This window comes from Oncorhynchus masou, chromosome 22 (assembly GCF_036934945.1).
Source record: "Oncorhynchus masou masou isolate Uvic2021 chromosome 22, UVic_Omas_1.1, whole genome shotgun sequence".
In the NCBI taxonomy this organism is placed as follows: Eukaryota; Metazoa; Chordata; class Actinopteri; order Salmoniformes; family Salmonidae; genus Oncorhynchus; species Oncorhynchus masou.
The window spans coordinates 2,530,496-2,674,674 of NC_088233.1; the positions used below are offsets into that span (position 1 = coordinate 2,530,496).

Below are 144,179 nucleotides of genomic sequence, written 5' to 3' on the forward strand. Positions count from 1 at the left end.
GCCATCAAGCCCTGGAGTTTTCCCAGACTTAAAGGCTTTAATCGCATCAATACGTTCCTCCTCTGTAATTTGGCATTTCACATGAGTCTTTCTGTACACAATGTTATATTATTCATAGAAAAGAGAGATGGAGGAGACTGAAAAAAAACATATGCTTGAAGTTTTTTGCTTCCTCTTTTAAAATATAATTTGTAACAAATTTCAATAAATTATTTTTGTATGTGGAAGATTCAAAAATATTTTGGGACACCTTTCCCAATTTTCCATCCAATTTGCTTCATTATTATAATATATTACACTCTTTTTGTTTTTCTCTAACTCTGAGCCTCTATGGTACAGTTTTTATTGATATCTATCTGTTCTGTTAGACCGTCTATTTCCTTCGTTAGTATGGACTCCTTTGCTCTTGTTTTAGAGATGAGTGCTGAATTGCATGACCTCTACAAGGCACATTTAAAAGTGTACCATACAATAAATGTCCAATATCCTCGTCCACGTGGAAGTTCAGTAAGAGTAATGTAAATGTCAATTATCTGATGGTCCGACCGCATTCTATCCCCTATCAACACTTTGTAAACGTTTGGTGCCAATGAGAATAACATAAGAAAGTAGTCAAGGCAACTAGCTTGATTGAACCTTCTCCATCTCACTAGGTCAGGATATTTAACCTTCATGTACCTCTCACTAGGTCAGGATATTTAACCTTCATGTATCTCTCACTAGGTCAGGATATTTAACCTGTCAAGGTTTACCAGAATTGGACCCAGAAGCAGACCAGGACAAGGTGAGTATAAAGATGGTGAGTATTTATTAATCAATGAGAACGTGGAGGTAGATAGTTCCGGGTGGAGGAGCGGGCAGCAGAGGTGGGTTGATGGGAGTGGATAGGCAGATCCAATGGATAACAACACACTGGCGACGAGCAGACAGGGATGGGGTATGGGTTCCGGGTGAATGGCTGTAGACAAAACAAACGGCGGTAAGTTAAAGGCAAGCAAGACGTACAAAACAATAAAACAAAACAAACTCTATAAACTGGAGGCTGGTTCGTGGGCACAACATACTGTTCATGGCTAACGATCCGGCAGGGAATGGATGTCAGGTCAGAGCTTTTGAAGGGGAGAGGTGATGATCAGGACAGGTGTGCAGATTACTGATGGGATACAGGTGCGGGTGAACATCGATCTCCCAACAAGCTAATTCGCCCGGCAACCAGACAGGGTGCTTTCCAGGACACTGGAAACACACTCCAGGACAGAAACACAGGCAAACAGACTCAGGAAGCGGGATTCGTGACAGTACCCCCCCTCCGACGAACGCCACCGGGCGGACTACCTGGAGCGCCAGGGTGGAGGCTGTAGAAGTCACGAAGCAGGTCGTCATCAAGGATCTGACGCCGAGGAATCCAACTCCTCTCCTCTGGACCATATCCTTCCCAATCCACGAGATATTGGAAACCTCGACCCCGCCGTCTGGAATCCATTATGCGGCGCACCGTGTAGGCAGGACCACTTCCGATCATCCGAGGAGGAGATCCATGATCTCGCCATCACGGTTGACAACTCCACTGTGTCCTCCTCCCAGAGCGCTAAGAACCTTGGCGTGATCCTGGACAACACCCTGTCGTTCTCAACCAACATCATGGCGGTGGCCCGTTCCTGTAGGTTCATGCTCTACAACATCCGCAGAGTACGACCCTGCCTCACACAGGAAGCGGCGCAGGTCCTAATCCAGGCACTTGTCATCTCCCGTCTGGATTACTGCAACTCGCTGTTGGCTGGGCTCCCTGCCTGTGCCATTAAACCCTGCAGCTCATCCAGAACGCCGCAGCCCGTCTGGTGTTCAACCTTCCCAAGTTCTCTCACGTCACCCCGCTCCTCCGCTCTCTCCACTGGCTTCCAGTTGAAGCTCGCATCCGCTACAAGACCATGGTGCTTGCCTACGGAGCTGTGAGGGGAACGGCACCGCAGTACCTCCAGGCTCTGATCAGGCCCTACACCCAAGCAAGGGCACTGCGTTCATCCACCTCTGGCCTGCTCGCCTCCCTACCATTGAGGAAGTACAGTTCCCGCTCAGCCCAGTCAAAACTGTTCGCTGCTCTGGCCCCCAATGGTGGAACAAACTCCCTCACGACGCCAGGACAGCGGAGTCAATCACCACCTTCCGGAGACACCTGAAACCCCACCTCTTCAAGGAATACCTAGGATAGGATAAGTAATCCTTCTCACCACCCCCCCCCCTAATGATTTAGATGCACTATTGTAAAGTGGCTGTTCCACTGGATGTCAGAAGGTGAATTCACCAATTTGTAAGTCGCTCTGGATAAGAGCGTCTGCTAAATGACTTAAATGTAAATGTAAATGAGGAGGACGAGGAGGAGGGGCAACAGAGGACTGAGGAGAACCGGCTTGAGGAAGCAGACATGAAAGGTGGGGTGTACTCGAAGCGTTGCCGGCAATTTGAGTCGGACCACAACAGGGTTAATGATTCTCTCCACCACAAACGGACCAATGAACCTTGGTGACAGTTTCCTCGACTCAGTCCGTAGAGGAAGATCCCGTGTAGCCAACCAAACCTTATCTCCGATGGTATAAGCGGGAGCAGGAATACGGCGACGATTCGCCTGGATCTGATACCGGTCAGAAACTCTAAGGAGGACCTTCCTGGCCCGATGCCAGGTCCGGTGGCAACGACGAATGTGGGCCTGGACAGAAGGAACCGAAAGATCCCTCTCCTGAGAAGGAAACAAGAGAGGTAATTGAGATGACCAAGAGGTGGGATCAGAGGAGACAAGACAACGCAGCGTGGACTCCATCTTCTGGTTGGCTCTCTCCACCTGACCATTAGATTGTGGTTGAAATCCAGAAGTGAGACTGACTGTAGCTCCAATGGCCAAACAGAAGTATCTCAAGACAGCAGAGGTAAACTGAGGACCACGGTCAGAAACAATGTCACTGGGCAATCCGTGGACCCTGAAAACCTTCCGAACCAGGATCTCGGACGTCTCCGTGGCAGATGGAAGCTTGGAGAGAGGGACAAATGAGCAAACTTGCTGAATCTGTCCACAATGGTCAGAATGACCGTGTTCCCAACAGAAGGGGGCAATCCCGTGACAAAATCCAGGGCCAGATGCGACCAAGGTCGCCGAGGAATTGGTAGGGGGTGAAGAAGCCCAGAGCTGGGCCGATTGGTACTTTTGTTCTGAGCACAAACAGTACATGCGGCAACAAACCTCCGGGTATCTTCTCCCATGGCAGGCCACCAAAATTGTCTGCGCAGTAGCGCCATAGTCCGAGCAACGCCAGGGTGACAAGCTATCTTGCTGGTGTGGGACCACTGAAGAACAGCAGAACGGACCGACTCAGGCACGAACAACCGACCGGGTGGACCGTTACCGGGGCCGGGCTGCGTCCGAAGGGCCGCCATCACCTCCTCCTCAATCCTCCATGTAACGGCTCCCATGACAAGGTTCTGGGGAAGAATCGTCTCAGTCTTGGCCCCACTCTCATCCGTCTTGGAGAACATCCGGGACAAGGCGTCTGCTTTGCCGTTCTTCGACCCAGGTCGGAACGTCAGGGAAAAATTGAAGCGTCCAAAAAACAAAGCCCATCTGGCCTGACGGGAGTTGAGACGTTTAGCCGATTGCACGTAAGCCAGATTCTTGTGGTCAGTCCAGACCACAAACGGTTGCTCCGCTCCCTCCAACCAGTGACGCCACTCCTCCAAGGCAAGCTTCACAGCGAGAAGCTCCCGGTTACCCATATTGTAGTTTCTATCAGCTGGTCAAAGACGACAAGAGTAGAAGGCACAGGGATGGAGTTTACCGTCAGTGGAGCTACGCTGGGACAGGATGGCGCCCACCCCCACATCAGACGCGTCCACCTCAACAACAAACTGACGGGAAGTGTCAGGTTGAGAGAGAATCGGCGCGTTGGTGAATCGGCTCTTCAAGTTCAGAAATGCTCGGTCTGCCTCAGGAGTCCAACAGAAAATTCTGGTGCAAGACATCTGAGCGGTTAAAGGGGCGGCCACCCGGCTGTAATCACGGATAAACCTCCGATAGAAGTTCGCAAATCCCAGGAATCTCTGGAGCTGCAATCTCGTACCGGGCCGGGCCCAATCCCGAACCGCCCGAACCTTCTCTTGGACCATCTTGATCTCACCCCTGGAGATGATGTACCCGAGGAAGGATGTAGTGTGGGCGTGAAAATCACACTTCTCTGCCTTCACAAACAGGCGGTTCTCCAATAACCGCTGCTGGACCTGCTTAACATGCTGGATGTGGCTGGAAAGCTCCTTGGAGAAAATCAGGATGTCATCCAGGTAAACGAACACAAACAGACCGATCATATCACTCAGCACGTCATTCACCAAACTTTGGAACACTGCTGGAGCGTTGGAAAGTCCAAACGGCATCACCTGGTACTCGAAATGTCCCATAGGTGTATTGAATCAGTCAACCACTCGTCCCCCTCTTTGATCCGAACCAGATGATACGCATTGCGTAGATCAAGCTTCGTAAACACAGTAGCACCCTGTAAAGAATCGAAAGCGGAGCTCATCAAGGGCAAGGGGTACTTGTTCTTGAACGTAATATCATTCAACCCCCGATAATCAATACACGGTCGAAGAGAGCCATCCTTCTTACTCACAAAAAAAAAATCCAGCTCCCAGGGGTGATGACGAGGGACGAATGAGACCTGCTGCAAGAGACTCCTTTATGTGGGTCTCCAGGGCTTCCCGCTCAGGTCGAGAAATACTGTATAACCGTCCCTTGGGAAAGGCAGCTCCAGGGAACAGCTTAATTGTACAATCATAAGGTCGGTGGGGAGGAAGTGACTGAGCTTTCTGCTTACTGAACACCTCACCCAACTTGTGATATGTTTCAGGAACCAGGGACAAATCAGGAGGAGCAGACTCACTGACCCGACTGGGGACAGCATGACAACAGGCAGTCCTGAGGCAGTTAGCATGGCACTCAATGCTCCAACTAGTTACCTTATCAGTCACCCAATCGAACGAAGGATTGTGTTCTCTTAGCCAGAGGTATCCAAGAACCAGAGGAACATGGGGGGAAGGCAAAATGAAAAAAGAAATAACCTCTGAATGATTCGCCGACAACAACATCTTAACCGGTTCAGTCCTCAGTGATCCGTGCCAGACTACTGCCGTTCAGAGTGGTTGCTTCAATGGCTTCCGGTAATTGCTCCTTGGAAAGCCCCAGCTGTTCGGCATCAATGAAGCTGTCATCGGCACCTGAATCGATGAAAGCGTTAATCGCTAAACTCTGATTCTTATTTATGAGGGTAGCAGGAAAACGAGGTCTGACAGGGATCTTGAGAGGTTGAAACTGGCTCGCTAACAAACCCCTCAAACTTAACGAGCTGAGCAGTTTAACGGGCACAGTAGAGGCAGCTGTTGGTCTCACGTCTACGTTGGCGCTCGTCCTTAGTTAACCCGTGCCGCCCCACTTGCATAGGTTCAGGATCTGGTGGCAGGACTCCTCCACTAATCCCGTGTGAGGGAAAATGATCAACCCGTTCTGGTCCACTTCCTGACCCGAATGGTAACCGAGTCTCAGATTGATTAGATGGACCCCACTGCTTCTCCCTCCTCTCTCGGACTCTATTATCTACCCGAATAGCTAAGGTGACCAAACTATCTAGGTCACTAGGCTCTGGATAGGAGATTAGCTCGTCCTTGAGTTGCTCCGACAACCCCTGGTAAAAAACCGCTTGTAGTGATTCCTCATCCCAACCACTCTCCACAGCCAATGTCCTGAATTCTATCACAAAGTCTGCCACACTGCGAGCTCCTTGGCGAAGAGAGAACAAACGTTTAGCTGCATCCTTACCTCGGACTGGATGGTCAAAAAGCTTTCTCATCTCTGCCGTGAAACCCTGCTATGACGTCATGCATGTGTCCCGTCGTTCCCAAACAGCTGAAGCCCATTCCAGAGCTCTACCACGCAGCAGCTCAATAACAAAAGCTATCCTAGCCTTATCTGTGGCGTAAGAGTAGGGCTGCAGATCAAAAACTAACCCACACTGTGAAAGAAATGAACGGCATCTTCCCAGATCTCCCTCGTACTTCTCCGGTGTCGGAACCTTGGGCTCACGGAAGGAACCCGCTCCCGAATCGGCAGGTGATATGGGTGAAACAGGTGGTGGATGATCCCCCGGCAACCTGAGCTGATCCTGGATACTCGTTAATCTATCCGATAAGTTCTGGATTGAACCCGCTATCTCGTGTAGCGCCATGTTGTGTTGTCCCAACATCTTCTCCTGCTGAGTAATTGTATGGCAAACGGAGTCCAGGTCCGCTGGGTTCATCACTGGCCGGATCGTTCTGTCAAGGTTTACCAGAATTGGACCCAGAAGCAGACCAGGACAAGGTGAGTATAAAGATGGTGAGTATTTATTAATCAATGAGAACGTGGAGGTAGATAGTTCCGGGTGGAGGAGCGGGCAGCAGAGGTGGGTTGATGGGAGTGGATAGGCAGATCCAATGGATAACAACACACTGGCGACGAGCAGACAGGGATGGGGTATGGGTTCCGGGTGAATGCTGTAGACAAAACAAACGGCGGTAAGTTAAAGGCAAGCAAGACGTACAAAACAATAAAACAAAACAAACTCTATAAACTGGAGGCTGGTTCGTGGGCACAACATACTGTTCATGGCTAACGATCCGGCAGGGAATGGATGTCAGGTCAGAGCTTTTGAAGGGGAGTGGTGATGATCAGGACAGGTGTGCAGATTACTGATGGGATACAGGTGCGGGTGAACATCGATCTCCCAACAAGCTAATTTGCCCGGCAACCAGACAGGGTGCGTTCCAGGAAACCGGAAACATACTCCAGGACAGGAACACAGGCAAACACAGACTCAGGAAGCGGGATTCGTGACATAACCTTCATGTATCTCTCACTAGGTCAGGATATTTAACCTTCATGTATCTCTCACTAGGTCAGGATATTTAACCTTCATGTATCTCTCACTAGGTCAGGATATTTAACCTTCATGTATCTCTCACTAGGTCAGGATATTTAATCTTCATGTATCTCTCACTAGGTCAGGACATTTAACCTTCATGTATCTTTCACTAGGTCAGGATATTTAAGCCTCCATGTATCCACTAGTTCCAATATATCCATGACATTCATGATTTCCTTAAGAGCATGAGGGTGATAGTGTGCATTGGGATTTTCCTTTACAGACCATTGAGGTATTTATAAGAGTATAATCTTCCACCATAATAATATATATAATAGTATTATATATATTTTATATATATTTTAAAAGAAGCGTGGATCATCATTCTTTGGTCCATTAAAATTAATGAGCCATATCTGTTATTTAAAACATATTTAAAATCATCCGTGTACCTTGAGGATCCGCTTGGACAATTTGTACATTCGGGTAAAAATGACTTATTATTAATTAATATCATCACCTTTTTTGAATTTCTATGCACATGGGAGAAGTATTTTTCACCCCACACCCACCTCAGTCCTTTCTCCACACAACTTCAGTTTCCTCTCAAGAAAATATATTATATTCCTTGTCTTTGAGCAGTAAACAATATATACTTTGTTATTTTTTTGTTGTTTTCTTATCTGCAAAGCCATTACAATTATAACTGTCTGTACCTGTTTCACCATTTATCATAATGAGATACACGTGTCAAGTATTTTTAGCATAATAAATGTTTGGAAAATGTACAATTGAAAAGTACCATAGCTGTTCTGTGGTATTTGCATTGCTACTAAGAAACACTGCAATCATTCTTCACTACTCCACACACTAAAGCCCCTCCCCCTCCCGAGTTGGGTTGTCATCCCAGTAAGCAGCAAACCTCCCCCATCCCCCTTGGATCCCTCGGCCCCTTGAGAGGCCAGGACCCATCTTTTGAAAGGAGCATATAGTGCCAGCAACCCACAGAACAGAAGCAGATCAACCGCTAAATGTATTTCCAATGGTCTCACCTCAATTTGTTTTATATATTGCTATTAAAAATATATGCATATTCAAATATCCTACGTATCTAATTTTCAATAATAATAATGTCGACAGTTTGTGCAAAGGATTGTTACTTATATTTGTCTAGTAATTATTATTTTAGCAAACAATTATTGCTATTCCTCCTATATTGTCCCTGCAGCATACCACCCTGCAGCATACCACCCTGCAGCATACCACCCTGCAGCATACCACCCTGCAGCATACCAAACTGGAGCAAACCACCCTGCAGCATACCACCCTGGAGCATACCACCCTGGAGCATACCACCCTGCAGCATACCACCCTGGAGCCTACCACCCTGGAGCATACCACCCTGCAGCATACCACCCTGGAGCATACCACCCTGGAGCATACCACCCTGGAGCATACCACCCTGCAGCATACCACCCTGCAGCATACCACCCTGGAGCATACCACCCTGGAGCATACCACCCTGCAGCATACCACCCTGGAGCATACCACCCTGCAGCATACCACCCTGCAGCATACCACCCTGGAGCATACCACCCTGGAGCATACCACCCTGCAGCATACCACCCTGGAGCATACCACCCTGCAGCATACCACCCTGCAGCATACCACCCTGCAGCATACCACCCTGGAGCATACCACCCTGCAGCATACCACCCTGGAGCATACCACCCTGGAGCATACCACCCTGCAGCATACCACCCTGCAACATACCACCCTGCAGCATACCATCCTGCAGCATACCACCCTGGAGCATACCACCCTGGAGCATACCACCCTGGAGCATACCACCATGGAGCATACCACCCTGCAGCATACCACCCTGGAGCATACCACCCTGGAGCATACCACCCTGGAGCATACCACCCTGGAGCATACCACCCTGCAGCATACCACCCTGCAGCATACCACCCTGGAGCATACATTTACATTACATTTACATTACATTTAAGTCATTTAGCAGACGCTCTTATCCAGAGCGACTTACAAATTGGTGAATTCACCTTCTGACATCCAGTGGAACAGCCACTTTACAATAGTGCATCTAAATCATTAAGGGGGGTGGTGAGAAGGATTACTTATCCTATCCTAGGTATTCCTTGAAGAGGTGGGGTTTCAGGTGTCTCCGGAAGGTGGTGATTGACTCCGCTGTCCTGGCGTCGTGAGGGAGTTTGTTCCACCATTGGGGGGCCAGAGCAGCGAACAGTTTTGACTGGGCTGAGCGGGAACTGTACTTCCTCAATGGTAGGGAGGCGAGCAGGCCAGAGGTGGATGAACGCAGTGCCCTTGCTTGGGTGTAGGGCCTGATCAGAGCCTGGAGGTACTGCGGTGCCGTTCCCCTCACAGCTCCGTAGGCAAGCACCATGGTCTTGTAGCGGATGCGAGCTTCAACTGGAAGCCAGTGGAGAGAGCGGAGGAGCGGGGTGACGTGAGAGAACTTGGGAAGGTTGAACACCAGACGGGCTGCGGCGTTCTGGATGAGTTGTAGGGGTTTAATGGCACAGGCAGGGAGCCCAGCCAACAGCGAGTTGCAATAATCCAGACGGGAGATGACAAGTGCCTGGATTAGGACCTGCGCCGCTTCCTGTGTGAGGCAGGGTCGTACTCTGCGGATGTTGTAGAGCATGAACCTACAGGAACGGGCCACCGCCATGATGTTGGTTGAGAACGACAGGGTGTTGTCCAGGATCACGCCAAGGTTCTTAGCGCTCTGGGAGGAGGACACAATGGAGTTGTCAACCGTGATGGCGAGATCATGGAACGGGCAGTCCTTCCCCGGGAGGAAGAGCAGCTCCGTCTTGCCGAGGTTCAGCTTGAGGTGGTGATCCGTCATCCACACTGATATGTCTGCCAGACATGCAGAGATGCGATTCGCCACCTGGTCATCAGAAGGGGGAAAGGAGAAGATTAATTGTGTGTCGTCTGCATAGCAATGATAGGAGAGACCATGTGAGGTTATGACAGAGCCAAGTGACTTGGTGTATAGCGAGAATAAGAGAGGGCCTAGAACAGAGCCCTGGGGGACACCAGTGGTGAGAGCGCGTGGCGAGGAGACAGATTCTCGCCACGCCACCTGGTAGGAGCGACCTGTCAGGTAGGACGCAATCCAAGCGTGGGCCGCGCCGGAGATGCCCAACTCGGAGAGGGTGGAGAGGAGGATCTGATGGTTCACAGTATCGAAGGCAGCCGATAGGTCTAGAAGGATGAGAGCAGAGGAGAGAGAGTTAGCTTTAGCAGTGCGGAGCGCCTCCGTGATGCAGAGAAGAGCAGTCTCAGTTGAATGACTAGTCTTGAAACCTGACTGATTTGGATCAAGAAGGTCATTCTGAGAGAGATAGCGGGAGAGCTGGCCAAGGACGGCACGTTCAAGAGTTTTGGAGAGAAAAGAAAGAAGGGATACTGGTCTGTAGTTGTTGACATCGGAGGGATCGAGTGTAGGTTTTTTCAGAAGGGGTGCAACTCTCGCTCTCTTGAAGACGGAAGGGACGTAGCCAGCGGTCAGGGATGAGTTGATGAGCGAGGTGAGGTAAGGGAGAAGGTCCCCGGAAATGGTCTGGAGAAGAGAGGAGGGGATAGGGTCGAGCGGGCAGGTTGTTGGGCGGCCGGCCGTCACAAGAAGCGAGATTTCATCTGGAGAGAGAGGGAGAAAGAGGTCAGAGCACAGGGTAGGGCAGTGTGAGCAGAACCAGCGGTGTCGTTTGACTTAGCAAACGAGGATCGGATGTCGTCGACCTTCTTTTCAAAATGGTTGACGAAGTCATCTGCAGAGAGGGAGGAGGGGGGAGGGGGAGGAGGATTCAGGAGGGAGGAGAAGGTGGCAAAGAGCTTCCTAGGGTTAGAGGCAGATGCTTGGAATTTAGAGTGGTAGAAAGTGGCTTTAGCAGCAGAGACAGAGGAGGAAAATGTAGAGAGGAGGGAGTGAAAGGATGCCAGGTCCGCAGGAGGCGAGTTTTCCTCCATTTCCGCTCGGCTGCCCGGAGCTCTGTTCTGTGAGCTCGCAATGAGTCATCGAGCCACGGAGCGGGAGGGGAGGACCGAGCCGGCCTGGAGGATAGGGGACATAGAGAGTCAAAGGATGCAGAAAGGGAAGAGAGGAGGGTTGAGGAGGCAGAATCAGGAGAAAGGTTGGAGAAGGTATGAGCAGAGGGAAGAGATGATAGGATGGAAGAGGAAAGAGTAGCGGGGGAGAGAGAGCGAAGGTTGGGACGGCGCGATACCATCCGAGTAGGGGCAGTGTGGGAAGTGTTGGATGAGAGCGAGAGGGAAAAGGATACAAGGTAGTGGTCGGAGACTTGGAGGGGAGTTGCAGTGAGGTTAGTGGAAGAACAGCATCTAGTAAAGATGAGGTCGAGCGTATTGCCTGCCTTGTGAGTAGGGGGGAAGGTGAGAGGGTGAGGTCAAAAGAGGAGAGGAGTGGAAAGAAGGAGGCAGAGAGGAATGAGTCAAAGGTAGACGTGGGGAGGTTAAAGTCGCCCAGGACTGTGAGAGGTGAGCCGTCCTCAGGAAAGGAGCTTATCAAGGCATCAAGCTCATTGATGAACTCTCCGAGGGAACCTGGAGGGCGATAAATGATAAGGATGTTAAGCTTGAAAGGGCTGGTAACTGTGACAGCATGGAATTCAAAGGAGGCGATAGATAGATGGGTAAGGGGAGAGAGAGAGAATGACCACTTGGGAGAGATGAGGATCCCGGTGCCACCACCCCGCTGACCAGAAGCTCTCGGGGTGTGCGAGAACACGTGGGCGGACGAAGAGAGAGCAGTAGGAGTAGCAGTGTTATCTGTGGTGATCCATGTTTCCGTCAGTGCCAGGAAGTCGAGGGACTGGAGGGAGGCATAGGCTGAGATGAACTCTGCCTTGTTGGCCGCAGATCGGCAGTTCCAGAGGCTACCGGAGACCAGGAACTCCACGTGGGTCGTGCGCGCTGGGACCACCAGATTAGGGTGGCCGCGGCCACGCGGTGTGGAGCGTTTGTATGGTCTGTGCAGAGAGGAGAGAACAGGGATAGATAGACACATAGTTAACAGGGTACAGAAGAGGCTACGCTAATGCAAAGGAGATTGGAATGACAAGTGGACTACACGTCTCGAATGTTCAGAAAGTTAAGCTTACGTAGCAAGAATCTTATTGACTGAAATGATTGAAATGATACAGTACTGCTGGAGTAGGCTAGCTGGTAGTGGCTGCGATGTTGACACTACACTAATCAAGTCGTTCCGTCGAGTGTAATAGTTTCTACAGTGCTGCTATTCGGGGGCTAGCTGGCTAGCTAGCAGGTTGATTGCGTTACGTTACTTTAAAAGAACGACAATAGCTGGCTAGCTAACCTAGAAAATCGCTCTAGGCTACACAATTGTCTTAGATACAAAGACGGCTATGTAGCTAGCTAGCTACGATCAAACAAAACAAACCGTTGTACTGTAATAGTTACTACAGTGCTGCTATTCGGGGGCTAGCTGGCTAGCTACGTTAAAAGAACGACAATAGCTGGCCAGCTAACCTAGAAAATCGCTCTAGGCTACACAATTGTCTTAGATACAAAGACGGCTATGTAGCTAGCTAGCTACGATCAAACAAAACAAACCGTTGTACTGTAATAGTTACTACAGTGCTGCTATTCGGGGCTAGCTGGCTAGCTACGTTAGAAGAACGACAATAGCTGGCCAGCTAACCTAGAAAATCGCTCTAGACTACACAATTGTCTTAGATACAAAGACGGCTATGTAGCTGGCTAGCTACGATCAAACAAATCAAACCGTTGTACTGTAATGAAGTGAAATGAAAATGTGATACTACCTGTGGAGCGACGCGGAATGTTGACCGGGTAGTTGGAGTTCAATTCGGTAGAGGTTGGCTAGCTGTTGGCTAGCTAGCTAGCAGCATTTCCTACGTTAAGGACGACAAATAGCTGGCTAGCTAACCTCGGTAAATTAAGATAATCACTCTAAGTCTACACACTCTAAACTGCACAATTATCTTGGATACGAAGACAGCGAAGACAACTACCACCCTGCAGCATACCACCCTGCAGCATACCACCCTGGAGCATACCACCCTTCAGCATACCACCCTGCAGCATACCAACCTGCAGCATACCACCCTGGAGCATATCACCCTGGAGCATACCACCCTGCAGCATACCACCCTGCAGCATACCACCCTGCAGCATACCACCCTGGAGCATACCACCCTGCAGCATACCACCCTGCAGCATACCACCCTGGAGCATACAACCCTGGAGCATACCACCCTGCAGCATACCACCCTGGAGCATACCACCCTGCATCCCACTGCTGGCTTACTTCTGAAGGTAAGCAGGGTTGGTCCTGGTCAGTTCCTGGATGGGAGACCAGATGCTGCTGGAAGTGGTGTTGGAGGGCCAGTAGGAGGCATGCTTTCCTCTGGTCTAAAAAATATCCCAATGCCCCAGGGTAGTGATTGGGGAAACTGCCCAGTATAGGGTGCTGTCTTTCAGATGGGACGTTAAACAGGTGTCCTAGTAACCAAAAGGATGCAAGTTCAAATCCCTGAGCTGAAGAGGCAGTCAACCCACTGTTCCTAGGCCATCATTGAAAATAAGAATTTATTCTTAACTGACATGCCTGGTTAAATAAATTTAAAAAATGTAAATTCACAGCCAAGCATCACCACTGGACCACAAAGTTGTAGGATCAATCCCAAATAGCACCCTAGCCCCCATTGGGCTCTGGTCAGAAGTAGTGCACTATATAGCGAATAGTGTGACATTTGGGGTGACAGCTCTGGGGTGTGTCTACAGATTGTTTGATTTTGTGGAGGAAACGTTGTATCATTTCCGAGTACTCCAATCTCTAATGAAGCATTGACATGACCAAATATTGACTTAGCAACTTATTTACAATTCATCATGAGCTTTTGGTGAACCCACTACACAGTCACGCAGTAGAAGATGTCAAGCTCAGCTCAATTATAATTCACTGAAATATTTCAGGACTATACTTGTACTAACAGGATGGCTGTTGTGTTAGAACACAGTAGTGATATTTCAGATAGAGAAGTGATATTTCAGATATAGTAGTGATACTTCAGATAGAACAGAGTAGTGATACTTCAACATAGCTGATGTGGCTGACTTGCTTAAAACAAGTGTGGTTTCTACTGACAATTGAGATATTCAAACTATGGCATAAGGTCGACGACAAGCGGACAAGAGGCCATCCGTAATTTAGATTAAGACATGAATGAGTGAGCTAGGATGAACATAGTCAATATAACTTTTTGTTCTGCACTTTTAAAAAGTACGGCGACAGAATTCAGAACACGTTCTTACAGTATCTGTAGAGTAGTGAAGTCAGAACCGTAGGATAAATAAAGGGGGCATATGAGCAGACAATGAAAGCTCTTACAATATTCCATGATTACATTTCTCTAAAACAGGCTATAGGCTACATGTGCAACACCAAGTCAGAACAGTAGGATAAGTTATGAGTGGAAAGGGACCAAATGATTAAGGTGAGGCACAGCTTACTACGTAACATACAGTGAGGGAAAAAAGTATTTGATCCCCTGCTGATTTTGTACGTTTGCCCACTGACAAAGAAATTATCAGTCTATAATTTTAATGATAGGTTTATTTGAACAGTGAGAGACAGAATAACAACAACAAAAATCCAGAAAATGCGTGTCAAAAATGTTATAAATTGATTTGCATTTTAATGATATAATGAATAAGTATTTGAACCCCTCTCAATCAGAAAGATTTCTGTTTCTAAAACGGTTTGAATGATGTATGTGAGTATAAAAGAACTCATATGGCAGGCAAAATCCTGAGAAGAAATCAAAACAGGAAGTGAGAAATCTGAGCTTTGTATGTATTCACCAGAATCGCCAATGAAATCCCCTTGAGATATGAATGATGTTGCACTGCCTAGGGGTTCCACTAGATGTCAACCATCTATAGAAATTTGAATGAGACTTCTACGGTGTTGTGGGAGTGAATGAGAGCAGAATCTATCAGGTGTCTGGCAGTCAGCCATTTTCTGATCACGCTTATTCCGCATGTTATTAACTCTACCTAAATGTACGTATTACCTTAATTACCTGGACACCGCAAATTGACCGGTAACCACTGTATATAAACACACTATTGTTATTTACTGCTGCTCTCTAATTATTTTTTGTTCTTATCTCTTACTTTTTTGGGGTATTTTCTTAAAACTGCATTGTTGGTTAAAACCTCTTAGGGCTAGGGGGCAGTGTTTGGAAGTTCGGATGAATGACATGCCCAAATTAAACTGCTTGTTACTCAGGCCCAGAAGCTATGATATGCATATAATTAGTAGTATTAGATAGAAACCTCTCCTCTGCAGTTTCTAAAACTGTTACAATCATGTCTGTGAGTATAACAGAACTGATATGGCAGGCCAAAATCTGAGGACAATCCATCCGGAATTATTTATTTGAGGTCACAGGCCATTTCAATGCTAGTCTATGAGATATACAAAAAAAGGACCCCCTTTTTGCAGAGATGTCAACAGTCTTTACACAGGGTTTCAGGCGTGTTCCTTGAAAAACGAACAAGCAGTTGTAGTTTCTCCAAGGTGACCCTCATTAGAAAAGCAGTCTTCTTGCGCGAGTGAATGAGGTGCGCACACTTCGTTATTTATCTTCCATATGTAACATACTATTCTCCGTCTTTAATATTATTGTTTATGGAGATATTAGATCACTTGAGGATTAGAAACATAGTTTGACTTGTTTGGACGAACATTACCTGTAACTTTTTTGATTCGTTTGAATGTATGTTGAACAAGATGATTACTGAAATCAATGGCGTCAACTAAACTGACTTTTTTGGATATAAGGAAGGACTTTATCAAACAAAACGACCATTCATTGTGTAGCTGGGACCCTTGGGATTGCAAACAGGGGAAGATCTTCAAAGGTAAGTGGTTTATTTTATCGCTATTTCTAATTTTGTGACGCTTGTGCTGGTTTGGAAAGGTATTTTGATGTGGGGCACAGTCCTCAGAGTCCTCAATCGCATGGCATGCTTTTGCCGTAAAGCCTTTTTTGAAATCTGACAATGCGGTTGGATTAAGTTACGCTTTTAAAAGATGTAAGACACTTGTATTTTCATGAATATTTAATATTACGATTTGTGTCATTTGAATTTGGCGCTTCACCGGATGTTGTTTTAGTGAAACGCCAGAAGAACCCTGAGACGTAAAAGGTTTTCAGGGCAGTTTCACTGTAAGGTTTAAAACTGTTGTATTCGGGGCATTTGACAAATACAACTTGATTTGATTGATTTGACATACTTTTATCTGTGGCCGATGTCAATCTATGGCAGCACCCAAGCAGGCTTGAATTTTTTGAGCTCTCACTGTAGATTTTGCTACATAGTGTCCCCATGAGTGACAGAACACCTAGCCAATCACAGCGTAACTAGAGATCTTTACCAACCCCTATGCTCCATATTTTCCTCTGGCTGCCCCACCACCACAGAAAGCACTGAGCTGAAACACCTGCATTTTGGAGCTGCCTTAAGTCCTCTCTTACTCAAGAAAGCAAAAAAGAGACCACACACACACACACACACACACACACACAAACCCACACAGACACACACATACACATAAACACACACAGACACACACAAACACAGACACAAATACACAGACACTCTCACACACCCACACACACACACACACACACACACACACACACACAAACAAACACATACACACAGACAAACACACACACACACACACACACACACACACACACACACACACACACACACACACACACACACACACACACAGAAACACACACACACAGACACTCACACAGACACACAAAGAAACACACACAGAAGCACAAACACACACAGCCACACACAGCCATAAACACACAGACACACACACAGACACACAAAGAAACACACACAGAAGCACAAACACACACAGCCACACACAGCCATAAACACACACACACACAGACACACACACACACAGAAACACACACACACAGAAGCACAAACACACACAGCCACACACAGCCATACACAGACAAACACACCCACAGACACATACAGACACACACACAGGGAGAATATTGTAGACTGCACACGTCAAAAAAGTGATTGATGAGATATTTTACGGGTCACGTGTTTATGCCCCTTTGTGTACATCCTGTCCTTCCATTCTCACGCTATCGAGTGAGTGGTTATGCCCATATATGTACATCCTGTCCTTCCGTTCTCACGCTATCGAGTGAGTGTTTATGTAACCTGATAGGGCATCTGTTTATGCTAAAAGCTGTCATGATGATTGATGTGTAGTAACCTCGTTGAACTGTGGAATGTGTTGTAGTGAACTTAGGGCCTGGCTGTTGTATATGAAACAGATTTTTTTGATCACTGACACACCCTTGATGACCTTAACAACGGACGCAGGACCCCAGTTAAAACATAGAGAAAAGGAAGAGTATAAAGCATCAATATACGATGCGCCAAAAAATAGTTTTCTAAATATGTATAGAACCCAAATACCGCCAGCAACTGTGCTGAAAGATCAAGTGTTGATGTCTAATGGACAGCAATGGGAGTATCAGTTTGATTACCTGGCCTGTAGAGAGAAACTATACCGTAGCCGAAAGAGAAGAATATACAGACCAGACTTTAGGAGTGGACAACAGGCTTGAAGACTGGCGTGTGTTTCGCAAGGTGTTGTGTCCTGAACTGAGAGTTATCACAAAGGGGTATAGCTTGTTCACAGGCTACGAGACCCGTTGGGTAGGTGCCCCGGACTCCTCAGAAAGAGTATTTCATAGGGTGACAATACAAAGAAAGAATGGACTTCCATGTGGATGTGTGGAGTTCTATATTAGCAACGAGAAATTCCGCAATGGTAACATCGGTGATGGTGGCCTGACTGGGGATTTTAGGTTGCATATGCTTATTCCTTTTAAAGTTGGGAGATAATGGAATTGAAAATGTTAGAGTTTAGTGAACGCTCTTTGTACAGAGCCAACAACGGCAGTGCATGATACATATGAATCCTAAGGATTATGATTCAAAGGAACCCCCAGAAGGATCAACCCCTGAAAAAAAACTAACTACGTGGCTGTTACGTTAACCACAAAGCCTCTGGTTCTTCATTTTCAGCATATACCATGGATATTCATGTACCATATCAGGATCCCGATAGATCAGACCCTAAGAACTCTATGCCTCACAGCCCTCCTGTCTACTCCCTCCTGGAAAGCCCCCTGACACACCCTACATATGTGAGTGTACCCCTTTAAGATATCTTGTCTCTTGGAAACATGGAAATCCCTATTAAGGTGGCCAATTGCAAGTTGTTGTTCTCTTTGACTCTCCTCGGAAGAGTGGCAACATGGGGTCCTCAAAACAACTCTCAAATGACCTGAAAACAAAAACAAAGATTGTTCAACATTAGGGTTTAGAGGAAGGCTACAAAAAGCTGTCGCGGAGATTTAAGCTGTCAGTGTCCACTGTGAGGAACATAGTGAGGAAATGGAAGACCACAGACATAGTTCTTGTTAATGCCAGAAGTGGCAGGCCAAGTAAAATTTTGGAGAGGCAAAGGCGAAGGATGGTGAGAACGGTCAAAAACTGCCCACAGACCACCTCCAAAAGACCTACAACATCCTCTTGCTGCAGATGGTGTCACTGTGCATCGTTCAACAATTCAGCACACTTTGCACAAGGAGAAGCTGTATGGGAGAGTGATGCGGAAGAAGCCTTTTCTTCACACACGCCACAAACAGAGTCTCTTGAGGTATGCAAACGCACATTTGGACAAGCCAGCTTCATTTTGGAATAAGGTGCTGTGGACTGATGAAACAAAGAGTGAGTTATTTGGTCATAACAAGGGACGTTATGCATGGCGGCAAAAGAACACAGCGTTCCAAGAAAAACACTTGCTACCCACAGTAGAATGGGGGTCCCATCATGCTGTGGGGCTGTGTGGCCAGTGCTGGTACTGGGAATCTTGTTCAAGTTGAGGGTCGCATGGATTCCACTCAATATCAGCAGATTCTTGGGAATAATGTTGAAGAATCAGTCACAAAGTTGAAGTTACGCCGGGGCTGGATATTTCAACAAGACAACGACCCAAAACACTGCTCAAAATCTACCCAGGCATTTATTTATGAACAAGTACAATGTTCTGGAATGGCCATCCCAGTCCCCAGACCTGAATATCATTGAGAATCTGTGGGATGATTTGAAGCGGGCTGTCCATGCTCAGCAACCATCAAACCTAACTGAACTGGAGATGTTTTGTAAGGAGGAATGGTCCAAAATACCTTCATCCAGAATCCAGACACTCATTAGAGGCTATGGGAAGCGTCTAAAGGCTGTTATTTTAGCAAAAGGAGGCTCTACTAAATATTTATGTGATTTTTCCTATTGGGGTGCTCAAATTTATGCACCTGTCTAATTTTGTTTTGATGCATATTGCACATTTTCTGTTAATCCAATAAACCTCATTTCACTACTGAAATGTGTGTGTCCATCAGTTATTTGATAGATCAAAATCAAATTGCTGATCCAAACACCCAATTATTTATACATGGAAATCATGGAAATTGTCAGGGGTGCCCAAGCTTTTTCATAGAGATATAGAGATGTATAGAGATGTATATATGACAAGCATTCTTTAGAGGGTAACTGCAGCTCACCTTCAAAATTCTCCATGTGTAAAGGCTTGACGAAGGGGGAACAAACCATACAGATTTTTAAAGACATGAAAATGGTTTTCAGATGAGCCTAGATGTTACCTAACTGGGACTTTGTAGGGAATGAACTTATAGACCTTGGGGGGTCTATTCTCTGTTGGAGGGAGTGATTGACTGTTGACCGGTAACCGGAAGGTTGCACGTTCAAACCCCCGAGCTGACAAGGTACAAATCTGTCATTCTGCCCCTGAACAGGCAGTTAACCCACTGTTCTGAGGCCGTCATTGATAATAAGAATTTGTTCTAAACTGACTTGCCTAGTTAAATAAAGGTTAAATAAATAAATAAGAATTAGAAAGTAAGCTGCCTGTTACTCAGGCCCAGAAGCTAGGAAATGCATGTGATGGTAGATTTGGATAGAAAACTCTCTAAAGTTTCCAAAACAGTTAAAATAATGTCTGTGAGTATAACAGAACTGATATGGCAGGCGAAATCCCAAGGACAATCCATTCAGAATGTTCTTTTTAGCTCACATCTGATTACAATGGCTGGGAATGGGAATATAAATCCTCCCAGATTGCAGTTCCTAAGGCTTCCACTAGACGTCAACAGTCTTTAGAAAGAGTTTCAGGCTTGTTTTTTGAAAAATGATCTAGAATTTGTAGTTTTTCTAAGTGGCTCCCATTTTGAATGTGGTGTTTGTAGCGCGTTCCGGAGAGTGTGCGTACTTTTATCTCCGGTAATGGTCGGTATTCTCCGTCTTAAATTTGATCATTTATCTACACATACAGACACACACACACAGACACACACAGAGACACAAACAACACACACAGACACACACACAGAAACAAATACACACACAGACACACACACACACACAAACACACACACACAGACACACACACACAGACAAACACACACACACACACACACACACACACACACACACACACACACACACACACACACACACACACACACACACACACACACACACACACACAGAGACAGAGTGACCATCGAGTTCTTGACCAAAGGCCTCCCCCTGATGACTCCCACTGTCAGTATGGGGTTTTGCAGATTGATAAGGAAAACAAAGTATTTCCTCCATTTTAGAACAAGGCTGTAACACAACCACATGTGGGAAAAGGAAAGGGGTCCTGAATACTTTCCAAATGCTCTGTGTGTGATGACTCAATAAAGTTAGTTAAAAAAGGATCAATGCAGATAGTTCGGGTAGCTATTTGGTTAACTATTTAACAGTCTTATGGCTTGGGGGTAGAAGCTGTTCATGGTCCTGTTTTTTTAAATAGTCATTTTTACAATCCCTTTGGCACTAATTTCAGAACCTTATGGTCATTCTTGAAAACTCTAGACACAAAACTCAAAACGGCCATCACTTGTAACACAGGCTGTCCAATGTTCAAAACATAGCATTGTGCATTCAAATATTTAAAGAAACCTTGCACTTGCAGAATCATTGGGTCATATAACAAATTTATCATGAAATACAATAGGAACATTAATTTAGATCACCCACAAGATACCGGTAGTTTCACTGCGTAGTTGTTTAGATACTGTAGTACAAAATATGTGGTACATGTTTCATTATGGTACTACATGTATATACATCATTGTAAAAGGACTAGTAGAGAGAATACTGCAGACACAGTGGAATCATTAAACAAAATCTGAAATGTATTGATGAAATACAATAAAATCACTCATAGGTTTCTTTGAATCAAATCAAAAATAATTAGCTCCAAAAAAGAAAAAAAGTAAAGTAAAACATCAACTGCAGTGTTCCTCACCTGGCTTACTGTAAAACAAAGTGTTCCTCATCACTGTAAAACATCACTGCAGTGTTCCTTAATGTAAAACATCAGCTGCAGTGTTCCTTACTGTAAAACATCACTGCAGTGTTCCTCACCTGGCTTACTACAAAACATCACTGCAGTATTCCTCACCTTGCTTATGTAAAACATCACTGCAGTGTTCCTCACCTGGCTTACTGTAAAACATGACTGCAGTGTTCCTCACCTGGCTTACTGTAAAACATGACTGCAGTGGTCCTCATCAGGCTTAATGTAAAACCTCACTGCAGTGTTCCTCACCTGGCTTACTGTAAAACATCAGCTGCAGTGTTCCTCACCTGGCTTACTGTAAAACATCACTGCAGTCTTCCTCACCTGGCTTACTGTAAAACATCACTGCAGTGTTCCTCACCAGGCTTACTGTAAAACATCACTGCAGTGTTCCTCACCTGGCTTACTGTAAAACATCACTGCAGTGTTCCTCACCTGGCTTACTGTAAAACATGACTGCAGTGGTCCTCAACAGGCTTAATGTAAATCTTCACTGCAGTGTTCCTCACCTGGCTTACTGTAAAAAGCTAAACAAAGGATTGATTACTGTATATCTATATTTCCTTCAACCCTGTCTTGTGGATTTGGCCACAGGTTCTCATCCACATCACAATGGATGTTTTCATTGGCCAAACATCTTGTGAAGAATCTTCGGCAGGGCAAATCCAGGCCTGACATGGGTCTGCCGTGATGTCATTGCATGTGTTATCTATGGCCTGGAGAAGGGTGGCTTGTTTGTGAGGGCACCTATCATATACCTTCCACCTCCATATGGAGAAAAAAATCTGCATTTGGGATTAAGGAAAGGAGAGTATGGGGATAAGTACAGGGTGGTGAAGTGTGGATGGGCCTGAAACCAGGCTTGCAACATTTGAGCCTGGTGGAACCTGACATTATCCCACACAATGACATAGGTCATGCCCTCAGCTCTACAGACCTGAGTTAGCCCATCAAGGAAGCTTACATTCGAACAGCGAATCATGTGGCTGCCTGCAACTCAATATATAGAGTATATAGAGTAGAGAGCTTTAGTTCGACCTACCAATAGAATGGGCAAGATGCATAATCTAAGCAACTTTGACCGTGGTAGGATTGTTGATGTCACACATGGTGATTCCAACAACTCAGAAACAGCTGCCCTCCTGGGATTTGTACGCACTACAGTCTCTAGAGTTTACAGAGAATGGTGCGATAAACAAAACACATTCATGCAGACGTTCTGTGGGCAAAAACACCTTGTTAATGAGAGAGGTCAGAAGACAATGTCCAGACTCATTCAAGCTAACAGAAAGGCCACAAATGCTGGTCCTACCCAGTACTAGATAGGTGAACCTAATAAAGTGGCCGGTGAGTGTACCGTAATGTCACATCTGAAAACATGGTCTGGAAAAGTGTTACATGGGACCATAGAAACAGTGTCTGATAAAGAATGATGATGAAATATTACATCCATAGATAATGTAGTCCGATTGGTTCATGGTCCACGGTAATTGGTGTCAATGGATCTCGTTATCCTGAAACTTTCATGATCTAAACATGGAATATTGTTTGTGAGTTTCCCAAAAAATATGCATTAAGAGTAATGCAACAGTTACTTATCATATTGAGCAGTTGTATCAATTGATAGTTAGATCCTTGTAATGAATTTAATACACAGTCATGTTTTTGGTTTTCCACATTTGTTGTTTTGTAGTGTTCGTGTTTATCTTTTTTTTATTAAACATGAATCAATATAACCACGCTGCATTTTGGTCCTCCTCTACTTCAACTCAAGAAAACCCTTACACAAAGTGATTCTAAAAAACTGTAATTAATTCATGAATTATATATATATATTTTTTTAAGGGGATAGATCAGCTTTAATATTGCAGTTAGATTGTAGCTTCCATCAACGTAATTGTCTGCATCATTTCCAATCCCCCATATATTTTTGGGGTAAATAACCCCATATATACAGTACCAGTCAAAAGTTTGGACACACCTACTCATTCAAGGGTTTTTCTTTATTTTTACTATTTTCTACATAATAGTGAAAACATCAAAACTATGAAATAACACATAGAATCACGTATTAACCAAAAGAAAGTGTTAAACAAATCAAAATATATTTTAGATTTGAGATTCTTCTAATTAACAACCCTTTGCCTTGATGACAGCTTTGGTATTCTTGGGCACAGGTTACCTTGGCGTTCTTGGGCACAGGTTACCTTGGCGTTCTTGGGCACAGGTTACCATGGCGTTCTTGGGCACAGGTTACCATGGCGTTCTTGGGCACAGGTTACCTTGGCGTTCTTGGGCACAGGTTACCATGGCGTTCTTGGGCACAGGTTACCTTGGCGTTCTTGGGCACAGGTTACCTTGGCGTTCTTGGGCACAGGTTACCATGGCGTTCTTGGGCACAGGTTACCATGGCGTTCTTGGGCACAGATTACCTTGGCGTTCTTGGGCACAGGTTACCTTGGCGTTCTTGGGCGCGGGTTACCTTGGCGTTCTTGAGCACAGGTTACCTTGGCGTTCTTGGGTGCGGGTTACCTTGGCGTTCCTGAGCACAGGGACTATGGTGGTCTGCTTGAAACATGTAGGTATTACAGACTGGGTCAGGGAGAGGTTAAAAATGTCAGTGAAGGCATTTGCCAGCTGGTCAGCACATGCTCAGAGTAAGCGTCCTGGTAATCTGTGTGAACTTTAACTTGTTTAAAGGTATTACTCACATCAGCTACGGAGAGCGTGATCACACACTCTCCCTCGCTTGCTCAATTCCCTCGCTGGCCCTAAACAGCTGGTTGAGTGCGGTCTAAGTGCAAGCATCGGTAAGTGGTGGTAAATAAACAGCTACGAAAAATATAGATGAAAACGTTCTTAGTTAATAGTATGGTCTACAGCTTATCATGAGGTATTCTAACTCTGGCGAACCTCCAGACTTCCTTAGTAACGTTAGAAATCGTGCACCAGTGGTTGTTGACAAAGATATATACATCTCCCCTCTTTCTACTTACCCGTGGCTGCAGTTCTGTCCTGCCAACGCATAGAAAAACCAGCTAGAATATTATCCATATCCTTGTTAGCCAAGTCTCCGAGAAACATAGGATATTACAGTTCTTCAGGACCCGTTGATAGGATAGTCTTGAACGGAGCAAGTCCAGTTTGTTCTCCAGCACATTTGCCAATAGAACAGAGTGTATAGGCAGACTATTTACTCGTCTCCATAGTTTAATCAGGGCGCCTCCACATCAGTCTCTATATCAGCAGCTCCATAGTTTAATCAGGGCGCCTCCACGTCAGTCTCTATATCAGCAGCTCCATAGTTTAATCAGGGCGCCTCCACATCAGTCTCTATATCAGCAGCTCCATAGTTTAATCAGGGCGCCTCCACCTCAGTCTCTATATCAGCATCTCCATAGTTCCATCAGGGCACCTCCACATCAGTCTCTATATCAGCATCTCCATAGTTCCATCAGGGCGCCTCCACCTCAGTCTCTATATCAGCATCTCCATAGTTCCATCAGGGCGCCTCCACATCAGTCTCTATATCAGCATCTCCATAGTTCCATCAGGGCGCCTCCACATCAGTCTCTATATCAGCGTCTCCATAGTTTAATCAGGGCGCCTCCACATCAGTCTCTATATCAGCATCTCCATAGTTCCATCAGGGCGCCTCCACATCAGTCTCTATATCAGCGTCTCCATAGTTTAATCAGGGCGCCTCCACATCAGTCTCTATATCAGCATCTCCATAGTTCCATCAGGGCGCCTCCACATCAGTCTCTATATCAGCGTCTCCATAGTTTAATCAGGGCGCCTCCACATCAGTCTCTATATCAGCATCAACATAGTTCCATCAGGGCGCCTCCACATCAGTCTCTATATCAGCGTCTCCATAGTTTAATCAGGGCGCCTCCACATCAGTCTCTATATCAGCATCTCCATAGTTCCATCAGGGCGCCTCCACGTCAGTCTCTATATCAGCATCTCCATAGTTCCATCAGGGCGCCTCCACATCAGTCTCTATATCAGCATCTCCATAGTTCCATCAGGGCGCCTCCACGTCAGTCTCTATATCAGCATCTCCATAGTTCCATCAGGGCGCCTCCACGTCAGCCTCTATATCAGCGCCTCCACGTCAGTCTCTATACCAGCGTCTCCATACTTTAATCAGGGCGCCTCCACGTCAGCCTCTATATCAGCGTCTCCATAGTTTCATCACGGCACCTCCACCTCAGTCTCTATATCAGCATCTCCATAGTTCCATCAGGGCGCCTCCACATCAGCCTCTATATCCCCATCTCTTTCTCTTCTGGGATCCTGGGATTAGGGATTAGGGCCTGGCCCCGGGCTCAGCAGTATGTCCTGCTCCACCGACACCTTGAAGTAGAAATCTTCATCCAAATCGAGGTTAATGGTCATTCTGATCTGATTTGCAGAAGCTCTTTTCGGTCATAGGAAACTATGCCAGAAACATTAAAATATATTTATATGAAAAAAAATAAGTTAAGATCGGCGCCCCCCCCCCCCCAAAAAACCCCTGTAAAAAGCAGACGAGGTCAGGAACATCTCAAATGCGTTCCAGCACCATTCTCGCGACACAACTTAAACCCTGGTCTTTGCCCATGTTCCGAAGTCTTTCAGAAACTTTCCAGCCTGGGTGCCAGTCTGTTTCTGCTACCTTGTCATCTCCGTCTCACTCATTGTCATGACAATTTCATTAGAAGTTATATGGACCATATAGCATCAGACTGGCACCCAGACACATTGTACTGCGGGTTCGATAGGTTACTGTATGTTTTTATTCTGTCTTATTCTGGCTGATCTTTTGTCACTTTTCTTCTCAGAATCTACCAGTTTATTTTAAGGGTATCTAACCTCATACAGGACACATTCAAAGGCAGTGCAGAAGCATTCCCTGAATTCTCATGTCATCTTATGAATGTATGTAAGGGTTATGAATGTGTTATGAAATCCTTATGTAAGTACCCTTCAAATACAAAATGTATACCACATATTCTGATCAAACTTGGCACTGTAGCTGATTTGCAGTTTTTAGTTGTAGCTTGACTTGTGATTGAAGAATGGTCTGTATTGTACGTACAATGGAAAGGGAAAGGGGGGATATCTAGTCAGTTGTACAACTGAATGCATTTAACTGAAATGTGTCTTCCGCTTTTAACCCAAACCCCCTCTGAGGGTTGTGATTGAACAATGGTCTGTACTGTAGGTGTAGTGATGTGACAAAGTTGTCGTGAGTGACACGGAGGGTAAGGGCAACGGCAGGTACGGAGGCTGTACAAGACGTTTCAGGAAATGTGTTCGTGGGAATAGAATCAATCAAGAGGAAAGATGAATCTAAGTATAATCCACACAACATAAGGATGTTGTACTTTTGCCAGGAATTGCTCAACATTGACACCTGTTTGTGTTATACCAGGATGCACTTGTCTCAATGTTTACCCTCCATCGTCTCTATGATACTCACTTGTCAAACAACAAGACAAACAATGTTTGAATCAGTACCGTTTATACTCAATCTCCCTATGCATATATTATGAGAAGCCTCACTGGAATTCAGAAGAAGGGAGATATGGACACAGATCCTGGCAGCAAAACAGGAACGTAAACTTCTGTCCCTGTTCCACTACACCAAAAGACAATAGAGTGAAAGCCTGTTGTCAGATATGTTGCTTCTCCAGAAAACCCCCTCCAAGGACAAATACAGATATCATTATACTGTTCAAGTTGAGTTCATGAGTCTCACCACTCCCCTCAGCTAAACTGTATACCTGGCCATGTCCTTACGCATCCCACCTCCCTCCACCTTCACCCATCCCCACCTCCCTCCACCTCCACCTCCATCTTCACCCATCCCCACCTCCCTCCACCTTCACCCATCCCCACTCCCTCCCTCCACCTTCACCCATCCCCACCTCCCTCCACCTCCACCTCCACCTCCATCTTCACCCATCCCCACTCCCTCCCTCCACCTCCATCTTCACCCATCCCCACTCGCTCCCTCCACCTCCATCTTCACCCATCCCCAACTCCCTCCACCTCCATCTTCACCCATCCCCACTCCCTCCACCTCCATCTTCACCCATCCCCACCTCCCTCCACCTCCATCTTCACCCATCCCCACCTCCCTCCACCTCCATCTTCACCCATCCACACTCGCTCTCTCCACCTCCACCTTCACCCATCCCACCTCCCTCCACCTTCACCCATCCCCACCTCCCTCCACCTTCACCCATCCCACCTCCCTCCACCTTCACCTCCACCTTCACCCATCCCCACTCCCTCCCTCTATCTTCACCATCCCACCTCCCTCCCTCCACCTATATCTTCACCCATCCCACCTCCCTCCCTCCATCTTCACCCATCCCCACCTCCCTCCACCTTCACCCATCCCACCTTCACCCATCCCCACCTCCCTCCATCCACCTTCACCTCCACCTTCACCCATCCCCACCTCCCTCCCTCCACCTTCACCTCCACCTTCACCCATCCTTACCTCCCTCCACCTCCATATCCCTTTTTCTGGACCACATCATTTCCTGTCACAACCTGCATACTTGTTTACATGCTGCTGTGCGTTTTGTTGCCAAACTTACGGTTTTTACTTTTTAATTATCGTTTATATTTTTTGTTTTTCCCTCACTCAACTTTTTTGGTGTTTGGTGTTTCATACCATTGTGTTTCATACATTTCCTTCAATTCGCATCAAGGCTAAATGTATCTCACCAGCGAACAAAACAGCGCCTCTCAGTATGTGCAGCGTATCTATCTGATGCTGTCCAGTCAGAAGGAGTATGACATTGTTGCCGCTCATAGCATTGAATGCAAGGGAAGCCAGAAGGTGTTTGTCCTATAAAAAATATATACAGTAATAGCCCATCATCGTTGAGCTAAATCAGCTGTGGATGATCCTGGTGCACCGAAAAAAAAGGGGAAGCCAGGTTGGATTTGGCTTCACATCAAAAGCCAAACATCATTATTGATAGAAGAAAACCTTGAATTGTTGCATCTCGTTGTGTCGTTGTCCTCCGGTGGATAGATAGCTAAAATCTGACTTTTCTAAATTAGCCATGAATGGAGATGGAAATTTGGACTTTATTTATTTATTTATTTATTTTTTACTTCAATCACTGTACTGGCCAATGATTATAACAACGATTCTGATCCAACCATAAAATCAGTTGTTGTTCCCTGGTCTGAGAGGATGGAAGTTCAATATGTAGCTAGATGTAGACTAATGTTAACTAGCAGGCTCATCACTGTCCATGAAAGGAAGTTAGGCTATCGAGCAAGCATTTTAGCCAGGTAGCCTAGGACAACAACAAATAAAAGCATGTACTGTATGACAGACCTTTTCGGCAACATGAAAGAGAGGAGGATGGCATTTGGTGTTTCTCTGCAAGAAGGGTGTGTCAACATGTTTTTCTACTTACACACACACACACACACACACACACACACACGCACACGCACACGCACACGCACACGCACACACACACGCACACACACAGGCACAGGCACAGGCACAGGCACAGGCACACACACAGCTACATCATATTTAGCTTACGGTGATTGGACAAAATAGTTTTTGGTATCTTTTAGTTATCACTGTATTAGACTAGGCATAGATGATTAGATAATGTTAAAATGTTGAACTTGAAATGGTGGTGGAATAGTGGAGGCAGCTCCTATTTTCTTTTGCGACTTTTGTTAACACTCTGTGGTTCTAAATCAATCAATAATTTGTTTAGTAGAACATTTTCGGAAACATTTTTTTTTCTGGATCTGCTTCCCCTGGTGATTTTACCCACTAATGCTTATGTTCCTTTCAGGGTGGATAGCGGGTTTTACCCACTAATGCTTAAGTTTCTTTCAGGGTGGATAGCGGGTTTTACCCACTAATGCTTATGTTCCTTTCAGGGTGGATAGCGGGTTTTACCCACTAATGCTTATGTTCCTTTCAGGGTGGATAGCGGGTTTTACCAAGTATTGCCCAGTATTCTTGTCACCGATTGGCATTTTGTGATATCCAATTGGTAGTTACAGTCTTGTCTCTTCACTGCAACTCCCGTACGGACTCGGGAGAGGCGAAGATCAAGAGCCATGCGTCCTCCAAAACACAACCCAACCAAGACGCACTGCTTCTTGACACAATGCTCGCTTAACCAGGAAGCCAGCCGCACCAATGTATCGGAGGAAACACCGTACACCTGGCGACCGTGTCAGCGTGCACTGCGCCGGCCCATTCCCAGGAGTCGCTAGAGCACGATGGGACAAGGCCAACCCGGCCAGCCAATCCCTCCTCAATTCCGGATGACGCTGGGCCAATTGTGCTCCGCCTCATAGGTCTCCCGGTCACGTCCAACTGCAACAGCCTGGGATCAAACCAGGATCTGTAGTGACGCAGCTAATACTGCGATGCAGTGCCTTGGACCACTGCGCCACTCGGGAGGCCTCGGCCTTACTGCTTTATGGTTGGATTAATTGGGCTCTATCACATCCCACATCTGTCCCAGACTATGTTTGGAATATTTCTCTCTCGAACAGAAGGACAAGTTGAACAATAGAATAGGTCAACTTTTGTACTATGGGGGTTAATAGATTGATAGAGGCTAGTGGAGTTTCTGTTCGTTAGGCCTATTACTCATCTGGTTGGCTGATGAAAAGTGAATGTGGACAGTCTTCTAACATCTTCAATATTTGCCTCAGAATTTGATTAGATGGACATGCGCAGTTGCGTCCCCGATGTGTCTGTCCTCATTTGTAGCCTACTTCAGAGCTGAGATTACTGTGAGAAGGACCTGATCATGTGATGGCTGTTGGCTAATAAGAACTGAGATATCAGAGAGAGCCATGTGAGTGAGAGGTGATTTATAAGGGGAATTATAGTTATTATATTCAGCCCAAGGACACAACGGCCACTACGGCCACAAAAGGAATGGCATGTTTTTTTAGGGGGCATTACAACTAGACAAGTGGGATGCCATCTGGAAATTCGAGGCCTGGTGGGAATATTATCAAGTGCTTGTCTCATTGTGAATGAGAGACTGATGAAGTGTGTGCAGCTCGAGAAACAAAGCAGAGATCATGCCTTGCATCCGACTCGTTTCAAATCATCAGTCGCATAAACAACAGTAAATATTCTGCAATGTTTCATTTTATTCTTCATACTATAAAATAATATAAAAAAAAATAATGCAGCGGAATTCTAAGCTAATCTTATCTGCTTAAGGAACTAGTGTAGCCCACAGCCATGTGGCATAGCCAGATCAGGACCATAAGGACAGGTATGCTATTCTGTTCTTCTGAAATAGACTACATTTACTTCACATCATGTTTCTTTAGGGCTAAAATATCTAGATATCTAATCTCAAATAACAAGTTTGATTCAGATGTTTATTTCATAGCGACGGACACATTTCACTTTGTATCTGGTAAGTAGAGTTTCTAGAGATTATACATATACTTTTGTTGATGGGAAACGTTTGTATTTGGTGAAGCCAGCTATACTGTGGTAGGGATATTTTCCACCACCAGAAGAACTAATACAGACTCCCGGAGCTAGCATGAACAGCCTGAACACCCCAAGAGGTAGCAGCATCGGGGCGTCCCACCTTAGAGTTTCAACTTGCATGGGGGGGATAGCTAGCTAACGTTAACCAACTTTCGCTGGTCAATGTTGGTTAAACAAAGTTCCTGGAACATTATTAAGGCTCCAGGCTAGCAAAGCTCTAAACAGATAGCTAGCTAGCTGTATAGACAGACTCACCTTACCCTTCCTGTTTTTTGGTTAAACAAGGACCACAGTGTTGGATGGCGCCGAGGAGGTGGACGATGACAACTCCTGCATCGAGTCGTCCTCCCCAAGGGACTCTCCTGTCATGGACTGCAACACCTCACCACCCCTGGACAGAGAGGGGGGAGCAGGGCGAGTAGAAGGTGGATGCTATTGAGGGGGGGGGGGGTGATTTACAGCAGGGATTGGTAACTTTAATGAGGGGTGGGAGCTACAATAAAACAGAACTCATCATGAGGCGTCATAGTGCCAATCCCTGGTTTACAGCAAGCACGGGCTGTTCAGCACAACTGGCCCATCTCATTCAGGTAACTTGGTATGACATCTAGGCAGGCAGAGTAGCTTACTGTGTTTGGCTGGTGAGAGAGAGAGGGGGGAGAGAGGGAGAGGGAGGGAGGGACAGGGAGAGGGAGAGGGAGAGAGAGAAGGTGGGAGAGGGAGAGGGAGAGGGAGAGGGAGGGAGAGGGAGAGGGAGAGAGAGAAGGTGGGAGAGAGGGAGAGAGAGGGAGAGGGAGGGACAGGAAGAGGGAGAAAGAGAAGGTGGGAGAGAGGGAGAGGGAGAAGGAGGGACAGGGAGAGGGAGAGAGAGAAGGTGGGAGAGAGGGAGAGGGAGAGAGAAGGTGGGAGAGAGGGAGAGGGAGAGGGAGAAGGTGGGAGAGAGAGAGAGAGGGAGGGACAGGGAGAGGGAGAGAGAGAAGGTGGGAGAGATAGAGGGGGAGAGAGAGAGAGGGAGAGGGAGGAACAGGGAGAGGGAGGGAGAGAAGGTGGGAGAGATAGAGGGGGAGAGAGAGAGAGGGAGAGGGAGGGACAGGGAGAGGGAGAGAGAGAAGGTGGGAGAGAGGGACAGGGAGAGAGAGGGAGAGAGAGAAGGTGGGAGAGAGAGGTGCCAGTGGATGGTAAATAGGTGCCAGTGGATGGTAAATTAATAATGAACATTGTCACATTTTGACCCCCATGGTGGCACCATTATAATACTTCATCTTCTTTTGTCGGTGTAGAGAGTCAACATGGTGTTTTCCACCACGCTCTTCCTCCTTCCTCCTCCCCTGTAGAGGTAGAACACCTGGTCGTCATGTTGTCATAACTAACATACTGACCACACTGCTCACGCACGCCAACGAGCATCTGCATTGCCAAACACTAACACAGAAGTCAGTTCTATTTGTGACGCTGAACGCAGTGCAAGTCCTGCCTCTCTCATCTCCTCGTTGGCTGTTAGAAGCACATACCCACGTGCCATCTCCTCACTGGTTATATCCATGTGGGTGATTGAAAGATGAAGAGGTCAGTCAGTCGGTCGTGGTAATACTATGAAAGTTAGATGCCAATCGCCATGCAAAGTACAAAGAAGAAAAAGCCTGTAAGGTTAACCATTTTATGTGTTGATTAATTGTCGGAGTAGAGGACCTTGTGCACTACAGGTAAAATAACAACTCAACATTTACATCCCATGACAAATTAGCTAGCAACAGGTACTGATCTGTTGCACCCTCTACAACCACTGTGACTATTATTCGAACCTGCTGGTCGTCTATGAACGTTGAACATCTTGAAGAGCAATCTGGCCTTAATGGCGATGTACTCTTATAATCTCCACCCGGCACAGCCAGAAGAGGCCTGGCCACCCGTCAGAGCCTGATTCCTCTTTAGGTTTCTTCCTAGGTTCCTCCCTTTCTAGGGAGTTTTTGTAGCCAACATGCTTCTACATCTGCATTGCTTGCTGTTTGGGGTTTTAGGCTGGGTTTCCTTATAGCACTTTGTGACATCAGCTGATGTAAAAATTGATTTATAAATACATTTGATTGATTGAATGATCTGCCAACCCCCATGGTCATTGATCTGGGCCTCCCCCAAGCCATACCTGCCATGTACACATAACTATTGTGGTATCTCTAACGTAAATAAATACCATACTTGTAATCCACAGGAGGATGGTGGCACCTTAATTAGGGAGGATGGGCTTGTGGTAATGGCTGGAGCAGAATAGGTGGAATGGTATCAAATACATTAAACACATGATTTCCATGTGTTTGATTCCATTCCATTCTTTAAAAAAAAAGGATTAAAAATGTAATTAACTAGGCAAGTTAAATTTTTATTTTCAATGACAGCCTAGGAACAGGGGGTTAACTGCCTTGCTCAGGAGCAGAACGGCAAATTTTTACCTTGTCAGCTCGGGGATTCGATCTTGCAAACTTTTGGGTTACGAGCACAACTCTCTATCCACTAGGCTACCCTGCCACCCCTGTTTTAAATCTCTCCATTTGCTTATTTCCAGGTGTTATTATGAGTCGTCCTCCCCTCAGCAGCCTCCTGTGTTGTAATCCATCTCTCTATTACACCCACCCCTTATCTTCTATTTATCCAGAAGGTGATTTAATTACTGGGGATCATATGGGTGTCCAATACAGTTCATTCAGGAAGTATTCAGACCCCTTGCATTTTTCCACATTTTGTTACATTACAGCCTTATTCTAAAATTGATTACATCCCCCCCCCTCCTCATCCATCTACACACAATAACCCATGATGACACCACAATAACCCATGATGACACCACAATAACCCATGATGACACCACAATAACCCATGATGACATCACAATAACCCATAATGACATCACAATAACCCATGATGACATCACAATAACCCATAATGACATCACAATAACCCATGATGACATCACAATAACCCATGATGACATCACAATAACCCATGATGACATCACAATAACCCACAATGACAAAGCAAAAACACTTTTTTAGACATTTATAAAATAATAAAACACAGAAATATCACATTTACTTAAGGATTCAGACCCTTTACTCAGTACTTTGTTGAAGCACCTTTGGCAGCGATTACAGCCTTGTGTCTTCTTGGGTATGACGCTACAAGCTTGGCACACCTTTATTTGGAGAGTTTCTCCCATTCTTCTCTGCAGATCCTCTCAAAGCTCTGTCATTTTGTTTGGGGAGCGTTGCTGCACAGCTATTTTCAGGTCTCTCCAGAGAAGTTTGATTGGGTTCAAGTCTGGGCTCTGGCTGGGCCACTTAAGGACATTCAGAGACTTGTCCCGAAGCCACACCTGCATTGTCTTGGCTGTGTGTTTAGGGTCGTTGTCCTGTTGGAAGATGACTCTTCGGCCAGTCTGAGGTCCTGAGTGCTCTGGAGCAGGTTTTTATCAAGGATCTCTCTGTACTTTGCTCTGTTCATCTTTCCCTCGATCCTGACAAGTCTCCCAGTCCCTGCCGCTGAAAAACATCCCCACAGCATGATCTTGCCACCATCATGCTTCACCGTAGGGATGGTGCCAGGATTCTTCCAGACATGACTCTTGGTATTCAAGACAAAGAGTTCAATCTTGGTTTCATCAGACCAGAGAATCTTGTTTATCATGGTCTGAGAGTCCTTTAGGTGCCTTTTGGCAAACTCCAAGCGGGCTGTCATATGTTTTTACTGAGGAGTGACTTCTCTACCAAAAAGGCCTGATTGGTGGAGTGTTGCAAAGATGGTTGTCCTTCTGGAAGGTTCTTATATCTCCACAAAGGAACTCTAGAGCTCTGTATGAGGGATTATCGGGTTCTTGGTCACCTTCCTGACCAAGCCCCTTCTCCCCCGATTGCTCAGTTTGGCCGGGCAGCCGGTTCTAGGAAGAGTCTTGGTGGTTCGAAACTTTTTCAATTTAAGAATGATGGAGACCACTTTCGATCCTGCAGACATTTCAGTTGTTTTTTTAAATATAAATTTGCAAAGAAAATCTAAAAACCTGTTTTTGCTTTTTCATTTTGGGGAATTGTGTGTTGTTTCAATCAGTTTTAGAATATGGCTGTAATGTAACAACAACATATGGAAAGAGGAAGGGGTCTGAACACTTTTCGAATGCACCATATATTCCTCCCATGTTTGTGTATATAATATTGAGTTGTTGCTGGGATGAATTTAAGGGTGTAAAATATAATAATATTATTCAAACGTGATAATCGATTCAACAATGTTTCTACTGTGAAGAAAGGTACCCTGGTTATGTATAAGTCTAAATGTTTGTGTGTGGGTAGCCTAGTGGTTAGAGCGTTGGACTAGTAACCGGAAGGTTGCGAGTTCAAACCCCCGAGCTGACGAGGGACAAATCTGTCGTTCTGCCCCTGAACAGGCAGTTAACCCACTGTTCCCAGGCCGTCATTGAAAATAAGAATTTGTTCTTAACTGACTTGCCTGGTTAAATAAATCCGATTTTAGTTTTAAAATTATATACCAGAGACTTTTTATGAAGAGCATACTGTGACTATGCATTTTTATAGCGACTTCTCTAGAGTTGTCGTCCTATCAACAGAGATTTTCACTGGAGGAAAAACAGAACGTTTAACATTCATGGAGAATTCAATTGTAAATTTGCTAAACATGCATATTCATCCTGATATAATAGGATAGAATATAATAGAGAGTTGTAGATCTACGCCACACCTCTTTTTGGGTCGTAACTAGTTACCACAGCCACAAAGTCATAATTACGTCTGAACCCCGCTTATTTCTACCATTTATCTTCTTAAAATCTGATTTCAAACCTAATCCTAACCGTATATCTAACCTGAATGAAGACCAAAAAACACATGTTTGTTTTCATGATATTTTAGGATAGCCATTTTGACTTTGTCGCTGTGGTAACTAGTGACCATCCTCTTTAGCCACACTCAACATGGTGGAAAACCACTGACGTATGTAAACAAACTACTTTACTACTTTACAGCAACTACGATCTACTGTCGTAAATTACATTTGGCATCCCCATGCTATGGATACAAGCTTGCTGACAGAATTATGTGTCTACACGTGGGTAAGTTTCTTTAGCAACCAATTTTTTTTTGTATGTATCATGACACTCGTATTTAGCTATTAAGATCCTGTTTGTTTGTGATACTAACGTTAGCTAGCTACGTTTTCAAGTTTCAAGAACGCTAGCTACCAAAACTCATGTTAGCGCCAGTTAGCTAACGTTAACTAACTAGAATTATCTAACTAGTGAAAGTGAACTAGAGTAGTAAAATCTCTCCGTCTCTGGCAGTTGAGTTCCGGTGATTTACTGAAGCAATGTCATATGTTAAATATGAACACAGTAGGAACTGCATCTCAATTTGCACTGTCAATACCTCCTGAAACATTGCAGGGAACCAACAGCTATTGGCAGTTAGGACAGGGCCATGTTGAAGACCTGTCAGTGCCCAGGCTCGCTGATGGAGCCCTACATATGGGGACGGTGCGCCAACTCAGTGGAGGTGGTGGGCATTCGGCTGTGGTCTCTGGTGCGTGTGGCTCATGATGGCATTTTTGTTGTCATGAAGAAAGCTATCTAATATCTGCAAAGGGTTGACTTTGTCTCCCTCTGCTGGACATATGGCTTCTACTTTTGGTGTGTCAATAAAGCTATGTGAATAACATTTTTCTGCGTATGCATTACACAGTATACACAACTAATAAGTTATTATCCTTCTCTTCTTCTACCTCCCTCATTCTCTTCCTCCTCTACCGCCTCTTCCACTTCCTTGTCCACCTCCTCTTCCTCCACCTCCTCTTCCTCCACCTCCTCTTCCTCCACCTCTTCCCCCACCGCCTCTTCCTCCTTCCTCCAGAGAAAGGAGAGCTGCTGGTGTGTGGCCAGAACCACAGAGGTCAGCTGGGACTGGGTCACAGTTTAGAGGTCACCACCTTTCAACTCTGTCCTCTCATTGGTCAGAGGGTTGCACACGTGTCCTGTGGTTGGGATTTCACACTCGTCCTCACTGGTGAGTGGAAGAGAATGTACTGCTCATTCTCTCTGGGGAGAGAGGCAGAGAATGTACAGTAGCGACCTGGAGCAGCTTCCTGTGACAGTCATCACAACACCTGAATGTCTTGACGTATATCTAGGGGTTCATGCTTGTCATTTTATATCAACATGTTTTGTTTCTCAGATCATGGCCAGGTACTGACGTGTGGATCTAATGCATACGGCCAGTTGGGTGTCTCAGAGCCAATCCCTCATTCTGTGGTGCTGCTGCCCATTCAGTCTGTAAGGGAGCCAGTGATCAGAGTGGCAGCAGGACTCAGACATTCACTAACTGTCACTGGTAAGACATGCCTGTCACTGGTAAGACATACCTGTCACTGGTAACACATACTGGTAAGACATACCTGTCACTGGTAACACATACTGGTAAGACATACCTGTCACTGGTAACACATACTGGTAAGACATACCTGTCACTGGTAAGACATACCTGTCACTGGTAAGACATACTGGTAAGACATACCTGTCACTGGTAAGACATACCCGTCACTGGTAAGACATACTGGTAAGACATACCTGTCACTGGTAAGACATACCCGTCACTGGTAAGACATACTGGTAAGACATACCTGTCACTGGTAAGACATACCTGTCACTGGTAAGACATACCTGTTCACTGACCTCACAGCCACGGAGCCTCCAAATGACATTCATAAATATGTTATAGTTCTGACGACAGATCCAATCTCTGAATTTAACTTTTACACTCACTCTGGTCCTCATTGCTTTACGTGGTTCTGTGTAGTGTGTGTCCTCATTGCTGTAAGTAGTTCTGTGTAGTGTGTGTGTCCTCATTGCTGTAAGTGGTTCTGTGTAGTGTGTGTCCTCATTGCTGTAAGTGGTTCTGTGTAGTGTGTGTGTCCTCATTGCTGTAAGTGGTTCTGTGTAGTGTGTGTCCTCATTGCTGTAAGTGGTTCTGTGTAGTGTGTGTGTCCTCATTGCTGTAAGTGGTTATGTGTAGTGTGTGTGTCCTCATTGCTGTAAGTGGTTCTGTGTAGTGTGTGTGTGTGTCCTCATTGCTGTAAGTGGTTCTGTGTAGTGTGTGTGTGTGTCCTCATTGCTGTAAGTGGTTCTGTGTAGTGTGTGTCCTCATTGCTGTAAGTGGTTCTGTGTAGTGTGTGTGTGTGTGTGTCCTCATTGCTGTAAGTGGTTCTGTGTAGTGTGTGTGTGTGTCCTCATTGCTGTAAGTGGTTATGTGTAGTGTGTGTGCTATGTAAATAGTTCAGTCTTCCTCTCAGTCACTACAGAGCAGGTGGTTAATAGTGGTTAAGAACGTCGGGCCACTAACCGAAAGGTCTCTGATTTGAATCCCCGAGCCGAGTAGGTGAGAAATCTGTCAGTCTTGAGCAATGCATTTAACCCTAATTGCTCCTGTAAGTCGCTCTGAATAAGAGCGTCTGCTAAATGACTCAAATGTAAATGTACCATCATCAATGCTTTCTTTCTAATGGGGCACAATAATCACCAATACGTCTTTCTCCTTGTGTTCTATCTCCAGCCACAGGTAGTGTTTACCAGTGGGGTATGGGTCTCTCTGGCCAGGCTAAGAGAGCTCTGAGTCCACAGCCTGTCCCAGAACACTTCACCTCCAAGGTACCTTGTCTGGTCCCAGGTCTGGAACAGGTGATTTCACACAGTGTTGCTGCAGGCTCCGCCCACTCTGTGAGCCTTACTGGTGGGTGACTGTTATTGCTCTCCAGTCTGCTGTTCTGCTAGTCTCCAGTCTGTTGTTCTGCTAGTCTCCAGTTTGTTGTTCTGCTAGTCTCCAGTCTGTTGTTTTGCTAGTCTCCAGTCTCCAGTCTGCTGTGCTGCTAGTCTCCAGTCTGCTGTGCTGCTAGTCTCCAGTCTGCTGTGCTGCTAGTCTCCAGTCTGCTGTTCTGCTAGTCTCCAGTCTGCTGTTCTGCTAGTCTCCAGTCCCCAGTCTGCTGTTCTGCTAGTCTCCAGTCTGCTGTTCTGCTGTTCTCCAGTCTGCTGTTCTGCTTGTCTCCAGTCTGCTGTTCTGCTGTTCTCCAGTCTGCTGTTCTGCTAGTCTCCTGTCTGCTGTTCTGCTGGTCTCCAGTCTGCTGTCTGCTGTTCTGCTAGTCTCCAGTCTGCTGTTCTGCTAGTCTCCAGTCTGCTGTTCTGCTAGTCTCCAGTCCCCAGTCTGCTGTTCTGCTAGTCTCCAGTCTGCTGTTCTGCTGTTCTCCAGTCTGCTGTTCTGCTAGTCTCCAGTCTGCTGTTCTGCTAGTCTCCAGTCTGTTGTGCTGCTAGTCTCCAGTCTGCCGTTCTGCTAGTCTCCAGTCTGCTGTTCTGCTAGTCTCCAGTCCCCAGTCTGCTGTGCTGCTAGTCTCCAGTCTACTGTTCTGCTAGTCTCCAGTCTGCTGTTCTGCTAGTCTCCAGTCCCCAGTCTGCTGTTCTGCTAGTCTCCAGTCTGCTGTTCTGCTGTTCTCCAGTCTGCTGTTCTGCTAGTCTCCAGTCTGCTGTTCTGCTGTTCTCCAGTCTGCTGTTCTGCTGTTCTCCAGTCTGCTGTTCTGCTGTTCTCCAGTCTGCTGTCTGCTGTTCTGCTAGTCTCCAGTCTGCTGTTCTGCTAGTCTCCAGTCTGCTGTTCTGCTAGTCTCCAGTCCCCAGTCTGCTGTTCTGCTAGTCTCCAGTCTGCTGTTCTGCTAGTCTCCAGTCTGTTGTTCTGCTAGTCTCCAGTTTGTTGTTCTGCTAGTCTCCAGTCTGTTGTTTTGCTAGTCTCCAGTCTCCAGTCTGCTGTGCTGCTAGTCTCCAGTCTGCTGTGCTGCTAGTCTCCAGTCTGCTGTGCTGCTAGTCTCCAGTCTGCTGTTCTGCTAGTCTCCAGTCTGCTGTTCTGCTAGTCTCCAGTCCCCAGTCTGCTGTTCTGCTAGTCTCCAGTCTGCTGTTCTGCTGTTCTCCAGTCTGCTGTTCTGCTTGTCTCCAGTCTGCTGTTCTGCTGTTCTCCAGTCTGCTGTTCTGCTAGTCTCCTGTCTGCTGTTCTGCTGGTCTCCAGTCTGCTGTCTGCTGTTCTGCTAGTCTCCAGTCTGCTGTTCTGCTAGTCTCCAGTCTGCTGTTCTGCTAGTCTCCAGTCCCCAGTCTGCTGTTCTGCTAGTCTCCAGTCTGCTGTTCTGCTGTTCTCCAGTCTGCTGTTCTGCTAGTCTCCAGTCTGCTGTTCTGCTAGTCTCCAGTCTGTTGTGCTGCTAGTCTCCAGTCTGCCGTTCTGCTAGTCTCCAGTCTGCTGTTCTGCTAGTCTCCAGTCTACTGTTCTGCTAGTCTCCAGTCTGCTGTTCTGCTAGTCTCCAGTCCCCAGTCTGCTGTTCTGCTAGTCTCCAGTCTGCTGTTCTGCTGTTCTCCAGTCTGCTGTTCTGCTAGTCTCCAGTCTGCTGTTCTGCTGTTCTCCAGTCTGCTGTTCTGCTGTTCTCCAGTCTGCTGTTCTGCTGTTCTCCAGTCTGCTGTCTGCTGTTCTGCTAGTCTCCAGTCTGCTGTTCTGCTAGTCTCCAGTCTGCTGTTCTGCTAGTCTCCAGTCCCCAGTCTGCTGTTCTGCTAGTCTCCAGTCTGCTGTTCTGCTAGTCTCCAGTCTGCTGTTCTGCTAGTCTCCAGTCTGCTGTTCTGCTGTTCTCCAGTCTGCTGTTCTGCTTGTCTCCAGTCTGCTGTTCTGCTGTTCTCCAGTCTGCTGTTCTGCTAGTCTCCAGTCTGTTGTGCTGCTAGTCTCCAGTCTGCCGTTCTGCTAGTCTCCAGTCTGCTGTTCTGCTAGTCTCCAGTCCCCAGTCTGCTGTGCTGCTAGTCTCCAGTCTACTGTTCTGCTAGTCTCCAGTCTGCTGTTCTGCTAGTCTCCAGTCCCCAGTCTGCTGTTCTGCTAGTGTCCAGTCTGCTGTTCTGCTGTTCTCCAGTCTGCTGTTCTGCTAGTCTCCAGTCTGCTGTTCTGCTGTTCTGCTAGTCTCCAGACTGCTGTTCTGCTAGTCTCCAGACTGCTGTTCTGCTAGTCTCCAGTCTGCTATTCTGCTAGTCTCCAGTCTGCTATTCTGCTAGTCTCCAGTCTGCTATTCTGCTAGTCTCCAGTCTGCTATTCTGCTAGTCTCCAGTCATTTGTTCTGCTAGTCTCCAGTCTGCTGTTCTGCTAGTCTCCAGTCCCCAGTCTGCTGTTCTGCTAGTATCCAGTCTGCTGTTCTGCTGTTCTCCAGTCTGCTGTACTGCTAGTGTCCAGTCTGCTGTTCTGCTGTTCTCCAGTCTGCTGTTCTGCTAGTCTCCAGTCTGCTGTTCTGCTGTTCTGCTAGTCTCCAGACTGCTGTTCTGCTAGTCTCCAGACTGCTGTTCTGCTAGTCTCCAGTCTGCTATTCTGCTAGTCTCCAGTCTGCTTTTCTGCTAGTCTCCAGTCTGCTATTCTGCTAGTCTCCAGTCATTTGTTCTGCTAGTCTCCAGTCTGCTGTTCTGCTAGTCTCCAGTCTCCAGTCTGCTGTTCTGCTAGTCTCCAGTCTCCAGTCTGCTGTTCTGCTAGTCTCCAGTCTCCAGTCTGCTGTTCTGTTAGTCTCCAGTCTGCTGTTCTGCTAGTCTCCAGTCTGCTGTTCTGCTAATCTCCAGTCTGCTGTTCTGCTGTTCTGCTAGTCTCCAGTCATTTGTTCTAGTAGTCTCCAGTCCCCAGTCTGCTGTTCTGCTAGTCTCCAGTCTGTTGTTCTGCTAGTCTCCAGTCTGCTGTTCTGCTAGTCTCCAGTCTCCAGTCTGCTAGTCTCCAGTCTGCTGTACTGCTAGTCTCCAGTCTGCTGTACTGCTAGTCTCCAGTCTGCTGTTCTGCTAGTCTCCAGTCTGCTGTTCTGCTAGTCTCCAGTCTGCTGTTCTGCTAGTCTCCAGTCTGCTGTTCTGCTAGTCTCCAGTCTGCTATTCTGCTAGTCTCCAGTCTGCTATTCTGCTAGTCTCCAGTCTGCTATTCTGCTAGTCTCCAGTCTGCTTTTCTGCTAGTCTCCAGTCTGTTGTTCTGCTAGTCTCCAGTCATTTGTTCTGCTAGTCTGCTGTTCTGCTAGTCTCCAGTCTGCTGTTCTGCTAGTCTCCAGTCTGCTGTTCTGCTAATCTCCAGTCATTTGTTCTGCTGTTCTGCTAGTCTCCAGTCTGCTGTTCTGCTAGTCTCCAGTCTGCTGTTCTGCTGTTCTGCTAGTCTCCAGTCATTTGTTCTGCTAGTCTCCAGTCCCCAGTCTGCTGTTCTGCTAGTCTCCAGTCTGCTGTTCTGCTAGTCTCCAGTCATTTGTTCTGCTAGTCTCCAGTCCCCAGTCTGCTGTTCTGCTAGTCTCCAGTCTGCTGTTCTGCTAGTCTCCAGTCATTTGTTCTGCTAGTCTCCAGTCCCCAGTCTGCTATTCTGCTAGTCTCCAGTCTGCTGTTCGCTAGTCTCCAGTCTGCTGTTCTGCTAGTCTCCAGTCTGCTGTTCTGCTAGTCTCCAGTCTGCTGTTCTGCTAGTCTCCAGTCTGCTGTTCTGCTAGTCTCCAGTCTGCTGTTCTGCTAGTCTCCAGTCTGCTGTTCTGCTAGTCTCCAGTCTGCTGTTCTGCTAGTCTCCAGGCTGCTGTTCTGCTAGTCTCCAGTCTGCTGTTCTGCTAGTCTCCAGTCTGCTGTTCTGCTAGTCTCCAGTCTGCAGTTCTGCTAGTCTCCAGTCTGCTATTCTGCTAGTCTCCAGTCTGCTGTTCGCTAGTCTCCAGTCTGCTGTTCGCTAGTCTCCAGTCTGCTGTTCTGCTAGTCTCCAGTCTGCTGTTCTGCTAGTCTCCAGTCTGCTGTTCTGCTAGTCTCCAGTCTGCTGTTCTGCTAGTCTCCAGTCTGCTGTTCTGCTAGTCTCCAGTCTGCTGTTCTGCTGGTCTCCAGTCCCCAGTCTGCTGTTCTGCTGTTCTCCAGTCTGCTGTTCTGCTAGTCTCCAGTCCCCAGTCTGCTGTTCTGCTAGTCTCCAGTCTGCTGTTCTGCTAGTCTCCAGTCTGCTGTTCTGCTAATCTCCAGTCATTTGTTCTGCTGTTCTGCTAGTCTCCAGTCTGCTGTTCTGCTAGTCTCCAGTCTGCTGTTCTGCTAGTCTCCAGTCTGCTGTTCTGCTGTTCTGCTAGTCTCCAGTCATTTGTTCTGCTAGTCTCCAGTCCCCAGTCTGCTGTTCTGCTAGTCTCCAGTCTGCTGTTCTGCTAGTCTCCAGTCATTTGTTCTGCTAGTCTCCAGTCCCCAGTCTGCTGTTCTGCTAGTCTCCAGTCTGCTTTTCTGCTAGTCTCCAGTCTGCTATTCTGCTAGTCTCCAGTCTGCTGTTCGCTAGTCTCCAGTCTGCTGTTCTGCTAGTCTCCAGTCTGCTGTTCTGCTAGTCTCCAGTCTGCTGTTCTGCTAGTCTCCAGTCTGCTGTTCTGCTAGTCTCCAGTCTGCTGTTCTGCTAGTCTCCAGTCTGCTGTTCTGCTAGTCTCCAGTCTGCTGTTCTGCTAGTCTCCAGTCTGCTGTTCTGCTAGTCTCCAGTCTGCTGTTCTGCTAGTCTCCAGTCTGCTGTTCTGCTAGTCTCCAGTCTGCTGTTCTGCTAGTCTCCAGTCTGCAGTTCTGCTAGTCTCCAGTCTGCTATTCTGCTAGTCTCCAGTCTGCTGTTCGCTAGTCTCCAGTCTGCTGTTCGCTAGTCTCCAGTCTGCTGTTCTGCTAGTCTCCAGTCTGCTGTTCTGCTAGTCTCCAGTCTGCTGTTCTGCTAGTCTCCAGTCTGCTGTTCTGCTAGTCTCCAGTCTGCTGTTCTGCTAGTCTCCAGTCTGCTGTTCTGCTGGTCTCCAGTCCCCAGTCTGCTGTTCTGCTGTTCTCCAGTCTGCTGTTCTGCTAGTCTCCAGTCCCCAGTCTGCTGTTCTGCTAGTCTCCAGTCTGCTGTTCTGCTAGTCTCCAGTCTGCTGTTCTGCTAGTCTCCAGTCTGCTGTTCTGCTAGTCTCCAGTCTGCTGTTCTGCTAGTCTCCAGTCTGCTGTTCTGCTAGTCTCCAGTCTGCTGTTCTGCTGGTCTCCAGTCCCCAGTCTGCTGTTCTGCTGTTCTCCAGTCTGCTGTTCTGCTAGTCTCCAGTCCCCAGTCTGCTGTTCTGCTAGTCTCCAGTCTGCTGTTCTGCTAGTCTCCAGTCTGCTGTTCTGCTAGTCTCCAGTCTGCCGTTCTGCTAGTCTCCAGTCTGCTGTTCTGCTAGTCTCCAGTCCCCAGTCTGCTGTTCTGCTAGTCTCCAGTCTGCTGTTCTGCTAGTCTCCAGTCTGCTGTTCTGCTAGTCTCCAGTCTGCTGTTCTGCTAGTCTCCAGTCTGCTGTTCTGCTGGTCTCCAGTCCCCAGTCTGCTGTTCTGCTGTTCTCCAGTCTGCTGTTCTGCTAGTCTCCAGTCCCCAGTCTGCTGTTCTGCTAGTCTCCAGTCTGCTGTTCTGCTAGTCTCCAGTCTGCTGTTCTGCTAGTCTCCAGTCTGCCGTTCTGCTAGTCTCCAGTCTGCTGTTCTGCTAGTCTCCAGTCCCCAGTCTGCTGTTCTGCTAGTCTCCAGTCTGCTGTTCTGCTAGTCTCCAGTCTGCCGTTCTGCTAGTCTCCAGTCTGCTGTTCTGCTAGTCTCCAGTCCCCAGTCTGCTGTTCTGCTAGTATCCAGTCTGCTGTTCTGCTGTTCTCCAGTCTGCTGTTCTGCTGTTCTCCTGTCTGCTGTTCTGCTGTTCTCCAGTCTGCTGTACTGCTAGTCTCCAGTCTGCTGTTCTGCTGTTCTCCAGTCTGCTGTTCTGCTAGTCTCCAGTCTGCTGTTCTGCTGTTCTGCTAGTCTCCAGACTGCTGTTCTGCTAGTCTCCAGACTGCTGTTCTGCTAGTCTCCAGTCTGCTATTCTGCTAGTCTCCAGTCTGCTATTCTGCTAGTCTCCAGTCTGCTATTCTGCTAGTCTCCAGTCATTTGTTCTGCTAGTCTCCAGTCTGCTGTTCTGCTAGTCTCCAGTCTCCAGTCTGCTGTTCTGCTAGTCTCCAGTCTCCAGTCTGCTGTTCTGCTAGTCTCCAGTCTCCAGTCTGCTGTTCTGTTAGTCTCCAGTCTGCTGTTCTGCTAGTCTCCAGTCTGCTGTTCTGCTAATCTCCAGTCTGCTGTTCTGCTGTTCTGCTAGTCTCCAGTCATTTGTTCTGCTAGTCTCCAGTCCCCAGTCTGCTGTTCTGCTAGTCTCCAGTCTGCTGTTCTGCTAGTCTCCAGTCTGCTGTTCTGCTAGTCTCCAGTCTGCTGTTCTGCTAGTCTCCAGTCTGCTGTTCTGCTAGTCTCCAGTCTGCTGTTCTGCTAGTCTCCAGTCTGCTGTTCTGCTAGTCTCCAGTCTGCTGTTCTGCTAGTCTCCAGTCTGCAGTTCTGCTAGTCTCCAGTCTGCTATTCTGCTAGTCTCCAGTCTGCTGTTCGCTAGTCTCCAGTCTGCTGTTCGCTAGTCTCCAGTCTGCTGTTCTGCTAGTCTCCAGTCTGCTGTTCTGCTAGTCTCCAGTCTGCTGTTCTGCTAGTCTCCAGTCTGCTGTTCTGCTAGTCTCCAGTCTGCTGTTCTGCTAGTCTCCAGTCTGCTGTTCTGCTAGTCTCCAGTCTGCTGTTCTGCTGGTCTCCAGTCCCCAGTCTGCTGTTCTGCTGTTCTCCAGTCTGCTGTTCTGCTAGTCTCCAGTCTGCTGTTCTGCTAGTCTCCAGTCCCCAGTCTGCTGTTCTGCTAGTCTCCAGTCTGCTGTTCTGCTAGTCTCCAGTCTGCCGTTCTGCTAGTCTCCAGTCTGCTGTTCTGCTAGTCTCCAGTCCCCAGTCTGCTGTTCTGCTAGTATCCAGTCTGCTGTTCTGCTGTTCTCCAGTCTGCTGTTCTGCTAGTCTCCTGTCTGCTGTTCTGCTGTTCTCCAGTCTGCTGTACTGCTAGTCTCCAGTCTGCTGTTCTGCTGTTCTCCAGTCTGCTGTTCTGCTAGTCTCCAGTCTGCTGTTCTGCTGTTCTGCTAGTCTCCAGACTGCTGTTCTGCTAGTCTCCAGACTGCTGTTCTGCTAGTCTCCAGTCTGCTATTCTGCTAGTCTCCAGTCTGCTATTCTGCTAGTCTCCAGTCTGCTATTCTGCTAGTCTCCAGTCATTTGTTCTGCTAGTCTCCAGTCTGCTGTTCTGCTAGTCTCCAGTCTCCAGTCTGCTGTTCTGCTAGTCTCCAGTCTCCAGTCTGCTGTTCTGCTAGTCTCCAGTCTCCAGTCTGCTGTTCTGTTAGTCTCCAGTCTGCTGTTCTGCTAGTCTCCAGTCTGCTGTTCTGCTAATCTCCAGTCTGCTGTTCTGCTGTTCTGCTAGTCTCCAGTCATTTGTTCTGCTAGTCTCCAGTCCCCAGTCTGCTGTTCTGCTAGTCTCCAGTCTGTTGTTCTGCTAGTCTCCAGTCTGCTGTTCTGCTAGTCTCCAGTCTCCAGTCTGCTAGTCTCTAGTCTGCTGTACTGCTAGTCTCCAGTCTGCTGTTCTGCTAGTCTCCAGTCTGCTGTTCTGCTAGTCTCCAGTCTGCTGTTCTGCTAGTCTCCAGTCTGCTGTTCTGCTAGTCTCCAGTCTGCTGTTCTGCTAGTCTCCAGTCTGCTATTCTGCTAGTCTCCAGTCTGCTTTTCTGCTAGTCTCCAGTCTGTTGTTCTGCTAGTCTCCAGTCATTTGTTCTGCTAGTCTGCTGTTCTGCTAGTCTCCAGTCTGCTGTTCTGCTAGTCTCCAGTCTGCTGTTCTGCTAATCTCCAGTCATTTGTTCTGCTGTTCTGCTAGTCTCCAGTCTGCTGTTCTGCTAGTCTCCAGTCTGCTGTTCTGCTAGTCTCCAGTCTGCTGTTCTGCTGTTCTGCTAGTCTCCAGTCATTTGTTCTGCTAGTCTCCAGTCCCCAGTCTGCTGTTCTGCTAGTCTCCAGTCTGCTTTTCTGCTAGTCTCCAGTCTGCTATTCTGCTAGTCTCCAGTCTGCTGTTCGCTAGTCTCCAGTCTGCTGTTCTGCTAGTCTCCAGTCTGCTGTTCTGCTAGTCTCCAGTCTGCTGTTCTGCTAGTCTCCAGTCTGCTGTTCTGCTAGTCTCCAGTCTGCTGTTCTGCTAGTCTCCAGTCTGCTATTCTGCTAGTCTCCAGTCTGCTGTTCGCTAGTCTCCAGTCTGCTGTTCGCTAGTCTCCAGTCTGCTGTTCTGCTAGTCTCCAGTCTGCTGTTCTGCTAGTCTCCAGTCTGCTGTTCTGCTAGTCTCCAGTCTGCTGTTCTGCTAGTCTCCAGACTGCTGTTCTGCTAGTCTCCAGTCTGCTATTCTGCTAGTCTCCAGTCTGCTATTCTGCTAGTCTCCAGTCTGCTATTCTGCTAGTCTCCAGTCATTTGTTCTGCTAGTCTCCAGTCTGCTGTTCTGCTAGTCTCCAGTCTCCAGTCTGCTGTTCTGCTAGTCTCCAGTCTCCAGTCTGCTGTTCTGCTAGTCTCCAGTCTCCAGTCTGCTGTTCTGTTAGTCTCCAGTCTGCTGTTCTGCTAGTCTCCAGTCTGCTGTTCTGCTAATCTCCAGTCTGCTGTTCTGCTGTTCTGCTAGTCTCCAGTCATTTGTTCTGCTAGTCTCCAGTCCCCAGTCTGCTGTTCTGCTAGTCTCCAGTCTGTTGTTCTGCTAGTCTCCAGTCTGCTGTTCTGCTAGTCTCCAGTCTCCAGTCTGCTAGTCTCTAGTCTGCTGTACTGCTAGTCTCCAGTCTGCTGTACTGCTAGTCTCCAGTCTGCTGTTCTGCTAGTCTCCAGTCTGCTGTTCTGCTAGTCTCCAGTCTGCTGTTCTGCTAGTCTCCAGTCTGCTGTTCTGCTAGTCTCCAGTCTGCTGTTCTGCTAGTCTCCAGTCTGCTGTTCTGCTAGTCTCCAGTCTGCTATTCTGCTAGTCTCCAGTCTGCTTTTCTGCTAGTCTCCAGTCTGTTGTTCTGCTAGTCTCCAGTCATTTGTTCTGCTAGTCTGCTGTTCTGCTAGTCTCCAGTCTGCTGTTCTGCTAGTCTCCAGTCTGCTGTTCTGCTAATCTCCAGTCATTTGTTCTGCTGTTCTGCTAGTCTCCAGTCTGCTGTTCTGCTAGTCTCCAGTCTGCTGTTCTGCTAGTCTCCAGTCTGCTGTTCTGCTGTTCTGCTAGTCTCCAGTCATTTGTTCTGCTAGTCTCCAGTCCCCAGTCTGCTGTTCTGCTAGTCTCCAGTCTGCTTTTCTGCTAGTCTCCAGTCTGCTATTCTGCTAGTCTCCAGTCTGCTGTTCGCTAGTCTCCAGTCTGCTGTTCTGCTAGTCTCCAGTCTGCTGTTCTGCTAGTCTCCAGTCTGCTGTTCTGCTAGTCTCCAGTCTGCTGTTCTGCTAGTCTCCAGTCTGCTGTTCTGCTAGTCTCCAGTCTGCTATTCTGCTAGTCTCCAGTCTGCTGTTCGCTAGTCTCCAGTCTGCTGTTCGCTAGTCTCCAGTCTGCTGTTCTGCTAGTCTCCAGTCTGCTGTTCTGCTAGTCTCCAGTCTGCTGTTCTGCTAGTCTCCAGTCTGCTGTTCTGCTAGTCTCCAGTCTGCTGTTCTGCTAGTCTCCAGTCTGCTGTTCTGCTAGTCTCCAGTCTCCAGTCTGCTGTTCTGCTAGTCTCCAGTCTGCTGTTCTGCTAGTCTCCAGTCTCCAGTCTGCTGTTCTGCTAGTCTCCAGTCTCCAGTCTGCTGTTCTGCTAGTCTCCAGTCTCCAGTCTGCTGTTCTGCTAGTCTCCAGTCTGCTGTTCTGCTATTCTGCTAGTCTCCAGTCTGCTGTTCTGCTAGTCTCCAGACTGCTGTTCTGCTAGTCTCCAGTCTGCAGTCCTCTATTCTGACTGGAGATCCACGTGCTTTACTTGAATTTTCCCATGTACACAAATGAATGATTTAAGAGAGTGTGAATTGCACCCACAGAAAAGCATTTTACCTCAGAACAACAGAGACCATTTGATGCTTTTGTATTTTTCTTTATTATGTATTAGAGCAGCGAGTCCCAAACTTCTTATTTTGTTTTATTCAAAACTCAGTCCGACCTTCAACTTCCTCTTGAAAGTTGTAATAGTCGAAAGCACAAGGTGTGATATCTAGATTGGGTGGTGCATCATCAGTTCCTCTCATCATGGCAGACCTGACAGAGATATTTATAACTAGTCAGAAATGTCCAGATCAACTAGTCCATGTCAACTAACGATTTTTAAGCCAATAGATTTTGTTGTAATGTTTGAGTCACTCAAATATCACATGAATACACATTAGACATGGAAAAATGTGTAGAATTGCAAGCAAATTATATTTTTAAAACTGCGACATGTTCTCGACACCCCATGACAAAATGTGTAGAATTGCAGGAAATACTGTAAACTTTAAACCTGACAGTTTGTGTCATGGACAGTGCTTGTCCCTATAGAAATGGACATGGGGGGGGGGGGTTGTGTGTGTTATATTACTCACTGTGAAAATGAATCAGCGTTTACCCACCTCTTTCTACCATGACATCACTGGTTTACATACATTCTCCATTGAATTACGCTTTCAATGGTGATGATCTTTATGCTTGCATTCATCTTGGCATGTTTGTCTGTGTCTCAGTGTTGTGTTATAGCAGGGGGTCGTGTGTTGTGTTATAGCAGGGGGTCGTGTGTTGTGTTATAGCAGGGGGTCGTGTGTTGTGTTATAGCAGGGGGTCATGTGTTGTGTTATAGCAGGGGGTCATGTGTTGTGTTATAGCAGGGGGTCATGTGTTGTGTTATAGCAGGGGGTCATGTGTTGTGTTATAGCAGGGGGTCATGTGTTGTGTTATAGCAGGGGGTCATGTGTTGTGTTATAGCAGGGGGTCGTGTGTTATAGCAGGGGGTCACGTGTTGTGTTATAGCAGGGGGTCGTGTGTTGTGTTATAGCAGGGGGTCATGTGTTGTGTTATAGCAGGGGGTCATGTGTTGTGTTATAGCAGGGGGTGGTGTGTTGTGTTATAGCAGGGGGTGGTGTGTTGTGTTATAGCAGGGGGTGGTGTGTTGTGTTATAGCAGGGGGTCGTGTGTTGTGTTATAGCAGGGGGTCGTGTGTTGTGTTATAGCAGGGGGTCGTGTGTTGTGTTATAGCAGGGGGTCGTGTGTTGTGTTATAGCAGGGGGTCGTGTGTTGTGTTATAGCAGGGGGTCGTGTGTTGTGTTATAGCAGGGGGTCATGTGTTGTGTTATAGCAGGGGGTCATGTGTTATAGCAGGGGGTCATGTGTTATAGCAGGGGGTCATGTGTTGTGTTATAGCAGGGGGTCATGTGTTATAGCAGGGGGTCATGTGTTATAGCAGGGGGTCATGTGTTGTGTTATAGCAGGGGGTCATGTGTTGTGTTATAGCAGGGGGTCATGTGTTGTGTTATAGCAGGGGGTCATGTGTTGTGTTATAGCAGGGGTCATGTGTTGTGTTATAGCAGGGGGTCGTGTGTTGTAATTTAACAGGGGGTCATGTGTTGTGTTAAAGCAGGGGGTCATGTGTTGTGTTATAGCAGGGGGTCATGTGTTGTGTTATAGCAGGTGGTCATGTGTTGTGTTATAGCAGGGGGTCGTGGGTTGTAATTTAACAGGTGGTCATGTGTTGTGTTAAAGCAGGGGGTCATGTGTTGTGTTATAGCAGGGGGTCATGTGTTGTGTTATAGCAGGTGGTCATGTGTTGTGTTATAGCAGGGGGTCGTGGGTTGTAATTTAACAGGTGGTCATGTGTTGTGTTAAAGCAGGGGGTCATGTGTTGTGTTATAGCAGGGGGTCATGTGTTGTGTTATAGCAGGTGGTCATGTGTTGTGTTATAGCAGGGGGTCATGTGTTGTGTTATAGCAGGGGGTCGTGTGTTGTAATTTAACAGGGGGTCATGTGTTGTGTTAAAGCAGGGGGTCATGTGTTGTGTTATAGCAGGGGGTCATGTGTTGTGTTATAGCAGGTGGTCATGTGTTGTGTTATAGCAGGGGGTCGTGGGTTGTAATTTAACAGGTGGTCGTGTGTTGTGTTATAGCAGGGGGTCATGTGTTGTAATTTAACAGGTGGTCGTGTGTTGTGTTATAGCAGGGGGTCGTGTGTTGTAATTTAACAGGGGGTCATGTGTTGTAATTTAGCAGGGGGTCGTGTGTTGTAATTTAACAGGGGGTCGTGTCTATCTGTATTCTGTTCTAGCTGAGGGAGATGTGTTCCTGTGGGGCAGTAATAAGCACGGCCAGCTGACCAGTAGCAGTACAGACTCCTTCCTACCCAGACCTGTCCTCCTAGACCGCTCACCACTGGGTGGAGAGAAGGTTTCCCACGTTCACAGTGGCTGGACACACCTGGTGGCCCAAACAGGTGAGAGAGAGAGACACAAAGACATGTTTTTAGTAGGGAGAAAATGTTTTGAAATGGTGTATAATAAGAAGTGATTGTTTTCAGTAGCAAAATTGTTCAAATCCGTGTGCCTTATGTAACACAAATCAATCCATTTTTGGGGGGCATCGACTCTAACTAGAGTGTTTAAATATCAGTATTAATGGTGCTGTGGGAATACTGTTAACACTGTTGAAAGAGGTAACAGATCCTAAAGCATGAAGGTTTAATGCATTATAAATGGGCTATAATGCATCGTAAGACACTATGACCCTGTTAGTGTCTATATACAGTATGACCCTGTTAGTGTCTATATACAGTATGACCCTGTTAGTGTCTATATACAGTATGACCCTGTTAGTGTCTATATGCAGTATGACCCTGTTAGTGTCTATATACAGTATGACCCTGTTAGTGTCTATATACAGTATGACCCTGTTAGTGTCTATATACAGTATGACCCTGTTAGTGTCTATATACAGTATGACCCTGTTAGTGTCTATATACAGTATGACCCTGTTAGTGTCTATATGCAGTATGACCCTGTTAGTGTCTATATACAGTATGACCCTGTTAGTGTCAGTATGACCCTGTTAGTGTCTATATACAGTATGACCCTGTTAGTGTCTATATACAGTATGACCCTGTTAGTGTCTATATACAGTATGACCCTGTTAGTGTCTATATACAGTATGACCCTGTTAGTGTCTATATACAGTATGACCCTGTTAGTGTCTATATACAGTATGACCCTGTTAGTGTCTATATACAGTATGACCCTGTTAGTGTCTATATACAGTATGACCCTGTTAGTGTCTATATACAGTATGACCCTGTTAGTGTCTATATACAGTATGACCCTGTTAGTGTCTATATACAGTATGACCCTGTTAGTGTCTATATACAGTATCTGTTAGTGTCTATATACCAGTATGTTAGTGTCTATATACAGTATGACCCTGTTAGTGTCTATATACAGTATGACCCTGTTAGTGTCTATATACAGTATGACCCTGTTAGTGTCTATATACAGTATGACCCTGTTAGTGTCTATATACAGTATGACCCTGTTAGTGTCTATATACAGTATGACCCTGTTAGTGTCTATATACAGTATGACCCTGTTAGTGTCTATATACAGTATGACCCTGTTAGTGTCTATATACAGTATGACCCTGTTAGTGTCTATATGCAGTATGACCCTGTTAGTGTCTATATACAGTATGACCCTGTTAGTGTCTATATACAGTATGACCCTGTTAGTGTCTATATACAGTATGACCCTGTTAGTGTCTATATGCAGTATGACCCTGTTAGTGTCTATATACAGTATGACCCTGTTAGTGTCTATATACAGTATGACCCTGTTAGTGTCTACCGTCTATATACAGTATGACCCTGTTAGTGTCTATATACAGTATGACCCTGTTAGTGTCTATATACAGTATGACCCTGTTAGTGTCTATATACAGTATGACCCTGTTAGTGTCTACCGTCTATATACAGTATGATCCTGTTAGTGTTTTGCTACCGGTTTATAATGATCTGCAACTCTCTTCCAGAGAGCGGCCGTGTCTTCACTTGGGGCAGAAGCAATTATGGACAGCTGGGGAGGACAGAACTGACCAATCAGAGTGCAGATCAGCAGTCAAGTAGTGCATTGAGAGGAGCTGCCAGCCACTGGACATGTGTCCCTGCAGAAGTCAAGATCCTCTGTGGAGCCTCACAGGTGAGACGGGTCACGGGCAAAACGGGTCAGTCATGGGCAAAACGGGTCACGGACGACACGGGTTACGGGGGCGACACGGGTCATGGGTGTGTTTGCGACAGTGGCCACGTTAGCAGCAGTTGCGCTACAGAAATGAATGATCAATGATTTCACAAACCTCTTGAAGAGAACTTCGGCCCCAGTCCAGCAGCAGAGGGCAGCAGAAACTAAAACACAGAGTCCATGGATATAAAGGTGGTTTTCCACAGAGTGAACGTCTTGATGTCAGGTTGTTGTACTGGTGCGTTGGTTGTTACCTGCATCACTGGCTTCCCTATTAACCGTGTAATAAAGGAACAGTCCAGTGAAACTCTCACTTCTTTTTTTTTTTTTAAAGTTCATGTTCTCTTAACTCATAAATAATGTTGTTGACTCATCCTATATTTGTATTTGTGGCCAATGGATGAATTGGAGAAAAAGAAGAAGAAGAAGAAGAAGAAGAAGAAAAAACACTTATAAAAACCTCACCACTAATGTTTTTTTCAAACAGACTGTTTAGAAAATAGAGGATAATGTAAGACTCTTGAGTAGGATGAGCTGGCCAATCAGCGGTCTACAGGAGGATGAGCTGGCCAATCAGCGGTCTACTAGCATGAATATGTTTAATGACTGGTAGAATTACCATACGCCCACACCATTCTGTTGCTAGGATACGCCCACAACATTCCAACACAGAAAAGCTGCTTTTTAAACACTTAATTAACCATTTCACTCGTATTGTAATTCATTATTGGTCAAATCTGGGAACACTGGACAGATTTATAGCGAATGAAAATGTGCCTTTATACTCACTCACACCCCAGAGACCCACACCTGTATCATCAGTCCCCCACATTAACAACCAGGCACATACTTTTTTCCCATGTAGTGTATGTGGACACCCCTTCAAAATGTGTGGATTCGGCTATTTCAGTCACACCCGTTTTTAAAAATATAATAAATATTTAACATTTTATTTAACTGGGCAAGTTAGTTAAGAACAAATTCTTATTTACAATGACGGCCTACCAGGGAACTGTGGGTTAACTGCCTTGTTCAGGGGCAGAATGACAGATTTACACACTGTTGCTGACAGGGTGTATAAAATCGAGCACACAGCCATGCAATCTCCATAGACAAACATTGGCATTAAAATGGCCCGTACTGAAGTGCTCAGTGACTTTCAATGTGGCACCGTCATAGGATGCCACCATTCCAACAAGTCAGTTTGTTCATTTTCTGTCCTGCTAGAGCTGCCCCGGTCAACTTTAAGTGCTGATATTGTGAAGTGGAAATGTCTAGGAGCAACAACGGCTCAGCCGCGAAGTGGTAGGCCACACAAGCTTCACAGAACGGGACCGCCTTCCGAGTTCCAAACTGCCTCTGGAAGCAACGTCAGCACATGAACTGTTCGTCGGGAGCTTCATGGAATGGTTTTCCATGGCCGGGCAGCTGCACACAAGCCTAACTTCACGATGCTCAATGCCAATCGCCGGTTGGAGTGTAAAGTGCACCGTCATTGGAGCAGTGGAAACACGTCCTCTGGAGGGATGAATCGCGTTTCATCTGGCAGTCTGACGGACAAATTGGAATGTTGACTGGTCTTGGGGAGGGTGTGTTTCCTGTCTCGCCTACATGACTATGTGAGGAATAGACAGGTTGACATTCAACCAATTCATACGATGTAAAGACTTCATCAGATATTTAATTTCTCTCCACAGATTGCCTGTGGATCTGAACATAACCTTGCCATCGTAGGTATGTATTTAATATATTGTTCAATGCAGTCATTGAAACTACAAATTATTTGTGTTGTTATTCTACTGTATTAGGCTATAAATAGACATTCCCCAAAATAATTGGATGATGATGAATGAATGTTAAAATGTACTTTGTCAACCCACTAAGAGGAAGCTAGGGGAGAGGAGGGGAGCAGGGGAGTTTGGAAAATGGGTCAGCAACTCTTTTTATTTTTTATTTTTTTTAAAGCATGTTGTTTTCACTAAGTGCAAGTGACTGAAATGAGACACGTCCCAAATGAGACACTATGCCCTATATAGTGCACTACTGTTGACCAGAGCCCTGTGGATTGTAGCTGGCTGTTATGCGTGACTCATGTTTAGTTACTACAGTAAACTGTGCTCTTACTTCCTGGTTTGAGGAGCCAACCAGAATACAAAAATACATGCGAGGCTTAGTGTGGCATTATGGGGGAAAATGAATATTTGATGGGGTTTTCCTCGCCTGTTCACTTCTTCAATAAGTGAAGGATTCTCCCGTCTAATGCATGACAAACCTCTGGGTGAAATGTTAAATAATTAGTGGTTGAGGGGTAAGTCACATACAAATTGCCTGCTGGAGACTGAGCATCAATCCCTGCATCCATCCTCCCCACTTTCTTCCACTGCCTGTCTCCCCTTCCGATTTCCATTCTGCCTCAATACAATGTAAAATAACTTTAGAAATGCATTGAAATTAAATAATTAGTTAGCTATGAAACCCCCTTTTTTTTAAATCCAAATGTTGGTGAGGTTAATTACAGTTGACCTGACATATGTCCAAATATGGAATGGAATTTATGGATAGAATCATATGCATAGAATTCAATAGAAATCACACGTTTGATTGGACAGTGTTACGGTTTTCTTCCGGTGAAAGAGAGGAGGACCAAAATGCAGGGTGGTTATTTATAAACATCTTTTAATAAAGATGAAAATACGAACAATATACAAAACACAAGAAACGTGAAAAAACTGAAACAGCCCTATCTGGTGCAACAAACACAGAGACGGGAACAATCACCCACGAAATACCCAAAGAATATGGCTGCCTAAATATGGTTCCCAATCAGAGACAACGATAAACACCTGCCTCTGATTGAGAACCACTCTAGGCAACCATAGACTTACCTAGACAAACCCCTAGACAAAACAAACCACATAAATCACCCATGTCACACCCTGGCCTAACCAAAATAATAAAGAGAACACAGAATACTAAGACCGGGGCTTGACAGACAGGACCTTTTTAAAGAATTAGTAAGAGAGAGAGAGATATAATGCTTTACAGTTTAACATCAGGGTGAAATGTTAATTATTTTGTTGACGCTTGAGGCAAATTCAAGGGTTTGGATTATAACTACGTCGCCCTATAGGGATTATCATCTTTGGCTACAGGAAGTAATTACTTCTAGGGAAGACGAGTATCACTGACCGAGTTAATCACTCACACACACACACAGTATATGATAAGCAGAATATGTGTCACTGACAGGGTTAATTAACCAAGCTGCTCTGTGTTAATGAGAAGAGTCAAACACGAGAACAATCACACGGAAGTTTTCACAGTTGTATATTGTGTTTGCACAATGAGGCTGCATCACAAATGGCACCCTATTCCCTATATAGTACACTACTTTAGACCAGAGTCCTATAGAACCCTATTCCCTATATAGTGTAGTACTTTAGACCAGAGCCCTATAGAACCCTATTCCCTATATATAGTGCACTACTTTAGACCAGAGTCCTATAGAACCCTATTCCCTATATAGTGCACTACTTTAGACCAGAGCCCTATAGAACCCTATTCCCTATATTGTGTACTACTTTAGACCAGAGCCCTACAGAACCCTATTCCCTATATAGTGCACTACTTTAAACCAGAGCCCTGTAGAACCCTATTCCCTATATAGTGCACTACTTTAGACCAGAGCCCTATAGAACCCTATTCCAAAGTAGTGTACTATATAGGAAACAGAGTGCCATTTGGGATGCTGACCTGTACAGTGTGTGAATAGAGTTTGAGTAGACTTTAAATACAGGCTGAATAGAATTTGTCGAATGTAAATGGATTGTTTACAGTAGAGCCTATTAAAGTGGAATTTACAGCGTTTTAACTACTTTGCAGATATGCAACAGACAATCATAATATTAGTCAAATGTCAAATTCTCAGTTCATGCAACAACTTTATAAGAGGTTTTAATTATAAGTTATATTCGACTCACAATTCCGTTACGTGAAGTAAGGCATTGTTGGCCGAATAGATGGATGCAGTTCAATGCAGGATAACTATAATTCACCAATACATTTCTTGGTAGTCCCCCTCCCTCAAAACAATGATCACAAGTCAGTCATAATGTGGCTAGTAGGCTAACTTATTTATTTATGAAGCTATTTATGTAGCGAGCTAAAACCAACCGAGCCTAACGTAAGCTAGCTAGCTGCTGGGAGGATGTCATGGCAACATTTTTTTCAATGCCACAGCTGGACGCAGGTGTCGTTTGGTTAGCAGGAAATGTAAATCGCTTTGCTAGCTAGTTATGCAGAACTTGAACGGCTGTTATCCATCTCTTGTGCAGCTGTGTAAAAATACTTCAAAGTACTACTTAAGTAGTGTTTTGGGGGTATCTGTACTTTACTATTTATATGTTTGACAACTTTTAGTTTTACTTCACTACATTCCCCCCCCCCCAAAAAAAAATTATGTACTTTTTACTCCATAAAATGTATGACACCCAAAAGTAGTCGTTACATTTTGAATGCTTAGCAGGACAAGAAAATGGTCCAATTCACACACTTCCATGGATCAAGAGAACTTCCCTGGTCATCCCTACTGCCTCCGATCTGGCATGTATCAAGAGAACTTCCCTGGTCATCCCTACTGCCTCCGATCTGGCATGTATCAAGAGAACTTCCCTGGTCATCCCTACTGCCTCCGATCTGGCATGGATCAAGAGAACTTCCCTGGTCATCCCTACTGCCTCCGATCTGGCATGTATCAAGAGAACTTCCCTGGTCATCCCTACTGCCTCCGATCTGGCATGGATCAAGAGAACTTCCCTGGTCATCCCTACTGCCTCTGGTCTGGCATGGATCAAGAGAACATTCCTCCCTAATGCCTTATTTGCATGGATCAAAGGCCTGGTCATCCCTAGTTCTGGTCTGGCATGGATCAAGAGAACATTCTGTGGTAATACTTATTTGCTTAAAGCCTGCCTGGATGAGACAGAGTCCTGGATATTTTTTAGGTTTAATTTACTGCAGTGTCTATTTTCACAAACGCCTTACACCTTACGCCCAAACCGGGGTGCGCGCCATCGTGTGCCAATTGATTTTGACCCCCCCGCCCCCCACACTAAACGCGATCAAGGTTGAAATATCAAAACAAACTCTGAACCAATTATTTAAATTTGGGGACAGGTCGAAAAGCATTAAACATTTATGGCAATTTAGCTAGTTAGCTTGTAGTTGCTAGCTAATTTGTCCCGGGATATGTTATTTTACCTGAAATGCACAAGGTCCTCTACTCCGACAATTAATCCACACACAAAACGGTCAACCGAGTCGTTTCTAGTCATCTGTCTTCCTCCCAGGCCTTTTCTTCTTTGGACTTTTATATTGCGATTGGCAACTAACTTTCATAAGGTGTATTACCACCACAACCTCAGTTAATCTTTCAATCACCCACGTGGATATAACCAATGAGGAGATGGCACGTGGGCAAATGCTTCTAAAAGCCAACGAGGAGATGAGAGAGGCAGCGTGTTCTGCGCAACAAATAGTAGAAACTTCTATTTTAGCGCCTGGCAATGCAGACGCTCATTGACTCGCAAGATCAGTGTGGGTGCAATGATTGAATAACATGTATGTGTATATTTATTGTCCAACACACGTGATGCGAACGTTGTGGTCAGCATGTTAGTATACGTAATTCCCAAACATTAAGAATTCATGAAAACGTGAAAATGAACATATCTAATCATATACTTTCTAACAAAACTATCATTCTTCATGTATATGAACAGATTTTAATAAGATTTAATGTTGCTAAAAATGCTGTCAGTTCCACTTTAATATCATGTTCAAATACACCTAGTGTATTACACAACACAATAAAACCTTTTTTCTGTCTAATATGGTTTTTGGTTTGGTCATGGTTAAATACAGTGGCACGTGTTTTGTTGTTTTGGCTCTGTACTCCAGCAGTACTTTGGATTTGAAATTATACACTAATAAGGTTAACATGCAGACTGTCAGCTTTAATTTAAGGGTATTTTCATCCATGTTGGGTGAACCGTTAAGAAATTACAGCACTTTTTTTGTAAATAGTCTCCCGATTTTTAGGGGACCAACTGTTTTGGGACAAATTCACTTATGTGTATTAAAGTAGTGAAAAGTGTAGTATTTGTTGGATGCTGTTTTGGTTGTGTTTCATATTATTTTGAGCCCAATCGAATAATACCAATGGAGCTGCTACCATGTTTAAGGATAATCCTAAATTAATTGTGAATAATGATGAGTGAGAAAGTTACAGGCACACAAATATCATACCCCCAAGAGATGCTAACCTCTCACCATTACAATAACAGGGGAGGTTAGCATTTTATATCACAACCCCAAGAGATGCTAACCTCTCACCATTACAATGTCAGGGGAGGTTAGCATTTTATATCACACCCCCAAGAGATGCTAACCTCTCACCATTACAATAACAGGGGAGGTTAGCATTTTATATCATAAACCCTGAGAGTGTTAACCTCTCACCATTACAATGACTAGGGAGGTTAGACATGGATTTTTATCACTTTCCCCCAAGAGATGTTAACCTGTTCACCATTACAGTAACAGGGGGAGAAGCATGGACTCTGGTTTATATATAGACCCAAGAGATGCTTGTTAATTGTTTCACCATTACAATAACTGTGTTGTCTGTTAGCATTTTCTTATCAGGTCACCCCCAAGAGATGTTCTAACCTCTCACCGTTACAATAAAGGGGAAATAAATAACATAAAAACCTCTCACCATTACAATAACAGGGGAGGTTAGCATTATTAGAGGGTATGATATAATTTTCTCACTGATCATTATTCACAACGTACATTCTGAAAGTATTCAGACCCCTTTACTTTCTTTGTTACGTTACATCCTTATTCTAAAATGGATTCAATTGTTTTTTTCCCCCTTCAATTTACACACAATACCCTATAATGACAAAGCAAAATCATGTATTTATTGTTTTGCTAATTTATTACAAATACAAAAAACAGAAATCACATTTACAAAAGTATTCAGACCCATTACTCCAGTATTTTTTTTTTATTGGATAATGTTTTATTGAATATCCAAAACGTACAGTATACCTGCAGTGAAGACGCTCAACCACTACATCATACCAGTCATCCAACACCAACAGACTCCCATTCAGAGCGACACACCGTAGCATCCAGGATCAATGCCTCCACAATCCCCCAATAGCTCAACCATTCGAGACCCCTCCCACAGCCCCCCCAGAAGGAAAAAAAATAATAATAACAAAAAATACAATTTAATTCCATTCCCCACCCCCAAGACCCCCAAATCATGTCCAATCAATTGAATTTACCACAGGTGGACTTGTTTTAGAAACATCTCAAGGATGATCAATGGGAACGGGATGCAACTGAGCTCATTTTCGATTCTCAAAGCAAAGGGTCTGAATACTAATGTAAATAAAGTATTTTTGTTTTTCGCTTTGTCATTATTGGGAACTTTGTGCTTTCAATTAATTATTAAATACATCTTTTCAGTATTTTGAAATGGTTGTGTCTTGCTGAGGATGTAATTTCTGTACTCCCTCCCCTTTGCCTAATCTTTATCCTAGTCGCTCATCCCATACGCACCACCAGCCCAGACAGAGACAGAGGCACAGCTAAACCCTTTTGAAAGCAGAAGATTCCTTCGGCATTAAAGTTTGAACACTGACCCAGTTCTTCTGCCTCTGTGTTGGTACCAGAGTGTACTAGGGAGGGGAGACATGGACTCTGGTTGGTCGCTTTCCTCCTGTAGTGTTCACTGTGTTGGTACCAGAGTGTACTAGGGAGGGGAGACATGGACTCTGGTTGGTCGCTTTCCTCCTGAAGTGTTCACTGTGTTGGTACCAGAGTGTACTAGGGAGGGGAGACATGGACTCTGGTTGGTCGCTTTCCTCCTGTAGTGTTCACTGTGTTGGTACCAGAGTGTACTAGGGAGGGGAGGCATGGACTCTGGTTGGTCGCTTTCCTCCTGTAGTGTTCACTGTGTTGGTACCAGAGTGTACTAGGGAGGGGAGACATGGACTCTGGTTGGTCGCTTTCCTCCTGTAGTGTTCACTGTGTTGGTACCAGAGTGTACTAGGGAGGGGAGACATGGACTCTGGTTGGTCGCTTTCCTCCTGAAGTGTTCACTGTGTTGGTACCAGAGTGTACTAGGGAGGGGAGGCATGGACTCTGGTTGGTCGCTTTCCTCCTGTAGTGTTCACTGTGTTGGTACCAGAGTGTACTAGGGAGGGGAGGCATGGACTCTGGTTGGTCGCTTTCCTCCTGTAGTGTTCACTGTGTTGGTACCAGAGTGTACTAGGGAGGGGAGGCATGGACTCTGGTTGGTCGCTTTCCTCCTGTAGTGTTCACTGTGTTGGTACCAGAGTGTACTAGGGAGGGGAGACATGGACTCTGGTTGGTCGCTTTCCTCCTGAAGTGTTCACTCGTCCGTTACTCATTTAAAAGCATTTTGTATCGGTGGGAACAACATGGGCTAGACTAGAGGGAGGTTCCACCACATTGTATCGGTGGGAACAACATGGGCTAGACTTGGTTCCACCACATTTTCCTGGGAACCATGGGCTAGTGTTCACTGTGTTGGAACAACATGGGCTGACTAGGGAGGTTCCACCACATTGATCGGTGGGAACAACATGGGCTAGACTGGGAGGTTCCACCACATTGTTCGGTGGGAACAACATGGGCTAGACTGAGGGAGGTTCCACCACATTGTATCGGTGGGAACAACATGGGCTAGACTAGAGGGAGGTTCCACCACATTGTATCGGTGGGAACAACATGGGCTAGACTAGAGGGAGGTTCCACCACATTGTATCGGTGGGAACAACATGGGCTAGACTAGAGGGAGGTTCCACCACATTGTATCGGTGGGAACAACATGGGCTAGACTAGAGGGAGGTTGGGCTAGACTAGAGGGAGGTTCCACCACATTGTATCGGTGGGAACAACATGGGCTAGACTAGAGGGAGGTTCCACCACATTGTATCGGTGGGAACAACATGGGCTAGACTAGAGGGAGGTTCCACCACATTGTATCGGTGGGAACAACATGGGCTAGACTAGAGGGAGGTTCCACCACATTGTATCGGTGGGAACAACATGGGCTAGACTAGAGGGAGGTTCCACCACATTGTATCGGTGGGAACAACATGGGCTAGACTAGAGGGAGGTTCCACCACATTGTATCGGTGGGAACAACATGGGCTAGACTAGAGGGAGGTTCCACCACATTGTATCGGTGGGAACAACATGGGCTAGACTAGAGGGAGGTTCCACCACATTGTATCGGTGGGAACAACATGGGCTAGACTAGAGGGAGGTTCCACCACATTGTATCATGGGCTAGTGGGAACAACATGGGCTAGACTAGAGGGAGGTTCCACCACATTGTATCGGTGGGAACAACATGGGCTAGACTAGAGGGAGGTTCCACCACATTGTGTCGGTGGGAACAACATGGGCTAGACTATAGGGAGGTTCCACCACATTTCAGTTCCTTTCAAGTCTTTGAAGGGAAGTGAACAAGTGCACATTTTGGGAGATGGAAGAGATATTTGAGACATAGACATCAGCCGCGTCCTATGAAGTCATTTTGGGACTTCAGAAAGGGGAAACTACAATCACCCATACAAGCCTTGTGCCCAGCCCAATACAATACAACTTTATTTGTCCTGCGTTACATTAACAATGTGTGTTCTGTTCTTCTGTCCTCTCAACCCACCTTTCAGCCCCCTCTGTTGTCAGTGGATTATCAATGGCTGTCTGCTCTCAACCCACCTTTCAGCCCCCTCTGTTGTCAGCGGATTATCATTGGCTGTCTGCTCTCAACCCACCTTTCAGCCCCCTCTGTTGTCAGCGGATTATCATTGGCTGTCTTCTCTCAACCCGCCTTTCAGCCCCCTCCGTTGTCAGTGGATTATCAATGGCTGTCTGCTCTCAACCCGCCTTTCAGCCCCCTCTGTTGTCAGTGGATTATCAATGGCTGTCTGCTCTCAACCCGCCTTTAAGCCCCCTCTGTTGTCAGTGGATTATCAATGGTTGTCTGCTCTCAACCCACCTTTAAGCCCCCTCTGTTGTCAGTGGATTATCAATGGCTTTCTGCTCTCAACCCGCCTTTCAGCCCCCTCTGTTGTCAGTGGATTATCAATGGCTGTCTCCCAAATGGTAAACTGTTCCTTTTTATATAGTGTACTACAGTACTTTTGACCGGAGCCCCTTGGTTCCTGGTGAAATGTAGTGCTCAAAATGTGGAATATGGTGCCATATCGGGACGTAGCTATGATATCCCATTGCTGGCTTACCTCTGAAGCTAAGCAGGGTTGGTCCTGGTCAGTTCCTGGATGGGAGACCAGGTGCTGCTGGAAGTGGTGTTGGAGGGCCAGTAGGAGGCACTCTTTCCTCTGGTCTAAAAAAACTATATTCCAATGCCCCAGGACAGTGATTGGGGACATTGCCCTGTGTAAGATGCAGTGTTTAGGATGGAGCTTTAAACGGGTGTCCTGACTCTCGGAGGTCATTAAAGATCCCATGGCACTTATTGTTACAGTAGGGGTGTTCAACCTGGTTTCCTGGCAAAATTCCCTGATTTTGGCCTTGATACCATCACGGTCACCTACTCATCCCCAGCTTCCAATTGGCTCATTAGGTCTCTTACTAATGTTCAGATGTAGACTGGACAATGTGTCTTGACGATGTAGACAGACGATGTAGACTGGCCAATGTGTCTGGACGATGCTGCTGAATTAAGGAATTTTAGATTTTGTGTCGAGTGTGTCTCTCTCCTTTCTCTGTCATGTTTTCTTTTTGTGTGTTCTTGGACAGGATATATATTGTGGAACAGGATGTACAAACTATGCACTTAGTTGCCACGGCAACGTTCGTAGCGGTGTTCTGTATTTGTGTGTTCCGGTGTGGGGAGTGTGTCCTTGAACGAACAAAGCACCACACCTGAGGTTCTCTTCTCTCTCCATACATTTACATTACATTTAATCATTTAGCAGACGCTCTTATCCAGAGCAACTTAGTTTAAATGCATTCATCTTAAGATAACATATTTTAACAAGCAAACGTGGAACAATTTATTCTCTACGCTCCACTTTTACTCAGTGGCCAGTTTATTAGGTACACCCATTGACAGTCCACCAGCCTGTACTTACCTTAGGTGACACCACCTCCACCATTGACACCACCTCCACCAGCCTGTACTTCCCGCACCACCTCCACCAGCCTGTACCGTTGACACCACCTCCACCAGCCCCGTTGACACCACCACACCACCTCCACCAGCCTGTACCGTTGACACCACCTCCACCAGCCTGTACCGTTGACACCACCTCCACCAGCCCGACACCACCTCCACCAGCCGTTGACACCACCTCCACCAGCCTGTACCGTTGACACCACCTCCACCAGCCTGTACCGTTGACACCACCTCCACCAGCCTGTACCGTTGACACCACCTCCACCAGCCTGTACCGTTGACACCACCACACCACCTCCACCAGCCTGTACCGTTGACACCACCTCCACCAGCCTGTACCGTTGACACCATCACACCACCTCCACCAGCCTGTACCGTTGACACCACCTCCACCAGCCTGTACCGTTGACACCACCACACCACCTCCACCAGCCTGTACCGTTGACACCACCTCCACCAGCCCGTCCACCACCGTTGACACCATCCACCACCACCTCCACCTCCACCAGCCTGTACCGTTGACACCACCTCCACCAGCCTGTACCGTTGACACCATAACACCACCTCCACCAGCCTGTACTGTTGACACCACCTCCACCAGCCCGTACCGTTGACACCACCTCCACCAGCCTGTACCATTGACACCACCTCCACCAGCCTGTACCGTTGACACCACCTCCACCAGCCTGTACCGTTGACACCATCACACCACCTCCACCAGCCTGTACCGTTGACACCACCTCCACCAGCCTGTGTACCTCCACCAGCCTGACACCACCTCCACCAGCCTGACACCACCTCCACCAGCCTGTGTTGACACCACCTCCACCAGCCTGTACCGTTGACACCACCTCCACACCATGACACCACCTCCACCAGCCTGACACCACCTCCACCAGCCTGTTGACACCACCTCCACCAGCCTGACACCACCTCCACCAGCCTGTGTTGACACCACCACACCACCTCCACCAGCCTGTACCGTTGACACCACCTCCACCACCACCTCCACCAGCCTGTACTGTTGACACCACCTCCACCAGCCTGTACCGTTGACACCACCTCCACCAGCCTGTACTGTTGACACCACCACACCACCTCCACCAGCCTGTACCGTTGACACCACCTCCACCAGCCTGTACCGTTGACACCACCTCCACCAGCCTGTACCGTTGACACCACCTCCACCAGCCTGTACCGTTGACACCACCTCCACCAGCCCGTACCGTTGACACCACCAGATCAGAGTGGCGGATGTGTTGTTACCTACTCTTACCACCTGGGGGCGGCCCATCAGGAAGTCCAGGATCCAGTTGCAGAGGGAGGTGTTTAGTCCCAGGATCCTTAGCTTATTGATGGATTTGTGGGAACTATAGTGTTGAACACTGAGCTGTAGTCAATGAACAGCATTCTCACATAGGTGTTCCTTTTGTCCAGGTGGGAAAGGGCAGTGTGGAGTGCAATTGAGATTGCATCATCTGTGGATCTGTTGGGGCAGTATGCGAATTGGAGTGGGTCTAGGGTTTCTGGGATAATGGTGTTGATGTGAGCCATGACCAGCCTTTCATAGCACTTCATGGCTACAGACGTGAGTGCTACGGGTCGGTAGTCATTTAAGGCAGGTTACCTTAGTGTTTTTTTTATTTTTTATTTAACCTTTATTTAAATTCTTATTTTCAATGACGGCCTAGGAACAGTGGGTTAACTGCCTGTTCAGGGGCAGAACGACAGATTTGTACCTTGTCAGCTTGGGGATTTGAACTTGCAACCTCCCGGTTACTAGTCCAACGTTACTAACACTCAAACCACAGGCTACCTGCCGCCCCGGGCACAGGCACTACGGCGGTCTGCTTGAAACCTGTTAGTCTGTGCCCACCTTGAGCCGCTTGTTGTGTTTAGCTGATAGGAGTGGAAACTGGTGTGGTTGTCTGCTGCAGTAACCAATCCCTGACAAGTAGCGACGAGTTGTGCGTTCCGAGATGTCGTTCTGTACACCGCTGTTGTACTGCGCTGTTATTTGTTATCTGTTTGTGGCCGGGCTTTTTAGCGCGCACCATTCCTGCCATTGACCTTCGGCCTCTCGTCAACGAGCTGTTTTCACCCACAGGACTGACTGGATGTTTTTTTCTTTTCGTCACGCCATTCTCTGTAAACACTGTCGTACGTGAAAAGCCCAAGAGGCCGTTTCTGATATTCTGGAACCGGTGCGCCTGGCACCGACGATCATACCACACTCAGTCGCGCAGGTCACTAGTTTTGCCCGTTCTAATGTTAAATCCAACAGTAACTGAATGCCTCGATGCCTGTCTGCCTGCTCTATATAGCGAGCCACGGCCACGTGACTCACTGTCTGTAGGAGCGTGAACGGGGTGGAGTACCTAATACAATATGTACTGGGATGTGTGCACAGCAGTGGCCATGTTGGATTAGAATCCTGACAGGTTGTCATTACTGATGGAGGGGGGGGGGGGGGTGTCGATAGTTACATATCAAAATATTATTTTGGACGATATTATTGATACTAGCTAATGTATTTGATAATAAAATATCTGGAGAGTGAGCTGCGTTCAGGGGATCTATGTGTTTGAGAGTGAGCTGCGTTCATGGGATCTAGGTGTTTGAGAGTGTGAGTTGGAGAGTGAGCTGCGTTCAGGGGATCTATGTGTTTGAGAGTGAGCTGCGTTCATGGGATCTAGGTGTTTGAGAGTGTGAGTTGGAGAGTGAGCTGCGTTCAGGGGATCTATGTGTTTGAGAGTGTGAGTTGCAGAGTGAGCTGCGTTCAGGGGATCTATGTGTTTGAGAGTGTGAGTTGGAGAGTGAGCTGCGTTCATGGGATCTAGGTGTTTGAGAGTTGTAAGAAGGTGTTGCATAACCAAATAAGTGTTAAACAAATCAAAAATATATTTTATTACTTGAGATTCTTCTAAGTAGCCACCCTTTGCCTTGATGACAGCTTTGCACACTCTTGGCATTCTCTCAACCAGCTTCATAAGGTAGTCACCTGGAATGCATTTCAATTAACCGGTGTGCTTTGTTTAAATTTAATGTGGAATTTCTTTCCTTAAGGCGTTTGAGCCAATCAGTTGTGTTGTGACAAGTTAGGGCTGGTATACGGAAGATAACCCTATTTGGTAAGAGACCAAGTCCATATTATGGCAAGAACAGTTCAAATAAGCAAAGAGAAACGACAGTCCATTATTACTTTAAGACATGAAGGTCAGTCAATCTGGAAAATTTGTGCAGTTGCAAAAACCATCAAGCACTATGATGAAACTGGCTCTCATGAGGTCCGCCACAAGAATGGAAGACCCAGAGTTACCTCTGCTGCAGAGGATATGTTCATTAGAGTTACCAGCCTCAGAAATTGCAGCCCAAATAAATTCTTCACAGAGTTCAAGTAACAGACAAATCTCAACGTCAACTGTTCAGATGAGACTGCGTGAATCAGGCCTTCATGGTGAAATTGCTGCAAAGAAACCACTACTAAAGGACAACAAGCTTTGCTGGTGACACTGTCTGTGATTTATTTAGAATTCAAGGCACACAGCATTCTGCAGCGATACGCCATCCCATCTGGTTTGCAGTTAATCCCATTATCATTTGTTTTCAACAGGACAATGACCCAACACACCTCCAGGCTGTGTAAGGGCTATTTGACAAATAAGGAGAGTGATGGAGTGCTTTATCAAATGACCTGGCCTCCACAATCCCCCAACCTCAACTCAACTGAGATGGTTTGGGATGAGTTGGACCACAGAGGGAAGGAAAAGCAGCCAACAAGCACTCCGCATATGTGGGAAATCCTTCAAGACTGTTGGAAAAGCATTCCTCATGAAGCTGGTTGAGAGAATACCAAGACTATGCAAAGCTGTCATCAAGGCAAAGGGAGGCTACTTTGAAGAATCTCAAATATAAAAAATGTTTAAAAAAATTAAAAATAAAAACTTTTTTTTTTGTCACTACGTGATTCGATGTGTTATTTCATAGTTTTGATGTCTTCAGTAGTATTCCACAATGTATGAAATAGTTTAAAAAATAAAGGAAAACCCTTGAATGAGTAGATGTGTCCAAACTTTTGACTGGTACTGTATAATCGTGATAATCACAATACATATTGTATTGACACCTAAGTATGTTGATTATATGGGACAGTGAGGTCTCAGCCCTAGTTGTCATATCACACTGGCATAAGCTGCCTGCTGCGAGACATCTTGGTCTGGGAGACATCTTGGTCTGGGAGACATCTTGGTCTGTGAGACATCTTGGTCTGTGAGACATCTTGGACTGTGAGACATCTTGGTCTGGGAGACATCTTGGGCTGGGAGACCGAGACAACTTGGTCTGGGACACATCTTGGTCTGGGACACATCTTGGTCTGGGAAACATCTTGGTCTGGGAGACATCTTGGTCTGTGAGACATCTTGGTCTGTGAGACATCTTGGTCTGTGAGACATCTTGGTCTGGGAGACATCTTGGTCTGGGAGACATCTTGGTCTGTGAGACCGAGACAACTTGTTTTATCTGTTCTCTCTGCTGACACAGAACCCAGAGGCTTTTGATCCATTGGTCAGAAAAAATAAGAGGGAGATGGAGAGATAAAGGGATTCACTCGATGAAAGGAGGGAGAGAGAAGTGGGGGAAGAAACAGAAAACAGACAGAACATTGGGATGGGTAGATTGAACGCTTGAAGATGTGAGCTGTGTTGCCATGACAACGGTGCCTATTAGTTAACCGAACTGTGTTGCCATGGCACGTGTCTCCACGGTGATGCAGCCCTGTCCAGACCACACCCACTAAACCAACAAGCTCCTTTACCAGCTGTCTGAGAGGGAACAGAGAAGAAGAGGAGAGGTGCAGAGACTGTCTGGAGCTGAATGGCAGTGTGTGTTTAACTTTTGTTGAGCCCCCAAGGGGTGTGTGTGTGGGGTGTGTGTGTATCTATGTGTGGGTGTGTGTGTATCTCTGTGTGGGTGTGTGTGTATCTCTGTGTGTGTGTGTGTGTATCTATGTGTGTGTGTGTGTGTATCTATGTGTGGGTGTGTGTGTATCTCTGTGTGGGTGTGTGTGTATCTCTGTGGGTGTGTGTGTGCGTGTATCTGTGTTCGCCTATTTGAATCTATACAGACTACTTTGAAGTCATCGGATTTTTTAAATGTTTTATACCCAACCATTTTTCCTATTCTAGTTGAGCAAATGTGTAATCCTCATTGCCTGGCCATGCAACATCTGAGAAACGAGTGATGTATAACCAACTAGTGATGTATAACCAACTAGTGATGTATAACCAACTACCAACTAGTGATGTATAACCAACTAGTGATGTATAACCAACTAGTGATGTATAACCAACTACCAACTGGTGATGTATAACCAACTAGTGATGTATAACCAACTAGTGATGTATAACCAACTAGTGATGTATAACCAACTACCAACTAGTGATGTATAACCAACTAGTGATGTATAACCAACTACCAACTAGTGATGTATAACCAACTACCAACTAGTGTTGTATAACCAACTACCAACTAGTGATGTATAACCAACTACCAACTAGTGATGTATAACCAACTAGTGATGTATAACCAACTACCAACTCTTGCTGTCTAACCAATGTGTTGTATTACCTACTACATACTCGTGTTGTATAACCAACTCCTATAGTCGATGTCATGTCAGGCCAGTTGTCCTGTATCTGTCAGGTCCAACTGACCAGTCTATGATGTCTGGTCCAACTGACCAGTCTATGGTGCCAGGTCCAACTGACCAGTCTATGGTGTCAGGTCCAACTGACCAGTCTATGATGTCAGGTCCAACTGACCAGTCTATGGTGTCAGGTCCAACTGACCAGTCTATGATGTCAGGTCCAACTGACCAGTCTATGATGTCAGGTCCAACTGACCAGTCTATGATGTCAGGTCCAACTGACCAGTCTATGATGTCTGGTCCAACTGACCAGTCTATGATGTCTGGTCCAACTGACCAGTCTATGATGTCTGGTCCAACTGACCAGTCTATGATGTCAGGTCCAACTGACCAGTCTATGATGTCTGGTCCAACTGACCAGTCTGTCAGGTCGAATTGACCAGTCTATGATGTCTGGTCCAACTGACCAGTCTATGATGTCAGGTCCAACTGACCAGTCTATGATGTCTGGTCCAACTGACCAGTTCACAAAATAGTGTCAGGTCCAACTGACCAATGATGTTTGCACAGGTCAAGTCTGTGATTTTACCAATTCCAGTTGACCAGTCTATGATCAGGTCTCAGCCTGGTCACACCAGATCAGTTTGATGCTGTCTTCTCTTAGTCCCTGGTCACACCAGATCAGTTTGTGCTTCCTTCTCTTAGCCTGGTCACACCAGATCAGTTGACCAGTTTGCTGTCTGGTCAACTTCAGTCTTGATGCCTGGTCACACCAGTTCACAAAATAGTTGGGAAAGTTTGTGCTGCCTTCCAGTTGGTGATCTCTCAGCCTGGTCACACCAGATCAGTTTGTGCTGTCTTCTCTCAGCCTGGTCACACCAGATCAGTTTGTGCTGTCTTCTCTTAGCCTGGTCACACCAAATCAGTTTTTGCTGTCTTCTCTTAGCCTGGTCACACCAGATCAGTTTGTGCTGTCTTCTCTTAGCCTGGTCATACCAAATCAGTTTTTGCTATCTTGCCAACTCATATGGTCATTGTCATGCCAAACATGTACAGATCTGGGATCAGGGTAGTAATCTGCTGTTTGTTATCTCTAACTGACCAGTGTCCTCTACCCTCCTCTCCTCATCTCTCCTCTCCAGGGGGTCGCCTGCTCTCTTGGGGGTGGAACGAACATGGGATGTGTGGGGATGGTTCCGAGACAGATGTCAGCGAACCACAGCCCATTCCTGCCCTCCGGCCTCTTGTGATTGGCTGTGGCGCTGGCCACTCTATGGCCCTGTGTGCTGTGAGGACAGGTGAAGAGGACATGGAGATAGAACAAGCTACCCTATAGTTTGAAACTAGCATGTTTGAGCTAACTTACAGGGCTGTACCTGGGTAAGATCGCGGACCGCTAGTGCCGCTGATTTGAAGCCAATGTCTGTTGTTTTTATATCTATGGCAGAGGACACCCGGCTCACTGTGGGGCGTGAGAGTAACATGATAGGGTATGAATCATGATCACCCAGTCTATGGGGAATGAGCCTCAGGGGAAAATCTGGGAGGAGGACATTCTGAAGGTTGTAAAGTATGTGGGTGTGTCTGTCCGAGCAAAATAGCCAAACCCCGTTATGATTGCTTTGTTGTTGGCCAAAGTAAGGCATGTGTAAGTTCAGTATGACCGGTACATTCTAACTGCCTTCGTAATGTATTTTTATTTCCATCTATGACACATCTATGCCCTTTTTTGATCCAAGAGGCCTGTCAGAGTAGGAGGGGCTGATCTAGGATCCATTCTATTTCAATTCTAATCAATTCAGAATGTAAACCCCATTTCCAAATGTCCCTAACTGAAAAGCATTGAATTGAATTGACATTTCAATACACATTCTGAATTGACTGGAATTAAAAATTGGAATTGACCTTAAACCTACAGTCCATGTAATCGTATTCTTGTTGTCATTTTAAAAGACGATACCGATCCTAGATCAGCACACACTAGATACATACGGCCCCAGGTCTGTATTCAAATTGTAAGACGTCAAAATAAATATTGTTTGTGGCGTTAGAGACGGGGGAGTTATGTATGATCAGGGACATTCCTCCAGTCCAGATATGATTCAGGTCAGGGAGATGGATACACAAGTCTGTTAGTCTATACATGATGCCTATGTCCCAAGACATAAAGTACCAGTCAAAAGTTTGGGCGCACCTACTCATTCAAGGGTTTTCTATATATTTTTTTTATTTTTTTCTACATTGTAGAATAATGTGTGAAGACATCAAAACTATGAAATAACACGTATGGAATCATGTCGTAACCAAAAAAGTGTTAAAACAAAATATATTATTTTAGATTTTTCAAAGTAGCCAACCTTTGCCTTAATGACAGCTTTGCACACTCTTGGCATTCTCTCAACTAGCTTCAGGAATGCTTTTCCAACAGTCTTGAAGGAGTTCCCACATACGCTGAACACTTGCTGGCTGCTTTTCCTTCACTCTGTGGTCCAACTCATCCTAAACCATCTCAATTGCGTTGAGGTCAGGTGATTGTGGAGGCCAGGTCATTTGATAAAGCACTCCATCACTCTACTCCTTGGTCAAATAGCCCTTACACAGCCTGGAGGTGTGTTTTGGGTCATTGCCCTTTTGAAAAACAGATGGGATGGCGTATCGCTGCAGAATGCTATGGTAGCCATGCTGGTTAAGTCTGTCTTGAATTATAAATAAATCACTGACAGTGTCATCAGCAAAGCACCATCACCACTCCTCCTCCATGCTTCACGGTGGGAACCACACATGCAGAGATCATACGTTCATAAACTCTGTGTCTCACATGGCGGTTGGAACCAAAAATATCAAATTTGGACTAATCAGACAGATGTCCGCTTGTGTTTCTTGGCCCAAGCAGGCCTCTTCTTATTGTCCTTTAGTAGTGGTTTCTTTGCAGCAAATCAACAATGAAGGCCTGATTCACACAGTCTTCTCTGAACAGTTGATGTTGAGATGTGTCTGTTACTTAAACTCTGAAGCATTTATTTGTGCCTCAATCTGAGGCTGGTAAACTCTAATGACCTTATCCTCTGCAGCAGAGGTAACTCTGGGTCTTCCATTCCTGTGACGGTCCTCATGAGAGCCAGTTTCATCATAGCGCTTGATGATTTTTGCAACTGCGCTACATTTGTATTTTATTTAACTAGGCAAGTCACAAATTCTTATTTTCAATGACGTCCTAGGAACAGTGGGTTAACTGCCTGTTCAGGGGCAGAACGACAGATTTGTACCGTGTCAGCTCGGGGATTTGAACTTGCAACCTTTCGGTTACTAGTCCAACGCTCCAACCACGAGGCCACCCTGCCTCCCCATGATTCCATATGTGTTATTTCATAGTTTCGATGTCTTCACTATTATTCCACAACATCGTGAGTAGTCCAACGTTTCGACTGGAACTCACTCCTTTCCCAGTTTGTCTTCCTGATTGATTCATAGGATACATAGATCCATGCCTAGGGCCACATACATATATATATATATCCCCTCTTGGCCCTCTCCTCTTGTCATGCCAGTGTAAATTCTCATTGATTAACATGGCTATTGATGGCCTGAAGTATATGCTCGGCCAGCGCTGTAGTCCCATCTCTCCAAGTCTGTCACTGGCCCCCTTTTTTTATTGCTGACAAAAGCACTCAAATCTCCTGGTCTCCCTCACTCACCGCTGTGTCCCAAATGCCACCCCTAATTCCCTTTTGTAGGGCACATGTCTCATAGGGCTCTGGTCAAAAGGAGTGTACTTTTTAAGGAATAGGGTTCTGGTCAAAAGTAGTGCACTATATAGAGGGAATAGGGTTCTATTGTGCTCTGGTCTAAAGTAGTGCACTATATAGGGAATAGGGTTCTATAGGGCCCTGGTCTAAAGTAGTGCACTATATAGAGGGAATAGGGTTCTATAGGGCTCTGGTCTAAAGTAGTGCACTATATAGGGAATAGGGTTCTATAGGACTCTGGTCTAAAGTAGTGCACTATATAGGGAATAGGGTTCTATAGGGCTCTGGTCAAAAGTAGTGCACTATATAGGGAATAGGTTTCTATAGGGCTCTGGTCTAAAGTAGTGCACTATATAGAGAGTAGGGTGCCATTTGGGACACATATTCCGGCTATACTGTTATACAGTATCCGCTGGCCCCGTAGAATGCTATATGTGTACCAGTCCGATTTAAAGGTTATAGGGGTAATATTTGTCATATTTACTGATGTTTGAAGGCCATGTATAAGAGGTGATATAAGGATTGGATGACCGTTATAAATGTCTTCACTGAATGTTATGGGGTTATGTTTACATTGAAATACTGCAGGTGTTCTGTCAAATCCTGTCTAGTTTAAATGTTTCCAATTTGAATGGCCCTGATGACCTCTGATTCTGTCCTGTCTGTCCTGTCTGTCCTGTCTGTCCTGTCTGTCCTGTCTGTCTGTCTGTCTGTCTGTCTGTCTGTCTGTCTGTCTGTCTGTCTGTCTGTCTGTGTGCGTTCTGATAAGCGATCGTACAGTTTGCCGAATATATTACAATATCGTCGTGTATGTTTATCTATGCAAAGAAATATATGATATGGGATTGGGCGGCAACCTGAAAACATTGATCTCACAGAAATATGAATTGTGATGAAAAAATGGCTATGAAAAGACGACATAAAATTAAGATAAACCAATGAATTACTATCTTTGACTTTCTTCAAAAAATAAATCAACACTCATTGAAAAATAATCGTATGTGTTTTAAAATGTTTATTTTTTTTTTCACTATTTAAATGTACACTCTGACTCTGAACTGTTTCAGAACTTTTCAGGAAAAAATACACAGAATAAATAAATAACAAACCAGTTGAAACGATCACTGAAGGGAACGAACACCCTGCAAATAACTAGACACACAGAATGTACACTGTTCAAACCAAACACTGTTCGAGTTTCACAAAAACGGACCACAATAGTTTCCTGTTTGTTTGGGTTAATGATTGTTATAAAGGATTACTGCTGGGTCGTATTCATTAGGAGATGGAACGGAAAACGTTTCAATTATTTTTTTTTAAACGTGTTTCTTATTGGATTAATTTCAAGAAGTCCCTCCCTTGTTTCAGTCCGTTTACTTCCGTTTTGCTGCCTAATGAACATGACCCTGTTGTTTGTTCCATGTTGGACACCATAGTTTCCTCCCATTGTGCTCAGGTATTTCCCATTGGCAGCCATTGGTCCAGCTGTGTTCTGTCAGGAAGTGCATCGGCATCTCAGTAAGCTGTCAGTCAAGTGGGCAGTGTGTTTTTGTAGTTGGTTTCATAAACATGTTGGTCCCTTAATAACCACGGGATAACAGTAATTACCATATTTAATATTACAAATGATGTAAACTGGGGAATAACCCTTGACTCAAAGCCTGCAGGTATAATGCATTATAAGACTTTATGCAGCGTTGTCTCAGTATCATCTCACTGTGACCAAATAACAGTCATTTAGAGCCATTTTAAAGTGGGTTGTACATTTTACACAGAAACATAGCATATTATAAACCTTATATAATAATAAGACATTATAAAGATATAAAACATAATACCTGCAAGCTAAAAGGGATACCAAATGATGCTTTTTACAACCAATCACACTGCTTGGACAAAACATTAGGAACACCTGCTCTCTCCATGACACAGACTGACCAGGTGAATCCAGGTGAAAGCTATGATCCCTTATTGATGTCACCTGTTAGATCCACTTCAATCAGTGGAGATGAAGGGGAGGATTTCTAAGAATTGAGAAATGGATTGTGTGTGTGTGTGTGTGTGTGTGTGTGTGTGTGTGTGTGTGCCATTCTGAGGATGATAAAAGATTGAAGTGCCTTTGAACAGGGGGTATGGTAGTAGGTGCCAGGCGCACCAGTTTGTGTCAAGAACTGCAACGCTGCTGGGTTTTTTCACGCTCAACAGTTTCCCCGTGTGTATCAAGAATGGTCCACCACCCAAAGGACATCCAGCCAACTGGACACAACTGTGGGGATCATTGGAGTCAACAGTGGCCAGCATCCCAGTGGAACGCTTTCGACACCTTGTAGAGTCCGTGACCCTGAAGAAATGAGGCTGTTCTGAGGGCAATATTAGGAAGGTGTTCCTAATGTTTTGTACTCTCTTTGTATTTTCAACTTTTTGAACGATATCCACTATGCATTTTTGGGTTTGTTATACTGCCTTGCCTGCCTAAGCTTTCAGATGTTGATTGATTTGATTGACAGCTGAACGACTACACTGACTAGTCTTTCATGTTCGTTTAAACAAATTCCCCCTGGTATGATTCAGTAAATTAGAGGCACTTTTCCACTATGATGAAGTGACGACAGTGTTCTGGCTATGATTTTATTTACAGTAGGTTGGTTTACCTATTAAGTGCCCTCACATGCTGAGAGTTTTAAAAAAGAAATGAAAAAAAATATTGTTTGGAAAATGTAGGCCTAGTATTGCTAATTGGTATTTTCAACCTACAGCCATGACATTGAATAAAAAGACACATTGTTGTTCAACTGCAATCTTGTGTTGATACTTGGCTAAATGTGTGTGTGACATTTCTATCAGGAAGTTAGCCTGAAAGTGGAATTTGTTTAAACAACACAGTTGTAGGTGTGTAACTGATGTTTCTATCAGGAAGTTAGCCCTAAAGTGGAATTTGTTTAAACAACACAGTTATAGGTGTGTAACTGATGTTTCTATCAGGAAAACCAAAAAAGGCAAATCTGGTAGTTGTAATGCCTTGGCTTAGTGATCAACAGCAAAGAAATGACTGGTGTGTTTTAGAAATAATTATATTGCACTTTTTTGTTGTGTGTTTGGTCTCCTATGTGGACAAACAGTATTTAAATCCTAACTTTATCTCAGAGAGTATAACGAAAGGATTGTTTTCATTTCACAGGTGCAGACAGTCCTAAATCCTAAAGATTTATAATTATTATTATGTGACAATGACACTGCAACTTTACCATGTAAAGACTAACTCGGTTTCGTCTGGCTGACATAAGTGATAATCTGTTGGGGAAAGAGGGTGATAGAACCGTAGGAACAGAGATAATCTGTTGGGGAAAGGGGGTGATAGAACCGTAGGAACAGAGATAATCTGTTGGGGAAAGGGGGGTGATAGAACCATAGGAACAGAGATAATCTGTTGGGGAAAGGGGGGTGATAGAACCATAGGAACAGAGATAATCTGTTGGGGAAAGAGGGGGATAGAACCGTAGGAACAGAGAATCTGTTGGAGAAAGGGGGTGATAGAACCATAGGAACAGAGATAATCTGTTGGGGAAAGGGGTGATAGAACCGTAGGAGCAGAGATAATCTGTTGGGGAAAGAGGGGGATATAACCGTAGGAACGGAGATAATCTGTTGGGGAAAGGGGGTGATAGAACCGTAGGAACAGAGATAATCTGTTGGAGAAAGGGGGGTGATAGAACCATAGGAACAGAGATAATCTGTTGGGGAAAGGGGGTGATAGAACCATAGGAACAGAGATAATGTGTTGGGGAAAGGGGGTGATAGAACCATAGGAACGGAGATAATCTGTTGGTGAGGGGGGTGATAGAACCATAGGAACAGAGATAATCTGTTGGGGAAAGAGGGGGATAGAACCGTAGGAACAGAGAATCTGTTGGAGAAAGGGGGTGATAGAACCATAGGAACAGAGATAATCTGTTGGGGAAAGGGGTGATAGAACCGTAGGAGCAGAGATAATCTGTTGGGGAAAGAGGGGGATATAACCGTAGGAACGGAGATAATCTGTTGGGGAAAGGGGGTGATAGAACCGTAGGAACAGAGATAATCTGTTGGAGAAAGGGGGGTGATAGAACCATAGGAACAGAGATAATCTGTTGGGGAAAGGGGGTGATAGAACCATAGGAACAGAGATAATGTGTTGGGGAAAGGGGGTGATAGAACATTAAGAACAGATAATCTGTTGGGGAAAGAGGGTGATAGAACCATAGGAACAGAGATAATCTGTTGGAGAAAGGGGGGTGATAGAACCATAGGAACAGAGATAATCTGTTGGGGAAAGGGGGTGATAGAACCATAGGAACAGAGATAATGTGTTGGGGAAAGGGGGTGATAGAACCGTAGGAACAGAGATAATCTGTTGGAGAAAGGGGGTGATAGAACCGTAGGAACAGAGATAATCTGTTGAACAGAGATAATCTGTTGGAGAAGGGTGATAGAACCGTTGATAGCAGAGATAATCTGTTGGAGAAGGGTGATAGAACCGTAGGAACAGAGATAATCTGTTGGGGAGGGGGTGATAGAACCGTAGGAACAGAGATAATCTGTTGGGGGAGGGGTGATAGAACCGTAGGAACAGAGATAATCTGTTGGGGAGGGGTTATAGAACCGTAGGAGCAGAGATAATCTGTTGGGGAGGGGGTGATAGAAGCGTAGGAACAGAGATAATCTGTTGGAGAGGGGGTGATAGAAGCGTAGGAACATAGATAATCTGTTGGAGAGGGGGTGATAGAAGCGTAGGAACAGAGAAACTGTTGGGGAGGGGGTGATAGAAGCGTAGGAACAGAGATAATCTGTTGGGGAGGGGGTGATAGAACCGTAGGAACAGAGATAATCTGTTGGGGAGGGGGTGATAGAAGCGTAGGAACAGAGATAATCTGTTGGGGAGGGGGTGATAGAAGCGTAGGAACAGAGAATCTGTTGGGGAGGGGGTGATAGAAGCGTAGGAACAGAGAATCTGTTGGGGAGGGGGTGATAGAACCGTAGGAACAGAGGTAATCTGTTGGGGAGGGGGTGATAGAAGCGTAGGAACAGAGAATCTGTTGGGGAGGGGTGATAGAAGCGTAGGAACAGAGAATCTATTGGGGAGGGGGTGATAGAAGCGTAGGAACAGAGATAATCTGTTGGGGAAAGAGGGGGATAGAAGCGTAGGAACAGAGAATCTGTTGGGGAGGGGGTGATAGAACCGTAGGAGCAGAGATAATCTGTTGGAGAAAGGGGGTGATAGAACCGTAGGAACAGAGATAGTCTGTTGGGGAAAGGGGTGATAGAACCGTAGGAGCAGAGATAATCTGTTGGGGAAAGGGGGGATAGAACCGTAGGAACAGAGATAATCTGTTGGGGAAAGGGGGTGATAGAACCGTAGGAACAGAGATAATCTGTTGGAGAAAGGGGGGTGATAGAACCATAGGAACAGAGATAATCTGTTGGGGAGGGGGATAGAACCGTAGGAACAGAGAATCTGTTGGGAAAGGGGGTGATAGAACCGTAGGAACAGAGATAATCTGTTGGGGAAAGGGGTGATAGAACCGTAGGAGCAGAGATAATCTGTTGGGGAAAGAGGGGGATAGAACCGTAGGAACGGAGATAATCTGTTGGGGAAAGGGGGTGATAGAACCGTAGGAACAGAGATAATCTGTTGGAGAAAGGGGGGTGATAGAACCATAGGAACAGAGATAATCTGTTGGGGAAAGGGGGTGATAGAACCATAGGAACAGAGATAATGTGTTGGGGAAAGGGGGTGATAGAACATTAAGAACAGATAATCTGTTGGGGAAAGAGGGTGATAGAACCATAGGAACAGAGATAATCTGTTGGAGAAAGGGGGGTGATAGAACCATAGGAACAGAGATAATCTGTTGGGGAAAGGGGGTGATAGAACCATAGGAACAGAGATAATGTGTTGGGGAAAGGGGGTGATAGAACCGTAGGAACAGAGATAATCTGTTGGAGAAAGGGGGTGATAGAACCGTAGGAACAGAGATAATCTGTTGAACAGAGATAATCTGTTGGAGAAGGGTGATAGAACCGTTGATAGCAGAGATAATCTGTTGGAGAAGGGTGATAGAACCGTAGGAACAGAGATAATCTGTTGGGGAGGGGGTGATAGAACCGTAGGAACAGAGATAATCTGTTGGGGGAGGGGTGATAGAACCGTAGGAACAGAGATAATCTGTTGGGGAGGGGTTATAGAACCGTAGGAGCAGAGATAATCTGTTGGGGAGGGGGTGATAGAAGCGTAGGAACAGAGATAATCTGTTGGAGAGGGGGTGATAGAAGCGTAGGAACATAGATAATCTGTTGGAGAGGGGGTGATAGAAGCGTAGGAACAGAGAAACTGTTGGGGAGGGGGTGATAGAAGCGTAGGAACAGAGATAATCTGTTGGGGAGGGGGTGATAGAACCGTAGGAACAGAGATAATCTGTTGGGGAGGGGGTGATAGAAGCGTAGGAACAGAGATAATCTGTTGGGGAGGGGTGATAGAAGCGTAGGAACAGAGAATCTGTTGGGGAGGGGTGATAGAAGCGTAGGAACAGAGAATCTGTTGGGGAGGGGTTATAGAACCGTAGGAACAGAGATAATCTGTTGGGGAGGGGGTGATAGAAGCGTAGGAACAGAGAATCTGTTGGGGAGGGGTGATAGAAGCGTAGGAACAGAGAATCTGTTGGGGAGGGGGTGATAGAAGCGTAGGAACAGAGATAATCTGTTGGGGAAAGAGGGGGATAGAAGCGTAGGAACAGAGAATCTGTTGGGGAGGGGTGATAGAACCGTAGGAACAGAGATAATCTGTTGGGAAAGGGGGTGATAGAACCGTAGGAACAGAGATAGTCTGTTGGGGAAAGGGGTGATAGAACCGTAGGAGCAGAGATAATCTGTTGGGGAAAGAGGGGGATAGAACCGTAGGAACGGAGATAATCTGTTGGGGAAAGGGGGTGATAGAACCGTAGGAACAGAGATAATCTGTTGGAGAAAGGGGGGTGATAGAACCATAGGAACAGAGATAATCTGTTGGGGAAAGGGGGTGATAGAACCATAGGAACAGAGATAATCTGTTGGGGAGGGGGTGATAGAACCGTAGGAACAGAGATAATCTGTTGGAGAAAGGGGGTGATAGAACCGTAGGAACAGAGATAGTCTGTTGGGGAGGGGGTGATAGAACCGTAGGAGCAGAGATAATCTGTTGGAGAAAGGGGGTGATAGAACCGTAGGAACAGAGATAGTCTGTTGGGGAAAGGGGTGATAGAACCGTAGGAGCAGAGATAATCTGTTGGGGAAAGAGGGGGATAGAACCGTAGGAACGGAGATAATCTGTTGGGGAAAGGGGGTGATAGAACCATAGGAACAGAGATAATCTGTTGGGGAGGGGGTGATAGAACCGTAGGAGCAGAGATAATCTGTTGGGGAAAGGGGGTGATAGAACCATAGGAACAGAGATAATGTGTTGGGGAATCTGTTGGGGGGTGATAGAACATTAAGAACAGATAATCTGTTGGGGAAAGAGGGTCATAGAACCATAGGAACAGAGATAATCTGTTGGGAGAAAGGGGGTGATAGAACCATAGGAACAGAGATAATCTGTTGGGGAAAGGGGGTGATAGAACCATAGGAACAGAGATAATCTGTTGGGGAGGGGGTGATAGAAGCGTAGGAACAGAGAATCTGTTGGGGAGGGGTGATAGAAGCGTAGGAACAGAGAATCTGTTGGGGAGGGGGTGATAGAAGCGTAGGAACAGAGATAGTCTGTTGGGGAAAGGGGTGATAGAACCGTAGGAGCAGAGATAATCTGTTGGGGAAAGAGGGGGATAGAACCGTAGGAACAGAGAATCTGTTGGGGAGGGGGTGATAGAACCGTAGGAGCAGAGATAATCTGTTGGAGAAAGGGGGTGATAGAACCGTAGGAACAGAGATAGTCTGTTGGGGAAGGGGGTGATAGAACCGTAGGAGCAGAGATAATCTGTTGGGGAAAGGGGGGATAGAACCGTAGGAACGGAGATAATCTGTTGGGGAAAGGGGGTGATAGAACCGTAGGAACAGAGATAATCTGTTGGAGTAAAGGGGGTGATAGAACCATAGGAACAGAGATAATCTGTTGGGGAAAGGGGGTGATAGAACCATAGGAACAGAGATAATGTGTTGGGGAAAGGGGGTGATAGAACATTAAGAACAGATAATCTGTTGGGGAGAGGGTCATAGAACCATAGGAACAGAGATAATCTGTTGGAGAAAGGGGGTGATAGAACCATAGGAACAGAGATAATCTGTTGGGGAAAGGGGTGATAGAACCATAGGAACAGAGATAATCTGTTGGGGAGGGGGTGATAGAACCGTAGGAGCAGAGATAATCTGTTGGAGAAAGGGGGTGATAGAACCGTAGGAACAGAGATAATCTGTTGGGGAAAGGGGTGATAGAACCGTAGGAGCAGAGATAATCTGTTGGGGAAAGAGGGGGGATAGAACCGTAGGAACAGAGATAATCTGTTGGGGAAAGGGGTGATAGAACCATAGGAACAGAGATAATCTGTTGGGGAGGGGTGATAGAACCGTAGGAGCAGAGATAATCTGTTGGAGAAAGGGGGTGATAGAACCGTAGGAACAGAGATAGTCTGTTGGGGAAAGGGGTGATAGAACCGTAGGAGCAGAGATAATCTGTTGGGGGAGGGGGGATAGAACCGTAGGAACAGAGATAATCTGTTGGGGAAAGGGGGTGATAGAACCGTAGGAACAGAGATAATCTGTTGGAGAAAGGGGGGTGATAGAACCATAGGAACAGAGATAATCTGTTGGGGAAAGGGGGTGATAGAACCATAGGAACAGAGATAATGTGTTGGGGAAAGGGGGTGATAGAACATTAAGAACAGATAATCTGTTGGGGAAAGAGGGTCATAGAACCATAGGAACAGAGATAATCTGTTGGAGAAAGGGGGGTGATAGAACCATAGGAACAGAGATAATCTGTTGGGGAAAGGGGGTGATAGAACCATAGGAACAGAGATAATCTGTTGGGGAGGGGGTGATAGAAGCGTAGGAACAGAGAATCTGTTGGGGAGGGGTGATAGAAGCGTAGGAACAGAGAATCTGTTGGGGAGGGGGTGATAGAAGCGTAGGAACAGAGATAGTCTGTTGGGGAAAGGGGTGATAGAACCGTAGGAGCAGAGATAATCTGTTGGGGAAAGAGGGGGATAGAACCGTAGGAACAGAGATAATCTGTTGGGGAGGGGTGATAGAACCGTAGGAGCAGAGATAATCTGTTGGAGAAAGGGGGTGATAGAACCGTAGGAACAGAGATAGTCTGTTGGGGAAAGGGGTGATAGAACCGTAGGAGCAGAGATAATCTGTTGGGGAAAGAGGGGGATAGAACCGTAGGAACGGAGATAATCTGTTGGGGAAAGGGGGTGATAGAACCGTAGGAACAGAGATAATATGTTGGAGAAAGGGGGGTGATAGAACCATAGGAACAGAGATAATCTGTTGGGGAAAGGGGGTGATAGAACCATAGGAACAGAGATAATGTGTTGGGGAAAGGGGGTGATAGAACATTAAGAACAGATAATCTGTTGGGGAAAGAGGGTGATAGAACCATAGGAACAGAGATAATCTGTTGGAGAAAGGGGGTGATAGAACCATAGGAACAGAGATAATCTGTTGGGGAAAGGGGGTGATAGAACCATAGGAACAGAGATAATGTGTTGGGGAAAGGGGGTGATAGAACATTAAGAACAGATAATCTGTTGGGGAAAGAGGGTGATAGAACCATAGGAACAGAGATAATCTGTTGGAGAAAGGGGGGTGATAGAACCATAGGAACAGAGATAATCTGTTGGGGAAAGGGGGTGATAGAACCATAGGAACAGAGATAATCTGTTGGGGAGGGGGTGATAGAAGCGTAGGAACAGAGAATCTGTTGGGGAGGGGTGATAGAAGCGTAGGAACAGAGAATCTGTTGGGGAGGGGGTGATAGAAGCGTAGGAACAGAGATAATCTGTTGGGGAAAGAGGGGGATAGAACCGTAGGAACAGAGAATCTGTTGGGGAGGGGGTGATAGAACCGTAGGAGCAGAGATAATCTGTTGGAGAAAGGGGGTGATAGAACCGTAGGAACAGAGATAGTCTGTTGGGGAAAGGGGTGATAGAACCGTAGGAGCAGAGATAATCTGTTGGGGAAAGAGGGGGATAGAACCGTAGGAACGGAGATAATCTGTTGGGGAAAGGGGGTGATAGAACCGTAGGAACAGAGATAATATGTTGGAGAAAGGGGGGTGATAGAACCATAGGAACAGAGATAATCTGTTGGGGAAAGGGGGTGATAGAACCATAGGAACAGAGATAATGTGTTGGGGAAAGGGGGTGATAGAACATTAAGAACAGATAATCTGTTGGGGAAAGAGGGTGATAGAACCATAGGAACAGAGATAATCTGTTGGAGAAAGGGGGTGATAGAACCATAGGAACAGAGATAATCTGTTGGGGAAAGGGGGTGATAGAACCATAGGAACAGAGATAATGTGTTGGGGAAAGGGGGTGATAGAACCGTAGGAACAGAGATAATCTGTTGAACAGAGATAATCTGTTGGAGAAGGGTGATAGAACCGTTGATAGCAGAGATAATCTGTTGGAGAAGGGTGATAGAACCGTAGGAACAGAGATAATCTGTTGGGGAGGGGGTGATAGAACCGTAGGAACAGAGATAATCTGTTGGGGGAGGGGTGATAGAACCGTAGGAACAGAGATAATCTGTTGGGGAGGGGTTATAGAACCGTAGGAGCAGAGATAATCTGTTGGGGAGGGGGTGATAGAAGCGTAGGAACAGAGATAATATGTTGGGGAGGGGGTGATAGAAGCGTAGGAACAGAGATAATCTGTTGGGGAGGGGTTATAGAACCGTAGGAGCAGAGATAATCTGTTGGGGAGGGGTTATAGAACCGTAGGAACAGAGATAATCTGTTGGGGAGGGGTTATAGAAGCGTAGGAACAGAGATAATCTGTTGGGGAGGGGGTGATAGAAGCGTAGGAACAGAGATAATCTGTTGGGGAGGGGTGATAGAAGCGTAGGAACAGAGATAATCTGTTGGGGAGGGGTGATAGAAGCGTAGGAGCAGAGATAATCTGTTGGGGAGGGGTGATAGAAGTGTAGGAACAGAGAATCTGTTGGGGAGGGGGTGATAGAAGCGTAGGAACAGAGATAATCTGTTGGGGAGGGGGTGATAGAAGCGTAGGAACAGAGATAATCTGTTGGGGAGGGGGTGATAGAACCGTAGGAACAGAGATAATCTGTTGGGGAAAGGGGTGATAGAACCGTAGGAACGGAGATAATCTGTTGGGGAACAGAGATAATCTGTTGGGGAGGGGGTGATAGAAGCGTAGGAACAGAGAATCTGTTGGGGGAGGGGTGATAGAACCGTAGGAGCAGAGATAATCTGTTGGGGAGGGGGTGATAGAAGCGTAGGAACAGAGAATCTGTTGGGGAGGGGGTGATAGAAGCGTAGGAACAGAGAATCTGTTGGGGAGGGGGTGATAGAACCGTAGGAACAGAGATAATCTGTTGGGGAAAGGGGGTGATAGAACCATAGGAACAGAGAATCTGTTGGGGAATAGACGCATAGGAACAGAGATAATCTGTTGGGGAGGGGGTGATAGAAGTGTAGGAACAGAGATAAACTGTTGGGGAGAGGGTGATAGAACCATAGGAACAGAGATAATCTGTTGGGGAAAGGGGGTGATAGCACCGTAGGAACAGAGATAATCTGTTGGAGAAAGGGGGTGATAGAACCATAGGAACAGAGATAATGTGTTGGGGAGGGGGTGATAGAACCGTAGGAACAGAGATAATCTGTTGGAGAAAGGGGTGATAGAACCGTAGGAACAGAGATAATCTGTTGAACAGAGATAATCTGTTGGAGAAGGGTGATAGAACCGTTGATAGCAGAGATAATCTGTTGGAGAAGGGTGATAGAACCGTAGGAACAGAGATAATCTGTTAGGGAGGGGGTGATAGAACCGTAGGAACAGAGATAATCTGTTGGGGAGGGGTGATAGAAGCGTAGGAACAGAGATAATCTGTTGGGGAGGGGGTGATAGAAGCGTAGGAACAGAGATAATCTGTTGGGGAGGGGGTGATAGAAGCGTAGGAACAGAGAATCTGTTGGGGGAGGGGTGATAGAACCGTAGGAACAGAGATAATCTGTTGGGGAGGGGTTATAGAACCGTAGGAACAGAGATAATCTGTTGGGGAGGGGGTGATAGAAGCGTAGGAACAGAGATAATCTGTTGGGGAGGGGGTGATAGAAGCGTAGGAACAGAGATAATCTGTTGGGGAGGGGTGATAGAAGCGTAGGAACAGAGATAATCTGTTGGGGAGGGGGTGATAGAAGCGTAGGAACAGAGATAATCTGTTGGGGAGGGGGTGATAGAAGCGTAGGAACAGAGATAATCTGTTGGGGAGGGGTGATAGAAGCGTAGGAACAGAGATAATCTGTTGGGGAGGGGGTGATAGAAGCGTAGGAACAGAGATAATCTGTTGGGGAGGGGGTGATAGAAGCGTAGGAACAGAGATAATCTGTTGGGGAGGGGTGATAGAACCGTAGGAACAGAGATAATCTGTTGGGGAGGGGGTGATAGAAGCGTAGGAACAGAGATAATCTGTTGGGGAGGGGTGATAGAACCGTAGGAACAGAGAATCTGTTGGGGAGGGGTGATAGAACCGTAGGAACAGAGATAATCTGTTGGGGAAAGGGGGTGATAGAACCATAGGAACAGAGAATCTGTTGGAGAAAGGGGGTGATAGAACCGTAGGAACAGAGATAAGGAACAGAGATAATCTGTTGGGGAGGGGGTGATAGAAGTGTAGGAACAGAGATAAACTGTTGGGGAGAGGGTGATAGAACCATAGGAACAGAGATAATGTGTTGGGGAGGGGGTGATAGAACCGTAGGAACAGAGATAATCTGTTGGAGAAAGGGGGTGATTTAACCGTAGGAACAGAGATAATCTGTTGGAGAAGGGTGATAGAACCGTTGATAGCAGAGATAATCTGTTGGAGAAGGGTGATAGAACCGTAGGAACAGAGATAATCTGTTAGGGAGGGGGTGATAGAACCGTAGGAACAGAGATAATCTGTTGGGGAGGGGTGATAGAAGCGTAGGAACAGAGATAATCTGTTGGGGAGGGGGTGATAGAACCGTAGGAACAGAGATAATCTGTTGGGGAGGGGGTGATAGAAGCGTAGGAACAGAGATAATCTGTTGGGGAGGGGGTGATAGAAGCGTAGGAACAGAGAATCTGTTGGGGAGGGGTGATAGAAGCGTAGGAACAGAGAATCTGTTGGGGAGGGGTGATAGAACCGTAGGAACAGAGATAATCTGTTGGGGAGGGGGTGATAGAAGCGTAGGAACAGAGATAATCTGTTGGGGGAGGGGGTGATAGAACCGTAGGAACAGAGATAATCTGTTGGGGAGGGGGTGATAGAAGCGTAGGAACAGAGATAATCTGTTGGGGAGGGGGTGATAGAAGCGTAGGAACAGAGATAATCTGTTGGAGAGGGGGTGATAGAAGCGTAGGAACAGAGATAATCTGTTGTGGAGGGGGTGATAGAAGCGTAGGAACAGAGATAATCTGTTGGGGAGGGGGTGATAGAAGCGTAGGAACAGAGATAATCTGTTGGGGAAAGAGGGGGATAGAACCGTAGGAACAGAGAATCTGTTGGGGAGGGGGTGATAGAACCGTAGGAGCAGAGATAATCTGTTGGAGAAAGGGGGTGATAGAACCGTAGGAACAGAGATAATCTGTTGGGGAAAGGGGTGATAGAACCGTAGGAGCAGAGATAATCTGTTGGGGAAAGAGGGGGATAGAACCGTAGGAACGGAGATAATCTGTTGGGGAAAGGGGGTGATAGAACCGTAGGAACAGAGATAATCTGTTGGAGAAAGGGGGGTGATAGAACCATAGGAACAGAGATAATCTGTTGGGGAAAGGGGTGATAGAACCATAGGAACAGAGATAATGTGTTGGGGAAAGGGGGTGATAGAACATTAAGAACAGATAATCTGTTGGGGAAAGAGGGTGATAGAACCATAGGAACAGAGATAATCTGTTGGAGAAAGGGGGGTGATAGAACCATAGGAACAGAGATAATCTGTTGGGGAAAGGGGGTGATAGAACCATAGGAACAGAGATAATGTGTTGGGGAAAGGGGGTGATAGAACCGTAGGAACAGAAATAATCTGTTGGGGGAGGGGTGATAGAACCGTAGGAACAGAGATAATCTGTTGGGGAGGGGTTATAGAACCGTAGGAGCAGAGATAATCTGTTGGGGAGGGGGTGATAGAACCGTAGGAACAGAAATAATCTGTTGGGGGAGGGGTGATAGAACCGTAGGAACAGAGATAATCTGTTGGGGAGGGGTTATAGAACCGTAGGAGCAGAGATAATCTGTTGGGGAGGGGTTATAGAACCGTAGGAGCAGAGATAATCTGTTGGGGAGGGGGTGATAGAAGCGTAGGAACAGAGATAATATGTTGGGGAGGGGGTGATAGAAGCGTAGGAACAGAGATAATCTGTTGGGGAGGGGTTATAGAACCGTAGGAGCAGAGATAATCTGTTGGGGAAAGGGGGTGATAGAAGCGTAGGAACAGAGATAATATGTTGGGGAGGGGGTGATAGAAGCGTAGGAACAGAGATAATCTGTTGGGGAGGGGTTATAGAACCGTAGGAGCAGAGATAATCTGTTGGGGAAAGGGGGTGATAGAACCGTAGGAACAGAGATAATCTGTTGGGGAGGGGGTGATAGAAGCGTAGGAACAGAGATAATCTGTTGGGGAGGGGGTGATTGAACCATAGGAACAGAGATATTCTGTTGGGGAGGGGGTGATAGAAGCGTAGGAACAGAGATAATCTGTTGGGGAGGGGGTGATAGAAGCGTAGGAACAGAGATATTCTGTTGGGGAGGGGATGATAGAAGCGTAGGAACAGAGATATTCTTTTTGGAGGGGGTGATAGAAGCGTAGGAACAGAGATATTCTGTTGGGGAGGGGGTGATAGAAGCGTAGGAACAGAGATAATCTGTTGGGGAGGGGTGATAGAAGCGTAGGAACAGAGATAATCTGTAGGGGAGGGGGTGATAGAACCGTAGGAACAGAGATAATCTGCTGGGGAAAGGGGTGATAGAACCGTAGGAACGGAGATAATCTGTTGGGGAAAGAGGGGGATAGAACCGTAGGAACAGAGATAATCTGTTGGGGAGGGGGTGATAGAAGCGTAGGAACAGAGAATCTGTTGGGGGAGGGGTGATAGAACCGTAGGAGCAGAGATAATCTGTTGGGGAGGGGGTGATAGAAGCGTAGGAACAGAGAATCTGTTGGGGAGGGGGTGATAGAAGCGTAGGAACAGAGAATCTGTTGGGGGAGGGGTGATAGAACCGTAGGAACAGAGATAATCTGTTGGGGAAAGGGGGTGATAGAACCATAGGAACAGAGAATCTGTTGGGGAATAGACGCGTAGGAACAGAGATAATCTGTTGGGGAGGGGGTGATAGAAGTGTAGGAACAGAGATAAACTGTTGGGGAGAGGGTGATAGAACCATAGGAACAGAGATAATGTGTTGGGGAGGGGGTGATAGAACCGTAGGAACAGAGATAATCTGTTGGAGAAAGGGGGTGATAGAACCGTAGGAACAGAGATAATCTGTTGGAGAAGGGTGATAGAACCGTTGGGGATAGCAGAGATAATCTGTTGGAGAAGGGTGATAGAACCGTAGGAACAGAGATAATCTGTTAGGGAGGGGGTGATAGAACCGTAGGAACAGAGATAATATGTTGGGGGAGGGGTGATAGAAGCGTAGGAACAGAGATAATCTGTTGGGGAGGGGGTGATAGAAGCGTAGGAACAGAGATAATCTGTTGGGGAGGGGGTGATAGAAGCGTAGGAACAGAGATAATCTGTTGGGGAGGGGGGTGATAGAACCGTAGGAACAGAGATAATCTGTTGGGGAGGGGTTATAGAACCGTAGGAGCAGAGATAATCTGTTGGGGAGGGGGTGATAGAAGCGTAGGAACAGAGATAATCTGTTGGGGAGGGGGTGATAGAAGCGTAGGAACAGAGAATCTGTTGGGGAGGGGTGATAGAAGCGTAGGAACAGAGATAATCTGTTGGGGAGGGGGTGATAGAAGCGTAGGAACAGAGATAATCTGTTAGGGAGGGGGTGATAGAACCGTAGGAACAGAGATAATATGTTGGGGGAGGGGTGATAGAAGCGTAGGAACAGAGATAATCTGTTAGGGAGGGGGTGATAGAACCGTAGGAACAGAGATAATATGTTGGGGGAGGGGTGATAGAACCGTAGGAACAGAGATAATCTGTTGGGGAGGGGTTATAGAACCGTAGGAGCAGAGATAATCTGTTGGGGAGGGGGTGATAGAACCGTAGGAACAGAGATAATCTGTTGGGGAGGGGTGATAGAACCTTAGGAACAGAGATATTCTGTTGGGGAAGGGGTGATAGAAGCGTAGGAACAGAGATAATCTGTTGGGGAGGGGGTGATAGAAGCGTAGGAACAGAGATAATCTGTTGGGGAGGGGTGATAGAAGCGTAGGAACAGAGATAATCTGTTGGGGAGGGGTGATAGAAGCGTAGGAACAGAGATAATCTGTTGGGGAGGGGGTGATAGAAGCGTAGGAACAGAGATAATCTGTTGGGGAGGGGGTGATAGAAGCGTAGGAACAGAGATAATCTGTTGGGGAAAGAGGGGGATAGAACCATAGGAACAGAGATAATCTGTTGGGGAGGGGGTGATAGAAGCGTAGGAACAGAGATAATCTGTTGGGGAGGGGGTGATAGAAGCGTAGGAACAGAGATATTCTGTTGGGGAGGGGGTGATAGAAGCGTAGGAACAGAGATAATCTGTTGGGGAGGGGTGATAGAAGCGTAGGAACAGAGATAATCTGTAGGGGAGGGGGTGATAGAACCGTAGGAACAGAGATAATCTGTTGGGGAGGGGGTGATAGAAGCGTAGGAACAGAGATAATCTGTTGGGGAGGGGGTGATAGAACAGAGATAATCTGTTAGGAACAGAGATAATCTGTTGGGGAGGGGTGATAGAAGCGTAGGAACAGAGATAATCTGTTGGGGAGGGGGTGATAGAACCGTAGGAACAGAGATAATCTGCTGGGGAAAGGGGTGATAGAACCGTAGGAACGGAGATAATCTGTTGGGGAAAGAGGGGGATAGAACCGTAGGAACAGAGATAATCTGTTGGGGAAAGAGGGGGATAGAACCATAGGAACAGAGATAATCTGTTGGGGAAAGAGGGGGATAGAACCATAGGAACAGAGATAATCTGTTGGGGAAAGGGGTGATAGAACCGTAGGAACAGAGATAATCTGTTGGGGAAAGGGGGTGATAGAACCGTAGGAACAGAGATAATCTGTTGGGGAAAGGGGGTGATAGAACCGTAGGAACAGAGATAATCTGTTGGGGAAAGCGGGTGATAGAACCGTAGGAACAGAGATAATCTGTTGGAGAAAGAGGGGTGATAGAACCGTAGGAACAGAGATAATCTGTTGGGGAGGGGGTGATAGAAGCGTAGGAACAGAGATAATCTGTTGGGGAAAGGGGTGATAGAACCTGTTAGGAACAGAGATAATCTGTTGGGGAGGGGGTGATAGAACCGTAGGAACAGAGATAATCTGTTGGGGAGGGGGTGATAGAACCGTAGGAACAGAGATAATCTGTTGGGGAAAGGGGGTGATAGAACCGTAGGAACAGAGATAATCTGTTGGGGAGGGGGTGATAGAACCGTAGGAACAGAGATAATCCGTTGGGGAAAGAGGGGGATAGAACCGTAGGAACAGAGATAATCTGCTGGGGAAAGGGGTGATAGAACCGTAGGAACGGAGATAATCTGTTGGGGGAGGGGTGATAGAACCGTAGGAACAGAGATAATCTGTTGGGGATCTGTAGGGGGGGGGTGATAGAACCGTAGGAACAGAGATAATATGTTGGGGGAGGGGTGATAGAACCGTAGGAACAGAGATAATCGGTTGGGGAGGGGGTGATAGAACCGTAGGAACGGAGATAATCTGTTGGGGAACAAGGGGGATAGAACCGTAGGAACAGAGATAATCTGTTGGGGAAAGGGGGTGATAGAACCGTAGGAACATAGATAATCTGTTGGGGAAAGGGGGTGATAGAACCGTAGGAACAGAGATAATCTGTTGGGGAAAGCGAGTGATAGAACCGTAGGAACAGAGATAATCTGTTGGAGAAAGAGGGGGATAGAACCATAGGAACAGAGATAATCTGTTGGGGAAAGAGGGGGATAGAACCATAGGAACAGAGATAATCTGTTGGGGAAAGGGGTGATAGAACCGTAGGAACAGAGATAATCTGTTGGGGAAAGGGGGTGATAGAACCGTAGGAACAGAGATAATATGCCGGGAGGGGGTGATAGAACCGTAGGAACAGAGATAATCTGTTGGGGAAAGGGGGTGATAGAACCGTAGGAACAGAGATAATCGGTTGGGGAGGGGGTGATAGAACCGTAGGAACGGAGATAATCTGTTGGGGAAAAAGGGGGATAGAACCGTAGGAACAGAGATAATCTTTTGGGGAAAGGGGGTGATAGAACCGTAGGAACAGAGATAATATGTTGGGGGAGGGGTGATAGAACCGTAGGAACAGAGATAATCTGTTGGGGAGGGGGTGATAGAACCGTAGGAACAGAGATAATATGTTGGGGGAGGGGTGATAGAACCGTAGGAACAGAGATAATCTGTTGGGGAGGGGGTGATAGAACCGTAGGAACAGAGATAATATGTTGGGGGAGGGGTTATAGAACCGTAGGAACAGAGAATCTGTTGGGGAGGGGGTGATAGAAGCGTAGGAACAGAGATAATCTGTTGGGGAGGGGGTGATAGAACCGTAGGAACAGAGATAATCTGTTGGGGAAAGGGGGTGATAGAAGCGTAGGAACAGAGATATTCTGTTGGGGAGGGGGTGATAGAACCGTAGGAACAGAGATAATCTGTTGGGGAAAAGGGGGATAGAACCGTAGGAACAGAGATAATCTGTTGGAGAAAGGGGGGTGATAGAACCGTAGGAACAGAGATAATCTGCCGGGAGGGGGTGACAGAACTGTAGGATCAGAGAGAATCTGTTGGGGAGGAGGTGATAGAACCGTAGGAACAGAGGTAATCTGTTGGAGAAAGGGGGTGATAGAACCGTAGGAACAGAGATAATCTGTTGGGGAGGGGGTGATAGAACCATAGGAACAGAGATAATCTGTTGGGGAAAGGGGGTGATAGAACCGTAGGAACAGAGATAATCTGTTGGAGAAAGGGGGTGATAGAACCGTAGGAACAGAGATAATCTGTTGGAGAAAGGGGGTGATAGAACCGTAGGAGCAGAGATAATCAGTTGGGGAATAGAACCGTAGGAACAGAGATAATCTGTTGGGGGAGGGGTGATAGAACCTTAGGAACAGAGATAATCTGTTGGGGAGGGGGTGATAGAAGCGTAGGAGCAGAGATAATCTGTTGGGGAGGGGGTGATAGAAGCGTAGGAACAGAGATAATCTGTTGGGGAGGGGGTGTTAGAAGCGTAGGAGCAGAGATAATCTGTTGGGGGAGGGGTGATAGAAGCGTAGGAACAGAGATAATATGTTGGGGAGGGGGTGATAGAAGCGTAGGAGCAGAGATAATCTGTTGGGGAGGGGGTGATAGAAGCGTAGGAACAGAGATAATCTGTTGGGGAGGGGGTGATAGAAGCGTAGGAACAGAGATAATCTGTTAGGGAGGGGGTGATAGAAGCGTAGGAGCAGAGATAATCTGTTGGGGAATAGAACCGTAGGAACAGAGATAATCTGTTGGGGAAAGGGGGGTGATAGAATTTATCTGAGTAACAGTTTATTATTATTATTTTAAAACAGAAGCAGCACACAAATATTTGATAATCACTCAAAATAAACATTTAGGAGTTCTAACACACAATTTTTGCACACACAAGTGTATATACAGGTACTCGGCACATACACACCAACAATAGGCACAGAACATTACAGTACGTTACAGCACAATAAGCAGTGACAGATACTGACCTACATGAGGCTTGACAACAACACTCCCTATGCTGAGTTAGGATGCATCTTAAAACCAAATGGCACCCTATTCCCTATGTAGTGCACTACTTTAGACCAGAGCCCTATGGCACCCTATTCCCTATATATAGTGCACTACATTAGACCAGAGCCCTATAGAACCCTATTCCCTATATAGTGCACTACTTTAGACCAGAGCCCTATGGCACCCTATTCCCTATATAGTGCACTACTTTAGGCCAGAGCCCTATGGCACCCTATTCCCTATATAGTGCACTACTTTAGACCAGAGCCCTATGGCACTCTATTCCCTATTAGGTGTGCACTAATTTTGATCAGGTGTGGTTATTAAAAGGGATGAGGATGCCATTTAGTCTGTGAGGTACAGGTTGCCACTGTAACACCCAATTATTTAAAACTAATTTTACACACACAACAAACGAGGCTAATGTATTATCAGGTGGGGGGCTGGTGTTGCGGTGAGGAGGTCGTATTATGGGACAGACATATCGTGGTGGGAACACCATGGTTCATTACACAAACTGAGTCTGATGCTGCTGGTCTGCTCCGAGGCTGTCGCTGGGTGGTCTCTACAAACATATCAAAAACAAAACAACACACACAATTATTACAACAAATGATGTATGAGGGATAGGAGGAAATGATGCTGACGATGGATAGGTTGACTAGGATAACTCTGCTACAACAGTGTAGGGGGCTAGGATACCTCTCTACAACAGTGTAGGATACTAGAATACCTCTACTAGAACAGTGTAGGAGGCTAGGATACCTCTACTAGAACAGTGTAGGATACTAGAATACCTCTACTACAACAGTGTAGGATACTAGAATACCTCTACTAGAACAGTGTAGGAGGCTAGGATACCTCTACTAGAACAGTGTAGGATACTAGAATACCTCTACTACAACAGTGTAGGGGGCAAGGCTAGGATACCTCTACTATAATAGTGTAGGATACTAGAATACCTCTACTAGAACAGTGTAGGGGGCTAGGATACCTCTACTAGAACAGTGTAGGATACTAGAATACCTCTCTACAACAGTGTAGGGGGCTAGGATACCTCTACTAGAACAGTGTAGGATACTAGAATACCTCTCTACAACAGTGTAGGGGGCAAGGCTAGAATACCTCTACTAGAACAGTGTAGGATACTAGAATAACTCTCTACAACAGTGTAGGGGGCTAGGATACCTCTACGAGAACAGTGTAGGATACTAGAATACCTCTCTACAACAGTGTAGGGGGCTAGGATACCTCTACTAGAACAGTGTAGGATACTAGAATACCTCTCTACAACAGTGTAGGGGGCAAGGCTAGAATACCTCTACTAGAACAGTGTAGGATACTAGAATACCTCTCTACAACAGTGTAGGGGGCAAGGCTAGAATATATCAACTAGAACAGTGTAGGAGGCTAGGATACCTCTACTAGAACAGTGTAGGATACTAGAATACCTCTACTACAACAGTGTAGGGGGCAAGGCTAGAATACATCAACTAGAACAGTGTAGGAGGCTAGGATACCTCTCTATAACAGTGTAGGATACTAGAATACCTCTCTACAACAGTGTAGGGGGCAAGAATAGAATACCTCTACTAGAACAGTGTAGGATACTAGAATACCTCTCTACAACAGTGGAGGAGGCTAGGTTTGAATACCTCTACTAGAACAGTGTAGGAGGCTAGAATACCTCTCTATAACAGTGTAGGATACTAGAATACCTCTCTACAACAGTGTAGGGGGCAAGGCTAGAATACCTCTACTATAATAGTGTAGTAGGCTAGAATACCTCTACTATAACAGTGTAGGAGGCTAGAATTCCTCTACTAGAACAGTGTTGGAGGCTAGAATACCTCTACTAGAACAGTGTAGGAGACTAGGCTTGGATACATCTACTAGAACAGTGTAGGAGACTGGAATACGTCTACTAGAACAGTGTAACAGTGTAGGAGACTAGAATACCTCTACTAGAACAGTGTAGAAGACTAGAATACCGCTCTATAACAGTGTAGGAGACGAGAATACCTCTACTAGAACAGTGTAGGAGGCTAGAATACCTCTACTAGAACAGTGTAGGAGGCTAGAATACCTCTAGTAGAACAGTGTAGGAGACTAGAATACCTCAACTAGAACACTGTAGGAGGCTAGAATACCTCTACTAGAACAGTGTAGGAGGCTAGAATACCTCTACTAGAACAGTGTAGGAGACGAGAATACCTCTACTAGAACAGTGTAGGAGGCTAGAATACCTCTACTAGAACAGTGTAGGAGACTAGAATACCTCTACTAGAACAGTGTAGGAGACGAGAATACCTCTACTAGAACAGTGTAGGAGGCTAGAATACCTCTACTAGAACAGTGTAGGATACTAGAATACCTCTACTACAACAGTGTAGGATACTAGAATACCTCTACTAGAACAGTGTAGGAGGCTAGGATACCTCTACTAGAACAGTGTAGGATACTAGAATACCTCTACTACAACAGTGTAGGGGGCAAGGCTAGGATACCTCTACTAGAACAGTGTAGGATACTAGAATACCTCCCTACAACAGTGTAGGGGGCTAGGATACATCGACTAGAACAGTGTAGGATACTAGAGTACCTCTCTACAACAGTGTAGGGGGCTAGGATACCTCTACTAGAACAGTGTAGGATACTAGAATACCTCTCTACAACAGTGTAGGGGGCTAGGATACCTCTACTAGAACAGTGTAGGATACTAGAATACCTCTCTACAACAGTGTAGGGGGCAAGGCTAGAATACCTCTAATAGAACAGTGTAGGGGGCTAGGATACCTCTACTAGAACAGTGTAGGATACTAGAATACCTCTCTACAACAGTGTAGGGGGCTAGGATACCTCTACTAGAACAGTGTAGGATACTAGAATACCTCTCTACAACAGTGTAGGGGGCAAGGCTAGAATACCTCTACTAGAACAGTGTAGGATACTAGAATACCTCTCTACAACAGTGTAGGGGGCAAGGCTAGAATATATCAACTAGAACAGTGTAGGAGGCTAGGATACCTCTACTAGAACAGTGTAGGATACTAGAATACCTCTATACAACAGTGTAGGGGGCAAGGCTAGAATACATCAACTAGAACAGTGTAGGAGGCTAGGATACCTCTCTATAACAGTGTAGGATACTAGAATACCTCTCTACAACAGTGTAGGGGGCAAGGCTAGAATACCTCTACTATAATAGTGTAGTAGGCTAGAATACCTCTACTATAACAGTGTAGGAGGCTAGAATTCCTCTACTAGAACAGTGTTGGAGGCTAGAATACCTCTACTAGAACAGTGTAGGAGGCAATCCTAGAATACCTCTACTAGAACAGTGTAGGAGACTAGGCTTGGATACATCTACTAGAACAGTGTAGGAGACTAGAATACCTCTACTAGAACAGTGTAACAGTGTAGGAGACTAGAATACCTCTACTAGAACAGTGTAGGGGACTAGAATACCTCTACTAGAACAGTGTAGAAGACTAGAATACCGCTCTATAACAGTGTAGGAGACGAGAATACCTCTACTAGAACAGTGTAGGAGGCTAGAATACCTCTACTAGAACAGTGTAGGAGGCTAGAATACCTCTAGTAGAACAGTGTAGGAGACTAGAATACCTCTACTAGAACACTGTAGGAGGCTAGAATACCTCTACTAGAACAGTGTAGGAGGCTAGAATACCTCTACTAGAACAGTGTAGGAGACGAGAATACCTCTACTAGAACAGTGTAGGAGGCTAGAATACCTCTACTAGAACAGTGTAGGAGACTAGAATACCTCTACTAGAACAGTGTAGGAGACGAGAATACCTCTACTAGAACAGTGTAGGAGGCTAGAATACCTCTACTAGAACAGTGTAGGATACTAGAATACCTCTACTACAACAGTGTAGGATACTAGAATACCTCTACTAGAACAGTGTAGGAGGCTAGGATACCTCTACTAGAACAGTGTAGGATACTAGAATACCTCTACTACAACAGTGTAGGGGGCAAGGCTAGGATACCTCTACTAGAACAGTGTAGGATACTAGAATACCTCTCTACAACAGTGTAGGGGGCTAGGATACATCGACTAGAACAGTGTAGGATACTAGAGTACCTCTCTACAACAGTGTAGGGGGCTAGGATACCTCTACTAGAACAGTGTAGGATACTAGAATACCTCTCTACAACAGTGTAGGGGGCTAGGATACCTCTACTAGAACAGTGTAGGATACTAGAATACCTCTCTACAACAGTGTAGGGGGCAAGGCTAGAATACCTCTACTAGAACAGTGTAGGATACTAGAATAACTCTCTACAACAGTGTAGGGGGCTAGGATACCTCTACGAGAACAGTGTAGGATACTAGAATACCTCTCTACAACAGTGTAGGGGGCTAGGATACCTCTACTAGAACAGTGTAGGATACTAGAATACCTCTCAACAACAGTGTAGGGGGCAAGGCTAGAATACCTCTACTAGAACAGTGTAGGATACTAGAATACCTCTCTACAACAGTGTAGGGGGCAAGGCTAGAATACCTCTACTAGAACAGTGTAGGATACTAGAATACCTCTCTACAACAGTGTAGGGGGCAAGGCTAGAATACCTCTACTAGAACAGTGTAGGATACTAGAATACCTCTCTACAACAGTGTAGGGGGCAAGGCTAGAATATATCAACTAGAACAGTGTAGGAGGCTAGGATACCTCTACTAGAACAGTGTAGGATACTAGAATACCTCTATACAACAGTGTAGGGGGCAAGGCTAGAATACATCAACTAGAACAGTGTAGGATACTAGAATACCTCTCTACAACAGTGTAGGGGGCAAGAATAGAATACCTCTACTAGAACAGTGTAGGATACTAGAATACCTCTCTACAACAGTGGAGGAGGCTAGGTTTGAATACCTCTACTAGAACAGTGTAGGATACTAGAATACCTCTCTACAACAGTGTAGGGGGCAAGGCTAGAATACCTCTACTATAATAGTGTAGTAGGCTAGAATACCTCTACTATAACAGTGTAGGAGGCTAGAATTCCTCTACTAGAACAGTGTTGGAGGCTAGAATACCTCTACTAGAACAGTGTAGGAGACTAGGCTTGGATACATCTACTAGAACAGTGTAGGAGACTAGAATACCTCTACTAGAACAGTGTAACAGTGTAGGAGACTAGAATACCTCTACTAGAACAGTGTAGGGGACTAGAATACCTCTACTAGAACAGTGTAGAAGACTAGAATACCGCTCTATAACAGTGTAGGAGACGAGAATACCTCTACTAGAACAGTGTAGGAGGCTAGAATACCTCTACTAGAACAGTGTAGGAGGCTAGAATACCTCTAGTAGAACAGTGTAGGAGACTAGAATACCTCTACTAGAACACTGTAGGAGGCTAGAATACCTCTACTAGAACAGTGTAGGAGGCTAGAATACCTCTACTAGAACAGTGTAGGAGACGAGAATACCTCTACTAGAACAGTGTAGGAGGCTAGAATACCTCTACTAGAACAGTGTAGGAGACTAGAATACCTCTACTAGAACAGTGTAGGAGACGAGAATACCTCTACTAGAACAGTGTAGGAGGCTAGAATACCTCTACTAGAACAGTGTAGGAGGCTAGGTTTGAATACCTCTAGTAGAACAGTGTAGGAGGCCAGGTTTGAATACCTTGAATAGAACAGTGTAGAAGTCTAGAATACCTCTAGTAGAACAGTGTCGGAGACTAGAATACCTCTAGTAGAACAGTGTAGGAGACTAGAATACCTCTACTAGAACAGTGTAGGAGGCTAGAATACCTCTACTAGAACAGTGTAGGAGGCTAGAATACCTCTCTATAACAGTGTAGGAGGCTAGAATACCTCTACTAGAACAGTGTAGGAGACTAGAATACCTCTACTAGAACAGTGTAGGAGGCAATCCTAGAATAGAATCGAGAGCTTCTGGTCAGCGGGGTGGTGGTACCGGGATCCTCATCTCTCCCAAGTGGTCATTCTCTCTTTCTCCCCTTACCCATCTGTCTATCGCCTCCTTTGAATTCCATGCTGTCACAGTTACCAGCCCTTTCAAGCTTAACATCCTTATCATTTATCGCCCTCCAGGTTCCCTCGGAGAGTTCATCAATGAGCTTGATGCCTTGATAAGCTCCTTTCCTGAGGACGGCTCACCTCTCACAGTCCTGGGCGACTTTAACCTCCCCACGTCTACCTTTGACTCATTCCTCTCTGCCTCCTTCTTTCCACTCCTCTCCTCTTTTGACCTCACCCTCTCACCTTCCCCCTACTCACAAGGCAGGCAATACGCTCGACCTCATCTTTACTAGATGCTGTTCTTCCACTAACCTCATTGCAACTCCCCTCCAAGTCTCCGACCACTACCTTGTATCCTTTTCCCTCTCGCTCTCATCCAACACTTCCCACACTGCCCCTACTCGGATGGTATCGCGCCGTCCCAACCTTCGCTCTCTCTCCCCGCTACTCTCTCCTCTTCCATCCTATCATCTCTTTCCTCTGCTCAAACCTTCTCCAACCTATCTCCTGATTCTGCCTCCTCAACCCTCCTCTCTTCCCTTTCTGCATCCTTTGACTCTCTATGTCCCCTATCCTCCAGGCCGGCTCGGTCCTCCCCTCCCGCTCCGTGGCTCGACGACTCATTGCGAGCTCACAGAACAGTGCTCCGGGCAGCCGAGCGGAAATGGAGGAAAACTCGCCTCCCTGCGGACCTGGCATCCTTTCACTCCCTCCTCTCTACATTTTCCTCCTCTGTCTCTGCTGCTAAAGCCACTTTCTACCACTCTAAATTCCAAGCATCTGCCTCTAACCCTAGGAAGCTCTTTGCCACCTTCTCCTCCCTCCTGAATCCTCCTCCCCCTCCCCCCCTCCTCCCTCTCTGCAGATGACTTCGTCAACCATTTTGAAAAGAAGGTCGACGACATCCGATCCTCGTTTGCTAAGTCAAACGACACCGCTGGTTCTGCTCACACTGCCCTACCCTGTGCTCTGACCTCTTTCTCCCCTCTCTCTCCAGATGAAATCTCTCTTCTTGTGACGGCCGGCCGCCCAACAACCTGCCCGCTTGACCCTATCCCCTCCTCTCTTCTCCAGACCATTTCCGGAGACCTTCTCCCTTACCTCACCTCGCTCATCAACTCATCCCTGACCGCTGGCTACGTCCCTTCCGTCTTCAAGAGAGCGAGAGTTGCACCCCTTCTGAAAAAACCTACACTCGATCCCTCCGATGTCAACAACTACAGACCAGTATCCCTTCTTTCTTTTCTCTCCAAAACTCTTGAACGTGCCGTCCTTGGCCAGCTCTCCCGCTATCTCTCTCTGAATGACCTTCTTGATCCAAATCAGTCAGGTTTCAAGACTAGTCATTCAACTGAGACTGCTCTTCTCTGTATCACGGAGGCGCTCCGCACTGCTAAAGCTAACTCTCTCTCCTCTGCTCTCATCCTTCTAGACCTATCGGCTGCCTTCGATACTGTGAACCATCAGATCCTCCTCTCCACCCTCTCCGAGTTGGGCATCTCCGGCGCGGCCCACGATTGGATTGCGTCCTACCTGACAGGTCGCTCCTACCAGGTGGCGTGGCGAGAATCTGTCTCCTCGCCACGCGCTCTCACCACTGGTGTCCCCCAGGGCTCTGTTCTAGGCCCTCTCCTATTCTCGCTATACACCAAGTCACTTGGCTCTGTCATAACCTCACATGGTCTCTCCTATCATTGCTATGCAGATGACACACAATTAATCTTCTCCTTTCCCCCTTCTGATGACCAGGTGGCGAATCGCATCTCTGCATGTCTGGCAGACATATCAGTGTGGATGACGGATCACCACCTCAAGCTGAACCTCGGCAAGACGGAGCTGCTCTTCCTCCCGGGGAAGGACTGCCCGTTCCATGATCTCGCCATCACGGTTGACAACTCCATTGTGTCCTCCCTCCCAGAGCGCTAAGAACCTTGGCGTGATCCTGGACAACACCCTGTCGTTCTCAACCAACATCATGGCGGTGGCCCGTTCCTGTAGGTTCATGCTCTACAACATCCGCAGAGTACGACCCTGCCTCACACAGGAAGCGGCGCAGGTCCTAATCCAGGCACTTGTCATCTCCCGTCTGGATTACTGCAACTCGCTGTTGGCTGGGCTCCCTGCCTGTGCCATTAAACCCCTACAACTCATCCAGAACGCCGCAGCCCGTCTGGTGTTCAACCTTCCCAAGTTCTCTCACGTCACCCCGCTCCTCCGCTCTCTCCACTGGCTTCCAGTTGAAGCTCGCATCCGCTACAAGACCATGGTGCTTGCCTACGGAGCTGTGAGGGGAACGGCACCGCAGTACCTCCAGGCTCTGATCAGGCCCTACACCCAAACAAGGGCACTGCGTTCATCCACCTCTGGCCTGCTCGCCTCCCTACCACTGAGGAAGTACAGTTCCCGCTCAGCCCAGTCAAAACTGTTCGCTGCTCTGGCCCCCCAATGGTGGAACAAACTCCCTCACGACGCCAGGACAGCGGAGTCAATTACCACCTTCCGGAGACACCTGAAACCCCACCTCTTCAAGGAATACCTAGGATAGGATAAGTAATCCTTCTCACCCCCCCTTAAATGATTTAGATGCACTATTGTAAAGTGGCTGTTCCACTGGATGTCAGAAGGTGAATTCACCAATTTGTAAGTCGCTCTGGATAAGAGCGTCTGCTAAATGACTTAAATGTAAATGTAAATGTAGAATACCTCTACTTGAACAGTGTAGGAGGCTAGGCTAGAATACCTCTACTAGAACAGTGTAGGAGACTAGAATACCTCTACTAGAACAGTGTAGGAGTCTAGAATACCTCTTCTAGAACAGTGTAGGAGGCTAGGCAAGATTACTTATACTGTAACAGTGTAGGCTAGGTTTGAATACCACGAGTACAACAGTGTAGGAGGCTAGAATACCTCTCTATAACAGTGTAGGAGGCTAGAATACCTCTACTAGAAGGAGGTAGGAGGCTAGGCTAGAATACCTCTTCTGGAACAGTGTAGGAGGCTAGGATACCTCTACTAGAACAGTGTAGGAGGCTAGGCTAGAATACCTCTACTAGAACAGTGTAGGAGGCTAGGATACCTCTACTAGAACAGTGTAGAAGGCTAGGATACCTCTACGAGAACAGTGTAGGATACTAGAATACCTCTCTACAACAGTGTAGGGGGCAAGGCTAGAATACATCAACTAGAACAGTGTAGGAGGCTAGGATACCTCTCTATAACAGTGTAGGATACTAGAATACTTCTCTACAACAGTGTAAGGGGCAAGGCTAGAATACCTCTACTAGAACAGTGTAGGATACTAGAATACCTCTCTACAACAGTGTAGGGGGCTAGAATACCTCTCTATAACAGTGTAGGATACTAGAATACTTCTCTACAACAGTGTAGGGGGCAAGGCTAGAATACCTCTACTAGAACAGTGTAGGATACTAGAATACCTCTCTACAACAGTGGAGGAGGCTAGGTTTGAATACCTCTACTAGAACACTGTAGGAGGCTAGAATACCTCTCTATAACAGTGTAGGATACTAGAATACTTCTCTACAACAGCGTAGGGGGCAAGGCTAGAATACCTCTACTAGAACAGTGTAGGATACTAGAATACCTCTCTACAACAGTGGAGGAGGCTAGGTTTGAATACCTCTACTAGAACAGTGTAGGATACTAGAATACCTCTCTACAACAGTGTAGGAGGCAAGGCTAGAATACCTCTACTATAATAGTGTAGTAGGCTAGAATACCTCTACTATAACAGTGTAGGAGGCTAGAATACCTATACTAGAACAGTGTTGGAGGCTAGAATACCTCTACCAAAACAGTGTAGGAGACTAGTCTTGGATACATCTACTAGAACAGTGTAGGAGACTAGAATACCTCTACTAGAACAGTGTAGGAGACTAGAATACCTCTACTAGAACAGTGTAGGAGACTAGAATACCTCTACTAGAACAGTGTAGGAGGCTAGAATACCTCTAGTAGAACAGTGTAGGAGACTAGAATACCTCTACTAGAACACTGTAGGAGGCTAGAATACCTCTACTAGAACAGTGTAGGAGGCTAGAATACCTCTACTAGAACAGTGTAGGAGACGAGAATACCTCTACTAGAACATTGTAGGATACTAGAATGCCTCTACTAGAACAGTATAGGAGGCTAGAATACCTCTACTAGAACAGTGTAGGAGGCTAGAATACCTCTCTATAACAGTGTAGGATACTAGAATACTTCTCTACAACAGTGTAGGGGGCAAGGCTAGAATACCTCTACTAGAACAGTGTAGGATACTAGAATACCTCTCTACAACAGTGGAGGAGGCTAGGTTTGAATACCTCTATTAGAACACTGTAGGAGGCTAGAATACCTCTCTATAACAGTGTAGGATACTAGAATACTTCTCTACAACAGTGTAGGGGCAAGGCTAGAATACCTCTACTAGAACAGTGTAGGATACTAGAATACCTCTCTACAACAGTGGAGGAGGCTAGGTTTGAATACCTCTACTAGAACAGTGTAGGATACTAGAATACCTCTACAACAGTGTAGGGGGCAAGGCTAGAATACCTCTACTATAATAGTGTAGTAGGCTAGAATACCTCTACTATAACAGTGTAGGAGGCTAGAATACCTATACTAGAACAGTGTTGGAGGCTAGAATACCTCTACTAGAACAGTGTTGGAGGCTAGAATACCTCTACTAGAACAGTGTAGGAGGCTAGGATACCTCTACTAGAACAGTGTAGAAGGCTAGGATACCTCTACGAGAACAGTGTAGGATACTAGAATACCTCTCTACAACAGTGTAGGGGGCAAGGCTAGAATACATCAACTAGAACAGTGTAGGAGGCTAGGATACCTCTCTATAACAGTGTAGGATACTAGAATACTTCTCTACAACAGTGTAAGGGGCAAGGCTAGAATACCTCTACTAGAACAGTGTAGGATACTAGAATACCTCTCTACAACAGTGTAGGGGGCTAGAATACCTCTCTATAACAGTGTAGGATACTAGAATACTTCTCTACAACAGTGTAGGGGGCAAGGCTAGAATACCTCTACTAGAACAGTGTAGGATACTAGAATACCTCTCTACAACAGTGGAGGAGGCTAGGTTTGAATACCTCTACTAGAACACTGTAGGAGGCTAGAATACCTCTCTATAACAGTGTAGGATACTAGAATACTTCTCTACAACAGCGTAGGGGGCAAGGCTAGAATACCTCTACTAGAACAGTGTAGGATACTAGAATACCTCTCTACAACAGTGGAGGAGGCTAGGTTTGAATACCTCTACTAGAACAGTGTAGGATACTAGAATACCTCTCTACAACAGTGTAGGAGGCAAGGCTAGAATACCTCTACTATAATAGTGTAGTAGGCTAGAATACCTCTACTATAACAGTGTAGGAGGCTAGAATACCTATACTAGAACAGTGTTGGAGGCTAGAATACCTCTACCAAAACAGTGTAGGAGACTAGTCTTGGATACATCTACTAGAACAGTGTAGGAGACTAGAATACCTCTACTAGAACAGTGTAGGAGACTAGAATACCTCTACTAGAACAGTGTAGGAGACTAGAATACCTCTACTAGAACAGTGTAGGAGGCTAGAATACCTCTAGTAGAACAGTGTAGGAGACTAGAATACCTCTACTAGAACACTGTAGGAGGCTAGAATACCTCTACTAGAACAGTGTAGGAGGCTAGAATACCTCTACTAGAACAGTGTAGGAGACGAGAATACCTCTACTAGAACATTGTAGGATACTAGAATGCCTCTACTAGAACAGTATAGGAGGCTAGAATACCTCTACTAGAACAGTGTAGGAGGCTAGAATACCTCTCTATAACAGTGTAGGATACTAGAATACTTCTCTACAACAGTGTAGGGGCAAGGCTAGAATACCTCTACTAGAACAGTGTAGGATACTAGAATACCTCTCTACAACAGTGGAGGAGGCTAGGTTTGAATACCTCTATTAGAACACTGTAGGAGGCTAGAATACCTCTCTATAACAGTGTAGGATACTAGAATACTTCTCTACAACAGTGTAGGGGGCAAGGCTAGAATACCTCTACTAGAACAGTGTAGGATACTAGAATACCTCTCTACAACAGTGGAGGAGGCTAGGTTTGAATACCTCTACTAGAACAGTGTAGGATACTAGAATACCTCTCTACAACAGTGTAGGGGGCAAGGCTAGAATACCTCTACTATAATAGTGTAGTAGGCTAGAATACCTCTACTATAACAGTGTAGGAGGCTAGAATACCTATACTAGAACAGTGTTGGAGGCTAGAATACCTCTACTAGAACAGTGTAGGAGACTAGTCTTGGATACATCTACATGAACAGTGTAGGAGACTAGAATACCTCTACTAGAACAGTGTAGGAGACTAGAATACCTCTACTAGAACAGTGTAGGAGACTAGAATACCTCTACTAGAACAGTGTAGGAGGCTAGAATACCTCTAGTAGAACAGTGTAGGAGACTAGAATACCTCTACTAGAACACTGTAGGAGGCTAGAATACCTCTACTAGAACAGTGTAGGAGGCTAGAATACCTCTACTAGAACAGTGTAGGAGACGAGAATACCTCTACTAGAACAGTGTAGGAGGCTAGGTTTGAATACCTCTAGTAGAACAGTGTAGGAGACTAGAATACCTCTACTAGAACAGTGTAGGAGACTAGAATACCTCTCTATTACAGTGTAGGAGGCTAGAATACCTCTACTAGAACAGTGTAGGAGGCAATCCTATAATACCTCTACTAGAACAGTGTAGGAGGCTAGGCTAGAATACCTCTACTAGAACAGTGTAGGAGGCAATCCTAGAATACCTCGACTTGAACAGTGTAGGAGGCTAGGCTAGAATACCTCTACTAGAACAGTGTAGGAGACTTGAATACCTCTACTAGAACAGTGTCGGAGGCTAGAATACCTCTACTAGAACAGTGTAGGAGACTAGAATACCTCTACTAGAACAGTGTAGGAGGCTAGAATACCTCTAGTAGAACAGTGTCGGAGGCTAGAATACCTCTACTAGAACAGTGTAGGAGACTAGAATACCTCTACTAGAACAGTGTAGGAGGCTAGAATACCTCTACTAGAACAGTGTAGGAGGCTAGAATACCTCTAGTAGAACAGTGTAGGAGGCTAGAATACCTCTACTAGAACAGTGTAGGAGACTAGAATACCTCTACTAGAACAATGTAGGAAGCTAGAATACATCTACTAGAACAGTGTAGGAGACGAGAATACCTCTACTAGAACAGTGTAGGAGGCTAGAATACCTCTACTAGAACAGTGTAGGAGGCTAGAATACCTCTACTAGAACAGTGTAGGAGACGAGAATACCTCTACTAGAACAGTGTAGGAGGCTAGGTTTGAATACCTCTTGTAGAACAGTGTAGGAGACTAGAATACCTCTACTAGAACAGTGTAGGAGACTAGAATACCTCTCTATTACAGTGTAGGAGGCTAGAATACCTCTACTAGAACAGTGTAGGAGGCAATCCTATAATACCTCTACTAGAACAGTGTAGGAGGCTAGGCTAGAATACCTCTACTAGAACATTGTAGGAGGCAATCCTAGAATACCTCGACTTGAACAGTGTAGGAGGCTAGGCTAGAATACCTCTACTAGAACAGTGTAGGAGACTAGAATACCTCTACTAGAACAGTGTCGGAGGCTAGAATACCTCTACTAGAACAGTGTAGGAGACTAGAATACCTCTACTAGAACAGTGTAGGAGGCTAGAATACCTCTAGTAGAACAGTGTCGGAGGCTAGAATACCTCTACTAGAACAGTGTAGGAGACTAGAATACCTCTACTAGAACAGTGTAGGAGGCTAGAATACCTCTACTTTACAGTGTAGGAGGCTAGAATACCTCTAGTAGAACAGTGTAGGAGGCTAGAATACCTCTACTAGAACAGTGTAGGAGACTAGAATACCTCTACTAGAACAATGTAGGAAGCTAGAATACATCTACTAGAACAGTGTAGGAGACGAGAATACCTCTACTAGAACAGTGTAGGAGGCTAGAATACCTCTACTAGAACAGTGTAGGAGGCTTGAATACCTCTACTAGAACAGTGTAGGAGGCTAGAATACCTCTACTAGAACAGTGTAGGAGGCTAGAATACCTCTACTAGAACAGTGTAGGAGGCTAGAATACCTCTACTAGAACAGTGTAGGAGACTAGAATACCTCTCTATAACAGTGTAGAAGGCTAGAATACCTCTACTAGAACAGTGTAGGAGACTAGAATACCGCTCTATAACAGTGTAGGAGTCTAGAATACCTCTTCTAGAACAGTGTAGGAGGCTAGAATACCTCTACAGAACAGTGTAGAAGACTAGAATACCTCTACAGAACAGTGCAGTGAGGCAGGTGGCTAGGCTAGGCTAGGCTACCTCTACAGAACAGTGCAGTGAGGCAGGTGGCTAGGCTAGGCTAGGCTACCTCTACAGTGCAGTGAGGCAGGTGGCTAGGCTAGGCTAGGCTACCTCTACAGAACAGTGCAGTGAGGCAGGTGGCTAGGCTAGGCTAGGCTACCTCTACAGTGCAGTGAGGCAGGTGGTAGGAGGCAGGCTACCTCTACAGAACAGTGCAGTGAGGCAGGTGGGCTAGGGCTACCTCTACAGAACAGTGCAGTGAGGCAGGTGGCTAGGCTAGGCTAGGCTACCTCTACAGTGCAGTGAGGCAGGTGGCTAGGCTAGGCTAGGCTACCTCTACAGAACAGTGCAGTGAGGCAGGTGGCTATGCTAGGCTAGGCTACCTCTACAGAACAGTGCAGTGAGGCAGGTGGCTAGGCTAGGCTAGGCTACCTCTACAGAACAGTGCAATGAGGCAGGTGGTGGAGTGATGTTAAAGAAAATGTGCTCTGTTAGTTTCTGATCATGGTAAAGGTGTCTGTATTATCATGTATTTCCCATGCGTATAGCCAAGGCAAAGACAACATTTGCATTCTTAAGAATGTTAATATTCATGCCCAGATCATGCTTTTGTTGTACAAGTTGCATGTACAGAGGTTCAGTCAGTAGTTGTCATGGTTTATGTCATGCTCCCATCGTCCCAACTCATTGAAGCACTCATTGACCCCACAAAGAAGTACTGTACAACATATTTTTAAAGCTGTTGGCTTTACAACTGGGCCAAAGAACTACACTGTCTGCAAGAGATAACGTATAAAACATGAACGCATGTTTTGCCTGTTAAATAAAAACAGAGTCTAAAATACTGTTGTATGCAAAATTTATTTCATGCAAGACCTTTTTAGTTTACATCTCGTATTTGAATACTTCAATTTGTGCATAATGTAAAATACATGCATTTACTTTTCCCCAATAATTTCTTAACTAAAATCGCATTTCCATACGAGCATACAGTTCACCTGTAGTTATTTTTGACATGTAACCTTCACAAAGGGTTTAACAGTTAAAATCAAACACCACCATCACAGCAGAGACATGATCAGACAAAAGGAAATGGAAAACTTTGCCCAAATAAAACAGGATATATTTTATTTGACTTGCTATATATATATTTTACAAGGATTAATGTTACTGATAAATAAGTCAACTAAAGGCTTGTTAAAGTATCTTCTTGACTTATACGTAAGTATTAGAGCTGTAAAAAAAAAACAACAACACATTCCTACAGATATAAACAATATATTGTTACATAAACTCTGCATCGGTGTGTATCCTTATGTATCGTTAAACAAAATGAAAACAGCTCATATTATCTCAGTAGTACGTTTTTTTTTTCATTTAAAATGTGGTATATTAATTAAGTTAAGTTTGGTGTACTTAGTGAAGTGTTACTCTTTTGAAAGGAGGTCCCTGTATAAAATTATTTCCTAAAACCAGGGGTTGGAACCGGTTCGGGGGAACGAAAACGATCTACGCTGTTCCCGAACAGAACTGCTATTTTAAAAGCTTGGGAACTGCTTAATAACGTTTCTTTTTAACATTCCATTTTTTACAGTCCCATAAAAAACCTTAACAATAAAGTGCCTATGCAAAGCCCTCATTCTGTCACTTGGAAAGTTATTCCAGCATCTTCCTGCCAGTTGAAGATCTTTGTGTGTCTAGGCTACTTGCCCCTCCCCCTCCGAAGCATAGGCTACTTGCCCCTCCCCCTCCAAAGCATAGGCTACTTGCCCCTCCCCCTCCAAAGCATAGGGTACTTGACCCTCCTCCTCCAAAGCATAGGCTACTGAAAACCCTCCACCTCCTAAGCAAAGGCTACTGTAGACCCTCCCCCTCCGAAGCATAGGCTACTGTAGCCCCTCCCCCTCCGAAGCATAGGCTACTGTAGCCCCTCCCTCTCCGAAGCATAGACTACTGTAGCCCCTCCCCCTCCGAAGCATAGGCTACTGTAGCCCCTCCCCCTCCAAAGCTAGGCTACTGTAGTGTACTGATGTTCCAGGCCTAATTCAGAAATTAGGGAGAGATATTTTTCATTAAAGAAGAATGGGTTCACTTTTCCAATGCTAGTTCAGGATAGAATAATCCAAGTATCACGTTGGATTTATTAACTACCAAAATGTAAAGCCCCCCACAGACTGTACAATTTTAGCCGTCTTCTGCCGCGAAAAATGTTTAAGTCTTGGACAAATTCCTGGGTCGTAAACGATTGTCGGACGTCTTGTCTGGTTCAGTGAGACAGGGTCTAGGTCTGCTGATTCAGTACCACTACGTCTTGGCTGGTTCAGTGAGACAGGGTCTAGGTCTGCTGATTCAGTACCACTAGGTCTTGGCTGGTTCAGTGAGACAGGGTCTAGGTCTGCTGGTTCAGTACCACTAGGTCTTGTCTGGTTCAGTGAGACAGGGTCTAGGTCTGCTGATTCAGTACCACTAGGTCTTGGCTCCTTGTTCAGTGAGACAGGGTCTAGGTCTGCTGATTCAGTACCACTAGGTCTTGGCTGGTTCAGTGAGACAGGGTCTAGGTCTGCTGGTTCACTACCACTACATCTTGGCTGGTTCAGTGAGACAGGGACTAGGTCTGCTGATTCAGTACCACTAGGTCTTGGCTGGTTCAGTGAGACAGGGTCTAGGTCTGCTGATTCAGTACCACTAGGTCTTGGCTGGTTCAGTGAGACAGGGTCTAGGTCGGCTGATTCAGTACCACTAGGTCTTGGCTGGTTCAGTGAGACAGGGTCTAGGTCTGTTGATTCAGTACCACTAGGTATTGGCTGGTTCAGTGAGACAGGGTCTAGGTCTGCTGATTCACTACCACTACATCTTGGCTGGTTCAGTGAGACAGGGTCTAGGTCTGCTGATTCAGTACCACTAGGTCTTGGCTCCTTGTTCAGTGAGACAGGGTCTAGGTCTGCTGATTCAGTACCACTAGGTCTTGGCTGGTTCAGTGAGACAGGGTCTAGATCTGCTGGTTCACTAACACTACATCTTGGCTGGTTCAGTGAGACAGGGTCTAGGTCTGCTGATTCAGTACCACTACGTCTTGGCTGGTTCAGTAAGACAGCGTCTAGGTCTGCTGGTTCAGTACCACTACGTCTTGGCTGGTTCAGTGAGACAGGGTCTAGGTCTGCTGATTCAGTACCACTACGTCTTGGCTGGTTCAGTGAGACAGGGTCTAGGTCTGCTGATTCAGTACCACTAGGTCTTGGCTGGTTCAGTGAGACAGGGTCTAGGTCTGCTGATTCACTACCACTACGTCTTGGCTGGTTCAGTGAGACAGGGTCTAGGTCTGGTGATTCAGTACCACTACGTCTTGGCTCCTTGTTCAGTGAGACAGGGTCTAGGTCTGCTGATTCAGTACCACTACGTCTTGGCTGGTTCAGTGAGACAGGGTCTAGGTCTGCTGATTCAGTACCACTAGGTCTTGGCTGGTTCAGTGAGACAGGGTCTAGGTCTGCTGATTCAGTACCACTAGGTCTTGGCTGGTTCAGTGAGACAGGGTCTAGGTCTGCTGATTCAGTACCACTAGGTCTTGGCTGGTTCAGTGAGACAGGGTCTAGGTCTGCTGATTCACTACCACTACATCTTGGCTGGTTCAGTGAGACAGGGTCTAGGTCTGCTGATTCAGTACCACTAGGTCTTGGCTCCTTGTTCAGTGAGACAGGGTCTAGGTCTGCTGATTCAGTACCACTACGTCTTGGCTTGTTCAGTGAGACAGGGTCTAGGTCTGCTGATTCAGTACCACTACGTCTTGGCTAGTTCAGTGAGACAGGGTCTAGGTCTGCTGATTCAGTACCACTACGTCTTGGCTAGTTCAGTGAGACAGGGTCTAGGTCTGCTGATTCAGTACCACTACGTCTTGGCTAGTTCAGTGAGACAGGGTCTAGGTCTGCTGATTCAGTACCACTAGGTCTTGGCTGGTTCAGTGAGACAGGGTCTAGGTCTGCTGATTCAGTACCACTACGTCTTGGCTGGTTCAGTGAGACAGGGTCTAGGTCTGGTGATTCAGTACCACTACGTCTTGGCTCCTTGTTCAGTGAGACAGGGTCTAGGTCTGCTGATTCAGTACCACTAGGTCTTGGCTGGTTCAGTGAGACAGGGTCTAGGTCTGCTGATTCAGTACCACTAGGTCTTGGCTGGTTCAGTGAGACAGGGTCTAGGTCTGCTGATTCAGTACCACTAGGTCTTGGCTTGTTCAGTGAGACAGGGTCTAGGTCTGCTGATTCAGTACCACTAGGTCTTGGCTGGTTCAGTGAGACAGGGTCTAGGTCTGCTGATTCAGTACCACTAGGTCTTTGCTGGTTCAGTGAGACAGGGTCTAGGTCTGCTGATTCAGTACCACTACGTCTTGGCTCCTCGTTCAGTGAGACAGGGTCTAGGTCTGCTGATTCAGTACCACTACGTCTTGGCTCCTCGTTCAGTGAGACAGGGTCTAGGTCTGCTGATTCAGTACCACTACATCTTGGCTGGTTCAGTGAGACAGGGTCTAGGTCTGCTGGTTCAGTACCACTAGGTCTTGGCTGGTTCAGTGAGACAGGGTCTAGGTCTGCTGATTCAGTACCACTAGGTCTTGGCTCGTTCAGTGAGACAGGGTCTAGGTCTGCAAATTCAGTACCACTACGTCTTGGCTCCTCGTTCAGTGAGACAGGGTCTAGGTCTGCTGATTCAGTACCACTACGTCTTGGCTGGTTCAGTGAGACAGGGTCTAGGTCTGCTGATACAGTACCACTACATCTTGGCTAGTTCAGTGAGACAGGGTCTAGGTCTGCTGATTCAGTACCACTAGGTCTTGGCTGGTTCAGTGTGACAGGGTCTAGGTCAGCTGATTCAGTACCACTAGGTCTTGGCTGGTTCAGTGAGACAGGGTCTAGGTCTGCTGATTCAGTACCACTAGGTCTTGGCTGGTTCAGTGTGACAGGGTCTAGGTCTGCTGGTTCAGTACCACTAGGTCTTGGCTGGTTCAGTGAGACAGGGTCTAGGTCTGCTGATTCAGTACCACTAGGTCTTGGCTCCTTGTTCAGTGAGACAGGGTCTAGGTCTGCTGATTCAGTACCACTAGGTCTTGGCTCCTTGTTCAGTGAGACAGGGTCTAGGTCTGCTGATTCAGTACCACTAGGTCTTGGCTGGTTCAGTGAGACAGGGTCTAGGTCTGCTGATTCAGTACCACTAGGTCTTGGCTGGTTCAGTGGGACAGGGTCTAGGTCTGCTGATTCAGTGCCATTACGTCTTGGCTGGTTCAGTGAGACAGGGTCTAGGTCTGCTGATTCAGTACCACTAGGTCTTGGCTGGTTCAGTGAGACAGGGTCTAGGTCTGCTGATTCAGTACCACTAGGTCTTGGCTGGTTCAGTGAGACAGGGTCTAGGTCTGCATATTCAGTACCACTACGTCTTGGCTCCTTGTTCAGTGAGACAGGGTCTAGGTCTGCTGATTCAGTACCACTAGGTCTTGGCTGGTTCAGTGTGACAGGGTCTAGGTCTGCTGATTCAGTACCACTAGGTCTTGGCTGGTTCAGTGAGACAGGGTCTAGGTCTGCTGATTCAGTACCACTAGGTCTTGGCTGGTTCAGTGAGACAGGGTCTAGGTCTGCTGATTCAGTACCACTACGTCTTGGCTCCTCGTTCAGTGAGACAGGGTCTAGGTCTGCTGATTCAGTACCACTAGGTCTTGGCTGGTTCAGTGAGACAGGGTCTAGGTCTGCTGGTTCAGTACCACTACATCTTGGCTGGTTCAGTGAGACAGGGTCTAGGTCTGCTGATTCAGTACCACTAGGTCTTGGCTGGTTCAGTGAGACAGGGTCTAGGTCTGCTGATTCAGTACCACTAGGTCTTGGCTCCTTGTTCAGTGAGACAGGGTCTAGGTCTGCTGATTCAGTACCACTAGGTCTTGGCTGGTTCAGTGAGACAGGGTCTAGGTCTGCTGATTCAGTACCACTAGGTCTTGGCTGGTTCAGTGAGACAGGGTCTAGGTCTGCTGATTCAGTACCACTAGGTCTTGGCTGGTTCAGTGAGACAGGGTCTAGGTCTGCTGATTCAGTACCACTAGGTCTTGGCTGGTTCAGTGAGACATGGTCTAGGTCTGCTGATTCAGTACCACTAGGTCTTGGCTGGTTCAGTGAGACAGGGTCTAGGTCTGCTGATTCAGTACCACTAGGTCTTGGCTGGTTCAGTGAGACAGGGTCTAGGTCTGCTGATTCAGTACCACTAGGTCTTGGCTGGTTCAGTGAGACAGGGTCTAGGTCTGCTGATTCAGTACCACTAGGTCTTGGCTGGTTCAGTGAGACAGGGCCTAGGTCTGCTGATTCAGTACCACTACTTGCGGTCGTAGGCTCAGACAAAGTTATGGTTGTGTCAGATTGGTTTTAGCCTTTATCATGAATTTTGGCTGGTGTTTGCGAGCCGATCCCAGTGACTGACAAATAGGAACACGGCCGGCACTGAGTACGCACAGAATGAAAACGCTTACATCCTTTGCCAGAACGATTTCCAGAACGATTTCCCTAATAATCTTGTTTACATGACATCTGAAATCAGGTTACCTGATAGGATTTTGATAAATGCACAAAATCACCAATCCCCCCCCCAAACAAAATCTACCACACCGACCACGTTATTTCAGGGAAGCCTATTTGATTCTGAGTTCTATTTTCTGATTCTGATTCTATTTTTTGATTCTGATTCTATTTTCAGTTTTTCCAAACTCAATTAACTCTCATAAGGATAGAGATGGGCGTGCATTGCTGGTGCTGTCATAAGGGCAGATCAAACACAACGCTGCAGTTGACGTAGACGACGTCGGTCGACGAAGCCTCTCAAGTCGATCGCAGAATGTGACGACAAAACTGAAGCAAATCTTGCCATCTGGCCAGGTTGATGTCAAGATTTTAATTTGGTAACATCGCACAATGTGACGTGATGATCGCAAAAGACTGATTCCGACATACAGTCAGCAAAGGCCTTAAGACTTTTTATTTATTTATATTTGAATTATGGTGCCGCTGTTAACACACAAGCTTGTTAGCTAGTTTAGAACGAAACAATTGGACAATAATTTTGGTTCCAACCCCTGCCTAAAACCATACAGTAAGTTAACAATACCTGATTTGGGAAAGGGAAAAATGTTTCAGCTACATAAAACCTTTCTACTAAGAGTCTCTTGCTATAGAATAAGCTGATTTCAAGTGTGCATCATGAAAAAAGAAGCTTTTGAAAGAAAACAGTGTTTTTCTTACATGTGATAGTTAGCTTCTCGTGTTGAACATAATATCTCATGCAACACATGCAAATGAAACCACAGTTTTGTTTCTGTTGACAACAAAATATCATCGCTAGTATCAAAAAAGATTCGTCACCATTTCATCGTTCTAGAATCTTCAGCATTCTAGATCTCTATTCATTCCAGATTTTGGGGGGGGGATCTGAACTGCCACTCTCAGAGTTTACAAAGTCTTTGTCAAGTCTCATATTTTAGAACTTATCAACTTTGCAACAAATAAATACTTCACGGGAAATACTCAACAACGGGACTGCGGGACTCCCAAAATGGCACCCTATTACCTATAAAGTGCACAACATTGGACCAGGGTTTTTAGAGCTCTGATCAAAAGTGATGCATTATGTAGGGAATATGGTGCCATTGAGCCACAGCTGACAGCTGGGAGCTGAACACTCCCAATAAGTAAAACCATAGCTTCAGCATCATAAACATTATAAAGCAGGGGTTAAATACATCTTATGAAATTGTCTTTCTTTCACAAGTTTTTTGTTTTAAAAAAGCAGAGGGAAAGTTATTAATATAGAACGAAAAATCTAAAGTAAGAGAAATCAAAAGTATGAGAAATCAAAAGTATGAGAAATCAAAAGCAACAGGCAAGTATAGAAAGGGAGAACATATAGACAATAGGGGATAATATCCTGTATCAGACTAGTATATATCATCAATGCTTTACTGGAGCTATCTCTGCAGCTGAACTGGGTAATCAATGCAAAGAGGCCCGTATGGCAGTACTGAATATGAACTGGAGCTGATGACACGCCCAAGACAAGGAGAAAGGACAGCAGGAAGTAAGGACAGCAGGAAGTAAGGACAGCAGGAAGTAAGGACAGCAGGAAGTAAGGACAGCTGGAAGTAAGGAGAGCAGGAAGAAAGGACAGCAGGATGAAAGGACAGCAGGAAGTAAGGAAAACAGGAAGAAAGGAAAACAGGAAGAAAGGCCAGTGTAAAACCAAATCTGTGAAGAAAGAAGACAGTAGTAGAGAAAAGAGAGCAGCGGAGAGGAGAGAGGAGGATGAGAGAGCAGTAGAGAGGAGAGATGAGGAGAGAGCAGTGGAGAGGAGAAATGGGGAGAGAGCAGCGGAGAGGGGAGAGGAGGAGAGAGCAGTGGAGAGGAGAGAGGAGGATGAGAGGAGAGATGAGGAGAGAGCAGTGGAGAGGAGAGATGAGGAGAGAGCAGTGGAGAGTAGAGAGGAGGAGGAGAGATGAGGAGAGAGGAGGAGAAGAGATGAGAGATGAGGAGAGAGCAGTGGAGAGGAGAGAGGAGGAGAGAGCAGTAGATAGGAGAGAGGAGGAGAGAGCAGTGGAGAGGAGAGAGGAGGAGATCAGAGAGATGAGGAGAGAGCAAGTCACATAGTGATAGGATTTGTTCAGAAACAACCCCAAGCCACTTGGTTTTCTGAGGGGTTTGGAGAGGGTTAAGCATTATGGTGACAACTCCACATTGCCCTCTGATAGGCTAGGTGGAGCTATCACCATATTGCCTACACCTATCCAATCCTCTCAGATCTTCACGTGTCCAGCGAGTAGGGGCTACCGTTAGGGGTTGAGTATGGACAAGCCCAAAGTGTCCTGGTGAACCATGCTAGAGTTAAGAGAATGGATGGGATGTGGGAAGGAGAGTGCTGGAGGAGACAGTATGGACTTGGGGGAGGAAACGCAGGAGGACGACACTGCAGAGGCATCATGGCCGCTCATGCCAGACATGCTGTTTAGGAAGCTCCAAGGCTTGTCATAACCTTCAGTTGGAATGTTAGCCTTGTCTGGCTCTATGATGGAACCATGTCAGCCTTGTCTGTCTCTATGATGGAACCATGTCAGCCTTGTCTGTCTCTATGATGGAACCATGTCAGCCTTGTCTGTCTCTATGATGGAACCATGTCAGCCTTGTCTGTCTCTATGATGGAACCATGTCAGCCTTGTCTGTCTCTATGATGGAACCATGTCAGCCTTGTCTGTCTCTATGATGGAACCATGTCAGCCTTGTCTGTCTCTATGATGGAACCATGTCAGCCTTGTCTGTCTCTATGATGGAACCATGTCAGCCTTGTCTGTCTCTATGATGGAACCATGTCAGCCTTGTCTGTCTCTATGATGGAACCATGTCAGCCTTGTCTGTCTCTATGATGGAACCATGTCAGCCTTGTCTGTCTCTATGATGGAACCATGTCAGCCTTGTCTGTCTCTATGATGGAACCATGTCAGCCTTGTCTGTCTCTATGATGGAACCATGTCAGCCTTGTCTGTCTCTATGAAGGAACCATGTCAGCCTTGTCTGTCTCTATGATGGAACCATGTCAGCCTTGTCTGTCTCTATGATGGAACCATGTCAGCCTTGTCTGTCTCTATGATGGAACCATGTCAGCCTTGTCTGTCTCTATGATGGAACCATGTCAGCCTTGTCTGTCTCTATGATGGAACCATGTCAGCCTTGTCTGTCTCTATGATGGAACCATGTCAGCCTTGTCTGTCTCTATGATGGAACCATGTCAGCCTTGTCTGTCTCTATGATGGAACCATGTCAGCCTTGTCTGTCTCTATGATGGAACCATGTCAGCCTTGTCTGTCTCTATGATGGAACCATGTCAGCCTTGTCTGTCTCTATGATGGAACCATGTCAGCCTTGTCTGTCTCTATGATGGAACCATGTCAGCCTTGTCTGTCTCTGTGATGGAACCATGTCAGCCTTGTCTGTCTCTTGATGGAACCATTTTTGTCTGTCTCTAATGGAACAAATGTCAGCCTTGACAATGTCATGATGGAACCATGTCAGCCTTGTCTGTCTATGATGGAACCATGTATTCTGTCTGTCTCTAGTGTGTCATGTAGTAGCCTTGTCTGTCTCTATGATGGAACCATGTAGCCTTGTGTGTCAGTAGTGATGGAACCATTCAGCCTTGTCTGTCTCTATGATGGAGTGTGTCAGCCTTGTATGTATGATGGAACCATGTCAGCCTTGTCTGTCTCTATGATGGACCATGTCAGCCTTGTATGTATTATGATGGTCATGTAGTATGTATTGAGTGTGTGATGGAACCATTCAGCCTTGTCTGTCTCTATGATGGAAGTAGTCAGCTTGTTCAACAACATGATGGAACCATGTCAGCCTTGAATGGTTTATGATGGAACCATGTGGCAGCCTTGTCTGAATGGAACTATATGGAACCATGTCAGCCTTGTCTGTCTCAGTATATGGAACCATGTGCCTTGTCTGTCTCTATGATGGAACCATGTCAGCCTTGTCTGTCTCTATTGATGGAACCATGTTGGCAGTCTGTCTCTATGATGGAACCATGTCAGCCTTGTCTGTCTCTATGATGAGAACCATGTTGCCTTGTCTGCTCTATATTGGATGGAACCATGTCAGCCTTGTCTGTCTCTATGATGGAACCATGTCAGCCTTGTCTGTCTCAGTATATTGGAACCATGTCAGCCTTGTCTGTCTCTATGATGGAACCATGTCAGCCTTGTCTGTCTCTATGATGGAACCATGTTCAGCCTTGTCTGTCTCTATGATGGAACCATGTCAGCCTTGTCTGTCTCTATGATGGAAATGTCAGCCTTGTCTGTCTCTATGATGGAACCATGTCAGCCTTGTCTGCTCTATGATGGAACCATGTCAGCCTTGTCTGTCTCTATGATGGAACCATGTCAGCCTTGTCTGTCTCAGTATATTGGAGAAATGTTGCAGTCTGCTACAGTATATTGGAGAACAAATGTTGACATGTCCTACAGTATATTGGGAATACAGTGGTATTCTCCAGTATTAGTGTGAGAATGTGTTGCAGTCTGCTACAGTATGAGTGTGGAGAATATGTTGTGCAGTCTGCTCAGTAGTAGTGATATTGGCAGTCTGTCTGTATAGAATATGTTGACAGTCTGTCTAGTAGTATATTGGAGAATATGTTGACAGTCTCTAGTAGTATATTGAGAGTATGTATTGACAGTCTGCTCAGTATATTGAGAATATGTTGACAGTCTGCTACAGTATATTGGAGAATATGTTGGCAGTCTGCTACAGTATATTGGAGAATATGTTGACAGTCTGCTACAGTATATTGGAGAATATGATGGTAGTCTGCTACAGTATATTGGAGAATATGTTGACAGTCTGCTACAGTATATTGGAGAATATGTTGGCAGTCTGCTACAGTATATTTGAGAATATGTTGACAGTCTGCTACAATATACTGGAGAATATGTTGGCAGTCTGCTACAGTATATTGGAGAATATGTTGGCAGTCTGCTACAGTATATTGGAGAATATGTTGACAGTCTGCTACAGTATACTGGAGAATATGTTGGCAGTCTGCTACAGTATATTGGAGAATATGTTGACAGTCTCCTACAGTATATTGGAGAATATGTTGACAGTCTGCTACAGTATATTGGAGAATATGTTGACAGTCTGCTACAGTATATTGGAGAATATGTTGGCAGTCTGCTACAGTATATTGGAGAATATGTTGACAGTCTGCTACAGTATATTGGAGAATATGATGGTAGTCTGCTACAGTATATTGGAGAATATGTTGACAGTCTGCTACAGTATATTGGAGAATATGTTGGCAGTCTGCTACAGTATATTTGAGAATATGTTGACAGTCTGCTACAATATACTGGAGAATATGTTGGCAGTCTGCTACAGTATATTGGAGAATATGTTGGCAGTCTGCTACAGTATATTGGAGAATATGTTGACAGTCTGCTACAGTATACTGGAGAATATGTTGGCAGTCTGCTACAGTATATTGGAGAATATGTTGGCAGTCTGCTACAGTATATTGGAGAATAAGTTGGCAGTCTGCTACAGTATATTGGAGAATATGTTGACAGTCTGCTACAGTATATTGGAGAATATGTTGACAGTCTGCTACAGTATATTGGAGTATATGTTGGCAGTCTGCTACAGTATATTGGAGAATATGTTGACAGTCTGCTACAGTATATTGGAGAATATGTTGACAGTCTGCTACAGTATACTGGAGAATATGTTGGCAGTCTGCTACAGTATATTGGAGAATATGTTTGCAGTCTGCTACAGTATATTGGAGTATATGTTGGCAGTCTGCTACAGTATATTGGAGAATATGTTGACAGTCTGCTACAGTATATTGGAGAATATGTTGGCAGTCTGCTACAGTATATTGGAGAATATGTTGGCAGTCTGCTACAGTATACTGGAGAATATGTTGGCAGTCTGCTACAGTATATTGGAGAATATGTTGGCAGTCTGCTACAGTATATTGGAGAATATGTTGGCAGTCTGCTACAGTATATTGGAGAATATGTTGCCAGTCTGATACAGTATATTGGAGAATATGTTGACAGTCTGCTACAGTATATTGGAGAATATGTTGGCAGTCTGCTACAGTATATTGGAGAATATGTTGACAGTCTGCTACAGTATATTGGAGAATATGTTGGCAGTCTGCTACAGTATATTGGATAATATGTTGGCAGTCTGATACAGTATATTGGAGAATATGTTGTCAGTCTGCTACAGTATATTGGAGAATATGTTGGCAGTCTGCTACAGTATATTGGAGAATATGTTGGCAGTCTGCTACAGTATATTGGAGAATATGTTGGCAGTCTGCTACAGTATATTGGAGAATATTTTGACAGTCTGCTACAGTATATTGGAGAATATGATGGCAGTCTGCTACAGTATATTGGAGAATATGTTGACAGTCTGCTACAGTATATTGGAGAATATGTTGACAGTCTGCTACAGTATACTGGAGAATATGTTGGCAGTCTGCTACAGTATACTGGGGAATATGTTGACAGTCTGCTACAGTATATTGGAGAATATGTTGGCAGTCTGCTACAGTATACTGGAGAATATGTTTACAGTCTGCTACAGTATATTGGAGAATATGTTGGCAGTCTGCTACAGTATATTGGAGAATATGTTGGCAGTCTGCTACAGTATATTGGAGAATATGATGGTAGTCTGCTACAGTATATTGGAGAATATGTTGACAGTCTGCTACAGTATATTGGAGAATATGTTGGCAGTCTGCTACAGTATATTGGAGAATAAGTTGGCAGTCTGCTACAGTATATTGGAGAATATGTTGACAGTCTCCTACAGTATATTGGAGAATATGTTGGCAGTCTGCTACAGTATATTGGAGAATATGTTGGCAGTCTGCTACAGTATATTGGAGAATATGTTGGCAGTCTGCTACAGTATATTGGAGAATATGTTGCCAGTCTGCTACAGTATATTGGAGAATATGATGGTAGTCTGCTACAGTATATTGGAGAATATGTTGGCAGTCTGCTACAGTATATTGGAGAATATGATGGTAGTCTGCTACAGTATATTGGAGAATATGTTGGCAGTCTGCTACAGTATATTTGAGAATATGTTGGCAGTCTGCTACAGTATACTGGAGAATGTGTTGGCAGTCTGCTACAGTATATTGGAGAATATGTTGGCAGTCTGCTACAGTATATTGGAGAATATGTTGACAGTCTGCTACAGTATATTGGAGAATATGTTGACAGTCTGCTACAGTATATTGGAGAATATGTTGACAGTCTGCTACAGTATACTGGAGAATATGTTGGCAGTCTGCTACAGTATATTGGAGAATATGTTGGCAGTCTGCTACAGTATACTGGGGAATATGTTGACAGTCTGCTACAGTATATTGGAGAATATGTTGGCAGTCTGCTACAGTATACTGGGGAATATGTTGACAGTCTGCTACAGTATATTGGAGAATATGTTGGCAGTCTGCTACAGTATACTGGAGAATATGTTTACAGTCTGCTACAGTATATTGGAGAATATGTTGGCAGTCTGCTACAGTATATTGGAGAATATGTTGGCAGTCTGCTACAGTATATTGGAGAATATGATGGTAGTCTGCTACAGTATATTGGAGAATATGTTGACAGTCTGCTACAGTATATTGGAGAATATGTTGACAGTCTCCTACAGTATATTGGAGAATATGTTGACAGTCTGCTACAGTATATTGGAGAATATGTTGACAGTCTCCTACAGTATATTGGAGAATATGTTGGCAGTCTGCTACAGTATATTGGAGAATATGTTGGCAGTCTGCTACAGTATATTGGAGAATATGTTGGCAGTCTGCTACAGTATATTGGAGAATATGTTGGCAGTCTGCTACAGTATATTGGAGAATATGTTGGCAGTCTGCTACAGTATATTGGAGAATATGTTGACAGCCTGCTACAGTATATTGGAGAATATGTTGACAGTCTGCTACAGTATACTGGAGAATATGTTGGCAGTCTGCTACAGTATATTGGAGAATATGTTGGCAGTCTGCTACAGTATATTGGAGAATATGTTGGCAGTCTGCTACAGTATATTGGAGAATATGTTGACAGTCTGCTACAGTATATTGAAGAATATGATGGCAGTCTGCTACAGTATATTGGATAATATGTTGGCAGTCTGCTACAGTATATTGGAGAATATGTTGGCAGTCTGCTACAGTATATTGAAGAATATGATGGCAGTCTGCTACAGTATATTTGATAATATGTTGGCAGTCTGCTACAGTATATTGGAGAATATGTTGGCAGTCTGCTACAGTATATTGGAGAATATGTTGGCAGTCTGCTACAGTATATTGAAGAATATGATGGCAGTCTGCTACAGTATATTGGATAATATGTTGGCAGTCTGCTACAGTATATTGGAGAATATGTTGGCAGTCTGCTACAGTATATTGGAGAATATGTTGGCAGTCTGCTACAGTATATTGGAGAATATGTTGACAGTCTGCTACAGTATACTGGAGAATATGTTGGCAGTCTGCTACAGTATATTGGAGAATAAGTTGGCAGTCTGCTACAGTATATTGGAGAATATGTTGACAGTCTCCTACAGTATATTGGAGAATATGTTGGCAGTCTGCTACAGTATATTGGAGAATATGTTGGCAGTCTGCTACAGTATATTGGAGAATATGTTGGCAGTCTGCTACAGTATATTGGAGAATATGTTGGCAGTCTGCTACAGTATATTGGAGAATATGTTGGCAGTCTGCTACAGTATATTGGAGAATATGTTGACAGCCTGCTACAGTATATTGGAGAATATGTTGACAGTCTGCTACAGTATACTGGAGAATATGTTGGCAGTCTGCTACAGTATATTGGAGAATATGTTGGCAGTCTGCTACAGTATATTGGAGAATATGTTGGCAGTCTGCTACAGTATATTGGAGAATATGTTGACAGTCTGCTACAGTATATTGGAGAATATGATGGAAGTCTGCTACAGTATATTTGATAATATGTTGGCAGTCTGCTACAGTATATTGGAGAATATGTTGGCAGTCTGCTACAGTATATTGGAGAATATGTTGGCAGTCTGCTACAGTATATTGGAAAATATGTTGGCAGTCTGCTACAGTATACTGGAGAACATGATGGCAGTCTGCTACAGTATACTGGAGAATATGTTGACAGTCTGCTACAGTGTACTGGAGAATATGTTGGCAGTCTGCTACAGTATATTAGAGAATATGTTGGCAGTCTGCTACAGTATATTGGAGAATATGTTGACAGTCTGCTACAGTATATTGGAGAATATGATGGCAGTCTGCTACAGTATATTGGATAATATGTTGGCAGTCTGCTACAGTATATTGGAGAATATGTTGGCAGTCTGCTACAGTATATTGGAGAATATGTTGGCAGTCTGCTACAGTATATTGGAGAATATGTTGGCAGTCTGCTACAGTATATTGGAAAATATGTTGGCAGTCTGCTACAGTATATTGGAGAATATGTTGGCAGTCTGCTACAGTATATTGGATAATATGTTGGCAGTCTGCTACAGTATATTGGAGAATATGTTGGCAGTCTGCTACATTATATTGGATAATATGTTGGCAGTCTGCTACAGTATACTGAAGAATATGTTGGCAGTCTGCTACAGTATATTGGAGAATATGTTGGCAGTCTGCTACAGTATATTGGAGAATATGTTGGCAGTCTGCTACAGTATACTGGAGAATATGTTGGCAGTCTGCTACAGTATATTGGAGAATATGTTGGCAGTCTGCTACAGTATATTGGAGAATATGTTGGCAGTCTGCTACAGTATATTGGAGAATATGTTGGCAGTCTGCTACAGTATATTGGAGAATATGTTGGCAGTCTGCTACAGTATACTGGAGAATATGTTGACAGTCTGCTACAGTATATTGGAGAATATGATGGCAGTCTGCTACAGTATATTGGAGAATATGTTGGCAGTCTGCTACAGTATATTGGAGAATATGTTGACAGTCTGCTACAGTATACTGGAGAATATGTTGACAGTCTGCTACAGTATATTGGAGAATATGTTGGCAGTCTGCTAGGGTATACTGGAGAATATGTTGGCAGTCTGCTACAGTATATTGGAGAATATGTTGGCAGTCTGCTACAGTATATTGGAGAACATGTTGGCAGTCTGCTACAGTATACTGGAGAATATGTTGACAGTCTGCTACAGTATATTGGAGAATATGTTGGCAGTCTGCTACAGTATATTGGAGAATATGTTGGCAGTCTGCTACAGTATATTGGAGAACATGTTGGCAGTCTGCTACAGTATACTGGAGAATATGTTGACAGTCTGCTACAGTATATTGGAGAATATGTTGGCAGTCTGCTACATTATATTGGAGAATATGTTGACAGTCTGCTACAGTATATTGGAGAATATGATGGCAGTCTGCTACAGTATATTTGATAATATGTTGGCAGTCTGCTACAGTATATTGGAGAATATGTTGGCAGTCTGCTACAGTATATTGGAGAATATGTTGGCAGTCTGCTACAGTATATTGGAAAATATGTTGGCAGTCTGCTACAGTATACTGGAGAACATGATGGCAGTCTGCTACAGTATACTGGAGAATATGTTGACAGTCTGCTACAGTATACTGGAGAATATGTTGGCAGTCTGCTACAGTATATTAGAGAATATGTTGGCAGTCTGCTACAGTATATTGGAGAATATGTTGACAGTCTGCTACAGTATATTGGAGAATATGATGGCAGTCTGCTACAGTATATTGGATAATATGTTGGCAGTCTGCTACAGTATATCGGAGAATATGTTGGCAGTCTGCTACAGTATATTGGAGAATATGTTGGCAGTCTGCTACAGTATATTGGAGAATATGTTGGCAGTCTGCTACAGTATATTGGAAAATATGTTGGCAGTCTGCTACAGTATATTGGAGAATATGTTGGCAGTCTACTACAGTATATTGGAGAATATGTTGGCAGTCTGCTACAGTATACTGGAGAATATGATGGCAGTCTGCTACAGTATATTGGAGAATATGTTGGCAGTCTGCTACAGTATACTGGAGAATATGTTGGCAGTCTGCTACAGTATATTGGAGAATATGTTGGCAGTCTGCTACAGTATATTGGAGAATATGTTGACAGTCTGCTACAGTATATTGGAGAATATGTTGGCAGTCTGCTACAGTATACTGGAGAATATGTTGGCAGTCTGCTACAGTATACTGGAGAATATGTTGGCAGTCTGCTACAGTATATTGGATAATATGTTGGCAGTCTGATACAGTATATTGGAGAATATGTTGGCAGTCTGCTACAGTATATTGGAGAATATGTTGGCAGTCTGCTACAGTATATTGGAGAATATGTTGGCAGCATGCTACAGTATATTGGAGAATATGTTGGCAGTCTGCTACAGTATATTGGAGAATATTTTGACAGTCTGCTACAGTATATTGGAGAATATGTTGACAGTCTGCTACAGTATATTGGAGAATATGTTGGCAGTCTGCTACAGTATATTGGAGAATATGTTGGCAGTCTGCTACAGTATACTGGGGAATATGTTGACAGTCTGCTACAGTATATTGGAGAATATGTTGGCAGTCTGCTACAGTATATTGGAGAATATGTTGACAGTCTGCTACAGTATACTGGAGAATATGTTGGCAGTCTGCTACAGTATACTGGAGAATATGTTGGCAGTCTGCTACAGTATATTGGAGAATATGTTTGCAGTCTGCTACAGTATATATTGGATAATATGTTGGCAGTCTGCTACAGTATATTGGAGAATATGTTGGCAGTCTGCTACAGTATATTGGAGAATATGTTGGCAGTCTGCTACAGTATATTGGAGAATATGTTGACAGTCTGCTACAGTATATTGGAGAATATGTTGACAGTCTGCTACAGTATACTGGAGAATATGTTGGCAGTCTGCTACAGTATACTGGAGAATATGATGGCAGTCTGCTACAGTATATTGGAGAATATGTTGGCAGTCTGCTACAGTATATTGGAGAATATGTTGGCAGTCTGCTACAGTATATTGGAGAATATGTTGCCTGTCTGCTACAGTATATTGGAGAATATGTTGACAGTCTGCCACAGTATACTGGAAAATATGTTGGCAGTCTGCTACAGTATACTGGAGAATATGTTGAGAGTCTGCTACAGTATACTGGAGAATATGTTGGCAGTCTGCTACAGTATATTGGATAATATGTTGGCAGTCTGATACAGTATATTGGAGAATATGTTGGCAGTCTGCTACAGTATATTGGAGAATATGTTGGCAGTCTGCTACAGTATATTGGAGAATATGTTGGCAGTCTGCTACAGTATATTGGAGAATATGTTGGCAGTCTGCTACAGTATATTGGAGAATATGTTGACAGTCTCCTACAGTATATTGGAGAATATGTTGGCAGTCTGCTACAGTATATTGGAGAATATGTTGGCAGTCTGCTACAGTATATTGGAGAATATGTTGGCAGTCTGCTACAGTATACTGGATAATAAGTTGGCAGTCTGCTACAGTATACTGGAGAATATGTTGACAGTCTGCTACAGTATACTGGAGAATATGTTGGCAGTCTGCTACAGTATATTGGAGAATAAGTTGGCAGTCTGCTACAGTATATTGGAGAATATGTTGGCAGTCTGCTACAGTATATTGGAGAATATGTTGGCAGTCTGCTACAGTATATTGGAGAATATGTTGGCAGTCTGCTACAGTATATTGGAGAATATGTTGACAGTCTGCTACAGTATATTGGAGAATATGTTGACAGTCTGGTACAGTATACTGGAGAATATGTTGGCAGTCTGCTACAGTATATTGGAGAATATGTTGGCAGTCTGCTACAGTATATTGGAGAATATGTTGGCAGTCTGCTACAGTATATTGGAGAATATGTTGGCAGTCTGCTACAGTATACTGGAGAATAAGATGGCAGTCTGCTACAGTATATTGGAGAATATGTTGGCAGTCTGCTACAGTATATTGGAGAATATGTTGGCAGTCTGCTACAGTATATTGGAGAATATGTTGGCAGTCTGCTACAGTATACTGGAGAATATGATGGCAGTCTGCTACAGTATATTGGAGAATATGTTGGCAGTCTGCTACAGTATACTGGAGAATATGTTGGCAGTCTGCTACAGTATATTGGCGAATATGTTGGCAGTCTGCTACAGTATACTGGAGAATATGTTGACAGTCTGCTACAGTATATTGGAGAATATGATGGCAGTCTGCTACAGTATATTGGATAATATGTTGGCAGTCTGCTACAGTATATTCGAGAATATGTTGACAGTCTGCTACAGTATATTGGAGAATATGATGGCAGTCTGCTACAGTATATTGGAGAATATGTTGGAAGTCTGCTACAGTATACTGGAGAATATGTTGGCAGTCTGCTACAGTATATTGGAGAATATGTTGGCAGTCTGCTACAGTATATTGGAGAATATGTTGACAGTCTGCTACAGTATATTGGAGAATATTTTGACAGTCTGCTACAGTATATTGGAGAATATGTTGACAGTCTGCTACAGTATATTGGAGAATATGTTGGCAGTCTGCTACAGTATATTGGAGAATATGTTGACAGTCTGCTACAGTATATTGGAGAATATGTTGACAGTCTGCTACAGTATACTGGAGAATATGTTGGCAGTCTGCTACAGTATATTGGAGAATATGTTGGCAGTCTGCTACAGTATACTGGGGAATATGTTGACAGTCTGCTACAGTATATTGGAGAATATGTTGGCAGTCTGCTACAGTATATTGGAGAATATGTTGACAGTCTGCTACAGTATACTGGAGAATATGTTGGCAGTCTGCTACAGTATACTGGAGAATATGTTGGCAGTCTGCTACAGTATATTGGAGAATATGTTTGCAGTCTGCTACAGTATATATTGGATAATATGTTGGCAGTCTGCTACAGTATATTGGAGAATATGTTGGCAGTCTGCTACAGTATATTGGAGAATATGTTGGCAGTCTGCTACAGTATATTGGAGAATATGTTGACAGTCTGCTACAGTATATTGGAGAATATGTTGACAGTCTGCTACAGTATACTGGAGAATATGTTGGCAGTCTGCTACAGTATACTGGAGAATATGATGGCAGTCTGCTACAGTATATTGGAGAATATGTTGGCAGTCTGCTACAGTATATTGGAGAATATGTTGGCAGTCTGCTACAGTATATTGGAGAATATGTTGCCTGTCTGCTACAGTATATTGGAGAATATGTTGACAGTCTGCCACAGTATACTGGAAAATATGATGGCAGTCTGCTACAGTATACTGGAGAATATGTTGACAGTCTGCTACAGTATACTGGAGAATATGTTGGCAGTCTGCTACAGTATATTGGATAATATGTCGGCAGTCTGATACAGTATATTGGAGAATATGTTGGCAGTCTGCTACAGTATATTGGAGAATATGTTGGCAGTCTGCTACAGTATATTGGAGAATATGTTGGCAGTCTGCTACAGTATATTGGAGAATATGTTGGCAGTCTGCTACAGTATATTGGAGAATATGTTGACAGTCTCCTACAGTATATTGGAGAATATGTTGGCAGTCTGCTACAGTATATTGGAGAATATGTTGGCAGTCTGCTACAGTATATTGGAGAATATGTTGGCAGTCTGCTACAGTATACTGGATAATAAGTTGGCAGTCTGCTACAGTATACTGGAGAATATGTTGACAGTCTGCTACAGTATACTGGAGAATATGTTGGCAGTCTGCTACAGTATATTGGAGAATAAGTTGGCAGTCTGCTACAGTATATTGGAGAATATGTTGGCAGTCTGCTACAGTATATTGGAGAATATGTTGGCAGTCTGCTACAGTATATTGGAGAATATGTTGGCAGTCTGCTACAGTATATTGGAGAATATGTTGACAGTCTGCTACAGTATATTGGAGAATATGTTGACAGTCTGGTACAGTATACTGGAGAATATGTTGGCAGTCTGCTACAGTATATTGGAGAATATGTTGGCAGTCTGCTACAGTATATTGGAGAATATGTTGGCAGTCTGCTACAGTATATTGGAGAATATGTTGGCAGTCTGCTACAGTATACTGGAGAATATGATGGCAGTCTGCTACAGTATATTGGAGAATATGTTGGCAGTCTGCTACAGTATACTGGAGAATATGTTGACAGTCTGCTACAGTATACTGGAGAATATGTTGGCAGTCTGCTACAGTATACTGGGGAATATGTTGACAGTCTGCTACAGTATATTGGAGAATATGTTGGCAGTCTGCTACAGTATATTGGAGAATATGTTGGCAGTCTGCTACAGTATATTGGAGAATATGTTGACAGTCTGCTACAGTATATTGGAGAATATGTTGACAGTCTGCTACAGTATACTGGAGAATATGTTGGCAGTCTGCTACAGTATACTGGAGAATATGATGGCAGTCTGCTACAGTATATTGGAGAATATGTTGGCAGTCTGCTACAGTATATTGGAGAATATGTTGGCAGTCTGCTACAGTATATTGGAGAATATGTTGCCTGTCTGCTACAGTATATTGGAGAATATGTTGACAGTCTGCCACAGTATACTGGAAAATATGATGGCAGTCTGCTACAGTATACTGGAGAATATGTTGACAGTCTGCTACAGTATACTGGAGAATATGTTGGCAGTCTGCTACAGTATATTGGATAATATGTCGGCAGTCTGATACAGTATATTGGAGAATATGTTGGCAGTCTGCTACAGTATATTGGAGAATATGTTGGCAGTCTGCTACAGTATATTGGAGAATATGTTGGCAGTCTGCTACAGTATATTGGAGAATATGTTGGCAGTCTGCTACAGTATATTGGAGAATATGTTGACAGTCTCCTACAGTATATTGGAGAATATGTTGGCAGTCTGCTACAGTATATTGGAGAATATGTTGGCAGTCTGCTACAGTATATTGGAGAATATGTTGGCAGTCTGCTACAGTATACTGGATAATAAGTTGGCAGTCTGCTACAGTATACTGGAGAATATGTTGACAGTCTGCTACAGTATACTGGAGAATATGTTGGCAGTCTGCTACAGTATATTGGAGAATAAGTTGGCAGTCTGCTACAGTATATTGGAGAATATGTTGGCAGTCTGCTACAGTATATTGGAGAATATGTTGGCAGTCTGCTACAGTATATTGGAGAATATGTTGGCAGTCTGCTACAGTATATTGGAGAATATGTTGACAGTCTGCTACAGTATATTGGAGAATATGTTGACAGTCTGGTACAGTATACTGGAGAATATGTTGGCAGTCTGCTACAGTATATTGGAGAATATGTTGGCAGTCTGCTACAGTATATTGGAGAATATGTTGGCAGTCTGCTACAGTATATTGGAGAATATGTTGGCAGTCTGCTACAGTATACTGGAGAATAAGATGGCAGTCTGCTACAGTATATTGGAGAATATGTTGGCAGTCTGCTACAGTATATTGGAGAATATGTTGGCAGTCTGCTACAGTATATTGGAGAATATGTTGACAGTCTGCTACAGTATACTGGAGAATATGATGGCAGTCTGCTACAGTATATTGGAGAATATGTTGGCAGTCTGCTACAGTATACTGGAGAATATGTTGGCAGTCTGCTACAGTATATTGGCGAATATGTTGGCAGTCTGCTACAGTATACTGGAGAATATGTTGACAGTCTGCTACAGTATATTGGAGAATATGATGGCAGTCTGCTACAGTATATTGGATAATATGTTGGCAGTCTGCTACAGTATATTCGAGAATATGTTGACAGTCTGCTACAGTATATTGGAGAATATGATGGCAGTCTGCTACAGTATATTGGAGAATATGTTGGCAGTCTGCTACAGTATACTGGAGAATATGTTGGCAGTCTGCTACAGTATATTGGAGAATATGTTGGCAGTCTGCTACAGTATATTGGAGAATATGTTGACAGTCTGCTACAGTATATTGGAGAATATTTTGACAGTCTGCTACAGTATATTGGAGAATATGTTGACAGTCTGCTACAGTATATTGGAGAATATGTTGGCAGTCTGCTACAGTATATTGGAGAATATGTTGACAGTCTGCTACAGTATATTGGAGAATATGTTGACAGTCTGCTACAGTATACTGGAGAATATGTTGGCAGTCTGCTACAGTATATTGGAGAATATGTTGGCAGTCTGCTACAGTATACTGGGGAATATGTTGACAGTCTGCTACAGTATATTGGAGAATATGTTGGCAGTCTGCTACAGTATATTGGAGAATATGTTGACAGTCTGCTACAGTATACTGGAGAATATGTTGGCAGTCTGCTACAGTATACTGGAGAATATGTTGGCAGTCTGCTACAGTATATTGGAGAATATGTTTGCAGTCTGCTACAGTATATATTGGATAATATGTTGGCAGTCTGCTACAGTATATTGGAGAATATGTTGGCAGTCTGCTACAGTATATTGGAGAATATGTTGGCAGTCTGCTACAGTATATTGGAGAATATGTTGACAGTCTGCTACAGTATATTGGAGAATATGTTGACAGTCTGCTACAGTATACTGGAGAATATGTTGGCAGTCTGCTACAGTATACTGGAGAATATGATGGCAGTCTGCTACAGTATATTGGAGAATATGTTGGCAGTCTGCTACAGTATATTGGAGAATATGTTGGCAGTCTGCTACAGTATATTGGAGAATATGTTGCCTGTCTGCTACAGTATATTGGAGAATATGTTGACAGTCTGCCACAGTATACTGGAAAATATGATGGCAGTCTGCTACAGTATACTGGAGAATATGTTGACAGTCTGCTACAGTATACTGGAGAATATGTTGGCAGTCTGCTACAGTATATTGGATAATATGTCGGCAGTCTGATACAGTATATTGGAGAATATGTTGGCAGTCTGCTACAGTATATTGGAGAATATGTTGGCAGTCTGCTACAGTATATTGGAGAATATGTTGGCAGTCTGCTACAGTATATTGGAGAATATGTTGGCAGTCTGCTACAGTATATTGGAGAATATGTTGACAGTCTGCTACAGTATATTGGAGAATATGTTGGCAGTCTGCTACAGTATACTGGATAATAAGTTGGCAGTCTGCTACAGTATACTGGAGAATATGTTGACAGTCTGCTACAGTATACTGGAGAATATGTTGGCAGTCTGCTACAGTATATTGGAGAATAAGTTGGCAGTCTGCTACAGTATATTGGAGAATAGTATATGTTGGAGTCTGAATATTGGAGTGTTGGCAGTCTGCTACAGTATATTGGAGAATATGTTGACAGTCTGCTACAGTATATTGGAGAATATGTTGACAGTCTGCTACAGTATATTGGAGAATATGTTGGCAGTCTGCTACAGTATATTGGAGAATATGTTGGCAGTCTGCTACAGTATATTGGAGAATATGTTGGCAGTCTGCTACAGTATATTGGAGAATATGTTGGCAGTCTGCTACAGTATACTGGAGAATAAGATGGCAGTCTGCTACAGTATATTGGAGAATATGTTGGCAGTCTGCTACAGTATATTGGAGAAATATGTTGGCAGTCTGCTACAGTATATTGGAGAATATGTTGGCAGTCTGCTACAGTATACTGGAGAATATGATGGCAGTCTGCTACAGTATATTGGAGAATATGTTGGCAGTCTGCTACAGTATACTGGAGAATATGTTGGCAGTCTGCTACAGTATATTGGCGAATATGTTGGCAGTCTGCTACAGTATACTGGAGAATATGTTGACAGTCTGCTACAGTATATTGGAGAATATGATGGCAGTCTGCTACAGTATATTGGATAATATGTTGGCAGTCTGCTACAGTATATTCGAGAATATGTTGGCAGTCTGCTACAGTATATTCGAGAATATGTTGGCAGTCTTCTACAGTATATTGGAGAATATGTTGGCAGTCTGCTACAGTATATTGGAAAATATGTTGGCAGTCTGCTACAGTATATTGGAGAATATGTTGGCAGTCTGCTACAGTATATTGGATAATATGTTGACAGTCTGCTACAGTATATTGGAGAATATTTTGGCAGTCTGCTACAGTATACTGAAGAATATGTTGGCAGTCTGCTACAGTATATTGGAGAATATGTTGGCAGTCTGCTACAGTATATTGGAGAATATGTTGGCAGTCTGCTACAGTATACTGTAGAATATGTTGGCAGTCTGCTACAGTATACTGGAGAATATGTTGACAGTCTGCTATAGTATACTGGATAATATGTTGGCAGTCTGCTACAGTATACTGGAGAATATGATGCAGTCTGCTACAGTATATTGGAGAATATGTTGGCAGTCTGCTACAGTATATTGGAGAATAAGTTGGCAGTCTGCTACAGTATATTGGAGAATATGTTGGCAGTCTGCTACAGGATATTGGAGAATATGATGCAGTCTGCTACAGTATACTGGAGAATATGATGGCAGTCTGCTACAGTATATTGGAGAATATGTTGGCAGTCTGCTACAGTATATTGGAGAATATGTTGGCAGTCTGCTACAGTATATTGGAGAATATGTTGACAGTCTGCTACAGTATATTGGAGAATATGATGGCAGTCTGCTACAGTATATTGGAGAATATGTTGGCAGTCTGCTACAGTATATTGGAGAATATGTTGGCAGTCTGCTACAGTATATTGGAGAATATGTTGGCAGTCTGCTACAGTATATTGGAGAACATGTTGGCAGTCTGCTACAGTATACTGGAGAACATGTTGGCAGTCTGCTACAGTATACTGGAGAATATGTTGACAGTCTGCTACAGTATACTGGAGAATATGTTGGCAGTCTGCTACAGTATATTGGAGAATATGTTGGCAGTCTGCTACAGTATATTGGAGAATATGTTGGCAGTCTGCTACAGTATATTGGAGAATATGTTGACAGTCTGCTACACTTCTTACTGATTCTCCCTGTAGATTTTGGGATTCTGTCCTGTGTTCCCTTTAACTGAGAGCCAAGGGCTGAATCCCCCAATTTGAGAAACGGAATGCCAACTTGAGGTTGTGCATACATTAGGCATCGATGGTAGTAAGCGATTTGTTAGGTAACTGTTGGCTCAAGCCCCAATAGAACAATTGCTTTGTGCTTTGAGATACCAGTTAAAACACAGACTGGATTAGACTTGGCGTAGTCATGAATTATATATTTTTTAAAGACAGACATTTCTAAGTATAATCAAACATTTTTTTTACAGTGTTTGTTGTTTTACAAATTTAGGGTTGGGCTTTTCATTTTACTCTGTCATGAGGCAACTTCACATCGCCCCTCATAACGCCATAGGACTTCATAAGCCCACAGGACTTCATAAGCCACAGGACTTCATAAGCCACAGGACTTCATAATGCCACAGGACTTCATAATGCCACAGGACTTCATAACCCCATAGGACTTCATAATGCCACAGGACTTCATAAGCCACAGGACTTCATAACCCCATAGGACTTCATAATGCCACAGGACTTCATAAGCCACAGGACTTCATAACGCCACAGGACTTCATAAGCCCACAGGACTTCATAATGCCACAGGACTTCATAATGCCACAGGACTTCATAAGCCACAGGACTTCATAACCCCATAGGACTTCATAACGCCACAGGACTTCATAACCCCATAGGACTTCATAACGCCACAGGACTTCATAATGCCACAGGACTTCATAATGCCACAGGACTTCATAAGCCACAGGACTTCATAACCCCATAGGACTTCATAATGCCACAGGACTTCATAACGCCACAGGACTTCATAACGCCACAGGACTTCATAAGCCACAGGACTTCATAATGCCACAGGACTTCATAATGCCACAGGACTTCATAACCCCACAGGACTTCATAAGCCACAGGACTTCATAACGCTACAGGACTTCATAATGCCACAGGACTTCATAAGCCACAGGACTTCATAACGCCACAGGACTTCATAATGCCACAGGACTTCATAATGCCACAGGACTTCATAATGCCACAGGACTTCATAATGCCACAGGACTTCATAAGCCACAGGACTTCATAACGCTACAGGACTTCATAATGCCACAGGACTTCATAAGCCACAGGGCTTCATAACGCCGTAGTCAGATATTCTCTATTAGCGTTGGGCTCTAACACCACACTAATTACACCCATCAGCAAGACAGGGCATCATGATGATCATCAATCGCATCAGATTCCTAATCATCAGCAGGGTTCATCATCAATCGCATCAGATTCCTAATCATCAGCAGGGTTCATCATCAATCGCATCAGATTCCTAATCATCAGCAGGGTTCATCATCAATCGCATCAGATTCCTAATCATCAGCAGGGTTCCTCATCAATAGCATCAGATTCCTAATCATCAGCAGGGTTCCTCATCAATAGCATCAGATTCCTAATCATCAACAGGGTTCCTCATCAATAGCATCAGATTCCTAATCATCAACAGGGTTCATCATCAATCGCATCAGATTCCTAATCATCAACAGGGTTCCTCATCAATAGCATCAGATTCCTAATCATCAACAGGGTTCATCATCAATCGCATCAGATTCCTAATCATCAGCAGGGTTCATCATCAATCGCATCAGATTCCTAATCATCAACAGGGTTCCTCATCAATAGCATCAGATTCCTAATCATCAACAGGGTTCCTCATCAATAGCATCAGATTCCTAATCATCAACAGGGTTCCTCATCAATAGCATCAGTAGAACAAACACACCAGGTAGCTGCATACATGATAGAGCCAGTAAAACAACAAACAAAACATACATCAAGGCTTTCTTCACAAGCACATTGTATTTCATATAATAACATCTCCAATTGGTTGTTTTGTTTGTATAACATATAGGACCATTATATATAGGTACATTATGTATGTTGCGTGTATATAAAATAGTCACTTCATTAAAAAAAAAAAGTCAGAATTCATCTCAGATAAATCAAGAAATCTGTCATTCATTTAGACATTTTTTTTTTGCTGAGGAGATCTTCGTTGCGCAATTTAACATCTAGCTAAGGTGTTTGGTGCAGTATTTCTCCATTTAAAAAATGTGCCTGAAAAACTGGTCAGTGCACTGCATTCAGTCTATCGAGTCGGGAAAGTCTGGCTGTGCTCAGGACTGATTTCTGAGAACTATAACCTGTCTACAACTTCATCATCCGCAAGCTGTCAAACTATGGTAAATAAAGCACAAGCTAAATGCTGTTTATCAGCCCCCCCCAAAAAAAAAATGCTATTTGGCTAAGTTCTAACTCTGTGTTTGTCAATGAAGCTAGCAGTTACATGGAGCAACCAGGCCACAATTTAATTACATTTTTTTTATTTAACTAGGCAAGTCAGTTAAGAACAAATTCTTATTTACAATGACGGCCTACCCCGGGACAAACCCGGAGAACTCTGGGCCAATTGTGCACTGTCCTATGGGACTCCCAATCAACTTATCAAGTCACTGGGCAAGTGGGCATGATCCTAATCAAATCAAATTGTATTTGTTTTATGAACCTAATCCATATCCACCCATCCTGTATGTCAAACATAGTTTTGGACGAGTCTGACTTTATGGCCAAAATGATCCTATTTACACTTTGTAGTCAATTTTGACACTATAATCAATGTTTCTGACTCATACCCAGCTAGCACAGTGGATCTGGGCTGATTCCAGCTGAGTCGGGGGACTCAGCCAAGAGTCAGGTGTGAGTTATCTGGCCCAAATGTATCACTTGGGCCTCGGGCCGATTCGGGCTACTCTCTGGCAGATGATTACAAGGGCTGCTTTATATAATTAACATATGATTATTTATTTTTCCATATTTTCTCATTGTTTCTGTGATCAAAAAATACAAATAACATTTAAACTAAATTATTTAAGAGTACTGTGTAGTATTTTAGTATTTTGATACTTTGTGCAAGGCAATTGATAGGCATTAAAAACTTTGTGGATGGAGCCTCCCGACTGTATGTATAAAATGTATAATAGTGATATTTAAAATTACTAAATTGGGTAGTTTTGTATACATTTATAAAAATTTGGATCGGGCCGCTTCTGGGGGATTGTGGTGAGATGCTGGCAAAGTCGGCTGAATTCCAGTAGATGGAAACAGGCCGATGTACTTGGGCCGGTTCTGGGCAGTCGTTAATTTTGATTCTGTGTCGAGTCCAACACCCGATTCTGGGCCGATTCAATCAGTTCCGGTCTCCCGGAAGATGGCCGCTTCTGGGCCAGATTCCTCATTGCTAGCTGGGTATCGATGCCACTTAGGCCGTTTAAAACCACAGAAGTTGGTTCTAAAGGAAAAGGATCATTGGAATATGTCTGATCACATCTTATAGTACTTTCTGCATCCCAAATGACACTCTATCCCAAATATACGGCCCTGATCAACAGTAGTACGCTATATAGGGAATAGGGTACCATTTGCGACGCAGACCCTAGTCCCTTTGCACTATTTCAATCTGATGATGTCATGGGCTCTCCAGTAATGTCCTGTAATGTCCTGTAATGTCCAGGAATGTCCTGTAATGTCCAGTAATGTCCTGTAATATCCAGTAATGTCCTGTAATGTCCAGTAATGTCCTGTAATGTCCAGTAATGTCCTGTAATGTCCTGTAATGTCCTGTAATGTCCTGTAATATCCAGTAATGTCCTGTAATGTCCAGTAATGTCCTGTAATGTCCAGTAATGTCCAGTAATGTCCTGTAATGTCCAGTAATGTCCTGTAATGTCCTGTAATGTCCAGTAATGTCCTGTAATGTCCTGTAATGTCCAGTAATGTCCAGTAATGTCCTGTAATGTCCAGTAATGTCCTGTAATGTCCAGTAATATCCTGTAATATCCAGTAATGTCCTGTAATGTCCTGTAATGTCCAGTAATATCCTGTAATATCCAGTAATGTCCTGTAATGTCCAGTAATGTCCAGTAATGTCCTGTAATGTCCAGTAATGTCCTGTAATGTCCTGTAATGTCCAGTAATGTCCTGTAATGTCCTGTAATATCCAGTAATGTCCTGTAATGTCCTGTAATGTCCAGTAATGTCCTGTAATGTCCTGTAATGTCCAGTAATGTCCAGTAATGTCCTGTAATGTCCTGTAATGTCTACTTATGTCCTGTAATGTCCTGTAATGTCCAGTAATGTCCAGTAATGTCCTGTAATGTCCTGTAATGTCCAGTAATGTCCTGTAATGTCCTGTAATGTCCAGTAATGTCCTGTAATGTCCAGTAATGTCCTGTAATGTCCTGTAATATCCAGTAATGTCCTGTAATGTCCTGTAATGTCCTGTAATGTCCTGTAATGTCCAGTAATGTCCAGTAATGTCCTGTAATGTCCTGTAATATCCAGTAATGTCCTGTAATGTCCTGTAATGTCCAGTAATGTCCTGTAATTTCCTGTAATGTCCTGTAATGTCCTGTAATGTCCTGTAATGTCCTGTAATGTCCAGTAATGTCTACTTATGTCCTGTAATGTCCTGTAATGTCCAGTAATGTCCAGTAATGTCCTGTAATGTCCTGTAATGTCCAGTAATGTCCTGTAATGTCCAGTAATGTCCAGTAATGTCCTGTAATGTCCAGTAATGTCCAGTAATGTCCTGTAATGTCCTGTAATGTCCTGTAATGTCCAGTAATGTCCTGTAATGTCCTGTAATGTCCAGTAATGTCCTGTAATGTCCAGTAATGTCCTGTAATGTCCAGTAATGTCCTGTAATGTCCAGTAATGTCCAGTAATGTCCTGTAATGTCCTGTAATGTCCAGTAATGTCCAGTAATGTCCTGTAATGTCCTGTAATGTCCTGTAATGTCCTGTAATGTCCTGTAATGTCCAGTAATGTCATGGTAATGTCCTGTAATGTCCAGTAATGTCCTGTAATGTCCAGTAATGTCCAGTAATGTCCTGTAATGTCCTGTAATGTCCAGTAATGTCCAGTAATGTCCTGTAATGTCCTGTAATGTCCTGTAATGTCCTGTAATGTCCTGTAATGTCCTGTAATGTCCAGTAATGTCCTGTAATGTCCTGTAATGTCCAGTAATGTCCTGTAATGTCATGTAATGTCCAGTAATGTCCTGTAATGTCCTGTAATGTCCAGTAATGTCATGTAATGTCCTGTAATGTCCTGTAATGTCCTGTAATGTCTTGTAATGTCCAGTAATGTCCTGTAATGTCCAGTAATGTCCAGTAATGTCCTGTAATGTCCAGTAATGTCCTGTAATGTCCTGTAATGTCCTGTAATGTCCTGTAATGTCCTGTAATGTCCTGTAATGTCCTCTAATGTCCTGTAATGTCCAGTAATGTCCTGTAATGTCCTGTAATGTCCTCTAATGTCCTGTAATGTCCTGTAATGTCCTCTAATGTCCTGTAATGTCCAGTAATGTCCTGTAATGTCCAGTAATGTCCTGACCTTGATTTTTTTGCAGAAGTACTTTTTAGAACTCAGACTTTCGAAGATGAGTCTTAAAAAAAAATGTAAAACTCAACAACAACAAAAAAACATCTGCTTAAGTGTGTGTACATTACTGTATTTACTTGGGATATTGTTTTTCAATGGGAAAGGCTCCAAACTAGCTGAATCTGGAGGGCGTCTTTAATGACCCGTCATGTTCTATGGAGTTCAGAGCACTTCTCTACAGAGCTACGGTAGCTACAAGTATCATCTACAAAGACATTTCAAAAACACAATGGTCAAAAGAAAGACAAAACCGAATGTAAAGTGAGCGCTGTCTATTGTTAGGAGGAGAGGTCAAACCAGAATGCAGATCTAGAAGATGACAGTTAGGGGGTAGAGCAAAGGCTTGGATAACAACCTTGTGTGTGTGTGTGTGTGTGTGTGTGTGTGTGTGTGTGTGTGTGTGTGTGTGTGTGTGTGTGTGTGTGTGTGTGTGTGTGTGTGTGTGTGTGTGTGTGTGTGTGCATTTGCGTCATATGCATGTGCACATGCGTGTTGGCCCACAGGTTGAAATTGTGTACTGTATGTATGATTATGAGAAATCAGGTCGTAGGGAAAGCAACCCGTTTAATAGCTGCCTATGTTTGGCTGTTACAGTACATAACTCTCCTCCCTCCTCCCCCTGTGTGGTTGGACTGTGTTTGGCTGTTACTGTAGGTGTACGTACCCCTCCTGACTCTACACCCTTTGTGGTTGGGTCGTTCTGCAGCTGTGGTGATGAGACAACAAGGCCGTTCTCTCTCACTGGGGCTGAAAATCTCCTCTGGTGAGATGGCCTGGTCTATATGAGGACAGTCTTCATTGGCTAGAGCTGCGTTGGCCGCCTCCCCATTCAGTTTGGAATCTTCAGACAGACACACAGGAGATTTCATGGAAATAGAATTAGAACAGGAGATTCCATAGAAAGAATTAGAACAGGAGATTCTGTGGAAACCGAATTAGAACAGGAGATTCTGTGGAAACCGAATTAGAACAGGAGATTCCATGGAAACAGAATTAGAACAGGAGATTCCATATACAGTGGGGCAAAAAAAAAAGTATTTAGTCAGCCACCAATAAGGCAAGTTCTCCCACTTAAAAAGATGAGATAGGCATGTCATTTTGTCTGTCATAGTTGAAGTGTACCTATGATGAAAATTACAGGCCTCTCTCATCTTTTTAAGTGGGAGAACTTGCACAATTGGTGGCTGACTGAATACTTTTTTTGCCCCACTGTAAATATAATTAGAACAGGAGATTCCATAGAAATAGAATTAGAACAGGAGATTCCATGGAAATAGAATTAGAACAGGAGATTCCATAGAAATAGAATAAGAACAGGAGATTCCATGGAAATATAATTAGAACAGGAGATTCCATGGAAATAGAATTAGAACAGGAGATTCCATTGAAATAGAATTAGAATTAGAACAGAAGCTCCCATAGAAATAGAATTAGAACAGGAGATTCAATAGAATTAGAACAGGACATTCCATGGAAATAGAATTAGAACTGGAGAATCCATGTAAATAACATTAGAACAGGAGATTCCATAGAAACAGAATTAGAACAGGAGATTCAATAGAATTAGAATTAGAACAGGACATTCCATGGAAATAGAATTAGAAGAAATATAATTAGAACAGGAGATTCTATATCAATAGAATTAGAACAGGAGATTCCATATAAATTGGAATTAGAAAAGGACAATCCATAGAAATAGAATTAGAACAGGAGATTCCATAGAAATAGAATTAGAACAGGAGAATCCATGTAAATAACATTAGAACAGGAGATTCCAAAGAAATATAATTAAAATTAGAACAAGAGATTCAATAGAATTAGAATTAGAACAGGAGATTCCATATCAATAGAATTAGAACAGGAGATTCCATAGAAATTAGAATTAGAAAAGGACAATCCATAGAAATAGAATTAGAACAGGAGATTCCATAGAAATAGAATTAGAACAGGAGAATCCATGGAAATAGAATTAGAACAGGAGATTCCATGGAAATAGAATTAGAACAGGAGATTCCATAGAAACAGAATTAGAACAGGAGATTCCATGGAAATATAATTAGAACAGGAGATTCCATGGAAATAAAATTAGAACAGGAGATTCTGTGGAAACAGAATTAGAACAGGAGATTCCATAGAAATTGAATTAGAACAGGAAAATCCATGTAAATAACATTAGAACAGGAGATTCCAAAGAAATATAATTAAAATTAGAACAATAGATTCATTAGAATTAGAACAGGAGATTCCATAGAAACAGAATTAGAACAGGAGATTCCATAGAAACAGAATTAGAACAGGAGATTCCATAGAAACAGAATTAGAACAGGAGATTCCATAGAAACAGAATTAGAACAGGACATTCCATAGAAACAGAATTAGAATAGGACATTCCATAGAAACAGAATCAGATCAGGAGATTCCATAGAAACAGAATTAGAACATGATATTCCATAGAAACAGAATTAGAACAGGACATTCCATAGAAACAGAATCAGATCAGGAGATTCCATAGAAGTAAAATTAGAATATAATTTCTCCAGGAGATACAGACAACAAGGTCAAACACTCTGATCAAATAAAAGATTTAAATGCTTCTTGTCCAACTGCCAACCAAGAGACCAAAGCAGAGAACTGCAACAATTAGATAAACGGGCATCCCAATTCAATTCAATACAACTTAATTCCTTCCCTCAGAGGCTAACCTCCCTTTAATCAGTGCTGAAGTCTGGCAAAAGTTAATCATATGATGTTTAGTAACAAACAACAACATTACCAGCTTAAAGGAGCTACATATTGGATTTTTTAAACAACAAAAACATAATTTCAAGAAAATATCCATAATATAGCTGCAGTAATAGGGGAATGATATTGTTTTAAAGTGCTACTTACCCGCCAGTGTTGTGCTTGGCTGTGATATTCGCCTATTGATTTCTGCCGCTGGAGAGGCATCTGTTGTCAAAATGGGAAAGCTGTTTTGACTTTGTGGCTGTGTTATCTAGTGGAAGTAGGGTCAAGTGACCAATATAGAAAATTCATAATTTCCTGGTTACTAAAATTCGACACTGTTTGCTCTATTTCGGGTTTATGTGAGGAAACAAGCATTGAACAGCGTAAGGAATTATTGCGATCTAAATTGTTGTGAAATATATTTTAACCAAAATCAAAAGTGAAAAACGTAAGTCTCCGTTATGTTACAGGGAAATTGGATGCGGGGGAGAAAATAAGTTTTGAATGGAGCATAGTGCTGTTGCAATTCACCTATCTTACAATGCTTTTTAAATGTATTTAACCTTTACTTAACTAGGCAAGTCAGTTAACAACAAATTCTTATTTACAATGACGGCCTACCCCGGCCAAACTCGGACGACACTGGGCCAATTGTGCACCGCCCCATGGGACTCCCAATCACGGCTGGATGTGACACAGCCTGGATTCGAACCAGGCACTGCAGTGACGCGTCTTGCACTGAAATGCTGTGCCACTCGGAAGCCCACATATGGGGAGAAGGTCTGAGAAATTCTAGGTGCAGCACCTTCAATTAGAAGGTACAATACATTCTGTATTGCACATATCCCAGCATGATTCAAATAAAATATTACTGACTGTTTAACCTCTCATGGGTAGGGGGCAGTATTTTCACTTCCGGATGAAAAGCGTGCCCAAAGTAAACTGCCTGTTACTCAGGCCCAGAATGGCTGTCACTTTAATTATAAGGCGAAGTCCTCCCAGATTGCAGTTCAAAGGG

At 44.9% G+C, this 144,179-nt stretch overlaps 2 protein-coding genes and 1 pseudogene across 5 annotated transcripts; 2 read left to right on the forward strand and 1 right to left on the reverse strand.

Moving 5' to 3' along the window:
- Nucleotides 1–4,272: 4,272 nt before the first annotated feature.
- LOC135509765 (sperm acrosomal protein FSA-ACR.1-like) lies at nt 4,273–31,505 on the forward strand. Its single transcript, XM_064930667.1, has 3 exons — nt 4,273–4,323; nt 8,164–8,912; nt 31,352–31,505. Exons 1-3 carry the CDS (start codon nt 4,273–4,275, stop codon nt 31,503–31,505), a joined length of 954 nt encoding a protein of 317 aa, XP_064786739.1.
- Nucleotides 31,506–36,041: 4,536 nt separating this feature from the next.
- sergef (secretion regulating guanine nucleotide exchange factor) lies at nt 36,042–74,770 on the forward strand. 4 transcript variants are annotated; one of them, XM_064929105.1, is made up of 9 exons: nt 36,042–36,179; nt 36,510–36,645; nt 36,973–37,125; nt 37,294–37,449; nt 38,668–38,844; nt 51,178–51,342; nt 52,923–53,089; nt 54,829–54,865; nt 71,172–74,770. In XM_064929105.1, exons 1-9 carry the CDS (start codon nt 36,138–36,140, stop codon nt 71,363–71,365), a joined length of 1,227 nt encoding a protein of 408 aa, XP_064785177.1. In that variant the 5' UTR covers nt 36,042–36,137; the 3' UTR covers nt 71,366–74,770. The 4 variants fall into 4 exon arrangements, with proteins under 4 accessions (XP_064785177.1, XP_064785178.1, XP_064785180.1 ...); XM_064929106.1 differs by lacking the exon at nt 71,172–74,770 and adding an exon at nt 69,569–69,680; XM_064929108.1 differs by lacking the exon at nt 71,172–74,770 and adding an exon at nt 67,996–68,341.
- A 41,317-nt stretch (nt 74,771–116,087) lies between these two features.
- The window catches only part of LOC135508889 (potassium voltage-gated channel subfamily C member 1-like), a 55,331-nt pseudogene continuing 27,239 nt past the window's right edge, over nt 116,088–144,179 (reverse strand).

What these genes read in the sequence shown, in the direction of transcription:
- LOC135509765 (XM_064930667.1), top strand. Translation starts at nt 4,273, where the DNA reads ATGCTGGATGTGGCTGGAAAGCTCCTTGGAGAAAATCAGGATGTCATC. An exon ending in AAAATCAGGATGTCATCCAG is followed by an intron (nt 4,324 to 8,163) that starts GTAAACGAACAC and finishes TTGTCCCTGCAG; the next exon opens with CATACCACCCTGCAGCATAC. An exon ending in CTGCAGCATACCACCCTGGA is followed by an intron (nt 8,913 to 31,351) that starts GCATACATTTAC and finishes TGGTTAAACAAG; the next exon opens with GACCACAGTGTTGGATGGCG.
- sergef (XM_064929105.1), top strand. Translation starts at nt 36,138, where the DNA reads ATGGATACAAGCTTGCTGACAGAATTATGTGTCTACACGTGG. An exon ending in ACACCTGGTGGCCCAAACAG is followed by an intron (nt 51,343 to 52,922) that starts GTGAGAGAGAGA and finishes ACTCTCTTCCAG; the next exon opens with AGAGCGGCCGTGTCTTCACT. An exon ending in ACATAACCTTGCCATCGTAG is followed by an intron (nt 54,866 to 71,171) that starts GTATGTATTTAA and finishes TCTCCTCTCCAG; the next exon opens with GGGGTCGCCTGCTCTCTTGG.